General features: G+C 40.9%; 7 protein-coding genes across 9 annotated transcripts; 3 read left to right on the forward strand and 4 right to left on the reverse strand.

The window, feature by feature from the left end:
- Positions 1–283: 283 nt before the first annotated feature.
- On the reverse strand, positions 284–13,814 carry asl (argininosuccinate lyase). 2 transcript variants are annotated; one of them, XM_087807050.1, is made up of 15 exons: positions 13,767–13,814; positions 13,489–13,683; positions 10,529–10,612; positions 7,538–7,692; positions 7,400–7,477; positions 7,272–7,349; positions 7,161–7,213; positions 6,311–6,373; positions 6,110–6,224; positions 5,963–6,047; positions 2,381–2,440; positions 2,237–2,320; positions 729–809; positions 549–655; positions 284–491 (listed from the first exon to the last, which is right to left on the reverse strand). In XM_087807050.1, exons 1-15 carry the CDS (start codon positions 13,779–13,781, stop codon positions 347–349), a joined length of 1,398 nt encoding a protein of 465 aa, XP_087663176.1. In that variant the 5' UTR covers positions 13,782–13,814; the 3' UTR covers positions 284–346. The 2 variants fall into 2 exon arrangements, with proteins under 2 accessions (XP_087663176.1, XP_087663177.1); XM_087807051.1 differs by lacking the exon at positions 13,767–13,814 and adding an exon at positions 12,819–12,847 and having other exon boundaries at positions 13,489–13,601.
- A 1,191-nt stretch (positions 13,815–15,005) lies between these two features.
- On the forward strand, positions 15,006–17,281 carry LOC148065765 (uncharacterized). Its single transcript, XM_087807562.1, has 3 exons — positions 15,006–15,323; positions 15,518–16,222; positions 16,808–17,281. Exon 2 carries the CDS (start codon positions 15,540–15,542, stop codon positions 16,101–16,103), a length of 564 nt encoding a protein of 187 aa, XP_087663688.1. The 5' UTR covers positions 15,006–15,323; positions 15,518–15,539; the 3' UTR covers positions 16,104–16,222; positions 16,808–17,281.
- A 547-nt stretch (positions 17,282–17,828) lies between these two features.
- LOC148065766 (lissencephaly-1 homolog A-like) lies at positions 17,829–31,170 on the forward strand. The gene is made up of 11 exons (XM_087807234.1): positions 17,829–17,972; positions 21,619–21,864; positions 23,095–23,179; positions 23,242–23,316; positions 23,370–23,576; positions 24,672–24,840; positions 25,894–25,996; positions 26,246–26,474; positions 28,477–28,578; positions 28,641–28,797; positions 30,465–31,170. The coding sequence occupies exons 2-11, from the start codon at positions 21,833–21,835 to the stop codon at positions 30,536–30,538; spliced, it is 1,233 nt and encodes a 410-aa protein (XP_087663360.1). The 5' UTR covers positions 17,829–17,972; positions 21,619–21,832; the 3' UTR covers positions 30,539–31,170.
- A 5,710-nt stretch (positions 31,171–36,880) lies between these two features.
- mntb (MAX network transcriptional repressor b) lies at positions 36,881–57,575 on the forward strand. Of its 2 annotated transcripts, none has more exons than XM_087807929.1 (6): positions 36,881–37,274; positions 43,231–43,780; positions 43,842–43,883; positions 45,232–45,343; positions 50,760–50,952; positions 55,616–57,575. In XM_087807929.1, the coding sequence occupies exons 1-6, from the start codon at positions 37,202–37,204 to the stop codon at positions 56,314–56,316; spliced, it is 1,671 nt and encodes a 556-aa protein (XP_087664055.1). In that variant the 5' UTR covers positions 36,881–37,201; the 3' UTR covers positions 56,317–57,575. The 2 variants fall into 2 exon arrangements, with proteins under 2 accessions (XP_087664055.1, XP_087664053.1); XM_087807927.1 differs by having other exon boundaries at positions 36,882–37,274; positions 43,228–43,780.
- Positions 57,576–58,133: 558 nt separating this feature from the next.
- On the reverse strand, positions 58,134–70,091 carry LOC148065768 (septin-5-like). Its single transcript, XM_087808077.1, has 13 exons — positions 70,012–70,091; positions 69,509–69,531; positions 67,160–67,537; positions 63,931–64,027; positions 63,759–63,845; positions 62,117–62,240; positions 61,249–61,383; positions 61,069–61,186; positions 60,009–60,110; positions 59,855–59,951; positions 59,230–59,392; positions 59,019–59,172; positions 58,134–58,232 (listed from the first exon to the last, which is right to left on the reverse strand). Exons 1-13 carry the CDS (start codon positions 70,055–70,057, stop codon positions 58,134–58,136), a joined length of 1,623 nt encoding a protein of 540 aa, XP_087664203.1. The 5' UTR covers positions 70,058–70,091.
- A 4,051-nt stretch (positions 70,092–74,142) lies between these two features.
- On the reverse strand, positions 74,143–93,612 carry LOC148065769 (LIM domain kinase 1-like). Its single transcript, XM_087806982.1, has 15 exons — positions 93,441–93,612; positions 92,260–92,398; positions 88,459–88,568; positions 85,956–86,120; positions 85,789–85,894; positions 84,942–85,177; positions 82,079–82,268; positions 80,889–80,975; positions 80,637–80,768; positions 80,506–80,565; positions 80,380–80,445; positions 78,049–78,238; positions 77,926–77,981; positions 74,985–75,142; positions 74,143–74,918 (listed from the first exon to the last, which is right to left on the reverse strand). The coding sequence occupies exons 1-15, from the start codon at positions 93,482–93,484 to the stop codon at positions 74,423–74,425; spliced, it is 2,235 nt and encodes a 744-aa protein (XP_087663108.1). The 5' UTR covers positions 93,485–93,612; the 3' UTR covers positions 74,143–74,422.
- A 3,813-nt stretch (positions 93,613–97,425) lies between these two features.
- elnb (elastin b) lies at positions 97,426–113,219 on the reverse strand. Its single transcript, XM_087808079.1, has 45 exons — positions 113,215–113,219; positions 113,012–113,163; positions 109,269–109,318; positions 109,135–109,204; positions 108,953–109,090; positions 108,474–108,869; positions 108,288–108,308; positions 107,269–107,361; positions 107,107–107,175; positions 106,160–107,029; positions 106,044–106,091; positions 105,907–105,969; positions 105,796–105,840; positions 105,666–105,728; positions 105,553–105,594; positions 105,110–105,316; positions 104,996–105,028; positions 104,459–104,920; positions 104,171–104,293; positions 104,077–104,106; positions 103,861–103,974; positions 103,580–103,672; positions 103,140–103,175; positions 102,804–102,938; positions 102,702–102,746; positions 102,576–102,626; positions 102,454–102,507; positions 102,135–102,218; positions 101,909–101,953; positions 101,756–101,836; positions 101,112–101,684; positions 100,999–101,031; positions 100,885–100,938; positions 100,637–100,825; positions 100,516–100,548; positions 100,210–100,449; positions 100,054–100,089; positions 99,176–99,868; positions 98,942–99,103; positions 98,844–98,876; positions 98,732–98,785; positions 98,559–98,594; positions 98,260–98,283; positions 98,103–98,168; positions 97,426–98,031 (listed from the first exon to the last, which is right to left on the reverse strand). Exons 1-45 carry the CDS (start codon positions 113,217–113,219, stop codon positions 97,988–97,990), a joined length of 5,988 nt encoding a protein of 1,995 aa, XP_087664205.1. The 3' UTR covers positions 97,426–97,987.
- Positions 113,220–139,450: the final 26,231 nt, after the last annotated feature.

Here is a 139,450-nt window from a genome sequence, read left to right on the forward strand (position 1 = left end):
CAAACAGCTGCTTGAAACATCGTTAAATAGAAGTAGAAGAAGAAGCTGTCATGTGATTTCCGGTTAGTGTGTAGCTTCAGGGTTTGATTTGAGAAATACTATCTGTGAAGAATTTGCGTACTAGTTAGTATGCATACTAAACTGATGCATACTAACTTCTAGCATACTAAGATTAGTATGCGATTTGAGACACAGCACTGGTTAGTATTAGCATAGCATTGTAGCATCATGGTTGTATTGTGTCACTCGATAAACTCGGCTACAATGTTTTTAGTTGAATTGAAAATTTATTTAGATTCGTTGCAAAACTCAGTAAACCTGATCCAGTGACTCCATCGGCTCAACATCACGGCGAGTGTTTCTTCAGCCAGGTGCGCAGCTGATCCACCTGAGCCAGGACGCTGCTCTTGGCCGTTCCACCGGGGGCGCTGTACTGCTCCACGCTGCTCCCGTAGTCCCAGACGGACGCCACGTCGCTGCCGAACGCAGGACTGACCAGAAGAGAAGGATGAGAACCACAGTGACCCCTGACCCCTGAAGACCCTCACCTGACGGAGCTCAGGTCCTGCGGGGTCAGCTGACTCAGGGCGACGCCCCTGGACTCGGCCATGAAGACGGCTTTACCGGACAAACCGTGAGCCTCTCGGAACGGCAGCTGCAAGGATGACGACGTACGTGAGTCGCGCTCGTCTGTGATGTCACTTCCTGTCGGTGAAGGTTCAACTCACGCCTTTCCTCACGAGGTAGTAGGCCAGGTCCGTGGCCAGCATGTCTGGACTGAGAGCAGCTTCCATCACACTCGCGTGGATCTGAACCACACAAGTTTGAGTTATATCTACTTTTATACATGTATATATTTTGAATAGAAGCCACACTACTTCCCTCAACGAGTATTTAGTAGTTACTAAGAGATTAAAGTCATACATATTACATTTATTACGAAATAAAAGTAGTATATATATAACAATTATCGGAATAAAGTTGTATATATAAGTGCATACCAATAAATGTAGTATATACCACATTCATCTGATAATAAATGCCATGTATTCTAGTATGTAGAATGTAACAAATAATAATATATTCCACTTATATCTCGTTAAAAATATACAACTTTAATCTTGTAGTAAATGTTAATATAAAAGACTTCTTGAATCTTGTAATACATGTCATATAGACGACCAATAATATTGTAATACATTTGGTAAAAATGACAATAATCTCTTGAGATATACAGTATATATATAAGTAATGTATAAGTAAGTAATTAGTATTTATATAGCGCTTTTCCAGACCAGGGTCACAAAGCGCTCAAACAATCAAAACAATACTCAATAAAATATATACTTTAAAAGTCAAGATAATACTGAGAACAACACAGGAGTTACATATTTATATTTATATTTACATGGAGTGCATGAATGCTCCTCCCCAGATGCAGATGCAACACTAAAAGACTCAGGGGCTCATACATTCCTCATGCTTGAAAAACTATTTCCCAAAAGAGATCTCCAGAGGGATGAATAAAGTCTATCTAGCTAGCTAGCTTAGACTTAGAGCTGATTAGCATATCATTGTAGCGTCATTATTTCTTCAAGCTGGTTAGCATATCATTGTAGCGTCATCGTTTAAATTGGGTTATTATTAGCATATTATTGCAAGAATTCTTCCGATCTGGTTATCATTTTGCCTAGCGCTGTTGCTTCTATGATATTTTGATCTATAAACGACATGGATAATGAAATAAATGTAAATACATGCGCCTTAATCTAAAAAGGATGTAATATATGACCTAAACTTTGTAACAAATATAATATGCATTATGCATGTATTATATATACATTCATCTTGTGTTAAATGTAATATATACAAATTTAATCTTGTGTTTAATATAATATATACGACTTAATTTTTTAATAAATGTATTAAACCCCTTTAATCTCTAAGTAGATGTAACATATATGACTTTAACCTTGTAATAAATATGACTTTAATTCTGTAACGTATGCACTAAATATACTACTCTATTCTTGTAGTTAAAGTTGTAATATTTAATCTTTCTGTGGCACTTATACTTCCTGGTACTGAACAGATTGTTACGACGAAAGATCAGATTTTATTTTCCTAAAACCATTTTTTCCACAGAAAACAATCCTTTGCTTGTTAACAATGGCGCCACCGTGCGTTCAAACCAAGTAGCGCGAATATATAAACCGTTTATAAAAGAACATCAAACCTTGAGAGTGGAGATGACGCCGGTCGTCACCTGCAGAACATCGTGAACCGTGTCGTAGCAGTCGAACAAGGCCTCCTTGTCCTCCTGCAGCATCAGAACCACATCAGTGACATGTTTACTAATGTTTTACACCTTAATCCTGACCTGCAGGTCTTTGTTGTAGGTGCTGGGAAGACCTTTCAGGGTCATCATCAGACCGGTGCACTGGAACATATCAAGTACATGAAGTTACTGAGGGAGGGAGGGAAGGAATGGGAAAGAACGGGAAGTCATGGAAGTCATAGGAAGAAATGGGAAGTAATGAAAAGGAATGGGAAGGAATGGGAAGGAATGGGAAGTAATGGGAAGGAACGGGAAGTAATGGGAAGGAACGGGAAGGAAAGGAGAGGAACAGGAAGTCATGGAAGTCATAGGAAGAAATGGGAAGTAATGTAAAGGAACGGGAAGGAACGGGAAGGAACAGGAAGTAATTGTAAGGAATGGGAAGTAATGTAAAGGAACGGGAAGGAACAAGAAGGAATGGGAAGTAATGGGAAGGAACGGGAAGTAATTGTAAGGAATGGGAAGTAATGTAAAGGAACGGGAAGGAACAAGAAGGAATGGGAAGTAATGGGAAGGAACGGGAAGGAACCGGAAGGAACAAGAAGGAATGGGAAGTAATGGGAAGGAACGGGAAGGAACGGGAAGGAACAAGAAGGAATGGGAAGTAATGGGAAGGAACGGGAAGGAACGGGAAGGAACAAGAAGGAATGGGAAGTAATGGGAAGGAACAGGAAGTAATTGTAAGGAATGGGAAGTAATGTAAAGGAACGGTAAGGAACAGGAAGGAACAAGAAGGAATGGGAAGTAATGGGAAGGAACGGGAAGTAATTGGAAGGAACGGGAAGTAATTGGAAGGAATGGAAGGAACGGAGAGGAACAGGAAGTCATGGAAGTCATAGGAAGAAATGGGAAGTAATGACAAGGAACGGGAAGGAACGGGAAGTAATGGGAAGGAACGGGAAGTAATTAGAAGGAACGGGAAGTAATTGGAAGGAATGGGAAGTAATTGGAAGGAATGGGAAGTAATTGGAAGGAACAGCAAGTAATGGGAAGGAACAGGAAGTTATGGAAGTCAAAAGAAGAAATGGGAAGAAATGGAAGGAACGGGAAGTAATGGGAAGGAATAGGAAGGAGTGTGAAGGAACAGGAAGTCATGGAAGTCATAGGAAGAAATGGGAAGTAATGGGAAGGAATTGGAAGGAATGTAAGTAATGGGAAAAAATGGGAAGTAATGAAAAGAAATGGAGGTAATGGGAAGTAATGGGAAGGGAACTGGAGAAATGTGAGTTCTTCTTCTAGAGCGGCTCAGAATTCTGTCTGCAGAGTAATGGGAATGGGAAGTAATGTAAAGGAACGTGAAGGAACAAGAAGGAATGGGAAGTAATGGGAAGGAACGGGAAGGAACAAGAAGGAATGGGAAGTAATGGGAAGGAACGGGAAGGAACGGGAAGGAACAAGAAGGAATGGGAAGTAATGGGAAGGAACGGGAAGTAATTGTAAGGAATGGGAAGTAATGTAAAGGAACGGTAAGGAACAGGAAGGAACAAGAAGGAATGGGAAGTAATGGGAAGGAACGGGAAGTAATTGGAAGGAACGGGAAGTAATTGGAAGGAATGGAAGGAACGGAGAGGAACAGGAAGTCATGGAAGTCATAGGAAGAAATGGGAAGTAATGACAAGGAACGGGAAGGAACGGGAAGTAATGGGAAGGAACGGGAAGTAATTAGAAGGAACGGGAAGTAATTGGAAGGAATGGGAAGTAATTGGAAGGAATGGGAAGTAATTGGAAGGAACAGCAAGTAATGGGAAGGAACAGGAAGTTATGGAAGTCAAAAGAAGAAATGGGAAGAAATGGAAGGAACGGGAAGTAATGGGAAGGAATAGGAAGGAGTGTGAAGGAACAGGAAGTCATGGAAGTCATAGGAAGAAATGGGAAGTAATGGGAAGGAATTGGAAGGAATGTAAGTAATGGGAAAAAATGGGAAGTAATGAAAAGAAATGGAGGTAATGGGAAGTAATGGGAAGGGAACTGGAGAAATGTGAGTTCTTCTTCTAGAGCGGCTCAGAATTCTGTCTGCAGAGTAATGGGAATGGGAAGTAATGTAAAGGAACGTGAAGGAACAAGAAGGAATGGGAAGTAATGGGAAGGAACGGGAAGGAACAAGAAGGAATGGGAAGTAATGGGAAGGAACGGGAAGGAATGGGAAGTAATGGGAAGGAACGGGAAGTAATTGTAAGGAATGGGAAGTAATGTAAAGGAACGGTAAGGAACAGGAAGGAACAAGAAGGAATGGGAAGTAATGGGAAGGAACGGGAAGTAATTGGAAGGAACGGGAAGTAATTGGAAGGAATGGAAGGAACGGAGAGGAACAGGAAGTCATGGAAGTCATAGGAAGAAATGGGAAGTAATGAAAAGGAACGGGAAGGAACGGGAAGTAATGGGAAGGAACGGGAAGTAATTAGAAGGAACGGGAAGTAATTGGAAGGAATGGGAAGTAATTGGAAGGAATGGGAAGTAATTGGAAGGAACAGCAAGTAATGGGAAGGAACAGGAAGTTATGGAAGTCAAAAGAAGAAATGGGAAGAAATGGAAGGAACGGGAAGTAATGGGAAGGAATAGGAAGGAGTGTGAAGGAACAGGAAGTCATGGAAGTCATAGGAAGAAATGGGAAGTAATGGGAAGGAATTGGAAGGAATGTAAGTAATGGGAAAAAATGGGAAGTAATGAAAAGAAATGGAGGTAATGGGAAGTAATGGGAAGGGAACTGGAGAAATGTGAGTTCTTCTTCTAGAGCGGCTCAGAATTCTGTCTGCAGAGTAATGGGAATGGGAAGTAATGTAAAGGAACGTGAAGGAACAAGAAGGAATGGGAAGTAATGGGAAGGAACGGGAAGGAACAAGAAGGAATGGGAAGTAATGGGAAGGAACGGGAAGGAACGGGAAGGAACAAGAAGGAATGGGAAGTAATGGGAAGGAACGGGAAGTAATTGTAAGGAATGGGAAGTAATGTAAAGGAACGGTAAGGAACAGGAAGGAACAAGAAGGAATGGGAAGTAATGGGAAGGAACGGGAAGTAATTGGAAGGAACGGGAAGTAATTGGAAGGAATGGAAGGAACGGAGAGGAACAGGAAGTCATGGAAGTCATAGGAAGAAATGGGAAGTAATGAAAAGGAACGGGAAGGAACGGGAAGTAATGGGAAGGAACGGGAAGTAATTAGAAGGAACGGGAAGTAATTGGAAGGAATGGGAAGTAATTGGAAGGAATGGGAAGTAATTGGAAGGAACAGCAAGTAATGGGAAGGAACAGGAAGTTATGGAAGTCAAAAGAAGAAATGGGAAGAAATGGAAGGAACGGGAAGTAATGGGAAGGAATAGGAAGGAGTGTGAAGGAACAGGAAGTCATGGAAGTCATAGGAAGAAATGGGAAGTAATGGGAAGGAATTGGAAGGAATGTAAGTAATGGGAAAAAATGGGAAGTAATGAAAAGAAATGGAGGTAATGGGAAGTAATGGGAAGGGAACTGGAGAAATGTGAGTTCTTCTTCTAGAGCGGCTCAGAATTCTGTCTGCAGAGTTAAGTATCAACTGCAGGCGAGACACATCCTTCTTGTTCAGACACAAAATAAACAATAGTGTAAACAAGAAGACACAAACGCTCCAGATGGTGTAGAGAAAATAGTCTCACTCTGCCGAACACTCGACCAGCTTTACTCCGGATCAGCTCCAGACTGTCGGCGTTCTTCTTCTGCGGCATCAAACTGCTGCCTGTGCTGCAGACGTCACTCATGAGACTCATGATAACATCATCAATCACTGTATGTTCTTCACTGACCTGTAGGCGTCAGACAGAGACACGAAGGAGAATTCTTTGGTGCTGTAGAGCAACAGATCCTCCGCCATCTTGCTCAGGTGAGTCAGACACAGAGACGCCCAGAAAAGAAACTCCACTGAGAGGAAAAGGTTTTTTAAATATACATATAGTGTATATATATATATATATATATATATACACATCACCCAGCGAATCACTCACCGACACAGTCTCTCTGTCCGGTGGCGTCCATACTGTTGAGACTGACGTCCTCGAACCCCAGCTCTATATGTTTTCATTGATAGACTTTTAAATTCGATATTAAAATGTTGGTTAAACCCTCGTGTTGTCTTTGGGTCAAAGTGACCCGAAGACCCTGAAAACAAATATGTTTGAGGTATCCCTTGCGTTATCGCTGGGTCAAGTTTCCCCGAAGATCCCGGAAAAAAATTGTTTTTTGTCGTATCCGTTGTCTTGTCTCTGGGTCAAAGTGACCCGAGGACCCCGAAAAAAAAAGGTGTTTGTGGTATTCCTCGTGTTGTCTCTGGGTCAAGGTCAACGACCCCCCCTGGCTTCCGTAAATACATATGCAGTGGTGGAGGTCATTCATCTTTACCCAGAGACAACACAAGGGATACAACGAACACATTTGTTCTCGGGTCACCTTGACCCAGAGACAACACGAGCGATAATAGTGTCACCAGACCGAGTATTGAGTTACTCTTAGCCAATCATGTGACGTAGAAAGTATTTTTTGAATGTAACTATATGTCAAAAATAAAAAAATTGAATTTTATTTTGTTGACATTGAACCTTAAAATATAGAAATTATTATATTATAAATGTCAGTTCTTCAAAAACAACATTTTCATTAAAAAACAATACGTTTAAAAAACGTTGAATCCACAGTAAACCTTCTGACGACACTGAGATAACAACAGATTCTGCATCACTTTTATTGTTTACTTTATTTTTACGTTTATATTATGCACTAAAAAAAGCTATAGTTGTGAACAAAAACACATTTGTTTACCATCGAACAACTACACATAAATGAATAAACATTCGTTACCTTGACGCAGTAAATCTCTGTCGATGTCAAACGGAGTTCCAGCGATGGCTCCACTGAGAAGCTACTAGTTAGTAACCGAGTAATGGTTATAGTTAAGAGTGGTGAGCTCACCTGCCCAGAGGTAGAACGTTGACTCTTCTCTTGATCTCCTGAAGACGGTCCACGTCTCTGCTCACGGCGACACAATGACTGGACAGAGAACAGGTGAGTGACGACACCAGCTGAACGCACACCTGTACCTCATCATCCAGTGGCTCCATCTGATTGGCTGCGCTCGCTGCATGTGGGTGTAACCAGGAAACAGGACGTCCACCTCCCTGCACAGCAACACAAGCGTGAGAACAGGAAGCGCCGGCGTCGTTGTGGCGGCGCCTCACGCTGCGGCGCGATCCAACATGGTGGCGACCAGCTGCAGCGAGCGCTGCGTCAGGGTGGAGATGGCGTCTCGCAGCCACAGACGCATGTCCGTCACCACCTGGTCGTTCCTGCTGCGGCCGGTGTGGAGCTTCCCTGCTGCGGCGCCGATCAACTCCTGGAAGCAACGCATACTTGTTGTTACTGGAGAGAATACTGTTCAGTGTGTACTAGGGGTGTGTATTTTCAAGAATCTGGTGATACCATACATATCACAATACAACAATACGATATGTAGTGATAGTGTAGTAACAAGTATTTATGTGTAGTATTGTCCAGTACTTGACTCTGGTGTTGTGATAGTGTAGTGACAAGTATATATGTGTAGTATTGTCCAGTACTTGACTCTGGTGTTGTGATAGTGTAGTAACAAGTATATATGTGTAGTATTGTCCAGTACTTGACTCTGGTGTTGTGATAGTGTAGTAACAAGTATATATGTGTAGTATTGTCCAGTACTTGACTCTGGTGTTGTGATAGTGTAGTAACAAGTATATATGTGTAGTACTGTCGAGTACTTGACTCTGGTGTTGTGATAGTGTAGTAACAAGTATATATGTGTAGTATTGTCCAGTACTTGACTCTGGTGTTGTGATAGTGTAGTAACAAGTATATATGTGTAGTATTGTCCAGTACTTGACTCTGGTGTTGTGATAGTGTAGTAACAAGTATATATGTGTAGTACTGTCGAGTACTTGACTCTGGTGTTGTGATAGTGTAGTAACAAGTTTATATGCGTAGTATTGTCCAGTACTTGACTCTGGTGTCGTGATAGTGTAGTAACAAGTTTATATGTGTAGTATTGTCCAGTACTTGACTCTGGTGTTGTGATAGTGTAGTAATGAGGATATATGTGTAGTATTGTCCAGTACTTGACTCTGGTGTTGTGATAGTGTAGTAACAAGTATATACGTGTAGTATTGTCCAGTACTTGACTCTGGTGTTGTGATAGTGTAGTAACAAGTATATATGTGTTGTATTGTCCAGTACTTGACTCTGGTGTTGTGATAGTGTAATAACAAGGATATATGTGTAGTATTGTCCAGTACTTGACTCTGGTGTTGTGATAGTGTAATAACAAGGATATATGTGTTGTATTGTCCAGTACTTGACTCTGGTGTTGTGATAGTGTAATAACAAGGATATATGTGTAGTATTGTCCAGTACTTGACTCTGGTGTTGTGATAGTGTAGTAACAAGTATATATGTGTAGTACTGTCGAGTACTTGACTCTGGTGTTGTGATAGTGTAGTAACAAGTTTATATGCGTAGTATTGTCCAGTACTTGACTCTGGTGTCGTGATAGTGTAGTAACAAGTTTATATGTGTAGTATTGTCCAGTACTTGACTCTGGTGTTGTGATAGTGTAGTTACAAGTATATATGTGTAGTATTGTCCAGTACTTGACTCTGGTGTTGTGATAGTGTGGTGACAAGTATATATGTGTAGTATTGTCCAGTACTTGACTCTGGTGTTGTGATAGTGTAGTAACAAGTATATATGTGTAGTATTGTCCAGTACTTGACCCTGGTGTTGTGATAGTGTAGTAACAAGTATATATGTGTAGTATTGTCCAGTACTTGACCCTGGTGTTGTGATAGTGTAGTCACAAGTATATATGTCTAGTATTGTCCAGTACTTGACCCTGGTGTTGTGATGGTGTAGTAACAAGTATATATGTGTAGTATTGTCCAGTACTTGACCCTGGTGTTGTGATAGTGTAGTAACAAGTATATATGTCTAGTATTGTCCAGTACTTGACCCTGGTGTTGTGATGGTGTAGTAACAAGTATATATGTGTAGTATTGTCCAGTACTTGACCCTGGGGTTGTGATAGTGTAGTAACAAGTATATATGTGTAGTATTGTCCAGTACTTGACTCTGGTGTTGTGATAGTGTAGTAACAAGTATATATGTGTAGTATTGTCCAGTACTTGACCCTGGTGTTGTGATGGTGTAGTAACAAGTATATATGTGTAGTATTGTCCAGTACTTGACCCTGGTGATGTGATGGTGTAGTAACAAGTATATATGTGTAGTATTGTCCAGTACTTGACCCTGGTGTTGTGATAGTGTAGTAACAAGTATATATGTCTAGTATTGTCCAGTACTTCACTCTGGTGTTTTAATAGTGTAGTAACAAGGATTTATGTGTAGTATTGTCCAGTACCTAACTCTGGTGTTGTGATAGTGTAGTAACAAGGATATATGTGTAGTATTGTCCAGTACCTGACTCTGGTGTTGTGTTAGTGTAGTAACAAGTATATATGTGTAGTATTGTCCAGTACTTGACTCTGGTGTTGTGATAGTGTAGTAACAAGTATATATGTGTAGTATTGTCCAGTACTTGACCCTGGTGTTGTGATGGTGTAGTAACAAGTATATATGTGTAGTATTGTCCAGTACTTGACCCTGGTGTTGTGATGGTGTAGTAACAAGTATATATGTGTAGTATTGTCCAGTACTTGACCCTGGTGTTGTGATAGTGTAGTAACAAGTATATATGTCTAGTATTGTCCAGTACTTCACTCTGGTGTTTTGATAGTGTAGTAACAAGGATTTATGTGTAGTATTGTCCAGTACCTAACTCTGGTGTTGTGATAGTGTAGTAACAAGGATATATGTGTAGTATTGTCCAGTACCTGACTCTGGTGTTGCGTTAGTGTAGTATCGTAACTACTTTCATTTGTTTTCAAACCAAAATATATCCAAACATCAGCTTTAAAAGCTGCTGGACTCACTGTATCCTCTTGTCCTCAGTCACTGCCAGGAACTCGCAGGATTTGAATTGTAATAAATATAATAATTTTATTGGAACATAAACCATGAAAGAGTTAGTAAGTAATAAAGAAATAAAATCATGGACGTTAATCTACTTGTGTTCTAGTGAACTACCAGAGCATGAATCTACTTGACAGGACAGATGAGTGATGAGTGGTAAAGGTCAAGGTCACCGTCAGTCTGCGCTCGTTAGCTGTGTGGATGTCCTCGTCTCCAGCCTTGATGACAAACACTCCTTTGGACCACTCCTCAGACACCTGGGGAAGAAGATCCAGATCAGAGGGTGTTGTTTCATGAACCTGGCATTGTCTGAGCCATTAGTTACGAACTCCAGTGACCTCAACCATGAGGGGATGAACCGATCACATGACACCCATTAATGATCACATTAAATCCATAAATGATCACATGACACCCATAAATGATCACATTCAAATCCATAAATGATCACATGACACCCATAAATGATCACATTCAAATCCATAAATGATCACATGACACCCATAAATGATCACATGACACCCATAAATGTTCACATGACACCCATAAATGTTCACATGACACCTGCAAATGATCACCTGATTCCATAAACGATCACATGACACCCATAAATGATCACATTCAAATCCATAAATGATCACATGACACCCATAAATGATCACATGACACCCATAAATGTTCACATGACACCCATAAATGATCACATTCAAATCCATAAATGATCACATGACACCCATAAATGATCACATTAAATCCATAAATGATCACATGACACCCATAAATGATCACATTCAAATCCATAAATGATCACATGACACCCATAAATGATCACATGACAGAATCAGAATCAGAATCAGAAAACCTTTATTAGTCCCGCGAGGGGAAATTCGGTTTAACAGCAGCAAGCGAAATGAAACACCCAGAAATAAAAACGAGAAATAAAATCTAAATGGAATAAAAGATAAATCTGCGCTATATAATATTTACACAATCATATTTACATAAATAACAAGAGGTGCAGTTAAATAGTTATCTTGGTGTGTTTTTGTTGTGGAGTCTGATGGCAGCAGGGAGGAAAGACCTGCGGTACCTCTCCCTCACACACCGGGGATGGAGCATCCTATCACTGATGGAGCTCCTCAATGCCCTCAGTGTGTGCTGGAGAGGGTGAGACAAGTTCCTCCTCATGGAGCCCAGCTTGCTCCGCATCCTCCCTCCAGTCACTTCCTCCACAGGATCCAGGGGGCGCCCTAGGACGTAACTGGCCTTCTTAATAAGGCTGTCCAGTTTAGCCCTATCCTTTGCTGTCATGCTGCTCCCCCAGCAGACCACACCGTTGAAGATGGCAGAGGCCACTACTGAGTCATAGAATGACTTCAGGAGTGGCCCCCGGACACCAAACGACCTCAACCTCCGGAGCAGGTAGATTCTACTCCGCCCTTTTTTATAGAGAGCAGCAGTGTTATCCACCCAGTCCAAGCGGTTGTTGAGGTGAACACCCATAAATGTTCACATGACACCCATAAATGATCACATTCAAATCCATAAATGATCACATGACACCCATAAATGATCACATGACACCCATAAATGTTCACATGACACCCATAAATGATCACATGACACCCATAAATGTTCACATGACACCCATAAATGTTCACATGACACCCATAAATGATCACATTCAAATCCATAAATTATCACATGACACCCATAAATGTTCACATAACACCCATAAATGATCACATTCAAATCCATAAATGATCACATGACACCCATAAATGATCACATGACACCCATAAATGATCACATGACACCCATAAATGATCACATTCAAATCCATAAATGATCACATGACACCCATAAATGCTCACATGACACCCATAAATGATCACATGACACCTGCAAATGATCACCTGATTCCATAAATGATCACATGACACCCATAAATGTTCACATGACACCCATAAATGATCACATTCAAATCCATAAATGATCACATGACACCCATAAATGTTCACATGACACCCATAAATGTTCACATGACACCCATAAATGATCACATTCAAATCCATAAATGATCACATGACACCCATAAATGTTCACATGACACCCATAAATGTTCACATGACACCTGCAAATGATCACCTGATTCCATAAACGATCACATGACACCCATAAATGATCACATTCAAATCCATAAATGATCACATGACACCCATAAATGATCACATGACACCCATAAATGTTCACATGACACCCATAAATGATCACATTCAAATCCATAAATGATCACATGACACCCATACATGTTCACATGATACCCATAAATGATCACATGACACCCATAACTTATCACATTCAAATCCATAAATGATCACGACACCCATAAATGTTCACATGACACCCATAAATGTTCACATGACACCCATAAATGATCACATGACACCCATAAATGATCACCTGATTCGCCATAAACGATCACATGACACCTGTAAATGATCACATGACACCAAAAAACAACTACATTAACCTATGATGTGCAGATTACAAATTAATAAAACAAACAAAGAAACTTTTAAAGCATTTCTTCTTGTGTTCATTGACCAGCAGTCATGTGACTCTGGCCGAGAACAAAGAAGGAATTTCAACTCGCAGCACATTTCCTGCTGTCGTCCATTAACACAATAGCTGATCCAGACCTGGACCTTCATCAATAATTCAACCCTTTCACAGGAGACTTTTGGACTTTTATCTATACTTTATATCCCATGTTACATTAGTGTTTGTTTCATGACATTATTTGCTGTTGTCATTAATACCATCTTCGATTGTGAAGGTCAAATAAAAACAACATTTCTTTCAAATTCCAAATACACACTAACAACCACGTTACTCTGACACATCATTTTTAACACATTTAAAAAGTAACGTAAACGGGTTACAGCGCCACCTATGGAGGGGAACGTATTGCAAGCAAGTTTTGGGTAAAAATGATGTCAATGTGAAAAGTTAAAAAAGGAAAACAGAATCTAAGAGAAACCTCCATCATGTGTTATTGATTTATGATCAATTTATCTGTTTACATTTCGTCTTCAGTGTTGATGGACATGACAGTTTCTCGTGTCTTCACCTGACTCAGACCATCCAAGATCTTCTTCTTCTCATCTTCTGTCACCAGCTTCGCTTTCTCCAGAGCTATGACGTAGGCTTTGCTGCCTCTGACGTCAGCGTCCCACATTCTCTGGTCGTAGGAGATGGACGCGTTGAACTTCTCCATGACCGGATCCGTGTCCCCCACGAAGCGTCCTCCCCAAAGTTTCCCCGCCTACGAAGGGCACACATGTTTGGGGGGGAATGAGATAATTGTGGGGTTTTGTGTGGAAAAATATCAGCATAAAGATTCGTTACCTCAGTGTTTGCCATGTTGACAGCAGAGCCGCGTGTGTTCAACCGCCCCGGCGACTGGTTGCGTCATATCCGGTGTTTACCCACATGCTAGCTAGTTAGCTTGAGCTAGCTCTCAACATAGCCGTTCACAAGTGCATTAAATTATAAACATTGTTGCGTATAAAATACTGTATTTATTTTTCTATTTAACCAATTTAAATACAGCATATCATAAATATTTAAGAAAAGAGAGAAAATATTATTCCATTCGAAATTTACATATTTAATGGTTTGATTAATACACATATTTAAAAACAATAATACAAATAACAATCATAACAAAGAAATTTGATTGATATAATATAATATTATAAAGTACAAAATAAATTACATAAAACATTTTAAAACTTTGCAATACGACTAATATCTTGAATTTAATATAACATAACGTACAACATATTAAATGAAAATCAACAGGACATCGGTTCCAAAATATATATTAAAAGAAAGTATAAATGTTTAGGTTTAACATTTCAATATATCATATCCAGCCTATATTAAATTACTACAACTATTTTAGGGGAATATTAATAGTGATAAAAAAAAAAATTATGTTTCCCTAGAAGTAATTTAATTATTGGATAAATAATCTTTATTTTACTGATCAAATTGGACTTTAAAACAGGACTGGTATTCTCAAGATTAGGATCACTGGATTATGAGTGGATTTTTTTTTTTTTAAATCGATGTAGATTTATTATAAAACGAATAGAATAAAATAAGTGACTTGCACATTTAAGTTGGCATAAAAATATGTAATAATTATATTAAATAGTAAATGAAAACTAAATTATTACATTACTGAAGTCCATCAATGACCATATATTTAATTGTATTATGAATGATAAAGTAACATTAATGATTTGGATGTATTACAAATATAAGTAGTAGAGTTTAGAGTCAAAATATCTTTCATTAATTACTGTAAATTCAGTTGTTTTTTATTAATCATCACCAGAAAGGGATGAACGTCCTTGTTTGTCGTCTCTGTTATTATTTGATCATTAATCCGTGCGTGAAGCTTCCAGCGCTAACTTAACGTCACGGTCAGAATAAGAATACAGCCCTGCAGTGCTGCCATGGCAACCACCGACTGACATACCAGCTCATTTGCAAAAAAAAAGAAGTGAGGGAAGAAGAGAAGTGGGATGAGAGGAATCATGTGCCGCGTCAGCCCAGCCATTTGCAAAGGTGTCAGATCTGCTGGTGCTATTTTTACCCAGTCAGCATCTGTTTATAGTCAAGTTTGACAGCCACTTTATTGGCTGAACACAGGAAGTTACATCATTAATAGCTAAGAAAATTGCCATCTACTGGTATCGCAGTGAACTGTGAGCAGAGCCTCGCATCTCCTCCTGCGACGCACATGGACTGAACGGTGTTCCTGAGAGTCGTGAGTCGTGAGTCGTGAGTCGTGAGTCGTGAGTCGTGAGTCGTGAGTCGTGAGTCGTGAGTCGTGGCTTCAGCAGCATGAGCTGCACGGACGGCTGGAGGACGAGATGGATGAGCTCAGCACTGGTAGGGCCTCACACTCTCACCATCATGTTGTCACAAACGTGCCTGTTTTTGTCTTGACGTGTCAACATCACTGTCGTGTCGTCCAGATTTTACCTTTTTTCAATCTCCTATAGAAAACCACAGGGACCTAAAAATAGAATCTGTTGTGTAATCAAAACAATTTTATTGAACTATGATGTGTTTTCCTCACGCAGGCCTAGTCGTCCACATTGCATCATGGGTAACGTAGTGCAGTGCTGCCAGCTCCTGCTGTCGCTCCTCAAGTGCGTGGAGACCCCCGGCCTGGGCGAGACCGAGGGGTCCCCCCTGCTCTGCAGCGAGGGCAGCGAGTGCGACTCCGCCGACCTGACGGACTCCTGGGAGGACGACGTGGCCACCGTGTCCACCAGCGTCACCAACCTCACCCTGGACGCCGAGCACTTCCTGTTCCCGGACATCGTCTTCGGCAGCCACGACTCGGAGGAGGGGACCCTGGTGGACCCCATGGTCTGTCTGCTGGTGTCGGAGGAGGAGGTGGTGGGGAACGAGGGGTCGAAGGTCGACGCGCAGACTCAGGATTCGTCCGAGGTGAAGATCTTCACCATGTCCAGCAACCAGTTGGACTCCCATCCTGGACCGCACTCTGCTGAGGCGCAGAGGAACCTGGATGTGACGGCGTCGCCCACAACTTCAACGTCACACAATGATGATGTCACTCCCGATGTGGAGACCACGCTGGGAAACACACAATCTTCGAGCGAAACCAAGACGGATGTCAAACTCAATATTTCTTCAGTGTAGAAACCAAGACAGAGTTAAACTCTTCACAGACATCACAAAGATCTTCTAAACCTCATAGACTTATATAAAATGACTCTTTGTATGAAAAAACTTTGGTCACTCCTCCGAGGACGTTACAGGTGAGAAGGTCACACTTTCTCCTGTGTTACAGGACTGGATGATGTTCTAGTCCAGGGGTCGCCAACCTTGTTTGTACCGGTTAAATGTCAGGATGATATTCACGAGCTGATACTCAGATAGAACACAGTAAAAACACAATAGCATGACCTGCAAAAAACTACAATTAAGTGCATGAAAAAAAACATCTCACAATAACGCTGATTCAGCAAAAGCTCTGGTTACAACAAGATGTTTGTGTATTTGCATGTTTGATTTTATGTGTGTATCTCCAATGAGTTTTAGCATTATTTATATGAAACTAATCTCTGAAACAGAAATTTGATATCTAGAGTTTGGGTTTCACTTATTTTCACTAGTCAAGAGTCACACGTCAATGTTATTTCAGAGACAATCTGTTTTCTTTTTTTTAAATGAAAACATTTTAAGCAGCCCAAATAATATATATATATAGGCCCGGTAACAAATGAGTATTACCACAGAATTAGAGGATGTTAAACTGACTAGCAATTGTCTAATTCTCCCTGCATTCTAACAGCTCTACTTGTGTGTGTTTCCGGAAACTAATCAACTTTGTTTCTTCACAGAAAATCTCCCTCAGGGAAATCCTCCCGTCTCTGTGATGTCATCAATCATCTGGGCTGTCAGAGGAAACTGAGAAGTGATTTAAAAGACCCTCCAGGATTTATGTGGAACTTGTTCTTCTTTTCCTCTCATCCTGAAGACCCTCATAGTACTCATCATGTTGGGACGGTGAAATACTTTGTAAATGTCTTCTTTTTTTATTTTAAAGTGCCCCAATAAGCTACTGCAATTGCAATAAAATCTGCCGCAAGTGCAATTCTTGTAAAGTGAAAACAGTTGTTGAGTTTATCAATTAGAAAGTGCGTTCACTGCTCTCTTTAAATTGTCATCTATCATTTGATAATTTCACTCCTTTTATAGCCACAAGATGTCACCATTGTACCGGTTTCTGCAGATGACACAACCCACGTGACTCTATTAGCCGAAAGGATATAATAAATAAAGTTTTTTCACCCTTTGTGGAGACATTTATTTATTTAGATAGATGTTTTATTCGATAACAATGAACATGCGACCGATGGCTTTGACACGATTGGAACAATGGTAATAAATCAGTATAATTATATTGGTATAATTATATTATAAGTATATTATAAAGGGGGAAACACAGGATTGCAGCATCGATCAGAAACTATATTAACAGTGTTTTCCTGTGTTAAAGGGACATATGAGTAATTTGAAAGTGTGAAAAACGACATTATTATATAAAATAAATGAGTGTATCAAGTGAGAGAATAATATTAAAGGGGAAATGTAAATAAAGACGCCAGACACTTAAATTAAATGATTGTTTTGCACGTCTGCTGTACGGATCGTGAATAATAGTATTTAATGCATTAATTTCATTTCATATGCCACTTTAATGCCACCTCTTTTATTTTATTTTTTCTGTTCCCGATTGTGACGATAAACGTGTTCAGATTTTCATTCTTTTTATTTAAAAAATAATGTTGTTTTTTCCAGTCATGTTCGTGGACAGTGCGCGCCTCCGCAGACCGCGACGTGCGCGCCGCCGACAGCCAATCGCGACCGTTAGTCAGGCCGCTGTGATGGTTCCTGCCGGGAGAACACTCTGACCAGTCTGACTCTCTAAAAGCTCTCAAACCGGGCGTCTACACCGCGCACTCGGACCCCGCAGGGCATGAGGAGAACGTCTACCTTCTGACGGTGAGTCGCGCGTCCACACCGGCGTGTTAGTTCGCACCGAGACGACAAGCCAGGCGTGTTATTTTACGAAAAACGCCTGCAGTGTCTGCGCTTTCTCGCCCCGAACTCAAAATGGCGGAGAGGCCGATGCTAACCCTAGGTGGCTAATGCTAAGCTATGTTGGGGTAGCTGAAGCTAACCCAGGTGGCTAATGCTAAGCTATGTTGGGTAGCTGAAGCTAACCTAGGTGGCTAATGCTAAGCTATGTTGGGTAGCTGAAGCTAACCTAGGTGGCTAATGCTAAGCTAACTGAGGTAGCTGCCACAAACACACCGATTTGGACGTCGTTAACCGCCGCATTCTTATCAGAATGTCACTTATCTCTCATGTCACTATGCCATTATATTTATAGTATCTTATGAATGTTTAGTCCGGGCAGCTTCACGGACACTTGTTGTCAAAAGCCACTTAAGGTTAGCTTCGACTATTTATGGAAGTTGGAAAAGGATGTGCTTCATGGTGAGTTAGCTTGCTAAACTTATCATCGACTAAAATGTGTTTTATTATTCATGGACAATAACTCTAATGAACCCTGTACGTCAGCAAAGATAATGCATGGATTGTTTTGTGGAAAAAACAGTCAAATGCGTTACGAAACAGCATTTTTATGCTTAAAAAAAGGCAATATAATATACGTGAAGTGTTTGCTAGCTCGAGAAGGTTCGGATCGACGCCCTTGTGTGGGTTTGTTGTGATGGCTGGAGCTGACAGCTCTGGTTACCGTGCTAAGCTAACGCTGGAAGGGCGTTGCTGAGCCATGACTGCAACTTTGTCCTTGTGGACGCCGGAGCTCGGATACACGTCAACGGAGAACCATTTAAATTCCACCGTCAATTTCATAAGGTGCCTTTGAAACGTGGACATCATTCCCTGCAATGATCGTCTGTCGAGACGAACATTGAGGTAAATCTTTACCGAATGCAATGGTTTAAATCTCATTTCCAGGAAGTGTTTTGCATGTTAAATGCTGACCAAAATACATCACTTTTTATTGATGCTGAAACCGTGTTTTTCTAAAACCTTAGCATTAAAACCCCATTATTAATGCACATGAAGTACACGTTTAATATTCCTAATCTTATCTGTGTGTGAAATGAGTCATTAAGTGTTGCTCAAGGGCAGTATGGGAAACATGTGAAGTGTCCTGGCAATAAATCAAACCATGTTATGTGGAGAAAATAAATCAAAGTATGTTTTATGGGCAAATTGTTTAATTATCTTGACCTGCTGTTCATAACACATGGGCTGCTGGTGAAATATGCACACACGCTAGTTTTATAGGCATTACTTCTGAGTATCCAAATACTTGAGCATATTTACTTTGCCTTGATTCGTCTTTACAAATTGTCTCGCAAAGTACGACCGTATCGCATCAAATTCTCAACTTAACCTCTAAATAAATCTTTACTCTTAAATCTGTGCACTTTCTCTTTTTTTTTAATCACTTTTCTCTCTTGTGTCAACATATGAGATAACCGTTATTGCCATGTGTGCTCAGACAGCGAATTTTATTGCAGCACTATGACTGATCAGATAAATTCACATTGTGACACTCAAAGTTGTGTTTGTGCATAACGAAACAAGCTTATTGACTTATGTTCACTTGTCTTGATAATACATTTACCACAGGATATAAAGATTTATGAAATTCAAGCTATCTTTGTGGTGTATTATACTTAACTAAATACATTAAACCAAATATTTAAAACATTTATATTGTTTCAGTGTGTGTACATCCTAAAGCCGTATCTAGACAACAATCTCTTGTTGCTTTTGCTATATAAAGAAGGTTTTTTGTGTAGTTTTTTTGGAGTAAAATGGACAATGACTCAGCTTTGTCATCATGTTCCCACTAACATGATAACAGACCCTCATGAATCATCACCACATTGAACACAGGGTGAACAGAAGGAATGTTTAGAGAGAGAAATAGTGTATTTGCATGGACTGCAACTATACTTTAGTCTTCATTGTAACCAAACTTTGCAGTTTTAAGCATAAATGCGAGCATAATAAATACACATAACATGAACTACTATCCAATGTGAACACCGGTACTAGCTTAACACAATGTGACATCAGTTATTGCAGGAAGTCGAAAATGTTTTATCTATTTTCCAAAATATACTGTAAATGTATTTTTTTCTGTTGTTTTTCCCCCCTGAAGCATTATACAGCCATGCCACGTCATGACCTTAAACACCAGTCATGATTATATAAAGATTAACCTTTAACTTTTATTCTTGTTTAAAAGTGAAAATGAAAGCATATTTATAAAACATTTCTGCTAATGTGGATTAAATGACACCTAAATAATTAAATGTTCATATAGTAAAGGGCAGTAAGGACACATGCATACATTTCTGCAGATGTAAACATTAAATTATTTACAACTTTTAAATGGCTGAGGACCCCGAGACAACAACTTAACTTCTTTTATGCACTCCTGTATCTCCACAGTAAAGAACCCTATCAGGTGTAAAATCAACTGACTTGACATGGTTATGCAATCAGTTGTTAGTTTAATAAAATCATTATTACTAAACTATGATGTCACCCTAGTGAACTAGTTGTCCTGTCAGTTCTGAGAATTGGTTGATTTCTCTAAGGTTATAGATGGATAGGTTTATTTAGAAGGGTTTATATGTTTTTATATTGGCTTCCAACTGTTTTATTAGAAATATTAATAGTAGTCGGCACTAATAATGGCACAGGCAATGTTGTCGCCACACAAGGTCTGTTTCTCTTAAGGGTTTCTCTTAACATCCAGCTAATCCTGTTAGCCAGCGTGCAGTCTCTTTATGTCGCTCCGTCAGCTATATGAAGGACTTGTCGTCTCACACAGTCTGTAGGATGTCTAGTCTGGATGTTAAGCAGCTTAGCACAGTTGTGGCCCTCGGTGCCATCAATGTTGAGGATCAGAAAGTGAACACAATTACTCCCATGGTGTGTTTCTGCCTTCAGCAGCTTCAACAGTCAGCTAGTTTATTTATTACCGCCCACCAAAGTGCTTCGGTAGTACCAGGTTTATAGCATTCTTTGTCTTTTGGGGCCAAGTTTCTGTATCCATGTGCGATCAAAAGATATGTCTGTATAAAAACTGATTATTGCCAAAGGCGGTGAACATGACATTTATATTTCCCTTGTTAGCAGGTGTTGTTTTGCACTGGAAATTATGATTTTTATTTTATTTCTGCAAACAGCTTGTTGTGGAAATTTACCAAATCTGAAGTGCAAGTTCTTTTTCCTTTTGCTAGAACATAGAACATTTTCGTTTGAAACCCAACCCCATTATCAACCAATCATTTTCAAAATTTGCTTTTAAAATAACTTTTCTTAAGGACAATATTACAGACAGATTTGTCTGTAATATTGTTTGTGATTGAAGCAGGATTTAGTTTGATAGAAAGTAATTATATTAAGACAATATCATAATTTTAGAAACTCTAGTTGATGTTGAATTAAAGAATGGAGAAATAATATTACTATATTACAAAATATAAAAGCTCTCCATCACTGACATTTTTCCACATTATTATGTGTGTCAATTGCCTTCTTAAGAAACATAAACATCTTTCTTTGACTCACTGCTTCTTCTCCTCAACAGGTGATGGGTGAGTCTGAGTGCTGAGGCTCCTTTGACTCTAAAGTATCCTGGAGACATTTTTTCCAACCAACCCCTGATAACTGAATCTAGCTGCACCTTTGTCTGGGATCTTTACCTGCCTCATCTGTCGCGTCGCACAGGGAAGGACCAGTGCTCCCCCTCCCAAACAACACCTCCCTCTTGACTCCCCAAGTGGGAGGCTACAGCAGCCATCATGGTGCTGTCACAGAGACAAAGAGATGAACTGTAAGTGCTTGCATTTCAATAATTCTATTTATACGGCTCTTTTGATATAGTTATATATATGGTTTAGGCTGTGTGTTGTTATGAATCTACTGAAACCCTACATATAATGAGGAGGGGAACCAAATGGGATATATATTGTGATACTGTAGTGACTGAAAGGAGTTTCTTTTAAATGATTGAATTGTTGGAAAACAGCCTACTGTTGTTTTGAAACCGAAATTCGTACAAAGAACGCTGTCCACTGTATCCTCTTGTCCTTAGTCATTCGGGTCGCGTGGGACTTCTTTTTTCCTTGAACTGCAAAGAGACTTGATTATTTAGGAAGTTTAAGTGCAACACATGGATGTTAATTTATGATTTAAAAATGATCAATACACTTCAGTTAAAAATGATCAATAAAGTTAAATATTGATATTTTGTAAGTCCCTAATATTGTTAATGTTGCATAGGTTTAAACTGTTACTGTCATAGCTAATAAAAGGAAACGTGTTGTTTGGAAATCTTATCAGACGTCTGGATTTTAAGGAGAGAAAACGCATGCTGTTACTAAAGTGTGTTCTAGTGAAGGAAGAGAGATTTGAGCTTCACTCGGGCTCTCAGTGAATATTTCATTATGTACATGGTGTGAGTGGAGAAGTCAGGGGGGATGGGATGGACGTTGAACTCAGGATTGCTGGATTTGTCTGGAGCTGGATCAGAGCCTTGCATGAATACAGCAGCACACGTCAAATGATGGGTTGAGACCTGTTGTAGCTTATTTAGTGCTGCACTTATTAAAGTCTTGCTGTAAGGAAGCCTGAAGTAGCAAGACTAAATTTAGACCATTCGCTCATAAAATATGAATTTGTTAAATCATGAAGAAGCTTCACTGTTCACTTCTGTGCTGCCTGTGTTTGTTATATCCGTGTCCAAGATGTTGTGTGTTCAGGATTCTGTTGCTTTGCTGGTACAAGTTTGTTGTGGTTCCCATGGTAGCAACGGAACCACATTCTGGCTCTACTTATGGTTCTCCTCGCTGGTGACTCGTAATCGTTTCTGGCGTTGGATCAGATAGGCTTGCGTTAGAGCTGAGACTGAGATGTTTGAATGGTGGAGCAGAAATCTTTAAGCCAGGGTGTGGTTTCTCTCACGCGACTTAAGGAGGCACCAGACTCTCCTGTTAAGGTGGACTTGACAAATGACTAGGTCACGGTGTAAAGTATTTACTGCGTGTTTGTTTCATCCTCAAAGAAACAAAGCTATAGCCGACTATCTCCGTTCAAATGGATACGAGGAAGCGTATTCTACCTTCAAGAAGGAGGCAGAAATGGACGTGGTAAGAAGATCTCACGAGGGCTTGTTTTAGTTCATGATATAAACATTTGTTTTTTGTTCCAGAATGAAGATGGAGATAAAAAGTATGCCGGCCTTTTGGAAAAGAAATGGACCTCGGTCATTAGATTACAGAAGAAGGTGAGGAACATGGATTTGTTTGAGTTCTTTGATCGTGACACGGATCACCTCAGGTGATGGAGTTGGAGTCGAAACTGAACGAGGCGAAAGAAGAGATGACACACGGAGGACCCGTCGCACAGAAGCGAGACCCCAAGGAGTGGATCCCCCGTCCGCCTGTGAAGTACGCCCTGTGCGGACACCGAGCCCCCGTCACACGAGTCATATTCCATCCAGTCTTCTCCGTCATGGTCACCGCCTCTGAAGACGCCACCATCAAGGTCCGTCTCACACGCTTCATGGTGCAATATTGGTTGTTAGTGCGAGGATTAACTTAGTGATGTTGCTTTAAATACTTTTAAATGAACTCATTCTACAGCCCTTTGATTAATTTAACTTAAGACGGTTAATATAGACGTACTTTAAATGGCAAGATATGTTACTTTAAGTAAGAACTAATCTTCTATTTAACATATACTTTTCCATCTTTATATACATATTTGAAATTGGGTTAAAATGACCATTAATAGAATCTAAATTAAAGTATTTAATTAAAAAATGTTCTCCAATTACTATGAATACTCGTTATTAAAGTATCTAATTAAAAATGTTATTTGAATTACTATGAATATACTTTTAAAGCATTAGGCAGTAAAACTTGGATTCAGGTTGGAATTTAAGAGGCTAATGTTGAGAACGGTTGATGTCATCCATGATGTCATCACACAAATGAGTTTCTTGGAAACGATGAGCACAGACGGATAAATATCACACACTCCAGATACTGAAGGTCCTCGTGATGAAGCGTCTCTTCAAGCTGATGATCGTGGAACTGATTGAAACATTTAATAAAAACATTTAAGTCAAATATATGGTTTTGAATGAATGAAATGGTTTTATTTCAGCTGAGATTCGCTGTTTTTTTTGATTGATTGGATGAAATCGATGACGTCGAGCAACGATCGTCGACACAGTAAACGACTTATTGTAGTTTGTTGTTGCACCGTCATCTTCCCCCTGCAGCTCCGACCCTTCATATCGACGTGTCCTGCAGATCTGAGACACTATTAATTTTCCTCCTCTGTGTTTCTGCCTCGACTCCCTCCCCCTCTCCACTCCTCCTGGTCCTCCTCCTCCTCTCGCTGCTCCCTTTTTTCTGCTGTGTCATTGTTCATCTATGTGGAAGATGTGACAAAGACACTCTTAAGATCACTTTAACTAGAAGGTCAATCACTTGAATGAACGGGTCATTGATTCATCGTCTTAACACTCTTAAGACAAACGTGTGAATATATTACTGAAGGATTATGGTGTGACGGTGGATCACTTCCAAACATGACCCCGAGACCTCAACTGTGGTTTTTCACCGTCCTCAGGTGTGGGACTACGAGGCGGGGGACTACGAGCGGACCCTCAAGGGCCACACGGACTCGGTGCAGGACATCTCCTTCGACCAGACGGGGAAGCTGCTGGCCTCGTGTTCAGCCGACATGAGCATCAAACTCTGGGACTTCCAGGGGTTCGAGTGCATCCGGACCATGCATGGCAAGTATCTCAGACATGAGTCTTCTTCGCACCGTATGAACGATCCACGACGGTCACTTGAGGGCAAAATTAGATTTATGATTAGTGCTGCACGATATTGTTAACATTTTTTCCTTTCCTTTTACCTACAAAAGTGGAGCTCAGGTGTGAGTACAGTAGTGTAGATCTGAGGGTTTAGAGAAGGAAATGATGCGATATTTCCCTTTTGTTTATCTTCGCTTCTGTGCCGACATGATGGTAGAAAAATATCACTTATAACGCTCAGTCTCACGGGACTTGCATCGGTTTCCCGTGAAACTGAGCGACATCAGAGAGGAGCCGCCGGCGCGTCATGATATCACCAAATCAATCCTTGTACACGCTCACATAACATTTTATAAATGACGCTAACAACTTAGCTCGTTAGCATACGGTGAAGACGCACACATGACACTTTAGAAATGACGCTAACAACTTAGCTCGTTAGCATACGGTGAAGATGCACACATAACACTTTAGAAATGACGCTAACAACTTAGCTCGTTAGCATACGGTGAAGACGCACACATGACACTTTATAAATGACGCTAACAACTTAGCTCGTTAGCATACGGTGAAGGCGCACACATAACACTTTATAAATGTCGCTAACAACTTAGCTCGTTAGCATACGGTGAAGACGGACAGGTTTGTTTGGAAGTTCACGATCTTCTAAGAAAACAACTGAGACGAGATGAAAAGTTCTTACAATATGTTGCTTTAACAAAGGAGGTTGAAAGAGACGAGTGACTGGATCACTAGTGTTTGACTAGATCATAAGTTAGTATTAATTCCGTGTATATCCTGAGCTGCGTCGCCATAGCAACCGAGCCTAGCAAGCTGCGCCGCACAGTTCACAGACAGACGGAGACGTAAACGACAACGAGACATAGAAGTACAAATTGACAACTTTACAGAACGTGACACTGATGTTTTCTATATGCATATCGTACAAGCCATTATCGCGATATCGATACTTTTTCCCGATATATCGTGCGGCCCTATTTCTGATCAACTGTTGAATGTGTGATCCAGGCCACGACCACAACGTGTCCTCGGTGGCCATCATGCCCAACGGAGACCACATCGTGTCGGCGTCCAGAGACAAGACCATGAAGATGTGGGAGGTGGCGACCGGGTGAGTGACGACACGATTAGGATTGAGATGGTCACGCCCTGTTGAGGCTATTTTCTTTTATGACCAAGTTGTTGAATCAAGACCTTTGTGGCGTCACTGTCAGGTGTGTTTTAGATTTCCTTGTATTCAAATCCTCTGATAAAGATTTAGTTTGTAAATCTAGTTTGAAGGAAGGTTTGTGCTCAGGGTAGAATCACTGCATTAAGCATCTCTTAACCGAACATGAACTCACCTGGAGACCTCGTGCAGGTACTGCGTGAAGACGTTCACGGGCCACCGGGAGTGGGTGAGGATGGTGCGCCCCAACCAGGACGGCTCCCTGATCGCCAGCTGCTCCAACGACCAGACGGTCCGGGTCTGGGTCGTCGCCTCCAAAGAGTGCAAAGCCGAGCTGCGGGAGCACGAGCACGTGGTGGAGTGCATCGCCTGGGCCCCCGACACCGCGCACCCCACCATCCTGGAGGCCACGGGCTCCGAGGTACATCCTGGTCCGGCTCGACATCTTCGCCCTGTTTCGTTGATGTTTGTTTAGCACTCTGTGTTAGTCGAGAAGATCTAAGATCCTTATTCACTTTGTTACAAAAACATCTCATGTTTGTAAGTAAGTAATTTTTATTTATATACACTTTTCCAGACCAGGGTCACAAAGCGCTTAAACAATCAAAACAATATTCAATAAAGTATATACTTTAAAGATCAAGATAAAACTGATAACACAACAGGAGTTCCAGAAAATCAAGGAAAAGCCTGAAAATAAAAACGTCTTAAGATGTTTCTTAAAGGAGTCAGTAGATCATCAAACACAGATGTTTCTTGAAGGAGTCAGTAGATCATCAAACACAGATGTTTCTTGAAGGAGTCAGTAGATCATCAAACACAGATGTTTCTTGAAGGAGTCAGTAGATCATCAAACACAGATGTTTCTTGAAGGAGTCAGTAGATCATCAAACACAGATGTTTCTTGAAGGAGTCAGTAGATCATCAAACACAGATGTTTCTTGAAGGAGTCAGTAGATCATCAAACACAGACGTTTCTTGAAGGAGTCAGTAGATCATCAAACACAGATGTTTCTTGAAGGAGTCAGTAGATCATCAAACACAGATGTTTCTTGAAGGAGTCAGTAGATCATCAAACACAGATGTTTCTTGAAGGAGTCAGTAGATCATCAAACACAGAGATGTTTCTTGAAGGAGTCAGTAGATCATCAAACACAGATGTTTCTTGAAGGAGTCAGTAGATCATCAAACACAGATGTTTCTTGAAGGAGTCAGTAGATCATCAAACACAGATGTTTCTTGAAGGAGTCAGTAGATCATCAAACACAGATGTTTCTTGAAGGAGTCAGTAGATCATCAAACACAGACGTTTCTTGAAGGAGTCAGTAGATCATCAAACACAGATGTTTCTTGAAGGAGTCAGTAGATCATCAAACACAGATGTTTCTTGAAGGAGTCAGTAGATCATCAAACACAGATGTTTCTTGAAGGAGTCAGTAGATCATCAAACACAGATGTTTCTTGAAGGAGTCAGTAGATCATCAAACACAGATGTTTCTTGAAGGAGTCAGTAGATCATCAAACACAGAGATGTTTCTTGAAGGAGTCAGTAGATCATCAAACACAGATGTTTCTTGAAGGAGTCAGTAGATCATCAAACACAGATGTTTCTTGAAGGAGTCAGTAGATCATCAAACACAGATGTTTCTTGAAGGAGTCAGTAGATCATCAAACACACAGATGTTTCTTGAAGGAGTCAGTAGATCATCAAACACAGATGTTTCTTGAAGGAGTCAGTAGATCATCAAACACAGATGTTTCTTGAAGGAGTCAGTAGATCATCAAACACAGACGTTTCTTGAAGGAGTCAGTAGATCATCAAACACAGACGTTTCTTGAAGGAGTCAGTAGATCATCAAACACCGATGTTTCTTGAAGGAGTCAGTAGATCATCAAACACAGATGTTTCTTGAAGGAGTCAGTAGATCATCAAACACAGATGTTTCTTGAAGGAGTCAGTAGATCATCAAACACATATGTTTCTTGAAGGAGTCAGTAGATCATCAAACACATATGTTTCTTGAAGGAGTCAGTAGATCATCAAACACAGAGATGGTTCCAAAGCTTAGCAGCAACAGTCTGGAAGGATTTCTCTCCTCTGGTCCTGAACCATGTGCAAGGAACCATCAGTAGATTCTGATCCACAGACCTCAGCAAAACGCTGATCTCCCATGATGCCTTTCTACACACTGCTCTATTTAGTGACCGGAAGCTGTGATTGATCGGCTGGGCGGCAAAGCCTTAAGGGAGCTTGTTAAAAGCAAGTTCAAATAAATGTTAATTAAAAAAAAAAATCTAGATGGTCTTGATTTGTGTAGTTTTCAGAACCTCTGCAATAAACGAGGAACCACAGAATCATCAACTGTTGCCAGTCGTCGTTTTCTGTTTTTTTAAAAAAAAAAAAAAAACGTGTTTCTGTCCAGAACAAGAAGAGCGGGAAGCCCGGCCCGTTCCTCCTCTCCGGGTCCAGGGATAAGACCATCAAGATGTGGGACGTCAGCATCGGCATCTGCCTCATGACTCTGGTGAGCAGGAGGATTTATGAAGTGTTGTTAAAATGGTGTGTGACGGTGTTGTGGGGTCGCAGGTGGGACACGACAACTGGGTGCGCGGCGTGATGGTTCACCCCGGAGGGAAGTTCGTGGTGAGCTGCGCCGACGACAAGACGCTGAGGATCTGGGACTACAAGAACAAACGCTGCATGAAGACGCTGGCGGCGCACGAGCACTTCGTTACCTCTCTGGGTGAGGATTCTTTTCTTTGGGGCGACAAACGTGTTGCATTCTGGGCCTCAAGGAGGTTTGTGTGGACGATGTTGGTTCATGTGGCTGCAGTGATGTTGATGAGTCATTAGAGTATTGTTAGGAATCTGACGATACCATTTATTGCAATACTGTAGGAACATAGTATTTGTAGTCGTGGGTTTTTTCTTATTTTTATTTTATTCCTACCATACTATATCATATATTTTTGTATTTTCATCATTTTGGTGGCGTTGCCTTGAGATGTTTTATTGACTGTATATCATAGTTCTTTTTATATATTCAATTGAACATGTAAACTCACAATAACATGCATATATTCACAGCGTTTGTTCATTTTGGTGTGATCAGAACAATTTTTAGTTGATTGACTCGTATTGTGAGATGAATATATAGCCTTGTGAGATTAGTGTATCACTACAGTCCTAGTAGTATTGTTGAGTACTTGCCTCTGGTGTTGTGATAGTGTAGTAACGAGTATATATATTTAGTATTGTCGAGTACTTGACTCTGGTGTTGTGATAATGAGTAATGAGTATATATACGTATAGTATTGTCGAGTACTTGACTCTGGTGTTGTGATAGTGTAGTAATGAGTATATATGTATAGTATTGTCGAGTACTTGACTCTGGTGTTGTGATAGTGTAGTAATGAGTATATATGTATAGTATTGTCGAGTACTTGACTCTGGTGTTGTGATAGTGTAGTAATGAGTATATATGTATAGTATTGTCGAGTACTTGACTCTGGTGTTGTGATAGTGTAGTAATGAGTATATATGTATAGTATTGTCGAGTACTTGACTCTGGTGTTGTGATAGTGTAGTAATGAGTGTATATATGTATAGTATTGTGGAGTACTTGACTCTGGTGTTGTGATAGTGTAGTAATGTAGTAAATATGTATAGTATTGTTGAGTACTTGACTCTGGTGTTGTGATAGTGTAGTAAGAAGTATATATGTGTAGTATTGTACAGTACTTGACTCTGGTGTTGTGATAGTGTAGTAACAAGTATATATGTGTAGTATTGTCCAGAACTTGACTCTGGTGTTGTGATAGTGTAGTAACAAGTATATATGTGTAGTATTGTACAGTACTTGACTCTGGTGTTGTGATAGTGTAGTAACAAGTATATATGTGTAGTATTGTCCAGTACTTGACTCTGGTGTTGTGATAGTGTAGTAACAAGTATATATGTGTAGTATTGTCCAGTACTAGACTCTGGTGTTGTAGTATTTACAGACCACATGACTCTTGACGAAGTCGTAACTGCTTTCATTTGTTTTCAAACCAAAATATGTCCAAACATCAGCTTTAAAAGCTGCTGAACTCACTGTATCCTCTTGTCCTCAGTCATTGCCAGGATCTCGGGGATTTCATTATTTTTGACTGTGGAGTATGTAATGGCTGCTGCCATCTAGTGGTCAGAAGTGTAATTGCAACACAAAAATGCAGTGAATATTTGCAATTTAAAAATATATATATATTTTATACATATTTGAAATATAAACCATAAATAAACTTAAATATCGAGGTTCAACAGCACTGTATCGAGTTGAAGTGTATCGATATTTTCTTCAAGTTGAGGCTACAAATGACCTTCGACCCCTCACAGTAGGTTCCTAAAGGTCAATGTTGATTCCTGCAGATTTCCACAAGACGGCGCCGTACGTGGTGACGGGCAGCGTGGACCAGACGGTGAAGGTGTGGGAGTGTCGTTGAGTCTCGTCCACGATCAAACCTCTCGACCCCTGGACCCCGACCCCCCCCCCCCCGACCTCCGACCTTCTCCTGCAGCCCAGACCATAGTTGGTGCTTCACCCCCCCCCCCCCACCCCCCCTGAGATGACTATTGTCCTTTTATGTAAATTATTCTGGATGTAGGGTTCGCTTAATAAATGTCACGCAGCCTCCGACACGGAAGAAAACCTTGCATGGTGAAGAATACTGTAGAGGTCAGAGGTCGAGCATCTCTGAGTGTGTGAGCGGAGGAGAGAAGCTGCAGCGATCTCCAGGTTCTGTGTGTGTGTGTGTGTGACCTCAGCAGAGACCCTCACACACACCTTCATCTCGTGGACTCACAGGACCTTAAAGACCCCCCCCCCCCTCACAGAGAGTGTGTTTTAAAGCCTCATCTATGAAGTGTGTGTGTGTGTGTGTGTGTGTCGCCCGGAAGAGTCGCCCGGAGCTCGATATCTGCCTTGTTACCCCACTGAGGGCTTTTCATTCTGCTTTTTGTGGTTCCACGCTCACACACACTCATACACGCACATACACGCACAGTCAAAGTTGTGTATCAATATATCTGGATGTCATCGTTTGCAACATAATGAAATAAAATTCTGTAAATATAACGTCAGCGTTTTTTTTTTTATTCTCCGCGTTCACGTGTGAAGCTGTGAGTGTTTTAGTTTAACGTTTAAAATGTTTACAGTCTTTCAGTACATTCTTTTTTAATTAAATTATTTACTTACGTATATTAAAAGGTTGAATTCGGGATTTTAATAATATAACTTTAATTTATTTATTTAAATCATGGAAATCCAAACCTCCACCTACGATTCTAAATAAAATTATAATAATAATAGTTGAACTTTCAAAGTATAACAAATGGACAATACAAGAATAGTAGTTTATATATATATATATATATATATATATATATATATAGTGAAATTATTTACTGAATTTATATGAAAATAAAATGGATTATAATCATTTATTGATCTTTTTTTTTTATTTATTCAAATGTTATTTATTATTTGTATTGAAAATATTCTGTTGATACGATAAACGTTTTTTTTTAACACGGTTTCAATTGTTCAATAATTTTCTAAATTCAGTATTTTTTTTAATTTGTAGCCTTTTATATTCAATGATTCAATGAACTAAGTATTATTTAATTTAATTATTAAGAAAAGAAGAAATACTTAAACCGCAACATGTTAAAACATTTTTTTAGATCAAATATTTTACATTTTTAAAGTTAATTTAATATTCTGATGACACTGAATATTCTATACAAGACCACAACCTTTGTTTTTTAAGTATTTAATTATATTTGTTATAATACTTTAATTTATAAATTCAAATTTATATATATATATATATTTCTTAAATATTGCAGTTTGATATTATTCCAATATAAATTCTATCTTTTAAAATTCAATATAAACACGTTGGTATAATAGAGTCTCCATTTTTATCAAATACTTTAAATGAACACATTTTTACATAAATCTATTATATAAAAATAAACACGTGGAGAATTTCAATAAAATTCAAAGTTTCAACATTTAAAATAGTTCAATACTGTGATGACGTCACAGCAGAGCACTTCTAAAGTGGGTCACCAGGCGAACATGACGTCATAACTCATGAATGAACCGAAGCTTCAAGGCTTTGACCCGAGTCTGACTTAAGGTCAAAGTTCACCTAAGGTCACGCTTTTTAAGGGACTTTTTAATGAAGTTCATCTCAACAACCACGTCCATCTCTCTCTCTCATCCCTGGTAACCTGGCAACGGTTGCCACGGCAGCCAGTGTTCCCGCCACACCTCGTTCTGTCCCGCGGGATGTTCCGTGCAGGAGCTGAGGCGCGTGACCGCGGAGAAGAAGAAGAAAACACGGATTTAAAGTGTAAATAAAGGAATAATTGACACGTGTCTGACCTGTCACTCAGCGGAGACTGACAGGTTCATCTGAATATAAATAATTCATCAAATAACATTCAAAACGGAAGGCGTTCAGTCACGTGACTCGAAGGTGACCCCGAGGTCAAACCCAGATGTGTGTTTGCGTGTCATCTGTCACATGAACGCTTGACGTGACCCGACTATTAATCCACGTCGATCCCGAGAAGGAGCGTCAGGAACACGTGTGAGAGCGCGTGGCGCCCCCTAGTGTACAGACAGTGGAACTTCATGATACTTTTCTATCGTTTTTTATTTGTATTTAGTCTAAATATAACGTGAACATTTAAGAGAAATATGATTATATTGCGTTAGATAATGAATAGTTAGTGTTTTGAGTTGAAACTGTAAAAATAATTTTTTAAGAATTTCCTGTTTCACCTCATTTAACGTCTTAAAAAAAAATATATATATATATATATTTTTAAATATCTTTTTATTGGTTTTCTAGCGTAAAGAAAAACATTAAAAGTTAGTAAAATACAAAAAAAAACACCATCATAAGAAACATTTACCAAAACCTACAAATTCAAATAAAATAATAATAATAAATAATAAAAATAGTTGAACTTTCAAAGTTACACGCATTCAAAGTATAACAAATGAAAAGTAAAGTAGAAGTTATATATATATAGTGAAATTATTTACTTGATTAATAAACTAAAAAAATAATAATAATAATTTGTTGATAATAAAATATATTTTTTATTTGGATAGAAAATATTCCGTTGATAAGATAAACTTTTCTAAATAAACCTACAATTTCTAAGAAAGTCAAAGACTGTTATGACCTTAACATCCCATAATGCACTGCAGGAAAACTTGTTTCTACGCTAATGTAAATAAAGGAAACGTTTAAATTAAATACTAGTGAGTTGAGTTAGTGAAGGATTTAAAATATTTTTTCAACATTAATATTCTATAAATATACAACAAAATAAACTATGAACCGATTTTAACGACAGAAAAAAACATTAATTCGTCAAATTTAGAGAATCTTGTCCGTTAAAATATATTTATTAATTCATCAGATCATGAAGACTTGAAAAATAAAAATATTAATAATGAGCCAAAAGGAGGAATATTACTGTGTAAAATATATGTTTTTGATGAAAAATTCTTAATAATAATCGTGAAGTAAATATTTGTGCTTCTGTAAAGAAAACTGTTCCATCCATGTTGTCGTCGCCATGACAACCTGACAGAACCAGACTCTCTTCATTAAAGTTCTAGACGAGGAAGAAGAAGAAGAAGATGTTCCTCTGACTGAAGTCGAGTTTCCTCCAGTGATGCAGCAACTTCTAACTGGGTCATCAATCCTCGCCCCCCATCTCTACCCCCTATATCTGCCCCCCATCTCTGCCCCCATCATGTCTGCCCCCATCATCTCTGCTCCCTATATCTGCCCCCATCATCTCTGCCCCCCTCATCTCTACCCCCTCATCATCTCTGCTCCCTATATCTGCCCCCCATCTCTGCCCCCCTCATCTCTACCCCCTCATCATCTCTGCTCCCTATATCTGCCCCCCATCTCTGCCCCCATCATCTCTGCTCCCTATATCTGCCCCCCATCTCTGCCCCCATCATCTCTGCCCCCTCATCTCTACCCCCTCATCATCTCTGCTCCCTATATCTGCCCCCCATCTCTGCCCCCCATCATCTCTGCCCCCTCATCTCTACCCCCTCATCATCTCTGCTCCCTATATCTGCCCCCCATCTCTGCCCCCATCATCTCTGCTCCCTATATCTGCCCCCCATCTCTGCCCCCCATCTCTGCCCCCTCATCATCTCTGCTCCCTATATCTGCCCCCCATCTCTGCCCCCCATCATCTCTGCTCCCTATATCTGCCCCCCATCTCTGCCCCCCATCATCTCTGCTCCCTATATCTGCCCCCCATCTCTGCCCCTCATCATCTCTGCTCCCTATATCTGCCCCCCATCTCTGCCCCCCCATCATCTCTGCTCCCTATATCTGCCCCCTCATCTCTACCCCCTCATCATCTCTGCTCCCTATATCTGCCCCCCATCTCTGCCCCCCCATCATCTCTGCCCCCTCATCTCTGCCCCCTCATCATCTCTGCTCCCTATATCTGCCCCCCATCTCTGCCCCCCCATCATCTCTGCCCCCTCATCTCTGCCCCCTCATCATCTCTGCTCCCTATATCTGCCCCCCATCTCTGCCCCCCCATCATCTCTGCTCCCTATATCTGCCCCCCATCTCTGCCCCCATCATCTCTGCCCCTCATCATCTCTGCCCCCTATATCTGCCCCACCCATCTCTGCCCCCCATCATCTCTGCCCCCCATCATCTCTGCCCCCTCATCATCTCTGCCCCCCCATCTCTGCCCCCCATCATCTCTGCCCCCCCATCATCTCTGCCCCCCATCATCTCTGCCCCCTCATCATCTCTGCCCCCCCATCTCTGCCCCCCATCATCTCTGCCCCCCCATCATCTCTGCCCCCCCATCATCTCTGCCCCCCCATCATCTCTGCTCCCTATATCTGCCCCCCATCATCTCTGCCCCCATCATCTCTGCCCCCTCATCATCTCTGCCCCCCATCATCTCTGCCCCCCATCATCTCTGCCCCCCATCATCTCTGCCCCCCCATCATCTCTGCCCCCCATCATCTCTGCCCCCCCATCATCTCTGCCCCCCATCTCTGCCCCCTCATCATCTCTGCTCCCTATATCTGCCCCCCATCCTCCTCCTCCTTCTTGACCACGTGCTTCACACGTGCTTCCTTCAAGCTCCTCCACGTCACTGCTGCTCGTGGGTCACGTGGTTGAAGCTTCCTTTATGTACGAGCTCTGTAGAAGCTGTTGCCATGGCAACACAAAACACACAATACAAGAGAGAACTGGATGAACCAGAAAGAAAGATTCACACTGAAGCTGCAATTGTTGTAGTTTTGATTATAGAAATATAAATAGTAATACAAATATAAATAGTATTATAAATGGTAATACAATATAAATAGTATTATAAATAGTAATACAAATATAAATAGTATTATAAATAGTAATACAAATATAAATAGTATTATAAACGGTAATACAATATAAATAGTATTATAAATAGTAATACAAATATAAATAGTATTATAAATGGTAATACAATATAAATAGTATTATAAATGGTAATACAATATAAATAGTAATACAAATAGCAGGATAAATGTGACAAAAACACATTTTTACAAAATATAATCTATCAAAAATATAAAATACAATCTTTCAAAATATTAAAATGGAAAAATACAATCTTACATGATAGTTAAGAACAAAAATACAATCTTATAAAATAAAAAAAACTACAAATTTCAAATGATATCTTATTCAGTTAAATATACATATTCAAAAATAAAAATATATATATTCTTACAAAATACAAAAAATTAAAAATACATTTTTTTTATAATCACAAATAAAATCAAACAATACAAAAACACAATCTAACAAAAAATGTAAAATACAATCTTACACGATACTAAAGAACAAAAACACAATCTTACAAAATACAAAACTGTATTTTTCAAAATGTAAACACAATATTTCAAAATACACAAATACAACCTTACAATTTTTTCAAAAACAAAAATATATATTCTTACACAAATACAACAAAAATACAATTTTTCAAACTACAAGATTAAAAAAAAACATTCTTACATAATACACAAATACAAACTTACAAAATATAAAATACTGTCTTATAACATACCAAATATAAAATACTGTCTTATAACACACCAAAATCTCACACGTTACAAAAGTACTACACTAATCGTAGACCTCTTGACTCCCGCTGCTGCCCCCGCGACCTCTCGACAGTGACGTCACCTACACACGTGTACAAAATGACAACATCATGTCAAAATCTGTCAAAACTCCCTCAAGACACCGAATTCCAAACTGGTCCCGAATTTCCTTCTTTTTTTTTCTTCTTCAAATCCCTCCTTCCACAGCCTCAAGCCCCGCCCCCTCTCTCTTGAGTGACAGCTCTGGCCGGTCACGCTCTCGTCATGCAAATGTCTGGAGCTCGTGCGGGCGGGTGCCCATGTGGACCAGCACCATGCCTTGTTGTTCTGCGCGCTGATTGGCTGCCTGCTGTCAGCCTGAGCTGCGAGCGCTGCGGCGCCGGCGTCTTCCGTAAAACCCGGAAACCGGATCGCGGGAATTCGACTCTTCCCGACCCTTTATTACGGTTTTATAATCGAATTATATTCAGATAATGGCGTTTACAGGTGTTTTTAATGTCTCCGTGCGAACATGGCGCGGATAGATGCTAAAGAAGACCTGCGTGAGGGTGTCGATCCCAGACTGACGCCGGGAGGATTCGCTCCGTGTTTTCGCGAGTCGTAGTAACAGGGCGGGGCGGGATCCCGGGAGGGGGCGGAGCTACAGCAGAACACCACTCGCCTTGTTGTGTGTATTTCTTGTGTCGCGTCGCCATCTTGTTGCGAGACTCTTTTTTTTTTTACCTCCGCGAGGATCTTTGCTTCAGATCCTCCGGATCCAGACCCGCCGTCCGGACAGACGAGTCCGTCTACAGGGCGACAGAACCCCCGCGGGAGGACACCCCGGACTTTTTTTTTTTTTCTTTTTTTCCTTTTAATTTATTAACCCCTCGGTGCTCGTGCGCGTGTCCCGGGGCCACCGGGGTGTCTGGTCCTCAGAGGAGCCCCCTTGACCATGAGCATCGACACCCTCCTGGAGGCGGCCAGGTTCCTGGAATGGCAAGCCCAGCAGCAACAGATCTCACGTGGTGAGTGAGTGGGTCACGAACTGTGAGGAAGAACCCGCGCGTCGGAACCGAACCGCCCGGAGCTGTCACGTCCAGCACCGAACACGCACGCACGCACACACGCACGTCAACGCGGGTTTGTTTTCACGTCAAAAAAAAGTTGCTTTCAGTTTCTCTCTCCCTCCCGGATGTCACCCGGGAGACCCCCGCGGGTGAGAATAACTTTATTGATATCACCTCCGTGGACACGTGACGTGCGCGCGGTTTCGAGTGGTTTTACTCGTGCGTGTTATAAAACAGCGGGACCACAATGGTTCTGGCCCACTTTCTGTCGGGTCCGTCGAAGGCAGGGCGGTGTCGAGCAGTCTTTACATAACACCCTGTGATGATGACACACCCGGGGCGGGACCCGAGTCAGACCCGAGTCAGACCCGAGTCAGACCCGAGTCAGACCCGAGTCAGACCCGGCCCTGGGTGTTGGACGCGTTTGTGGCAGAAGAGGGTGATTCGTGTTCCCCACTGTGATGACGTGTCACACCCCCCCCCCCCACACACACACACACACACACACACACCCCAGCGTGCTCTGACCCGCCCACTGCTTCCACGTGCTACGCCCCCTTTCAGCAGTGTACACACACACACACACACACACACACACACACAGGTCAGAGAGGGGGGGGGGTCGGGGGTGTAAAGTGGGTTAACCTCGCCCCCCCCATCACGCCCACATCCCATGAGTTATGTAATTGACTCGCTCATGAGCAATGGTTCGAATCCCAGACTGGACGCTCCAGACATGAGTCGAGGCTCGAGGTCCAGACTTTTATCTTTTTAGAGTTTGACCTTTTTATCAAGCACTTCCTGTCAGAGGTGTGTGTACATCTACACAAACACACACACGGACGCACACGCCAGAGACACAACTCTTAATACACACACACACACGGACGCACATGCCAGAGACACAACTCTTAATACACACATACACACACGGACGCACATGCCAGAGACACAACTCTTAATACACACACACACACACAGACGCACACGCCAGAGACACAACTCTTAATACACACACACACACAGACGCACACGCCAGAGACACAACTCTTAATACACACATACACACGGACGCACACGCCAGAGACACAACTCTTAATACACAGACGCACACACCAGAGACACAACTCTTAATACATACACACACACGGACGCACACGCCAGAGACACAACTCTTAATACACACACACACACGGACGCACACGCCAGAGACACAACTCTTAATACACACACACACACGCCAGAGACACAACTCTTAATACACACACGGACGCACACGCCAGAGACACAACTCTTAATACACACACACGGACGCACACGCCAGAGACACAACTCTTAATATACACACACACACACGGACGCACACGCCAGAGACACAACTCTTAATACACACACACACACAGACGCACACGCCAGAGACACAACTCTTAATACACACACACGGACGCACACGCCAGAGACACAACTCTTAATACACACACACACACAGACGCACACGCCAGAGACACAACTCTTAATACACACAGACACACACAGACGCACACGCCAGAGACACAACTCTTAATACATACACACACACGGACGCACACGCCAGAGACACAACTCTTAATACACACACACACACGGACGCACACGCCAGAGACACAACTCTTAATACACTCACACACAGACGCACACGCCAGAGACACAACTCTTAATACACACACACACACAGACGCACACACCAGAGACACAACTCTTAATACACACACACACACGGACGCACACGCCAGAGACACAACTCTTAATACACACACACACACAGACGCACACGCCAGAGACACAACTCTTAATACACACACACACACGGACGCACACGCCAGAGACACAACTCTTAATACACACACACACAGACGCACAGGCCAGAGACACAACTCTTAATACACACACACACACGGACGCACACGCCAGAGACACAACTCTTAATACACACACACACACGGACGCACACGCCAGAGACACAACTCGTAATACACACACACACACAGACGCACACGCCAGAGACACAACTCTTAATACACACACACACATACACACACGCCAGAGACACAACTCTTAATACACACACACACACAGACGCACACGCCAGAGACACAACTCTTAATACACACACACGCCAGAGACACACACGCCAGAGACACAACTCTTAATACACACACACGCCAGAGACGCAACTCTTAATACACACACACACACACACAGACGCACACGCCAGAGACACAACTCTTAATACATACACACACAGACGCACACGCCAGAGACACAACTCTTAATACACACACACACACACACACACACACCCCCACACACACACACACACACACACACACACACACACACACACACACAGGTTTAAAAGAGTGGAACGTTCTTGTCGTCACACTTTCTTCAAACAATCGTTTTATTATTTTGACATTTAATCGACTCACACGGGTTTGTTTCTTCGGATTAAACCGGATTAAAAAATGGTGAGAATAGAAAATGAAAGTTGAAGAAAAAGAAGTCAAAACCCATCTTGGAATATATTTAATTTACAGCATATTGTTGTTTTCAAGTCACATTTTCATTGTTTTGAATCTTAGTTGTTACTATTGAAAACCATAGAAGTAAACCAAGCGAAAGCATCGTGATGCGTTCAAGGACATGTTCAGTTGTCTATGTTGGATGAAGATAATGTTTTTTTTTCTATTTTGTTCCCTAAACAAAAGTTGAAGTTGGACGACAACAACAAACTGTTCGTTATAGTTTTAGAAATACTTACAATACATGTAAAATATCTTTAAATATATATATAAGGGCTGCACAATATTGGAAATAAGTGCGATATTCAGTATTGATGTCTAGAATTGCGACATCGATATTAATCAATGTTTTTTCATTAACCTAAAAACGTAATGCGTCTTAAAAGAAGTAAAAATAAACACACAAATCAATGTAAATACTTTCAAACATAGAAAGGTCCAAATACTTACATAAAAAGTAGCCTTTTTTTCATTATTCTACTAATAATTTGACTGAAGAATTTTAAACTCATATTATTTTGTTACTATAAACGTCACAATAATGCGTGGGCGTCGCTCCACGGAACCCGTCGGTCGTCAACACTCGCAGTAAACACTCGTGACACACCGTCAGTAAATCCTCGTGTCGTCGCCTCAGACGAAAACACTGGTTTGTGGGAAACGTTGACGGTAAATGTCGATTGTTTTCGATGAATCTTATGCTAATGTATGGTTTGAAAATAGACCAAAAAATCCTGTCGTTAAACAAGTTCAAACGTAAACGACCCGGTTATACTTTAAGGTCTTCTTAGGTAACTGTGTTTCACTGATGGTGCTAAAGGGCCTTGTTATGACATTTTACTATGTTTAATCACCTCACATGATACTTACCACTGCGTGAAGGTGTGTCTGCACTTCTAAGGTCAAAGGTCTCTCTAAGACAGTCACATGGGTGGATAAATCTGATTGATTGATTGATTGATTGGTGATAGTTTCGTCTTCGAGACTTTAAAAAGAAAAGCGGCGACTCGCGGTCGGCGTGTTCTCTCTGCGCCGATGACATCATCACGACTGTCTGCTGGTGTCGGGCAGATTTGAGGAATCCCTGGGATCTTCTGTACCCACTGCAGCTGTTTCCATGGTAACCGCGGGCTTTCCACGTTTCCCCGCGAGTTCCTGCCCACGTTCTCAAATGAACCACTTTCGCCGAAGTCGGGACGAGTCGTGGGAGGACGATCTTCCTGTTCCTCTTTTTCCGGTTTTATTTGATCGAGTGGTTGGTGAAGTGCTGAAGGTCCAGCTGCAGGATCAGGTTCTGATGCCATGACGTCCACAGGTGCAAATGTCAGGCACTAACTTGCACAACGACCCAGTAATTATCGCCTCTTTCATCCGGAACATTGTCGGAATAACTGAGTCTCTGGTACACGGTGTTCAGATACTGGATCCAAGTATCTGTCGTGTTCATTTGGAACTTCCTGCTCGTTATCAATACTGTCTGTAAAACATCGGGTTCTCAAGGACGTCCTTCTTGTTGAACAATGACAAACGTTTGCGGGTCAAAAAGATAGTGAAAGTAATTGACCCCGAGACGCGACGATAACAAAAAGATTCTGAGGAACATTGTTCGTGAAGTGACTCTTGATGAAGTCGTAACTGATCAGCTTTAAAAGCTGCTGGACTCACTGTATCCTCTCGTCCTCAGTCGTAACTTCTTTCATTTGTTTTTCAAACCAAAATATGTCCAAACATCAGCTTTAAAAGCTGCTGGACTCACTGTATCCTCTTGTCCTCAGTCGTAACTTCTTTCATTTGTTTTTCAAACCAAAATATGTCCAAACATCAGCTTTAAAAGATGCTGGAGTCACTGTATCCTCTCGTCCTCAGTTGTAACTTCTTTCATTTATTTTTCAAACCAGAATATGTCTAAACATGAGCTTTAAAAGCTGCTGGACTCACTGTATCCTCTTGTCCTCAGTCGTAACTGCTTTCATTTGTTTTTCAATCCAAAATATGTCCAAACATCAGCTCTAAAAGCTGCTGGACTCACTGTATCCTCTTGTCCTCAGTGGTAACTTCTTTCATTTGTTTTTCAAACCAAAATATGTCCAAACATCACCTTTAAAAGCTGCTGGACTCACTGTATCCTCTTGTCCTCAGTCGTAACTTCTTTCATTTGTTTTTCAAACCAAAATATGTCCAAACATCAGCTTTAAAAGATGCTGGAGTCACTGTATCCTCTCGTCCTCAGTTGTAACTTTTTTCATTTATTTTTCAAACCAGAATATGTCCAAACATGAGCTTTAAAAGCTGCTGGACTCACTGTATCCTCTTGTCCTCAGTCGTAACTGCTTTCATTTGTTTTTCAATCCAAAATATGTCCAAACATCAGCTCTAAAAGCTGCTGGACTCACTGTATCCTCTTGTCCTCAGTGGTAACTTCTTTCATTTGTTTTTCCAAACAAAATATGTCCAAACATCAGCTTTAAAAGCTGCTGGACTCACTGTATCCTCTCGTCCTCAGTTGTAACTTCTTTCATTTGTTTTCAAACCAAAATATGTCCAAACATCAGCTTTAAAAGCTGCTGGACTCACTGTATCCTCTCGTCCTCAGTCGTAACTTCTTTCATTTGTTTTTCAAACCAAAATATGTCCAAACATCAGCTTTAAAAGCTGCTGGACTCACTGTATCCTCTCGTCCTCAGTTGTAACTTCTTTCATTTGTTTTTCAAACCAAAATATGTCCAAACATCAGCTTTAAAAGCTGCTGGACTCACTGTATCCTCTCGTCCTCAGTTGTAACTTCTTTCATTTGTTTTTCAAACCAAAATATGTCCAAACATCAGCTTTAAAAGATGCTGGAGTCACTGTATCCTCTCGTCCTCAGTTGTAACTTCTTTCATTTGTTTTTCAAACCAAAATATGTCCAAACATCAGCTTTAAAAGATGCTGGAGTCACTGTATCCTCTCGTCCTCAGTTGTAACTTCTTTCATTTGTTTTTCAAACCAAAATATGTCCAAACATCAGCTTTAAAAGATGCTGGAGTCACTGTATCCTCTCGTCCTCAGTTGTAACTTCTTTCATTTGTTTTTCAAACCAAAATATGTCCAAACATCAGCTCTAAAAGCTGCTGGACTCAATGTATCCTCTCGTCCTCAGTTGTAACTTCTTTAAAATAAATATGTCCAAACATCAGATAAAAATATCTATTTATTTTAGTTAATTCTTTATTCAAATACAAACCATACAAGAAGTATGATAAAAACAAAATAGAAAAAAGTATACGTATACAATGCAGTAAAATAGTGACTAGCAGTGACAACACTGTGCGATGTCATCGTGACTCATCGTGACTTCCTGTCGTCCACAGAAGAAGACGATCACAAGAGGAAGTTCATCAAGTCCGAGGCCAGACTAGCAGAGTTGGTGACGTTTTCCTCGCAAGCCATCAAGGTCAACCACGTCAACGATGACCCCGACACCAGGTCGCCGCACCCCCCCTCGGCCCCGCCCCCTCCCTCACTGCCGCCCCCTCAGGTCGCCATCGCCGTCATCCCCGTGGTCCCCGTGGTCGCGGCGCCGCCGTCGGTCCCGCTCACGGCGGCCATCGCCGGGGCGGCGACCGTGACCCCTGTGACCCTCAAGAGCGAGTCGGGCAAGAGCGCGCCCCAGCATCAGGCGCCGACCCCTCACCCCCTGCTGTGCGGCCCCGACATCAAGCTGGAGACGGGCTCGCCGGCGGCGGCACTGAAGCCCAACCAGGCCCAGATCGAGATCAAGTACTCGGCCTCCATCAACACCAACGGGTCGGGCGCTCAGCACCCGCTGGCGCCGCTTCAGACTCCGCCCACTTCTCAGCCGCGGCCCAACGGCGCCATGATGGACGACCTGAGGGGGATGGAGGGCAAGAGGAGACCAGGAGGGTGAGTCTCAACTAGTTAAACTGGTTGTGAACTAGTTAACTCACCACGTGTGTGTTCGTAGAGCCGGGACCAGAGAAGTGCACAACATCCTGGAGAAGAACAGGTCAGAGTTCAATCCATGATAAATATAGTTCGCAGTAACTTCGCAGTAACGTTTACAAAACCACGTGAAATTACTTTTATATATATATTTATTAATATTACATTTCTAGCACAGTTTTACCTTCTCAAATAACAATATTGTATGGAAGTAAATCCGAGATATTTTATTGAAATGTTAATTTGTTTGTTAACTTTTACATTTATTGTTACATAATGTTAGTCAATATTTGAAAAGGTTGAACTTACATATTATTATTTACATATAAAAGCCTGAATTAAAAAATACATAAATATATTTTTATAAATATAGTTTTATATTTCATTTATTAATTAAAAAAAACAAAAACAACTTAATTCATTATATTTAAATTAATGGCCTTTTTAATTCAATATAAAAATGTTGAATAATCATATTAGACAAAACCAATAGATTACTGAGCAACTTGATCAAACTTCCACCTCAAGTAAAGAAAAACATTCATTTAAGCAAAAATTAATAAATAAGTTTAATCATTAAAATGAACACAAAACGTTTTTTTTTCTATTTTACTCAATTATTAAGAAAAACTAATTTCACTTTTCAATACAGAAACTATTTAATTATTTTTGTAAGTATCTGATGGCACTGATATACTTCCATAGTCTTGTTGTTTCATAGTGTTTTTTTCTAATTAATAAACAAATGCACAATAATATCATCAAATACTTTAAAAGTGCACACCTGCGAATGTTAGCGTCTGTTAGCATATCAACTCAAAATATTTAAATGAAATGTTCAGAAAATATTAGAGATATTGTTATAATTTAAGTTTTCTAGCGATTTTACTTGATACAATTGTTCGCGTTCATATTATTGTTATTACATTATTGAGTGTATATTTATGTAATAACCATTATGTGTCTAGTAAACATGCTAAGCTAATATGTACTGTTTTGAGTATTGTTTTGATTGTTAAAGCGCTTTGTGACCCTGGTCTCGAAAAGCGCTATATAAATAAATATTACTTACTTACTTACTTACTTACATATACAGTTAGCAAGTTGCTAACTCTGCTATGGCGCAGAACTGTCGCGCTCTTTGATAACTAAACAAAAACACAATTAAAATAATGTATCTATCAAGTGAACATTTGTTTTATTAAAATAAATCTATTTTCTTTTTATTGTGCTGAGAAAATGTGTCGTTAAACAAGCTAGGAATACAGCTAAGCTAGCATCTCTGCGGTAGCATTTCATGCTAGCTGTCATTAGCCTTGAGCTACTAAAGTGACATTTTTATTTGTCAATAATACATTCATGGAAAGTGTTCATTATCGTGAAAGTAAATGATGTGACTCTCGATCCTCCAGACGAGCTCATCTCAAAGAATGTTTCGAGACCCTGAAGAAAAACGTTCCCAACGTGGACGAGAAGAAAACGTCCAACCTCAGCGTCCTCCGCAGCGCCCTGCGCTACATCCAGGTACGCTAGCTTAGCGCTCACATTAGCGCTCACATTCACGCTCACATTCACACACAATGCTGGCTTTGTTGTGCGGTGTGTGCGGGGGAGGGTTCCTGTGACCCCCTGAGGTGACGATGACTCAGCAATAAGTCTTGATCCATGTTTAATTTTAATAAGGTCTGTTTACACGACAACAACAGATGATATTTCCCCGCGGAGGTGTTGACATGTTGCTCGTGGAGGAAGGATTTGTTGAGGTTCAGTGGCTCCAGGCTGAAGTGAAACCAGGACACGAGATGGTCGAGACTGAACGTCTGACTGGAGACGAGTCTCAAGGACGTCATCAGTTTCAGTCTCAAAACTCACTTCCTCGAGAATGTTATCATAGAACAAGATTTAAGTATCATCAGAATATTCAATGATTTAACATTTCATTGAAACTTAAAGCTTTTGGTTTTTAAAGGATTGAATTTAAAAATGGACTATTTTTTCAATTATTTTTTATACATAGTTTTATTTTTTTTTAGTATTTTTTGATAGAGTAGTAACAAGTATATATGTGTAGTATTGTGGAGTACTTGACTCTGGTGTTTCGATAGTGTAGTAACAAGTACTGTATATATGTGTAGTATTGTCCAGTACTTGACTCTGGTGTTGTGATAGTGTAGTAACAAGTATATATGTGTAGTATTGTCCAGTACTTGACTCTGGTGATGTGATAGTGTAGTAACAAGTATATATGTGTAGTATTGTCCAGTACTTGACTCTGGTGTTGTGATAGTGTAGTAACAAGTATATATGTGTAGTATTGTCCAGTACTTGACTCTGGTGTTGTGATAGTGTAGTAACAAGTATATATGTGAAGTATTGTCCAGTACTTGACTCTGGTGATGTGATAGTGTAGTAACAAGTATATATGTGTAGTATTGTCCAGTACTTGACTCTGGTGTTGTGATAGTGTAGTAACAAGTATATATGTGTAGTATTGTCCAGTACTTGACTCTGGTGTTGTGATAGTGTAGTAACAAGTATATATGTGTAGTATTGTCCAGTACTTGACTCTGGTGTTGTGATAGTGTAGTAACAAGTACTGTATATATGTGTAGTATTGTCCAGTACTTGACTCTGGTGTTGTGATAGTGTAGTAACAAGTATTTATGTGTAGTATTGTGGAGTACTTGACTCTGGTGTTGTGATAGTGTAGTAACAAGTATATAGAATAGAATAGAATAGAATAGAAAAGCTTTATTCGTCCCCAGAGGGGAAACACACTTTCACAACAGCGCAGTTTAAAAAAATAAAGTGCAAGAGAAAGAAATAATAAAAGAGATAATACAAAATAAAATAAAAACGATCTTAAGAATATACAATTATTTACAAAAATTAGAAATTTAACACTATTAACAAAATAAAATAGAATAAAATAAAATAAAATGGAAATAAAATAGAAATAAAAACGGGAAAAAAATAAAATAAAAAACACACGAGAAGAAAAACACACTACGGATTAGCATCAGGATATTTAAAGTAGAGAGTTAAATATCCTGACACCAGTTGGGATGAAGGACCTTCTATAACGCTCCGTCCTACACTGGGGGGCCTGAGCCACTGAAGGAGCTGCTCCTCCACGGTCAGGTGCAGTGGGTGAAGAGTGTTGTCCCTGATGGAGGATAGTCTGGAGAGTGTCCTCCTCTCTCCCACCTCCTCCACCGAGTCCAGCGAGCGGCCCAGGACAGAGCCGGCCCTCGTGACCAGCCTGTTGAGTCTCTTCCTGTCCCGGTCCGTGCTGCTGCTCCCCAGCAGACCACAGCGTAGTGGATAGCAGAGGCTACCACGGAGTCATAAAAGGTCCTTAAAAGTGGTCTGCACACTCCGAAGGACCTCAGTCTCCCCAGGAGGTGGAGGCGACTTCGGCCCTTCTTGTACACGGCGTTGATGTGTGTGGACCAGTTCAGTTTATTGTTGAGGTGAACACCCAGGTATTTGAAGCTGTCCACCAGCTCAATGTCCGAGCCCTGGATGCTCACCGGTTGATGTGGTGGAGACTTTTTCCTGAAGTCAATCACCATCTCCCTTGTCTTACCGGTGTTGAAGCAAAGGTAGTTGCTCTCACACCAGTCAACAAAGTCCTTGATGACTGACCTGTACTCCAGCTCGCCCCCCCAGACACGCAGCCCACAATGGCCGAGTCGTCAGAAAACTTCTGGAGGTGACAGCTGCTGGAGTCATAGGTAAAGTCCGCCGTGTAGAGGGAAAAAAGGAAAGGTGACAGCACTGTCCCTTGAGGCACCCCGGTGCTGCAGATGGTCACCTCAGACCTGCAGTCCTGCAGCCTCACATACTGCGGCCTGTGTAGTATTGTCGTGTACTTGGTGTTGTGATAGTGTTGTAACAAGTATATATGTGTAGTATTGTCCAGTACTTGACTCTGGTGTTGTAAGTATATATGTGTAGTATTGTCCAGTACTTGACTCTGGTGTTGTAAGTATATATGTGTAGTATTGTCCAGTACTTGACTCTGGTGTTGTGATAGTGTAGTAACAAGTATATATGTGTAGTATTGTCGTGTACTTGGTGTTGTGATAGTGTAGTAACAAGTATATACTGTATGTGTAGTATTGTCCAGTACTTGACTCTGGTGTTGTGATAGTGTAGTAACAAGTATATACTGTATGTGTAGTATTGTCCAGTACTTGACTCTGGTGTTGTGATAGTGTAGTAACAAGTACTGTATATATGTGTAGTATTCCGGAGTACTTGACTCTGGTGTTGTGATAGTGTAGTAACAAGTATATATGTGTAGTATTGTCCAGTACTTGACTCTGGTGTTGTGATAGTGTAGTAACAAGTATATATGTGTAGTATTGTCGTGTACTTGGTGTTTTGATAGTGTAGTAACAAGTATATGTGTGTAGTATTGTCCAGTACTTGACTCTGGTGTTGTGATAGTGTAGTAACAAGTATACATGTGTAGTATTGTCGTGTACTTGGTGTTGTGATAGTGTTGTAACAAGTATATATGTGTAGTATTGTCCAGTACTTGACTCTGGTGTTGTAAGTATATATGTGTAGTATTGTCCAGTACTTGACTCTGGTGCTGTGATAGTGTAGTAACAAGTGTATATGTGTAGTATTGTCCAGTACTTGACTCTGGTGTTGTGATAGTGTAGTAACAAGTATATATGTGTAGTATTGTCGTTTACTTGGTGTTGTGATAGTGTTGTAACAAGTATATATGTGTAGTATTGTCCAGTACTTGACTCTGGTGTTGTGATAGTGTAGTAACAAGTATATATGTGTAGTATTGTCGAGTACTTGACTCTGGTGTTGTGATAGTGTAGTAACAAGTATTTATCATTTTATTTCAAAGACCACTTTATTGAAATATATAAACCATAAATAACTTTGATAAATTAAAACATCATAATAATGATCGACACGCAAATAATGTTGCGATATTGGCTCCTGGAGTCATGTGACCGTCGAGCACATGGCCTGAGCGATGATGTCATCTCTCCTCCTCCTCCTCGCTCGGTGTGTCGTCGTCATCGGAGCTGCAGAGAAAAAACCGCATCCCAGAATACGTTCACCTCCGCTTGTCTCTTCGCTGCGGGGTAACCATAGCGACGAGGACGTCTGAGGACAGTGTGTCTGTGACACGTGTCTTTAAGGGTCCTGTCAATCAATCGTAGCTTTGTAGCGACACGTAGCAGGAGACGTGAGTGAAGGTGTGGGGGAGCGTTGGGGGGTCGTTGGGGGTCGTCGCCCTCCTTCGATGTAATTACCCTCCAGTTACTGCCTCCAAGACTGTAGTAACACAATCCTGGCCAGTGGGTGTTGCCATGGAAACGTGGATGGGTGGCAGCGGTTGCCTTGGTGATGCGTTCACGGACCTGTTGCGTTACGAACACACGAACCGTCGTACGGTCTCTGTGCAAACACGCGCTAATGCTACACGCCATGCTAACGTTGTACAGTGGCGTTAGAAAGTATAAATACGTATCCCAATATTTTTATCTTGTCAATGTTCAACAGAACTTTTTTATCAATATAAATACAAATCTGTTTTTTACATTTTAACTACATTTTTATTTTTCACCGTAAATCTCTTATGGTTTGTAATTCAATCAATAAACTTCAATTAGTTTATTTTTTAACTTTCATTTTTAAGATCTTTGAGGATCTCATCCATTTGAACAACCCTGTCAGTAACGGTGACCTGTACAGCTCCAATAATGCTTTGCCGCCCAGCTGACCAACATGCTTTGATCAATTTTGTGTAGATCATTTTTAATAAAACAAACATTTGGGAGGGCTTTCAATTTCACAATATATATATATATATTTGATAATTAACATGTAAATATTCATATTAGTATTTGTTTATGTTTGTGTTGCAACTAAATGTCCGGCCTGTAGATGGCAGCAGTCATTGCGTCTTCTGCAGCTAAAGGAAGAACAAGAGAATGACTGAGGACGAGAGGATACAGTGAGTCCAGCAGCTTTTAAAGCCGATTTTTGGACATATTTTGGTTTGAAAACAAATGAAATCAGTTACAGCTTCGTCAAGAGTCATGTGGTCTGTAAATACTACAACACCAGAGTCAAGTACTTGACAATACTACACATATATACTTGTTACTACACTATATTAACACCAGAGTCAAGTACTTGACAATACTACACATATATACTTGTTACTACACTATATTAACACCAGAGTCAAGTACTTGACAATACTACACATATATACTTGTTACTACACTATCACAACACCAGAGTCAAGTACACCACAATACTACACATATATACTTGTTACTACACTATCACTATATATTAGTGTACTAGTATTAACAGTAGTAAATACTATAGTTCAGGTTCTTCTTGTTGTGCCTGTTGAAAAGTGATGATGTTCTAACTGAAGTCACTGATGGGAAGCGAGTCAACCGGGTCACTGTGAAAGTCTGGTACCACTGACCTTCTCGAGGATTATGATGGACGCAGGTGTGAAAGGACAGAGAGGTGAACAGGGTTTGGAGCAGAAAGGTCAGACGTGTGGAGAGTAAACACCTCCTGGATCCATGCGTTCTCATGTGATCGTTGATGTGTCGCTCCGTGTTCAGAACCCTCTGTTCTGCATCCATCCCTGGTTCTGACCCAGACTCTCCTGCTGCTGATAATCTCTGCTCAAGACCAGGATCTGGGTCAAAGAACTTCTCCCGATGATAAGTTCTTTCAGAAAGATCCTCTCGGCGAGTGGGCGGAGCCTCAGTCACAACTGAATACATGTTTAATACTAAAGTATTCATAACCCTTGAACTTTTCCACATTTTGTCACATTACACGCCACAAACATAAACATATCTTTTTAGGATTTAATGTGAAAGACAAAGTGTCACACAATTGTTGACTCATCAGTTGGTTTACGTTCCAGACTCTGAAGCGTAAGGAGAAGGAGTACGAGCACGAGATGGAGCGTCTGGCGCGAGAGAAGATCGCCACACAGCAGCGACTGGCCGAGCTGAAGAACGAGCTGAGCCAGAGCATGGACGCGATGGACATCGAGAGAGTCCTGAGACAGACCATCCAGCCCGAGGACGACCAGGCGTCCACGTCCACGGCCTCAGGTACGAGTAACAGCGGCGCACGATTGTTTGCGAGGACAAGTATTAGCGTCGCACGATTGTTCGTGAGGACGATTATCAGCGTCGCACGATTGTTTGCGAGGACGAGTATCAGCGTCGCACGATTGTTTGCGAGGACGAGAATAAGCGTCGCACAATTGTTCGTGAGGACGAGTATCAGCGTCGCACGATTGTTCGCGAGGACGAGTATCACCGTCGCACGATTGTTTGCGAGGACGAGTATCAGCGTCGCACGATTGTTTGCGAGGAGGAGTATCAGCGTCGCACGATTGTTCACGAGGACGAGTATCAGCGTCGCACGATTGTTTGCGAGGACGAATATCAGCGTCGCACGATTGTGCGCGAGGACGAGTATCAGCGTCGCACGATTGTTCGCGAGGACGAGTATCAGCGTCGCACGATTGTGCGCGAGGACGAGTATCAGCGTCACACGATTGTTTGCGAGGAGGAGTATCAGCGTCGCACGATTGTGCGCGAGGACGAGTATCAGCGTCGCACGATTGTTCGCGAGGACGAGTATCAGCGTCGCACGATAGTTTGCGAGGACGAGTATCAGCGTCGCACGATAGTTTGCGAGGACGAGTATCAGCGTCCCACGATAGTTTGCGAGGACGAGTATCAGCGTCGCACGATTGTGCGCGAGGACGAGTATCAGCGTCACACGATTGTTCGCGAGGACGAGTATCAGCGTCGCACGATAGTTTGCGAGGACGAGTATCAGCGTCGCACGATTGTTTGCGAGGACGAGTATCAGCGTCGCACGATAGTTTGCGAGGACGAGTATCAGAGTCGCACGATTGTTTGCGAGGACGAGTATCAGCGTCGCACGATTGTTTGCGAGGACGAGTATCAGCGTCGCACGATAGTTTGCGAGGACGAGTATCAGCGTCGCACGATTGTTTGCGAGGACGAGTATCAGCGTCGCACGATTGTTTGCGAGGACGAGTATCAGCGTCGCACGATTGTTTGCGAGGACGAGTATCAGCGTCGCACGATAGTTTGCGAGGACGAGTATCAGAGTCGCACGATTGTTTGCGAGGACGAGTATCAGCGTCGCACGATTGTTTGCGAGGACTAGTATCAGCGTCGCACGATTGTTCGCGAGGACGAGTATCAGCGTCGCACGATAGTTTGCGAGGACGAGTATCAGCGTCGCACGATTGTTTGCGAGGACGAGTATCAGCGTCGCACGATAGTTTGCGAGGACGAGTATCAGAGTCGCACGATTGTTTGCGAGGACGAGTATCAGCGTCGCACGATTGTTTGCGAGGACGAGTATCAGCGTCGCACGATTGTTTGCGAGGACGAGTATCAGCGTAGCACGATTGTTTGCGAGGACGAGTATCAGCGTCACACGATTGTTTGCGAGGACGAGTATCAGCGTCGCACGATTGTTTGCGAGGACTAGTATCAGCGTCGCACAATTGTTTGTGAGGACGAGTATCAGCGTCGCACGATTGTTTGTGAGGACGAGTATCAGCGTCGCACGATTGTTTGTGAGGACCAATAACAGCGTCACACGATTGTTTGCGAGGACTAGTATCAGCGTCGCACGATTGTTTGTGAGGACGAGTATCAGCGTCACACGATTGTTTGCGAGGACCAATAACAGCGTCACACGATTGTTTGCGAGGACTAGTATCAGCGTCGCACGATTGTTTGCGAGGACGAGTATCAGCGTCACACGATTGTTTGCGAGGACCAATAACAGCGTCACACGATTGTTTGCGAGGACTAGTATCAGCGTCGCACGATTGTTTGCGGGGACGAGTATCAGCGTCGCACGATTGTTTGTGAGGACGAGTATCAGCGTCACACGATTGTTTGCGAGGACCAATAACAGCGTCACACGATTGTTTGCGAGGACTAGTATCAGCGTCGCACGATTGTTTGTGAGGACGAGTATCAGCGTCACACGATTGTTTGCGAGGACCAATAACAGCGTCACACGATTGTTTGCGAGGACTAGTATCAGCGTCGCACAATTGTTTGTGAGGACGAGTATCAGCGTCGCACGATTGTTTGTGAGGACGAGTATCAGCGTCGCACGATTGTTTGTGAGGACCAATAACAGCGTCACACGATTGTTTGCGAGGACTAGTATCAGCGTCGCACGATTGTTTGTGAGGACGAGTATCAGCGTCACACGATTGTTTGCGAGGACCAATAACAGCGTCACACGATTGTTTGCGAGGACTAGTATCAGCGTCGCACGATTGTTTGTGAGGACGAGTATCAGCGTCACACGATTGTTTGCGAGGACCAATAACAGCGTCACACGATTGTTTGCGAGGACTAGTATCAGCGTCGCACGATTGTTTGCGGGGACGAGTATCAGCGTCGCACGATTGTTTGTGAGGACGAGTATCAGCGTCACACGATTGTTTGCGAGGACCAATAACAGCGTCACACGATTGTTTGCGAGGACTAGTATCAGCGTCGCACGATTGTTTGTGAGGACGAGTATCAGCGTCACACGATTGTTTGCGAGGACCAATAACAGCGTCACACGATTGTTTGCGAGGACTAGTATCAGCGTCGCACGATTGTTTGTGAGGACGAGTATTAGCGTCACACGATTGTTTGCGAGGACTAGTATCAGCGTCGCACGATTGTTTGTGAGGACTAGTATCAGCGTCGCACGATTGTTTGTGAGGACGAGTATCAGAGTCGCACGATTGTTTGCGAGGACGAGTATCAGCGTCGCACGATTGTTTGCGAGGACGAGTATCAGCGTCGCACGATAGTTTGCGAGGACGAGTATCAGCGTCGCACGATTGTTTGCGAGGACGAGTATCAGCGTCGCACGATTGTTTGCGAGGACGAGTATCAGCGTCGCACGATTGTTTGCGAGGACGAGTATCAGCGTCGCACGATAGTTTGCGAGGACGAGTATCAGAGTCGCACGATTGTTTGCGAGGACGAGTATCAGCGTCGCACGATTGTTTGCGAGGACTAGTATCAGCGTCGCACGATTGTTCGCGAGGACGAGTATCAGCGTCGCACGATAGTTTGCGAGGACGAGTATCAGCGTCGCACGATTGTTTGCGAGGACGAGTATCAGCGTCGCACGATAGTTTGCGAGGACGAGTATCAGAGTCGCACGATTGTTTGCGAGGACGAGTATCAGCGTCGCACGATTGTTTGCGAGGACGAGTATCAGCGTCGCACGATTGTTTGCGAGGACGAGTATCAGCGTAGCACGATTGTTTGCGAGGACGAGTATCAGCGTCACACGATTGTTTGCGAGGACGAGTATCAGCGTCGCACGATTGTTTGCGAGGACTAGTATCAGCGTCGCACAATTGTTTGTGAGGACGAGTATCAGCGTCGCACGATTGTTTGTGAGGACGAGTATCAGCGTCGCACGATTGTTTGTGAGGACCAATAACAGCGTCACACGATTGTTTGCGAGGACTAGTATCAGCGTCGCACGATTGTTTGTGAGGACGAGTATCAGCGTCACACGATTGTTTGCGAGGACCAATAACAGCGTCACACGATTGTTTGCGAGGACTAGTATCAGCGTCGCACGATTGTTTGCGAGGACGAGTATCAGCGTCACACGATTGTTTGCGAGGACCAATAACAGCGTCACACGATTGTTTGCGAGGACTAGTATCAGCGTCGCACGATTGTTTGCGGGGACGAGTATCAGCGTCGCACGATTGTTTGTGAGGACGAGTATCAGCGTCACACGATTGTTTGCGAGGACCAATAACAGCGTCACACGATTGTTTGCGAGGACTAGTATCAGCGTCGCACGATTGTTTGTGAGGACGAGTATCAGCGTCACACGATTGTTTGCGAGGACCAATAACAGCGTCACACGATTGTTTGCGAGGACTAGTATCAGCGTCGCACAATTGTTTGTGAGGACGAGTATCAGCGTCGCACGATTGTTTGTGAGGACGAGTATCAGCGTCGCACGATTGTTTGTGAGGACCAATAACAGCGTCACACGATTGTTTGCGAGGACTAGTATCAGCGTCGCACGATTGTTTGTGAGGACGAGTATCAGCGTCACACGATTGTTTGCGAGGACCAATAACAGCGTCACACGATTGTTTGCGAGGACTAGTATCAGCGTCGCACGATTGTTTGTGAGGACGAGTATCAGCGTCACACGATTGTTTGCGAGGACCAATAACAGCGTCACACGATTGTTTGCGAGGACTAGTATCAGCGTCGCACGATTGTTTGCGGGGACGAGTATCAGCGTCACACGATTGTTTGCGAGGACCAATAACAGCGTCACACGATTGTTTGCGAGGACTAGTATCAGCGTCGCACGATTGTTTGTGAGGACGAGTATCAGCGTCACACGATTGTTTGCGAGGACCAATAACAGCGTCACACGATTGTTTGCGAGGACTAGTATCAGCGTCGCACGATTGTTTGTGAGGACGAGTATTAGCGTCACACGATTGTTTGCGAGGACTAGTATCAGCGTCGCACGATTGTTTGTGAGGACTAGTATCAGCGTCGCACGATTGTTTGTGAGGACTAGTATCAGCGTCACACGATTGTTTGCGGGGACGAGTATCAGCGTCGCACGAGAAATGATGAGTTCAATGTATTATGGATAGATTCACTGACACAGGAAGTGATGTTTCAAACCATCTTTGATTGACATGTGTTCCAGAAGGCGAAGATAACTTCGATCAGGACGTCGACGACGGACTTCCTGTCGCCCCCCTGCCGCCCCCCAAACCGCCGGCGCCCCCCCTCCTGCAGGCCCAGCCGCTCCTCCCCCCTCACCTGTCCATACAACACACGTCTCTGTCGGGGGTGCTGGCCCCGCCCCCCTCGTCGGCCCCGCCCCCTCAGGCCATCGCCCCGGCGCCGCCCCCTTCCCAGCAGCCCCCCGCCCTGCAGGTGCAGCCCACCGTCATCGCCCACGCCGCCGTGTCCCACCCGTCCGTCATCCAGGCCGTCAGCCACGCCCTCCCCGCCGGCCTCAAACACCTGACGCACATCGCCCCCTCCCCCGGCCCCGCCCCCTCGGCGCCGCCCCCCCACCAGACGCTCACGGCGCAGCCCATCGGACACATCACCGTCCACCCGGTGACCCACCTGTACCCCCAGGGCGTGTCCGTGTCCCAGACCACCATGGTGAGCCACATCGCCCACAACTTCGCCCACCACGCCCTGCCGCACGTGCACGCCAACCCCCAGGGCGGCGCCAACGTCCAGGTGAGCGGCGCCGCCCTGGTGGCCCAGGCGGGAAAACCCACCGCCGTGCTCGCGCCGCACCCCCAGCTCCTCGGCCAGACCGCCGTGCTCAACCCGGTCACCATGGTGACGGTGCCCACCTTCCCCGTCGGCACCCTGAAGCTGGCCTGACGCGCCCCCTGACACTCCTAAGACGTGGGTGACCTTTGACCCCCCCCCCCCCCCCGCCGCAACTCAAGACGCTCTGTTTGAACTTTGAACCTTGAAGCACTAACACGACGAGCTCAGTTTACACGCGTCATCATCCGTCTCGTCGCGGGGTCGTTGCCGTGACGACGTTGCCGCCGGAAGAGTTTGGTGCTGCGCTCGCCGAGGGAGGCGGAGCTTAAAGACGATGTTCATGACGTCATAGATCACTCGTCACATTCCAGCTCATCCTACAAACTGTTCAAACACCACGTGGGTTGTTCCGAGTCTCGCGGTGCAACAGCGCCCTCTGCTGCTCCACACCTGCTTCCGCACCAAAGGTTTTCTTTTTTCTTTTTTTTTTTTTAGGATTTCCTGCGTCAACTCAGGAAAGAAAAAAAAAAACGATATCATGACGTAATTCACTCGCTCGAGCTTCGACACTGAAATGTATGACGTAAAAATATATGATTCTTTTCACCAAGAGTTTAAAAAAAAACGCTACCAAACACTTCACCGGGGCTCCACCAGGGGGCGCCGCTCTTCCTCTCAAATGATTTAACTGCATCATTGAATGATTTTTTTTTTATCGTTTGTTTTATTCATCAGAACATTCTTCCACGGACAGACCCCGCCCCCCCCCGCCGCCATGTTTGTCTGACATCCGTCATCCTGTCAATCATCTTCTCTAGCTAATCCTACCGTGTGTGTGTGTGTGTGTAGCATGGCCGTGTGTGTGTGTGTTTTCCGGCGTCTGCCCGAGTGCTCTTGAGCCTCAAGTCTCCCTCAACACTGTGACAACTTCGGCGAACGAGTGACAAAAAAACCCCCCATTTTTTCTTCTCCTTTTTTCAAAGAGACGCCATTTTGTTTTCAACTAATAACGTCTGATATGAACTCTTTTTGTAATATTCGCGCGTATGAAAACTTTGTACATTTGTTGATGGTATGCACGTTTTTTTTCGGAGTGTATGTATCTTTTTGAAAAACTTTCCAAAATGCTTGTTTCTGATTCTTTTTTAGCCGCATGTAGACTCGTGTGTAGTTGTGTGTTTGACGGGACCACGTACGATACTGTATGACTCGCGCTACGTTGATATTATATATTAATACCATGTTTTCCCTATGGAGAAAGTTTTAAGTTATATCTCGCCTGCACACTCTGGGCTGCCTTGACATCGACGCTCCTCTGTTGTTGATGATAACATATTAATGACCAAGAATTATTGCTGATGAAATAAAAGATTCTTAATAAATCTTATAACATTTACAACATAACGTCGTCATTCTTTAATGAAGGGATAGAAAGATGGAAAAAAAAGAAGAAATAACATGAATATAACGTGAACGTAATGGAAGTTCTCCTTGGATGTTCTCCTCGGATGTTCTCCTCAGATGTTCTCCTCAGATGTTCTCCTCAGAAGTTCTCCTCAGAAGTTCTCCTCAGATGTTCTCCTCAGAAGTTCTCCTCAGATGTTCTCCTCAGAAGTTCTCCTCAGAAGTTCTCCTCAGATGTTCTCCTCAGACGTTCTACTCAGAAGTTCTCCTCAGGAGTTCTCCTCCTCAGAAGTTCTCCTCAGACGTTCTCCTCCTCAGAAGTTCTCCTCAGACGTTCTCCTCACAAGTTCTCCTCAGGCGTTCTCCTCCTCAGAAGTTCTCCTCAGACGTTCTCCTCCTCAGAAGTTCTCCTCAGACGTTCTCCTCCTCAGAAGTTCTCCTCAGACGTTCTCCTCCTCAGAAGTTCTCCTCAGAAGTTCTCCTCAGACGTTCTCCTCCTCAGACGTTCTCCTCAGACGTTCTCCTCAGAATTTCTCCTCAGATGTTCTCCTCGGATGTTCTCCTCTCTGGCTGAGCTGCATCTGCTCCTGGATCTTCTCTAGAACCTCATGCATCTTCCTCAGCTGCACAGAAGACGCACAACATTGTTAAACACTTTTTTAACATGTCATTAAACCCTTTTTTTCTTTTCTTTTAACTTTTATTTTTTTTATTCAAATATTGACATTTCTATTTATTAAAAAAAATAAATTAGCCAATATTTTAGTTGTTTTGTTTATGACATTTTAAGACTCATCCGAGCCCATGATGTCATTTCAATAATGGATTTAATAATTAAAATAAAATCTGCTAAAAAGTATTTTTACTCCTGTGGAAAATAATAGTTTTTAATATTAACGTCATGAAGTTTAATCGAGACATATATTAGTTTCGCGTTATGAGCCTCCGACCACTAGATGGCAGTGATTGTTGAAACGATGAAAGTTTAATCGTTACCTTAAAATTAAAATAATATGATTATCATATAATAACACTGGTGTTACTACAGTAATGAGACTCGTATTTTAATACATATTTTACGTTTAATAATAATAATTGTTGTTTGACATATTTTTCTATTTTTTGTGTGTTGTTTTGAGGTAATTTTTTTTTTATTATTTTGTATTTTTAATGTATGTTGTGTATTATTCTAAAAGTATCCTGTATGTCTTAAAATAATGTGTTTTTATGATGAGTTTTTTTTAACTGCGAAATTGGGGAAAGTGAATTAAAAATAAATGAACAAAACCAACACAGATAAATATTAAACATTAAAAAATATAAACAAAAACAATAATAATATTAACAAAACAATAGTAAAGTTATAACAATTCAAATCAAATACATGCAGAATAATCAAGTATTTGTACCTCTTCATCCTTCTCGTAGATCAGTCGCTCCTTGTCCGTGTCCATGACGACGAGAGGAAGAGGAAGAGGAAGAGGAAGAGAAAGAGGAAGAGAAAGAGGAAGAGGAAGAGGAAGAGGAAGATCTTCACTTCCTTGTCTCTGTCGGTCCTGCAGACTACAGGAAGCAACAGGTTGAGATCAGGTCTTCAGCTCCAGCGATGAGAAGATCTACCTGCGCTTCCTCTCCTGCACCACCATGCGGGTCATGCTCTGGATACACTGGGCTCTGTAGTTCTCGTAGTGGTTCTCTCGGGTCACGTCCTTCAGGTCCTGCATGTGAGTCCGAACCAGCATGTCTCGCAGCAGCAGGAAGTCCGAGTGAGCAGGACTCTCCACTGAAACAAGACCAGGACTTATCACATGTTTCCATCCATCCATCCATCCATCCATCCATCCATCCATCCATCCATCCATCCATCCATCCATCCATCCATCCATCCATCCATCCATCCATCCATCCATCCATCCATCCATTCATTCATCCATCCATCCATCTGTTCATCCATCCATCCATCTGTTCATCCATCCATCCATCTGTTCATCCATCCATCTGTTCATCCATCCATCTGTTCATCCATCCATCTGTTCATCCATCCACCCACTCATCCATCCATCCATCCATCCATCCATCCATCCATCCATCCATCCATCCATCCATCCATCCATCCATCCATCCATCCATCCATCCATCATCCACCCACTCATCCATCCATCCATCCATCCATCCATCCATCCATTCATAACATGTGCATCTACCATAACATGTTCAAAACTCAAAACTACTTCATCAGTGATACCTTCAACAACTCCCCAAGGGTAGGCGCGACCTCTGAACCTGCGACCTTTACTCTCCACCTGCACATTACTCCCGATGACGGCGAAAGGAAGACTCTCCTGTACACGGAGTTTATTTAATAAATGGTTCATCGTTTCACGTTGAATTAATCGAACCTTGAGAATCTGGTCTTGACTCTTGAACTCGTCGTCCTCGTCTGAGTCACACTCTGGAAACTGGTAGATATTGATCCCGAACTTCTTGATTTCTTCTCTGATCTGAAAGGAAGATGATCAATATAATTGATTAATAAAACTGAATCAAATCCTGCAAATAGAGGGAAAATAATTATTATCATTTAAACACAGAGACCCTTTTAAACTGAAGTATATAATCTCATCATGTCTTAATAAAATATTTAAATCATCGTAAATAAAACGTAAATAATGAAAAATCATTTTTTTGTAGAATTCACTTCAGGGAAACTTGGGCATTTCGCCTCCGCATATATATTTGTATTCCATTTATTTATTCATTTATTTAATTAACAAAATAAACATGCTCAGACGGTAAAATATAAAATAGTTACGATTAACGACATTTTTTCCCGCATCAGAACGATTATTCTGGGAACGAACTAAATCTCAATTTATTTTTACTCGCGTCATTGAACGCACCTGACCCGTGACGCGCATGCGCATTTTAGATTATTCGAACGAACGCTGTTGTTTTTAAATAAACGTTGAAACTTCGAATATAAGAAAAAAAAACGCCTGATATAAGTTGCTGTTGTGCAGCAAAGATGATCCGTAGAAATACTCGACAAAAGGGTATTTTACACAATAAAGTTAATAGTAGCTGTTAAAATATTAATCTAACTATAAATAACTAAAACGCTAAATCATCGAGCGACATTTAAAATAATTGATAAAAAACAATAGTTTTTTGTTTAAAAAAGGGGGAGGAGTTAAAAAAATTAACTGTATTGGCTACGATTACATATAAGATATAAACAAATGTTTGTTATTCTACCTACTAGTTACACAACGCGTCATGGTATTTATAGTATTTATTCATTATTAATACAACTTTAAAAAGTCTTTTATGTCAAGTCAAAATATTTATTTGGTGTTTAAAAAAGAAGAAAATATCTCTATAGTCACAAGGAAATACTTTTACACTCTTGAAGGGATGAAATAATGTTAAATTATTATAGTCTGTGACGTAAAAACTCGCCTTCATCTTCTTCCTGTTGACCTCGGACGGCGTCAGACTGTCGGCTTTAGCCAACAACGGTACGATGTTGACCTTGTTGTGAAGCGTTTTCATGCACTCCACGTCCAGAGGTCGAAGGCTGCGGACGACGCACAACTTAAAATTAACATATAAAAACTACGTTCAGGGTCTTCGTCGCACCCGTGTCCGAAAGGCGAGATGAAGTAGAGGCAGCAGTGAACCCTGTTGTCCTGGATGTTCCTCCGGTTCAGTCCACTCTCGTCCCTGAAGTACTGCTCGAACTGCTGGTCCACGTAGTCCTCGATCTGCCTCCAGCTGGAGGTAAAGTATTGTTGGATTAAGATTATTATATACGTATACGCCATACTTAAATGAATGCTAAAAGATAATCAAAATATAAAGTATAAATTACTCGCTTTATCTAAGAGCGGAAACGTTTGACTACACATTCACAATCAACATTCCACTCTCAGACTGATTCACACTTGTTTTGAGACAAGCCTGGATCAGAATTAGAGATAAGACACCGGTTATTTAAAACATCTGTTGACCTGCAAATCACATCTTAAATCGTAGATCAAAGAACGAAGCAAAGAGGGGCTAAAAGACGGAAGAGAAAGTGACTCCCGCCCAAGAACAGTTGAATGATTAGATTACAAGAAAACAAATCAGGATGTCTCTCTACAGGGGATCGAGACACAGGGAACTTGAAAGGACCATTCGGCCGGAAAGAGACGACCTCCCGGATGGGAGATTTTCCTTAAATATAGCGATGTTTCTACAGATCGGGACCTTTTCTCCCGGGTCTATTGATCTGTACAGTCGCCGGGACAAAGTGTGACCGATTGATCGTAAAGCTTGTATTTTGTTTGACTTGAAGCGGCGAATAAACGACCCGTGACACACTCTGATTGTTCATCTTTCTTCACGAAGCGAAGTATAAGACCCGGGACGGAAGTGACGTCGTCGGAACAGACTCTGTGTTCTGATCGTTTTAGTATCAACAGTGTCTTCGTATCAGTTTCTAAAGAGGTTTTCTCGAACCTACCTCTCCGTGTTGTTGACGGCGTCTCCGAAGCCTGGCGTGTCGATGATGGTGAGTCTCAGTTTCACACCTTTTTCCTCGATACCTACCGTGTGTTTTAAGATGCCCAGAGTCTGATTGATCCGCTCTGTAAACATTGAAATACAGCACAGGTGTAACTTTTGTACTCACAACCAAAACACGTCTATAAAGTACGAGTCACCTTCATATTTCACAATTGTATTGGATTTTATGGTATTGATCTTGTTTTACTGTATTAATATTTATTTAATTTGCTCTAGTTATTGATTGCGGTGTAAGAAAATATCGATACACTTATCGATTTCAAATCACATAATATTTTTTATCATGGTTCTTATATAATTTCAATAAAGGGTATGTTTAATAAATTAATAGTTTAAACTTACAATTTCCTGTAAATGCTCACAGTTTTTGTTAATTTTTTTGATGAAATTAAACTTCTTGCCACAACTTCTGGCAGCAGTCATTGTGTCCTCTGCAGCTAAAGGAACAATGAAATCCTGTGAGATCCCATGACTGAGGACGAGAGGATACAGTGAGTCCAGCAGCTTTTAAAGCTGATGTTTGGAAATATTTTGGTTTGAAAACAAATTAAAGTAGTTACGACTTTTCAAGAGTCATGTGGTCTGTAAATACTACAACACCAGAGTCTAGTACTGGACAATACTACACATATATACTTGTTACTACACTATCACAACACCAGAGTCAAGTACTGGACAATACTTCACATATATACTTGTTACTACACTATCACAACACCAGAGTCAAGTACTGGACAATACTACACATATATACTTGTTACTACACTATCACAACACCAGAGTCAAGTACTGGACAATACTTCACATATATACTTGTTACTACACTATCACAACACCAGAGTCAAGTACTGGACAATACTACACATATATACTTGTTACTATACTATCACAACACCAGAGTCAAGTACTGGACAATACTACACATATATACTTGTTACTACACTATCACAACACCAGAGTCAAGTACTGGACAATACTACACATATATACTTGTTACTACACTATCACTACACCAAAGTCAAGTACTGGACAATACTACACATATATACTTGTTACTATACTATCACAACACCAGAGTCAAGTACTGGACAATACTACATATATATACTTGTTACTACACTATCACAACACCAGAGTCAAGTACTGGACAATACTACACATATATACTTGTTACTACACTATCACAACACCAGAGTCAAGTACTGGACAATACTACACATATATACTTGTTACTACACTATCACAACACCAGAGACAAGTACTGGACAATACTACACATATATACTTGTTACTACACTATCACAACACCAAAGTCAAGTACTGGACAATACTACACATATATACTTGTTACTACACTATCACAACACCTGAGTCAAGTACTGGACAATACTACACATATATACTTGTTACTACACTATCACTATATATCATATTGTTGACCCTGAATCTTTATACATATTATATCAACATATTCTTATCAATACACACCATCATAAAATAAGGTTTTTGTTTTACGATTCTGAAAACTAACGTTGTTCTGATTCTGAAAAATAAATATATCTATATATAAATAGACTCACCCTCTGCATTAGGAACCTTTCTGTCTCTATAGAGGTCAGTCAGGAACAAACTGTTGATGAGCGTAGATTTACCCAAACCAGACTCTCCTGTAGAGACGAAAAAAAACCCCAAAAAACAATCAAAATATAACCAAATACTAACTTATCTCTTAAATACTGCGTCCAGACTCACCTGCCACCATCAGTGTGAAAGTAAAACCCTTCTTCACTGTCTTTCTATGAACCTGGTTCGGCAACGTAGCGAATCCAACATATTCCTTGTCCTGGTCCTGAAGGAGAGAAAATCAGTCACAAAAATAAAGTGTCTGTAAATAAAGGAAAAATAATGATCTACTCAGACTATGAAGGACCATGAACATCTTAATTATAAATAAATACACATCGAAATACATAACTAAATGTTTAAATATATTATATATCTATAATTATTTTTATTTTTCTACTTTCTTACAGTTTTCTACGGTTACTCCACGTTTATTATTATATATACATGCCTGAAAGTGACGCAGAGTATCTGTTGACCAATGAGTCATGTGTGTTTTGGTCATGTGATGCAGGACTCAATAAAAGTGCTGTCAATAAAGTTTTGAGTCTTTGACAGCAACGACTCACAAGCTATTTTGAACGATTGTTAAACATACAATAATTTCAACAATTGTATTCATACATACTGTTGTGTTGTACTTACAGTGTTCGAAAAGATTGCAGAGTAACACTATGGAGCCAGAGTAATACTACAAGGAAATGCGGTGCAATACTATGGAACCTTGCGTACTAATACTATGGAGCCCCGCACAGTTATAATATTCAGCCTTGCGTAGTAATAATATGTAGTCCCGCGGAGTAATACTATGGAGCATCGCGGAATAATACTATGGAGCCAGAGTAATAGTACAAGGAAATGTGGTGCAATACTATGGAACCTTGCGTACTAATACTATGGAGCCCCGCACAGTTATAATATTCAGCCTTGCGTAGTAATAATATGTAGTCTCGCGGAGTAATACTATGGAGCATCGCGGAGTAATACTATGGAGCCAGAGTAATAGTACAAGGAAATGCGGTGCAATACTATGGAACCTTGCGTACTAATACTATGGAGCCCCGCACAGTTATAATATTCAGCCTTGCGTAGTAATAATATGTAGTCTCGCGGAGTAATACTATGGAGCATCGCGGAGTAATACTATGGAGCCAGAGTAATAGTACAAGGAAATGTGGTGCAATACTATGGAACCTTGCGTACTAATACTATGGAGCCCCGCACAGTTATAATATTCAGCCTTGCGTAGTAATAATATGTGGCCTCGCGGAGTTATACTATGGAGCATCGCGGAGTAATACTATGGAGCCAGAGTAATACTACAAGGAAATGCGGTGCAATACTATGGAACCTTGCGTACTAATACTATGGAGCCCCGCACAGTAATAATATTCAGCCTTGCGTAGTAATAATATGTAGTCTCGCGGAGTAATACTATGGAGCATCGCGGAGTAATACTATGGAGCCAGAGTAATACTACAAGGAAATGCGGTGCAATACTATGGAACCTTGCGTACTAATACTATGGTGCCCCGCACAGTTATAATATTCAGCCTTGCGTAGTAATAATATGTAGTCTCGCGGAGTAATACTATGGAGCATCGCGGAGTAATACTATGGAGCCAGAGTAATAGTACAAGGAAATGTGGTGCAATACTATGGAACCTTGCGTACTAATACTATGGAGCCCCACACAGTTATAATATTCAGCCTTGCGTAGTAATAATATGTAGTCTCGCGGAGTAATACTATGGAGCATCGCGGAGTAATACTATGGAGCCAGAGTAATAGTACAAGGAAATGTGGTGCAATACTATGGAACCTTGCGTACTAATACTATGGAGCCCCGCACAGTAATAATATTCAGCCTTGCGTAGTAATAATATGTAGCCTCGCGGAGTTATACTATGGAGCATCGCGGAGTAATACTATGGAGCCAGAGTAATACTACAAGGAAATGCGGTGCAATACTATGGAACCTTGCGTACTAATACTATGGAGCCCCGCACAGTAATAATATTCAGCCTTGCGTAGTAATAATATGTAGCCTCGCGGAGTTATACTATGGAGCATCGCGGAGTAATACTATGGAGCCAGAGTAATAGTACAAGGAAATGTGGTGCAATACTATGGAACCTTGCGTACTAATACTATGGAGCCCCGCACAGTTATAATATTCAGCCTTGCGTAGTAATAATATGTAGTCTCGCGGAGTTATACTATGGAGCATCGCGGAGTAATACTATGGAGCCAGACTAATACTACAAGGAAATGCGGTGCAATACTATGGAACCTTGCGTACTAATACTATGGAGCCCCGCACAGTTATAATATTCAGCCTTGCGTAGTAATAATATGTAGCCTCGCGGAGTTATACTATGGAGCATTGCGGAGTAATACTATGGAGCCAGAGTAATAGTACAAGGAAATGCGGTGCAATACTATGGAACCTTGCGTACTAATACTATGGAGCCCCGCACAGTTATAATATTCAGCCTTGTGTAGTAATAATATGTAGCCTCGCGGAGTTATACTATGGAGCATCGCGGAGTAATACTATGGAGCCAGAGTAATACTACAAGGAAATGCGGTGCAATACTATGGAACCTTGCGTACTAATACTATGGAGCCCCGCACAGTTATAATATTCAGCCTTGCGTAGTAATAATATGTAGCCTCGCGGAGCTATTCTATGGAGCATTGCGGAGTAATACTATGGAGCCTCGCAGAGTTATACTACGAGGACACGCGGCTTAATACTATGGAACCCGCATAGTAATACTATGGAGCCTTGTGTAGTAATAATATTGAGCCATCGCAGAGTGATACCACGGTGCCTTGCGTTTTAATAATATTGGGCCTCGCGGGGTAATACTATGGGGCCTCGCGGAGTAATACTACAAAGACTCACAGTTGAGTTTTGCGAAAATGAAAGGATTTTTAAGTCTGAAAATACAGAAAATAAAGTCATGTAATTCATCTGGTATGTTGGCTATGATTTAGTTCCTGAGATGAGTCTACAAGAATAAATATTTTCTACCTGATAACTACTGGAAGGGCTTTGCTGTAATGGGATTAGGAGGTGCTTGAATGGAGACATAATTGTCTAGTGGTTATATTGCTAGTGGTTATTCATTAGACAACTACTTGTAACCGGTTACACAACGGTTACAAGCCTCAAATGTGTAAAGTTTGACATCCCTAGACTCTACTTCAACTCTCAGTGAAGGCACAAGTCCGGTCCTTGCATGAGTCTCCAGGAAGATACCAGACTCTCAACTGGATCTGTAACACCTGTGGTCTTTGTTGTGTTGTGTTGTACACATGTGGAAATGTTGAGTAAAATAATATAACAAACCTCTGGGGAGTCATAAGGATCAAATCTTCCCCACGGGCTGCGTGGACGTGAGGCCGGACTGAGAGGAGAGTCCAGCGAGCCGCGAGAGACCAGCTGCCTCCTCAGGTTCAGGGGCTGGAACAGAGATTCCAGTCCCGGGCGGTTCTGTCGGTGGGCGACCGTGGGAGAGCCGGAGATGTTGCAGGGGGTCGGATGCAGCACTGGGGGGGTCCCGGGAAGACTGTGGAAGGCCCCGTTGGTGGTGGTCCCGGTTCTTCTGGACTGTAGGCTGAGGGCCCGTGTATGGTGGGGACCCCCCGGGGGCGAGTCCGGGGGCAGGTCCCTCATGGCGTAAGGAAGCTGGACGTCGTCCTGGTCCTCGATGGACAAACTTGACAACTGGGACGAGAAGGCAAAACTGTTACTTTGTTTGACTTATAATATGTTGCTTTTCTTTAATGAAAACATTTACACAACTTAAAAAACATAGTCAGTCTATCCCAGCTACTGAGGACGAGAGGATACAGTGAGTCCAGCAGTTTTTAAAGCTGATGTTTGGACATATTTTGGTTTGAAAACAAATGAAAGCAGTTACGACTTCGTCAAGAGTCAAATGGTCTGTAAATACTACAACACCAGAGTCAAGTACTGGACAATACTACACATATATACTTGTAACTACACTATCACAACACCAGAGTCAAGTACTGGACAATACTACACATATAAACTTGTTACTACACTATCACAACACCAGAGTCAAGAACTGGAAAATACTACACATATATACTTGTTACTACACTATCACAACACCAGAGTCAAGTACTGGACAATACTACACATATATACTTGTTACTACACTATCACAACACCAGAGTCAAGTACTGGACAATACTACACATATATACTTGTTACTACACTATCACAACACCAGAGTCAAGTACTGGACAATACTACACATATAAACTTGTTACTACACTATCACAACACCAGAGTCAAGTACTGAACAATACTACACATATATACTTGTTACTACACTATCACAACAACAGAGTCAAGTACTGGACAATACTTCACATATATACTTGTTACTACACTATCACAACACCAGAGTAAAGTACTGGACAATACTACACATATATACTTGTTACTACACTATCACAACACCAGGGTCAAGTACTGGACAATACTTCACATATATACTTGTTACTACACTATCACAACATCAGAGTAAAGTACTGGACAATACTACACATATATACTTGTTACTACACTATCACAACACCAGAGTCAAGTACTTGACAATACTTCACATATATACTTGTTACTACACTATCACAACATCAGAGTCAAGTACTGGACAATACTTCACATATATACTTGTTACTACACTATCACAACATCAGAGTAAAGTACTGGACAATACTACACATATATACTTGTTACTACACTATCACAACACCAGAGTCAAGTACTTGACAATACTTCACATATATACTTGTTACTACACTATCACAACATCAGAGTAAAGTACTGGACAATACTTCACATATATACTTGTTACTACACTATCACAACATCAGAGTAAAGTACTGGACAATACTACACATATATACTTGTTACTACACTATCACAACACCAGAGTCAAGTACTGGACAATACTACACAGTATATATATCTACAGTATCACTATATATCACTATATATTGTATAGTTGACCCTTAAATATGTTATGTTTTCTTTAACGCTACTGTATCAATAGTCCACAGCATTGTATTTATCTTATTTATTAATTTTTGCTTAATTTCCACTAATACTCTAGTCCTGATCAAAGTGAGTCGAGCCAGAAGGCTTAAAAACGAGCTAAGTGAGAAGAGCTACTCTCTGTGTGATGATGTGTTATTGATTTAAACTGATAAAAACAAGTTTCTGCCTCGAACCATGTTGGAAATGAAATAAATGTGACCAAAACCAAAGTATGACATAAGAAATAAAGCGTGTTTATATTGAGTTGTGGCTTCATTCGTGCCTCAGTCACGATAAACATGACTTCACTCGTCTTCACCGATTAACTCTGATCTCTTTATTCCATTACTGAGCAGCATCTGTCAGGAGGAGCGACGAGATCTCGTCCAGTTCTGGTCCTCCATGTGTTTGGATCACGTCGTCACGACGACTCAACCAGAACCACATTTTACCCTAAAGTCGCTGTTTTGATGCGGGAGCGAGTCTAGTTCTGGTCCTGGTACCTGTCGGCCCTGGTTACCCACAGAGCTTCACAGCTTTAATCCAGCTTATGATGCTCCTCGGGGGGTTGAGATTAACACACAACATACAAACACTAACAATAAAACTACTTACGGTTCCTACCTCTTTGTTGGGGAATGTGCCGGCTTTTTTTTATTCCCGATCAAAGATGGTGACACACAACAGAAACAATATTCAAACAAACACATGAAATTAAATTAATTAAATGTTTCTAGTACACAATTATTAAGCAAAAACTGTTGAATCTAATGCTTTAAATTACATTTAATTTGTTGTAAAACATGAAGTTGAAAAGCAGAGTTTAACACTCAACGTGTGTAGATCTTAGTCACATGAAACTATTTATTGAAACATAACTAGGAATATTAAGGGATAATGAACGGGATCATGATATAAATACTACCTTGAAAAGTATTGTACTCGTTTTAAACATTAAACAGAACAGAATAACAATATATCAACTCGAGTTCAACTCAGGTCAACTGATCATTTCACCCCGGCCTACTAAACAAACGCACACACACACACACACACACAGACAGACACACACACACACACACACACACGCACACAAAGTTGCTTCTATTCTGCGGTTCTGATGGTACCTTTCCTGGTGGACCGGAACCGGACGGGCGAGGACATGTGCTCCATGTTGTCGACTCTTCCGACTGAGCGCAGACGGATTACACAGAGTGACACGAGCGAGACCTGATGAGGTTTTAAGAAGTCGGGGGTCAGGAGGTCCGATTACTCTGGCAAATTAATCAAGTGTTAAAAGGGGCTCAAGAGGTTTTTGGTAAGACTTCTTGTGTAACAGAAGTTTAACCAACTGTCAGCAGTGAGTGAAGTCGACTGATGGATCAGAGCTTGTTTATGAATGCATGGCTCGTGCCAGAGAGTATTATTCATTATTATATTCAGTATTATATCCAGTATTATATTCAGTATTATATTCAGTATTATATTCAGTATTATATCCAGTATTATAAGTTAAAGATACATTCATTGGTGAATCCAAAGAAATCAAAAACATACGATATGTTACAGTATATTGTGAAACTGTAGTAACAAGAATATATGTGTAGTATTGTCCAGTACTTGACTCTGGTGTTGTGATAGTGTAGTAACAAGTATATATGTGTAGTATTGTCCAGTACTTGACTCTGGTGTTGTGATAGTGTAGTTACAAGTATATATGTGTAGTATTGTCGAGTACTTGACTCTGGTGTTGTGATAGTGTAGTAACAAGTATATATGTGTAGTATTGTCCAGTACTTGACTCTGGTGTTGTGATAGTGTAGTAACAAGTATATATGTGTAGTATTGTCCAGTACTTGACCCTGGTGTTGTGATAGTGTAGTAACAAGTATATATGTGTAGTATTGTCCAGTACTTGACTCTGGTGTTGTGATAGTGTAGTAACAAGTATATATGTGTAGTATTGTCCAGTACTTGACTCTGGTGTTGTGATAGTGTAGTAACAAGTATATATGTGTAGTATTGTCCAGTACTTGACTCTGGTGTTGTGATAGTGTAGTAACAAGTATATATGTGTAGTATTGTCCAGTACCTTACTCTGGTGTTGTGATAGTGTATTAACAAGTATATATGTGTAGTATTGTTCAGTACTTGACTCTGGTGTTGTGATAGTGTAGTTACAAGTATATATGTGTAGTATTGTCGAGTACTTGACTCTGGTGTTGTGATAGTGTAGTAACAAGAATATATGTGTAGTATTGTCCAGTACTTGACTCTGGTGTTGTGATAGTGTAGTAACAAGTATATATGTGTAGTATTGTCCAGTACTTGACTCAGGTGTTGTGATAGTGTAATAACAAGTATATATGTGTAGTATTGTCCAGTACTTGACTCTGGTGTTGTGATAGTGTAGTAACAAGTATATATGTGTAGTATTGTCCAGTACTTGACTCTGGTGTTGTGATAGTGTAGTAACAAATATATATGTGTAGTATTGTCCAGTACTTGACTCTGGTGTTATGATAGTGTAATAACAAGTATATATGTGTAGTATTATCCAGTACTTGACTCTGGTGTTGTGATAGTGTAATAACAAGTATATATGTGTAGTATTGTCCAGTACTTGACTCTGGTGTTGTGATAGTGTAGTAACAAGTATATACGTGTAGTATTGTTGAGTACTTGACTCTGGTGTTGTGATAGTGTAGTAACAAGTATATATGTGTAGTATTGTCCAGTACTTGACACTGGTGTTGTGATAGTGTAGTAACAAGTATATATGTGTAGTATTGTCCAGTACTTGACTCTGGTTTTGTGATAGTGTAGGAACAAGTATATATGTGTAGTATTGTTCAGTACTTGACTCTGGTGTTGTGATAGTGTAGTTACAAGTATATATGTGTAGTATTGTCGAGTACTTGACTCTGGTGTTGTGATAGTGTAGTAACAAGTATATATGTGTAGTATTGTCGAGTACTTGACTCTGGTGTTGTGATAGTGTAGTAACAAGTATATATGTGTAGTATTGTCCAGTACTTGACTCAGGTGTTGTGATAGTGTAATAACAAGTATATATGTGTAGTATTGTCCAGTACTTGACTCTGGTGTTGTGATAGTGTAGTAACAAGTATATATGTGTAGTATTGTCCAGTACTTGACTCTGGTGTTGTGATAGTGTAGTAACAAATATATATGTGTAGTATTGTCCAGTACTTGACTCTGGTGTTATGATAGTGTAATAACAAGTATATATGTGTAGTATTATCCAGTACTTGACTCTGGTGTTGTGATAGTGTAATAACAAGTATATATGTGTAGTATTGTCCAGTACTTGACTCTGGTGTTGTGATAGTGTAGTAACAAGTATATACGTGTAGTATTGTTGAGTACTTGACTCTGGTGTTGTGATAGTGTAGTAACAAGTATATATGTGTAGTATTGTCCAGTACTTGACACTGGTGTTGTGATAGTGTAGTAACAAGTATATATGTGTAGTATTGTCCAGTACTTGACTCTGGTTTTGTGATAGTGTAGTAACAAGTATATATGTGTAGTATTGTCCAGTACTTGACACTGGTGTTGTGATAGTGTACTAACAAGTATATATGTGTAGTATTGTCCAGTACTTGACACTGGTGTTGTGATAGTGTAGTAACAAGTACATATATGTAGTATTGTCCAGTACGTGACACTGGTGTTGTGATAGTGTAGTAACAAGTATGTATGTGTAGTATTGTCCAGTACTTGACTCTGGTGTTGTGATAGTGTAGTAACAAGTATATATGTGTAGTATTGTCCAGTACTTGACTCTGGTGATGTGATAGTGTAGTAACAAGTATATATGTGTAGTATTGTCCAGTACTTTACTCTGGTGATGTGATAGTGTAGTAACAAGTATATATGTGTAGTATTGTCCAGTACTTTACTCTGGTGATGTGATAGTGTAGTAACAAGTATATATGTGTAGTATTGTCCAGTACTTTACTCTGGTGTTGTGATAGTGTAGTAACAAGTATATATGTGTAGTATTGTCCAGTATTTTACTCTGGTCTTGTGATAGTGTAGTAACAAGTATATATGTGTAGTATTGTCCAGTACTTTACTCTGGTGATGTGATAGTGTAGTAACAAGTATATATGTGTAGTATTGTCCAGTACTTTACTCTGGTCTTGTGATAGGGTAGTAACAAGTATATATGTGTAGTATTGTCCAGTACTTTACTCTGGTGTTGTGATAGTGTAGTAACAAGTATATATGTGTAGTATTGTCCAGTACTTGACTCTGGTGATGTGCTAGTGTAGTAACAAGTATATATGTGTAGTATTGTCCAGTACTTTACTCTGGTGTTGTGATAGTGTAGTAACAAGTATATATGTGTAGTATTGTCCAGTACTTTACTCTGGTCTTGTGATAGTGTAGTAACAAGTATATATGTGTAGTATTGTCCAGTACTTTACTCTGGTGATGTGATAGTGTAGTAATAAGTATATATATGTAGTATTGTCCAGTACTTTACTCTGGTCTTGTGATAGGGTAGTAACAAGTATATATGTGTAGTATTGTCCAGTACTTGACTCTGGTGTTGTGATAGTGTAGTAACAAGTATATATGTGTAGTATTGTGGAGTATGTGACTCTGGTGTTGTGATAGTGTGGTAACAAGTATATATATGTAGTATTGTCCAGTACTTGACTCTGGTGTTGTGATAGTGTAGTAACAAGGATATATGTGTAGTATTGTGGAGTATGTGACTCTGGTGTTGTGATAGTGTAGTAACAAGTATATATATGTAGTATTGTCCAGTACTTGACTCTGGTGTTGTGATAGTGTAGTAACAAGTATATATGTGTAGTATTGTGGAGTATGTGACTCTGGTGTTGTGATAGTGTAGTAACAAGTATATATATGTAGTATTGTCCAGTACTTGACTCTGGTGTTGTGATAGTGTAGTAACAAGTATATATATGTAGTATTGTGGAGTATGTGACTCTGGTGTTGTGATAGTGTAGTAACAAGTATATATGTGTAGTATTGTGGAGTATGTGACTCTGGTGTTGTGATAGTGTAGTAACAAGTATATATATGTAGTATTGTGGAGTATGTGACTCTGGTGTTGTGATAGTGTAGTAACAAGTATATATATGTAGTATTTTCCAGTACTTGACTCTGGTGTTGTGATAGTATTGTATTGATGTATTCTGTGTAGTCATTTGAAAAAAAAACTACTTCCATTTTTTATAAATAAAGCTTTATTTAAACATGCGGTCGGACATTTTTAAACCACATCGATAAAGTGCCGTTTTCACAGTTTCTCGACGACGCTGCCGACAAAGTTCCTCCTAAAGTTTACCATCAATTTACTCAAACTTTTAGTGCGGAAGAATTTTCTGACGACGGCTCGAGTTTAATCTTTTTCACGTCTAAGTTCAAGCTCTGACGATGGATCAGTTACTTCAGATAAACCAGGTGTAAACTGTAGACGACAGAGAATGATATGTTGGTTCATCACAGCTGGTTTGTAAACAAATGATTCAAGAGTCACAGGAAAGAACTGTCGTCCTCGGATCCGCTCCATAACACTTTGCATTTCCTCCTGGCTCTGTTGGAACCAGGAAGTAGTTTGTGGTCTCTGATCGAGTCCTGGTCTCTGATCGAGTCCTGGTCTCTGATCGAGTCCTGGTCTCTGATCGAGTCCTGGTCTCTGATCGAGTCCTGGTCTCTGATCGAGTCCTGGTCTCTGATCGAGTCCTGGTCTCTGATCGGGTCCTGGTCTCTGATCGGGTCCTGGTCTCTGATCGAGTCCTGGTCTCTGATCGGGTCCTGGTCTCTGATCGGGTTCTCTTCACCAGCGCCGTCGATGAGGAGGTAACACTGATCCGACGCTTCTCCGTCGTCCGCCGCCGAGGACTTGTCGTGGTCGTGGTTCCTCCAGAAGGTCCTGCAGACCTGGTCCAGCTCGGAGAGCAGCGGCAGGCCGATGTCCAAGTGCATCAGGAGGTTCTCCAGCCACTCGTCCAGCTTCGTGAAGGAAGGTCTGAGGAAGAGTCGAGGACATCGTTAGGAATCACGAAGGTGTCGATGGTTAAGAATCTTTAGCTACCGTCGGTCGGCGTCCATGTCGCTGCAGAGAACGGCGAGCGGCAGGAAGGCCGGAGGACATCGGGCCGGGAGGTACTGCTCCAGGAAGCCGGCGACGTTCAGGCCGAAGTCGTTGGTCCGAGGGAGGAAGTCTGGGTCGGCGCTCACTCTGCCGATGATCTGATGGAGAACAAATATAATTTTATAGAGTAATAGAGTGTTTAATGAGTTCATCTGATTAATCACATTTTAATGTCGTATGTTCTCGAGGTCCCCAAAGAATTACATTTGCAGGAAAAATTGTAGAGCATGAAAATGAATAAACTAACAATCATCATTTCAAAAAGCAACAAATCACGATGTTTTTATTGACTGTTGAACGTTCAACGATTACATCTTTAAACCAGTGAAAATGATTGAAAAACAAACTCAGAGGGATCAATAAAGCTTATCCATCCGTCCATCTATCTAACTATCTATCTATATGATTTGAAGAAATACTTCATAGTTTACCAATATTTTGACAGGTCTTTGAGTGCTGTGTGTACCACATAAACCGGTTAAACGAGTTAGTAAAACCCAAAGTAATACAACAGTTTATAAAGCTTTTAAGACGCACTGTTGATGTTGGAGAAAATGTAAGGATTTTTAGTGAAATTAAGCAACGTCATTTGTTATTTTGTCTATAATCTATTACCTGTTAAATCGAACTTGAAAATTCACAAAAAACGGTGCCCTTGGACAAATGTAGATCTCCTGAGTCTGAAGAGACTTTGTGGAAAGACTCAAAGTCTCTGGAAGTCCACTAAACTTGAGGTGCACAGACTTCACCTCAGGGATCTGATGACTACAATGAGATGGTGGAAACTGCTAGATCTGATTACATCAGAAAACTGGTAGCAGCAAATAAGAAAAACCCCAAAGTGTTGTTTGTCACGATTAATTCTCTCGTGTCTCCTGCTCCTCAAATCACGCCTGTCTTCTGTGAAGCTGAAAGCAATGCATTGTTGAGATTTTTCATTGACAAAATTAAATTGATCAAATAGAAAATCTCTCCCTCTTTGTGTGGAACCCCTACTGTCTCTGAGCCCATCTCCTCCTCTTGGTCTTCCTTCACTGCTGTATCTCTTGGTGATATTTCAGCACTAGTGAACAAGATGAAACCCTCCTCTTGGTCAGATGACATCCTTCCTTGTAGGCTTTTTATCAAAGTATTTGATGTAATTGGCCCCTGGGTTACCAATATGGTGAACCTCTCCCTTTCCACAGGGGTTTTTCCCAATGCATTTAAACATGCCATTGTGGAGCCTTTGCACAAAAAGCCAGGCTTAGACCCGACTGACTGACGAGTAATTTCAGGCCTATTTCTAAGCTCCCTTTCTTGTCCAAGATCTTGGAGAAGGTGGTGTCTGAGCAGCTGTCTTTGTTCCTGGATCAGAGCGACATCCATGAGAAGTTTCAGTCTGGCTTCCGTAAACATCACTCTACGGAGACAGCTGTACTGAAAGTGTCCAGTGACATCATGATGTCGGCTGACTCTGGTAAATTCACTGTTCTGGTTCTCTTGGATCTGTCCTCAGCCTTTGACACAGTTGATCACCAGATCCTGCTGAGAAGACTGAGGGATGAAGTGGGACTGTCTTGGTCTGTGTTACAGTGGTTCTCATCTTACCTTTCTGGGCGCAGTTTTAGTGTATCTGCCAATCAAATGAGGTCTGAATCGGCAGATCTGTTGTGTGGAGTCCCTCAAGGTTCTATTCTGGGTCCTTTATTGTTTTTGCTGTACTTGATTCCCCTCGGTAAAATCATTCAGAGATTTCCTGATGTTTCTTATCACATTTTTGCTGATGACATCCAGCTCTACTGCTCTTTTGATCCAACTGAGCCCCAAGGGCTGAACAGCTTAGTCAATTGTTTGCTAGAAATCAAACAATGAGTGAAAACACTTTGCAGCTAAATGTGGACAAAACTGAAACTCTGGTGATTGCTCCTGATGATAAGGTTCCAGGGTTGAGTCAGTACTTGGGTGACTTAGGTCAGTCCGTCAAACTGAGCCTGAGAAACCTGGGTGTTGTATTTGATAAAGACATGTCTCTTGTTCGACACTGAAGAAAACTGACCAGAAACTGTTTCCTTCAACTGAGAAAAATCTCTAAACTTAGGAAAATGTTGTCGGAACATGATCTGGATCTTGTAATCCATGCGTTTCTGTCTTTCTGTTTTCATGTCTTACCAAGAAGGATGTGTCTCGCCTGCAGTTGATTCAGAACTCTGCAGCCAGAATTCTGAGCAGCTCTAGTAGAAGAACTCACATTTCTCCGATCCTTAAAACTCTTCACTGGCTTCCAGTTTCTTTCAGGATCATTTTAAAATTCTGGTTCTTACTTTCAGATCTATTCATGGTCAGACCTTCCATCAGTGATCCTTATCCAGACTTACACCCCAGCTCGGGCTCTGAGGTCTGTGGATCAGAATCTACTGATGGTTCCTGAACTTCAGGACCAGAGGAGAGAAATCCTTCATCTTAAGACGTTTTTATTTGTTCAGGCTCTTCCTTGATTTTCTGGAACTCCTGTTGTGTTATCAGTTTTATCTTGATCTTTAAAGTATATACTTTATTGAATATTGTTTTGATTGTTTAAGCGCTTTGTGACCCTGGTCTGGAAAAGCGCTATATAAATATGAATTACTTACTAACTTACTTACTTACCTATTTGAATCGTGTGTACAAGAATAAATCGATTTTGTCTGATAACTACTAAATGGGCTTCGCTGTAATGGGATTAGGAAGTGTTTGATGGAGAAAGAACCCTCTAGTGGTTATATAGCGCAACTGCTTGTCACGGCTGGTCACACGTATTAAAACATCATAAACACCCCTAATATATATTCAGGATATATATATATATATATATATATATATATATATATATATATATATATTTATAAAAATAGAGTGTTACCTCGCACATCATGATACCAAAGGAGAAGATGTCCACTCGTTCATCATAGGTTTTGCCTGGAGGTGAAAAAAAAAAAGAATCATGTAAAAAAAACCTACTGTTCAGGAAACATCGAGTTCCTACCGTGGATCATCTCCGGCGCCATCCAGTACGGGTTCCCGACCACCGTGTAGCGCTTCCTGCGGTCCAGCTTCCGTAGCTCGGGCGGAGTTCCCTTGGCAGGACGTTCCAAAGAAGAACCTTTTTTATTGTGGTTCCGCTCCTCCATCACCAGGCGAGCCAGTCCGAAGTCTGCCACGACCACCGACCCGTTCTAGAGGATCCGTGAAAACATTTTTACTGGACAATAATAATACGAAAACTTGAATGTACACTAAAAACTTCAGTTTTTAAGTTCATAAAAACATACTTTTACATAATTATTTAAAATTAAAGTTATTCCTAAATATAACTAAATTGAGAAGTCAACCATACAAGCGTACTAAAATCATCTGTTTGCAAATATAGATACACTTACATTTTTTTCATATGACTGAGGACAAGAGGATACTGTGACTCCAGCATCTTTTAAAGCCGGTGTTTGGTCATATATTTCATTCAAAATTAATGAAAGCAGTTACGACTTATGTGGTCCTTAGATTCAGAGTCAAGTACTCGACAATACTACAAATATATGCTTGTTACTACACTATCACAACACCAGAGTCAAGTACTGGACAATGCTACACATATATCCTTGTTACTACACTATCACAACACCAGAGTCAAGTACTGGACAATACTACACATATATACTTGTTACTACACTATCACAACACCAGAGTCAAGTACTGGACAATACTACACATATATCCTTGTTACTACACTATCACAACACCAGAGTCAAGTACTGGACAATACTACACATATATCCTTGTTACTACACTATCACAACACCAGAGTCAAGTACTGGACAATACTACACATATATCCTTGTTACTACACTATCACAACCCCAGAGTCAAGTACTGGACAATACTACACATATATACTTGTTACTAAACTATCACAACATCAGAGTCAAGTACTGGACAATACTACACATATATCCTTGTTACTACACTATCACAACCCCAGAGTCAAGTACTGGACAATACTACACATATATCCTTGTTACTACACTATCACAACACCAGAGTCAAGTACTGGACAATACTACACATATATACTTGTTACTACACTGGTACAACACCAGAGTCAAGTACTCGACAATACTACACATATATACTTGTTACTACACTATCTCAACACCAGAGTCAAGTACTGGACAATACTACACATATATACTTGTTACTACACTATCACAACACCAGAGTCAAGTACTGGACAATACTACACATATATCCTTGTTACTACACTATCACAACACCAGAGTCAAGTACTGGACAATACTACACATATATACTTGTTACTACACTATCACAACACCAGAGTCAAGTACTGGACAATACTACACATATATCCTTGTTACTACACTATCACAACACCAGAGTCAAGTACTGGACAATACTACACATATATACTTGTTACTACACTGGTACAACACCAGAGTCAAGTACTCGACAATACTACACATATATACTTGTTACTACACTATCACAACACCAGAGTCAAGTACTGGACAATACTACACATATATACTTGTTACTACACTATCACAACACCAGAGTCAAGTACTGGACAATACTACACATATATACTTGTTACTACACTATCACAACACCAGAGTCAAGTACTGGACAATACTACACATATATCCTTGTTACTACACTATCACAACACCAGAGTCAAGTACTGGACAATACTACACATATATACTTGTTACTACACTGGTACAACACCAGAGTCAAGTACTCGACAATACTACACATATATACTTGTTACTACACTTTCACAACACCAGAGTCAAGTACTGGACAATACTACACATATATACTTGTTACTACACTATCACAACACCAGAGTCAAGTACTGGACAATACTACACATATATACTTGTTACTACACTATCACAACACCAGAGTCAAGTACTGGACAATACTACACATATATACTTGTTACTACACTATTACAACACCAGAGTCAAGTACTGGACAATACTACACATATATACTTGTTACTACACTATCACAACACCAGAGTCAAGTACTGGACAATACTACACATATATACTTGTTACTACACTATCACAACACCAGAGTCAAGTACTGGACAATACTACACATATATACTTGTTACTACACTATCACAACACCAGAGTCAAGTACTGGACAATACTACACATATATACTTGTTGCTACAGTATTTAAATATATGGTATCGTTGTCACTGTACCGTATCAACAGATTCTTTACGATACACACTTCGTACTCAAGACACAAAAGTATACACAACGTGATTTTGTAGTTTTTTCACCTTCTTCACCAGGCAGTTGTAAGAGTTCAGATCTCGGTGGATGACGTTCATGGAGTGAAGATACGCCTGAGAAGAGAAGGAAGTACGAGTGACTTCCTGTTTGAGACTCTTGAGCCATGAACCCACCATCCCCGCGGCCACGTCTCTGGAGTAGCTGACCCTGACGCTCCAGGAGAAGTCGTCCTCCTGAGAACAAAGGTTCCATGAATGTGTTCGGGTCAGAACTCGGGTCAGAACTCGGACGAAGGAAGATTCACCATCTTGTCGATGGTTTCCTTGAGAGTTCCTCCTTCGATGTACTCGGAGACGAAGTGGACTCGCTTGTCTTTGTAGAACAGACCGATGAACCTCAGGACGTTGGGATGATCCAAGCAGCGCATCACCTTCACCTGCACAGGTGAACGTTTTTGTAACAGATGGATCTATATTTATTATGTTATATTAGTGTATTATATTGTTTTCTGAAAACAAATGTTTTCCTACACCTTTAATATTTACTAACTTCTCACCTCCTTCAGAAACGTCTTCTGCGTCTCTTCGTCAAACGCGATCAACTCCTTCATGACCATCACTTCTCCCGTCTCCTTGTGGGTCACCTTGACGGGTTAAAGGTCAAACTTTTCAGTTAAAAATCCAGGTTATAAAAACAAAGACCCTTTGAACATAATTACAGTAAACACCAGTTTGTCTTGTCCTCGTTCCTTGTTTATTGCGGGGGTTATTCTATAAAAAAAGTATATATATATATATATATATATATATATATATAACATTAAATTTTTTACGTTTATCATTTAATATCATTTCATTTTAATTTTACCATATATTTGAACTTGTAAATTGCATGTTCCTCTCAACAACCCTCGCAGTAACGATGATCTTAAATGCTGCCATAATGCCTTGCCGCCCAGCCATTCTATTTTTAAGTTTATAAAAAACATACTTTTACATAATTATTTAGACTTAAAATAATTCCTAAATATGACTAAATTTAGGAGTCTACCATACTAACGTACTCAATTCATCTGGTTGTAAATCTAGAAACACTTAAAATATTGCAATATTTTTTTCATTTGCCATGACTGAGGACAAGGGGATACAGTGACTCCCGCAGCTTTTAAAGCCAGTGTTGGGACAAACTGTATATTGCTTTCAAAACTAATGAAAGCAAATACGAGTTAGTGGTCTTTAGATTCAGAGTCAAGTACAATACTACAAATATATCCTACATCACAACTGTCGAGTACATTTTGACATGGAAACATTGATGTGGAATTTAAATACAGTATAGTAGCGACCAATCAGCCGTCACTGAATAGAGCAGCGTGTCTAAAGTAACACTGTTTTGTTGGCACCATAAGTAAGTAAGTAAGTAATTCTTATTTATATAGAGCTTTTCCAGACCAGGGTCTCAAAGCGCTTAAACAATCAAAACAACATTCAATAAAATATATACTTTAAAGGTCAAGATAAAACTGTGGTGATTACAGTGTCCCACTAAGTTGTGTTGTCACATTAAAGTGAATCTAATGTTTAAATAAATAACATGTTAGTATCAGAGTGAACAAGAACAAGTGGTTTTGATGTTCCTGACTGTAGCTTTATGCTATACATTTAAATACTTAGTACTGTGTGGAAAAACAAAAATACATAAAAGTGAACAAGAACTACTGTATTCTCAAATACACAACGGTATTACCTTCACGGCCTGTCCAAAGCATCCTCTTCCCAGCACCTCCCCGTGGATGAGGTCAGAAGGTCTGAAGATGCGATGGCTTCGATCTCCAGTGTCGACTCGCAGAGACTCAGAGCGAAACATCTCCCGTCTCTGAGAGAAGATCGAGGGAGATCCAGGAGACATGGAGGACTTGTCTATACTAGCACTGCGCCTGTCAGAGGAGAGGACCATGATGAAGATGAGGATGATGATGATGATGATGATGATGATGATGATGATGAAGATGAAGATGAAGATGAAGATGAAGATGAAGATGAAGATGAAGATGAAGATGAAGATGAAGATGATGATGATGATGAAGATGAAGATGAAGATGGAGATGAAGATGAAGATGAAGATGAAGATGAAGATGATGATAAGGATGAAGATGAAGATGAAGATGAAGATGAAGATGAAGATGATGATAAGGATGAAGATGAAGATGAAGATGAAGATGAAGATGAAGATGAAGATGAAGATGAAGATGAAGTTGAAGATGAAGATGAAGATGAAGATGAAGATGAAGATGAAGATAAAGATGAAGATGAAGATGATGATGAAGATGATGATGAAGATGAAGATGATTATGATGATGATGAAGATGATGATGAAGATGAAGATGAAGATGAAGATGAAGATGATGATGATGATGAAGATGATGATGATAATGATAAAGATGATAAAGATGATGAAGATGAAGATGAAGATGAAGATGAAGATGAAGATGAAGATGAAGATGATGATGATGAAGATGAAGATGAAGATGAAGAAGATTATGATGATGAAGATGAAGATAAAGATGAAGATGATAAAGATGATGATGATGAAGATGAAGATGAAGATGAAGATGAAGATGATGATGATGATGAAGATGAAGATGAAGATGAAGATGAAGTTGAAGATGAAGATGAAGATGAAGATGAAGATGAAGATGATGAAGATGATGATGAAGATGAAGATGAAGATGAAGATGAAGATGAAGAAGATTATGATGATGAAGATGATGATGAAGATGAAGATGATGATGAAGATGAAGATGAAGATGAAGATGATGAAGATGAAGATGAAGATGAAGATGAAGATGAAGATGATGAAGAGGAAGATAATGATGAAGATGATGATGATGATGAAGATTATGAAGATGAAGATGAAGATGATGATGATGATGATGATGATGATGATGATGATGATGATGATGAAGATGAAGATGAAGATGATGGAGAGGAAGATGAAGATAATGATGAAGATGATGATGATGATGAAGATTATGAAGATAAAGATGATGATGATGAAGATTATGAAGATGAAGATGAAGATGATGAAGATGAAGATGAAGATGAAGATGAAGATGAAGATGAAGATGAAGATGATGATGATGATGAAGATGATGAAGATGAAGATGAAGATGAAGATGAAGAAGATGAAGATGAAGATGAAGATGATGATGATGATGATGATGATGATGAAGATGATGATGAAGATGAAGATGAAGATGAAGATGAAGATGAAGAACATGATGATGAAGATGATGATGAAGATGAAGAAGATGATGATGAAGATGAAGATGAAGATGAAGAAGATGATGATGAAGATGATGATGAAGATGAAGAAGATGATGATGAAGATGAAGATGAAGATGAAGATGAAGAAGATGATGATGAAGATGAAGATGAAGATGAAGATGATGATGAAGATGATGAAGAAGAAGATGAAGATGAAGATGAAGAAGATGATGATGAAGATGAAGATGAAGATGAAGATGAAGATGAAGATGAAGATGATGATGATGATGAAGATGATGAAGATGAAGATGAAGATGAAGATGAAGATGAAGAAGATGATGATGAAGATGAAGATGAAGATGAAGATGAAGATGAAGATGATGATGATGATGAAGATGATGAAGATGAAGATGAAGATGAAGATGAAGAAGATGATGATGAAGATGAAGATGAAGATGAAGATGAAGATGAAGATGAAGAAGATGATGATGAAGATGAAGATGAAGATGAAGATGAAGAAGATGATGATGAAGATGAAGATGAAGATGAAGATGAAGATGAAGATGATGATGATGATGAAGATGAAGATGAAGATGAAGATGAAGATGAAGATGAAGATGAAGAAGATGATGATGAAGATGAAGATGAAGATGAAGATGAAGATGATGAAGATGATGAAGATGAAGATGAAGATGAAGAAGATGATGATGAAGATGAAGATGAAGATGAAGATGAAGATGAAGATGAAGAAGATGATGATGAAGATGAAGATGAAGATGAAGATGAAGATGAAGATGAAGATGAAGAAGATGATGATGAAGATGAAGATGAAGATGAAGATGAAGATGAAGATGAAGATGAAGATGATGAAGATGATGATGAAGATGAAGATGAAGATGAAGAAGATGATGATGAAGATGAAGATGAAGATGAAGAAGATGATGATGAAGATGAAGATGAAGATGAAGATGAAGATGAAGATGAAGATGAAGAAGATGATGATGAAGATGAAGATGAAGATGAAGATGAAGATGAAGATGAAGATGAAGAAGATGATGATGAAGATGAAGATGAAGATGAAGATGAAGATGAAGATGAAGATGAAGATGAAGATGAAGAAGATGATGATGAAGATGAAGATGAAGATGAAGATGAAGATGAAGATGAAGATGAAGATGAAGATGATGATGAAGATGATGAAGATGAAGATGAAGATGAAGATGAAGATGAAGAAGATGAAGATGAAGATGATGATGAAGATGATGAAGATGAAGATGAAGATGAAGATGAAGATGAAGAAGATGAAGATGAAGATAAGGTAATAGTCCACGAGTCAACATTACATGATGTGTCTGGATCTCATCCCCTTCACTCCATGCTGCTGAGAGAGTCTCGTGGTCTCGTCCTCTCCTGACCCTGAACCAGGTTCCTCCTCCAGACTCGGCAGTTTAGGAGGAGCTCGGACCTTGTTGCTCACACTGACCTCAGCCTGGACGTCTGGAGGAGGATTCTTGGAGCGACGGTTACGTTCGATGGTCAGCTGCAGAGATTTGTCTGCGTCCTTCATCACAGCGTTCATCTAAGAGATAAGAGTGTGTCAGCAGTGACTCATGTGAGTATATCTGGATATTTTATTTAATTAATATTTACTAATGAAACATATTCTTTAAACAACTCAATTCAATTATTTGTATATTGAAAGGTTTTTTTGTAATAATTTAATTTTAAAAACATGTTTCAAAATTGTAATTACAATAATTCATTTTTTATTAAATTCAATATTAAAAAAAAATCTTAGACTTTAGATTAAACATTAAAAAATTGGTTTAATAAATAATAATAAAATTGATCGTTATCGTCTACCACGTCATGTGACCGTCTGAGAGTTGGATCAGCATCTCTGTGCTCTGTTAGTAATGTCTGGTGACTCTATTATACCAACATTTATATTCTGCATTTAAAAGACTAAAAATTGAGAAATATTTAATTCTGGACAATCATTTTTGAATAATTAGACTTATAAAATCAAACTATGTGTATGTGTACAAATATTTAAACCTCTCGATATATACATTATTTTAATCAATTAATTAAAAAAAGCTTATAAAGCTAATAAAACAACAACATTTCAATAAATAAACACAAGTCTCAACATTTTAAAACATCTTAACGATTCAGGACGTTTGAAACCTTCTCTTGGGAGATGTTGTTCACCGGGATTCCATTGACCTCCAGGATGTGGTCGCCCACGTGGATGGAGGGTTGTTGGTTTGAGCCAGGGTCATCAGCGTCCAGTCTTTAACGAGTGAAGACATTAAAATCAGACTCTCGTGTGGAAGAGAAACTTTCAAACTCACTCTGCGACGGTGATGACGGGCCTGTTGTCGGCGTTGACCTCTGAACTCACGCCCAGCCCACGTCGAGAGCCGCTCGTTCTCAGAGGAAGTGAAACGAGCGCCACCATGTGGGGGGCGTCGGTACTCGGAGCGGTCGATGCGTCGTCAGGACAGAAACAGCTCCCACTGCAGGACGAACGTAAAAATGCATTTAATCAGGTTTTTTTTTAACGTGTTTATGGAAGTGACATCAGAATATTAGATGATTGGATTCAACACTTTATTTTTAGCCTTTTTAAATCAAAATAATCATATAATAATTAATACATAAATACATGTCGTTCAGATCATTAAATGTATTTAAAGAAGAGAATAATTTAAATAATTAATACATAAATACATATAGTTAAAGATGAGAATAATTAAAATAATTAATACATAAATACATGTCGTTCAAATCATTAAATATAATTAAAGAAGAGAATAATTAATATAATAAATACATGTCATTCAGTTCATTAAATGTAATTAAAGAAGAGAATCATTTAAATAATTAATACATAAATACATGTCGTTCAAATCATTAAATATAATTAAAGAAGAGAATAATTAATATAATAAATACATAAATACATGTCATTCAGTTCATTAAATGTAATTAAAGAAGAAAATAATTAAAATAATTAATACATAAATACATGTCGTTCAAATCATTAAATATAATTAAAGAAGAGAATAATTAAAATAATTAATACATAAATACATGTCATTCAGTTCATTAAATGTAATTAAAGAAGAGAATAATTAAAATAATTAATACATAAATACATGTCATTCAGTTCATTAAATGTAATTAAAGAAGAGAATAATTAAAATAATGATTACATAAATACATGTCGTTCACATAATTAAATGTAATTAAAGAAGAGAATAATTAAAATAATTAATACATAAATACATGTCGTTCACATAATTAAATGTAATTAAAGAATAGAATAATTATAATAATTAATACATAAATACATGTCGTTCACATAATTAAATGTAATTAAAGAAGAGAATAATTAAAATAATTAATACATAAATACATGTCGTTCACATAATTAAATGTAATTAAAGAATAGAATAATTATAATAATTAATACATAAATACATGTCGTTCACATAATTAAATGTAATTAAAGAAGAGAATAATTAAAATAATTAATACATAAATACATGTCGTTCACATAATTCAAATGTAATTAAAGAAGAGAATAATTAAAATAATTAATACATAATACATATAATTAAAGAAGAGAATAATTAAAATAATTAATACATAAATACATGTCGTTCACATCATTAAATGTAATTAAATAAGAGAATAATTAAAATAATTAATACATAAATACATGTCGTTCACATCATTAAATGTAATTAAATAAGAGAATAATTAAAATAATTAATACATAAATACATGTCGTTCACATCATTAAATATAATTAAAGAAGAGAATAATTGAAATAATTAATACATAAATAAATATAGTTAAAGAAGAGAATAATTAAAATAATTAATACATAAATACATGTCGTTCAAATCATTAAATATAATTAAAGAAGAGAATAATTAAAATAGTAAATACATAAATACATGTCATTCAGTTCATTAAATGTAATTAAAGAAGAGAATAATTAAAATAATTAATACATAAATACATGTCGTTCACATAATTAAATGTAATTAAAGAAGAGAATAATTAAAATAATTAATACATAAATACATATAATTAAAGAAGAGAGAAGAGAATAATTAAAATAATTAATACATAAATACATGTCGTTCACATCATTAAATATAGTTAAAGAAGAGATTAATTAAAATAATTAATACATAAATACATGTCGTTCACATCATTAAATATAGTTAAAGAAGAGAATAATTAAAATAATTAATACATAAATACATATAATTAAAGAAGAGAATAATTAAAATAATTAATACATAAATACATATAATTAAAGAAGAGAATAATTAAAATAATTAATACATAAATACATATAATTAAAGAAGAGAATAATTAAAATAATTAATACATAAATACATGTCGTTCACATCATTAAATATAATAAAAAGCTAAAGGAAGAAATCGAACCTCCAGCCAATCATGCGACAAGCAGACGATCATGTGACCACGTAGAGTCACACGATCCAGTAGCTCTGTGCTCTGTTGGTCTAGTCTGGTGACGCTATTGTACCAACATTTTTACATTGAATTTCATTATTATCATTTGAAAATTATTATTATTTGTATATCAAACTCTATGTCTGAAAACAAATGGTTAATTCTGAATATATTGAAAATGTTTTATTTGATAATTGAAAAAAGGGAACCTTTCAAATGCAGTTATTCAATAAAAGGAAGTTCAGCCTTTCATGTAAAAGTCGTTGAGTTAAGGTTTGTAGAAATAAAAGTAAAATGTTACTCAATATTCTGACGACATCGTCACACTTCCATATTCCCGCCGTCGTACTTCCTCACCAGTACAAGCGAGTTCGTTCCAGCAGCACGTATGTGTCGCCGACACCGATGAACATGTTGCACGTCTGACAAGAGAAACACTCGGGATGATACTTCTGCTCTCCTGCGACCTGGTGGGAAAACAAACATGGTGGGCTGAGAAAAACATCCTCAACGTCCTCAGCCCGAAAAAATCTTTTATCAGCAACACTAACAGAGGATGTTTGACACAAAGACTTCACAGAAGGTGCAGGAAGTCTTTGAAAAGCTAAAAGCTCTCGGATTTTGGCAACTGTGTAGCAGGTTTAGTTTTTAGACACATTGATATATTGGAGGAGAAGATCCACGTCTTTTTAAGGTGGTGGTACTTAAACTTAAACTTAAACCAACTTAAACTTAAACTGTCCTTTTCATTTCTTTGTCAATGTTCTTTCGTCTTCATCGTCTCGTCGTTACCTTCATCAGTTCCTTCAAGATTCATTTTGAAAAAGGAATTAGATACAATACACTGGAGCAGTTCCTCTTCTCCTGCATGTTCTGTTCCTCATCTAGTCCACCACAAGATGCTCCTCTTGTCTTGAACATTGTTTACATGTAGACCACGAGAATTCTGAGCCGCTCTAGTAGAAGAACTCACATTTCTCCTTCAAACTCTTCACTGGCAGTTTCTTTCAGGATCATTTTAAAATTCTGGTTCTTACTTTCAGATCTATTCATGGTCAGACCTTCCATCAGTGATCTGATCCAGACTTACACCCCAGCTCGGGCTCTGAGGTCTGTGGATCAGAATCTACTGATGGTTCCTGGACTTCAGGACCAGAGGAGAGAAATCCTTCCAGACTGTTGCTCCTAAGCTTTGGAACCATCTCTGTGTTTGATGATCTACTGACTCCTTCAAGAAACATCTGTGTTTGATGATCTACTGACTCCTTCAAGAAACATCTGCGTTTGATGATCTACTGACTCCTTCAAGAAACATCTGCGTTTGATGATCTACTGACTCCTTCAAGAAACATCTGTGTTTGATGATCTACTGACTCCTTCAAGAAACATCTGTGTTTGATGATCTACTGACTCCTTCAAGAAACATGTGTGTTTGATGATCTACTGACTCCTTCAAGAAACATCTGCGTTTGATGATCTACTGACTCCTTCAAGAAACATCTGCGTTTGATGATCTACTGACTCCTTCAAGAAACATCTGTGTTTGATGATCTACTGACTCCTTCAAGAAACATCTGTGTTTGATCATCTACTGACTCCTTCAAGAACCATCTGCGTTTGATGATCTACTGACTCCTTCAAGAAACATCTGTGTTTGATGATCTACTGACTCCTTCAAGAAACATCTGTGTTTGATGATCTACTGACTCCTTCACGAAACATCTGTGTTTGATGATCTACTGACTTCTTCAAGAAACATCTGTGTTTGATGATCTACTGACTCCTTCAAGAAACATCTGTGTTTGATGATCTACTGACTCCTTCAAGAAACATCTGTGTTTGATGATCTACTGACTCCTTCAAGAAACATCTGTGTTTGATGATCTACTGACTCCTTCAAGAAACATCTGTGTTTGATGATCTACTGACTCCTTCAAGAAACATGTGTGTTTGATGATCTACTGACTCCTTCAAGAAACATCTGTGTTTGATGATCTACTGACTCCTTCAAGAAACATCTGTGTTTGATGATCTACTGACTCCTTCAAGAAACATGTGTGTTTGATGATCTACTGACTCCTTCAAGAAACATGTGTGTTTGATGATCTACTGACTCCTTCAAGAAACATCTGTGTTTGATGATCTACTGACTCCTTCAAGAAACATCTGTGTTTGATGATCTACTGACTCCTTCAAGAAACATCTGTGTTTGATGATCTACTGACTCCTTTAAGAAACATCTGTGTTTGATGATCTACTGACTCCTTCAAGAAACATCTGTGTTTGATGATCTACTGACTCCTTCAAGAAACATCCGTGTTTGATGATCTACTGACTCCTTCAAGAAACATCTGTGTTTGATGATCTACTGACTCCTTCAAGAAACATCTGTGTTTGATGATCTACTGACTCCTTCAAGAAACATCTGTGTTTGATGATCTACTGACTCCTTCAAGAAACATCTGTGTTTGATGATCTACTGACTCCTTCAAGAAACATCTGTGTTTGATGATCTAATGACTCCTTCAAGAAACATCTGTGTTTGATGATCTACTGACTCCTTCAAGAAACATCTGTGTTTGATGATCTACTGACTCCTTCAAGAAACATCTGTGTTTGATGATCTACTGACTCCTTCAAGAAACATCTGTGTTTGATGATCTACTGACTCCTTCAAGAAACATCTGTGTTTGATGATCTACTGACTCCTTCAAGAAACATGTGTGTTTGATGATCTACTGACTCCTTCAAGAAACATGTGTGTTTGATGATCTACTGACTCCTTCAAGAAACATGTGTGTTTGATGATCTAATGACTCCTTCAAGAAACATCTGTGTTTGATGATCTACTGACTCCTTCAAGAAACATCTGTGTTTGATGATCTACTGACTCCTTCAAGAAACATCTGTGTTTGATGATCTACTGACTCCTTCAAGAAACATGTGTGTTTGATGATCTACTGACTCCTTCAAGAAACATGTGTGTTTGATGATCTACTGACTCCTTCAAGAAACATCTGTGTTTGATGATCTACTGACTCCTTCAAGAAACATCTGTGTTTGATGATCTACTGACTCCTTCAAGAAACATCTGTGTTTGATGATCTACTGACTCCTTCAAGAAACATCTCAAGACACTTTTATTTGAGCTTTTCCTTGATTCTCTGAGACTCTTGTGTTGTTCTCAGTTTTATCTTGACCTTTAAAGTATATACTTTATTGAATATTGTTTTGATTGTTTAAGAGCTTTGTGACCCTGGTCTGGAAAAGCGCTATAGAAATATTACTTACTTACTTAATGGTTTATAAACCATTCAGTTAAAAAATAATGTATATTGAGAAATTGAGAAAGAAAAAAGTCAGAAATAATTTAACAAAGTCATATTTTTCATAAAATACTAAAATAGATGCAGAAAAAAATGGTTGAAAGTAATTTACTACGTGCGTGAATTTGTCGTAAGAGATTGTTCTGCGTAGACAGTTTTTTTTTTTGTATTCATTTCTGTCGTGTTCAGATAAAGGTTGAGATTTCTACAGAAAGTAGTTCCTATTTATTTTATGTAGTATATTTTTACCCGATGAAGATGAAGATGAAGATGAAGATGAAGATGAAGATGAAGATGAAGAAGATGAAGATGAAGAAGATGAAGATGAAGAAGATGAAGAAGATGAAGATGAAGATGAAGATGAAGATGAAGAAGATGAAGATGAAGATGAAGATGAAGATGAAGATGATGAAGATGAAGATGAAGATGAAGAAGATGAAGATGAAGATGAAGATGAAGATGAAGATGAAGAAGATGAAGATGAAGATGAAGATGAAGATGATGAAGATGAAGATGAAGATGAAGAAGATGAAGATGAAGATGAAGATGAAGATGAAGATGAAGATGAAGATGAAGATGAAGAAGATGAAGATGAAGATGAAGATGAAGATGAAGATGAAGAAGATGAAGATGAAGATGAAGATGAAGATGAAGATGAAGATGAAGATGAAGATGAAGAAGATGAAGATGAAGATAAGTATATTTTTACCCAGGGGAGTACATTTTCGTCTGAGTAACAGTACTTTCACTTGTGTAGAATATTCTGGGACTTCCAAGGAACGATGGAATCCTAATACAAGTGTTTGGTTTAGTTATCAAACCTTCTCCTCACCATGACGAGTCCGGTGGAGATGGTCTCGCTGCAGCTGTGACATCGATCCCCGAAGCGCGTCCAGTAGTGTTTCTTGCAGAAGAGCAGCTCGTCTCGCTGGTAGAACCAGTTGGAGAGGAGGCTGCTGCAGTCGCTGCACCTGCGACGGAGGAAGACGTGGAGAAACGAGGAGGTCAGCCAGGAAGAGTCTTCCATGAGAGGAAGTAGATTGAACTCCTATCATCCTGATCCATCCTCATACACGTCTTTAAACGTCTTCTATGGAAGCGTGACGTCAGGATGAAGCAGAATGGTAGAACCCGGAGCAGAAACTTCTTATCTCTCCGACAGCTGCGGGAGGAAACTTCCTGAACGCTCCTGAACTTCCTCACTGTTACAATAGGGAGTGAAAAGGTTCGATGATGTAAGTCATGAAAGTTATTTCACTCCCACGACAGCTTCACGTCAGAAGGTTCTGTCTCTCCTTGAATCTCAGTGTCCTCGTGGTTCTGGTCCGTTCAAGCCCGAGACTGTGTCACGACCTCTGTGTGTAGTTAGCTGTAGTTTTGTCGTGATGCAAACAATGTGTGATGATGTGTTTTCCTGTCGGACTTCCTCAAACTAACGCCTGGTTAACCCACTGTAGTAAACATTGACCGAGTTTTTTTCTATTGTGTCTCTATTTACCAGCATTCTATGGCATCAAGTTTAGTAAATGGACTTGATTGTTACATTTAATCAAATGATTTAAAATAGGAAGAAACTTGTTCCTCAATAATTCAGTTACAAGTCAATACAAGATTTTAACTGTAAAAACCTTCTGCTAATTCATGATAAAACTACTATAACATTCGGCTTATTCTGTCTGTGGCAGGATTTCAGTGAAATAAATGAAAAACTGAATCTATTTCTAATGTAAAACATTATATTTGCGGCGTTAATGTTAAAGAAGACAAATAACTATTGACATTTTTACTATTTACAGATTGTTTTCTTCTCTCTAAATCCACTTGTTGACAATTCTTTAAAAAAAAAAAACAGTGAAACATTAACAACAATGGACGAGTCAATAAACAGTACATTATCTGATCGTTACTACAGGAGTTTGTTATCCATGAACCTCTTTGTTCTGACACAAGGAAGTAGCATCTCTTCACCTCGATCGTGGATCCCATCCCTCCATCCCTGACAGCAGGTCTTACCTTCCCTTCATCCCTCGACGAAAGCGCTGATCTCTCCTGGACATTCTGTCACTTTGAAGATCACGAACTTTGAACTGTGAGGGTTCACGAGCGCTGCATGTTCCTCTCGCCGTCTCTCACTTCCTGTAAACTCTGGTTCCTCGTGCGACGACTGTGAGAAAAACTCTGACACCAGCTGGACTCTCTGGTTCTTCGGCTGCCAAGAAAACCCAAGTTTAGACCCTCACGCCCCTCCCTCCCGGTCCGGTTACGTCTACTGTAACCGACCCGGACGGATACAGTTACACGGGGTCGACCCGCGAGTCTCAAGACATGTGTTTTCTCAGGGTTTTATTTTGTTGTTTAAACTTTTTGAATTTCTAATTGTTTTGAACTTGTCATCCCACTCATGACCCCACTTGTCACGGTTTCTCAAAGGCTTGTCTTCTGTCCTGGAAATTCTTTCTCAGTTAGAGCATTAATAATAAATGTTAAACATTGTATCTAAAAAAAGAAAACGTGTCACACGTCAATTAATTGAATGTGTCTTGTTACATAATAGTTAATGTTTTATTAATGATGTACTAGCTAAAGTACCCAGAGTCGCCCAGGGATTTTTGTAAGATATAAAAAAACGGGAAATAATATTTTAAAATTGCAAATGCCGTGTTATTTAGTAAGTTAGTAATTAATTAGTATTTATAGAGCACTTTTCCAGACCAGGGTCACAAAGCGCTTCAACAATCAAAACAATACTCAATAATATATATACTTTAAAAGATCAAGATAACACCGAAACAAACACAAGAGTCTCAGAGAATCAAGGAAAAGCTCAAATAAAAGTGTATTGAGATGTTTCTTGAAGGAGTCAGTAGATCATCAAACACACAGATGTTTCTTGAAGGAGTCAGTAGATCATCAAACACAGATGTTTCTTGAAGGAGTCAGTAGATCATCAAACACAGATGTTTCTTGAAGGAGTCAGTAGATCATCAAACACAGATGTTTCTTGAAGGAGTCAGTAGATCATCAAACACAGATGTTTCTTGAAGGAGTCAGTAGATCATCAAACACAGATGTTTCTTGAAGGAGTCAGTAGATCATCAAACACACAGATGTTTCTTGAAGGAGTCAGTAGATCATCAAACACAGATGTTTCTTGAAGGAGTCAGTAGATCATCAAACACAGATGTTTCTTGAAGGAGTCAGTAGATCATCAAACACAGATGTTTCTTGAAGGAGTCAGTAGATCATCAAACACAGATGTTTCTTGAAGGAGTCAGTAGATCATCAAACACAGATGTTTCTTGAAGGAGTCAGTAGATCATCAAACACAGATGTTTCTTGAAGGAGTCAGTAGATCATCAAACACACATGTTTCTTGAAGGAGTCAGTAGATCATCAAACACAGATGTTTCTTGAAGGAGTCAGTAGATCATCAAACACAGATGTTTCTTGAAGGAGTCAGTAGATCATCAAACACAGATGTTTCTTGAAGGAGTCAGTAGATCATCAAACACAGATGTTTCTTGAAGGAGTCAGTAGATCATCAAACACAGATGTTTCTTGAAGGAGTCAGTAGATCATCAAACACAGATGTTTCTTGAAGGAGTCAGTAGATCATCAAACACAGATGTTTCTTGAAGGAGTCAGTAGATCATCAAACAAAGATGTTTCTTGAAGGAGTCAGTAGATCATCAAACACAGATTTTTCTTGAAGGAGTCAGTAGATCATCAAACACAGATGTTTCTTAAAGGAGTCAGTAGATCATCAAACACAGATGGTTCTTGAAGGAGTCAGTAGATCATCAAACACAGATGTTTCTTGAAGGAGTCAGTAGATCATCAAACACAGATGGTTCTTGAAGGAGTCAGTAGATCATCAAACACAGATGTTTCTTGAAGGAGTCAGTAGATCATCAAACACACAGATGTTTCTTGAAGGAGTCAGTAGATCATCAAACACAGATGTTTCTTGAAGGAGTCAGTAGATCATCAAACACAGATGTTTCTTGAAGGAGTCAGTAGATCATCAAACACAGATGTTTCTTGAAGGAGTCAGTAGATCATCAAACACACAGATGTTTCTTGAAGGAGTCAGTCGATCATCAAACACAGATGTTTCTTGAAGGAGTCAGTAGATCATCAAACACAGATGTTTCTTGAAGGAGTCAGTAGATCATCAAACACAGATGTTTCTTGAAGGAGTCAGTAGATCATCAAACACAGATGTTTCTTGAAGGAGTCAGTAGATCATCAAACACAGATGTTTCTTGAAGGAGTCAGTAGATCATCAAACACAGATGTTTCTTGAAGGAGTCAGTAGATCATCAAACACAGATGGTTCTTGAAGGAGTCAGTAGATCATCAAACACAGATGTTTCTTGAAGGAGTCAGTAGATCATCAAACAAAGATGTTTCCTGAAGGAGTCAGTAGATCATCAAACACAGATTTTTCTTGAAGGAGTCAGTAGATCATCAAACACAGATGTTTCTTGAAGGAGTCAGTAGATCATCAAACACAGATGTTTCTTAAAGGAGTCAGTAGATCATCAAACACAGATGGTTCTTGAAGGAGTCAGTAGATCATCAAACACAGATGTTTCTTGAAGGAGTCAGTAGATCATCAAACACAGATGGTTCTTGAAGGAGTCAGTAGATCATCAAACACAGATGTTTCTTGAAGGAGTCAGTAGATCATCAAACACAGATGGTTCTTGAAGGAGTCAGTAGATCATCAAACACAGATGTTTCTTGAAGGAGTCAGTAGATCATCAAACACACAGATGTTTCTTGAAGGAGTCAGTAGATCATCAAACACAGATGTTTCTTGAAGGAGTCAGTAGATCATCAAACACAGATGTTTCTTGAAGGAGTCAGTAGATCATCAAACACAGATGTTTCTTGAAGGAGTCAGTAGATCATCAAACACAGATGTTTCTTGAAGGAGTCAGTAGATCATCAAACACAGAGATGTTTCTTGAAGGAGTCAGTAGATCATCAAACACAGATGTTTCTTGAAGGAGTCAGTAGATCATCAAACACACAGATGGTTCCGAAGCTTAGGAGCAACAGTGTGGAAGGATTTCTCTCCTCTGGTCCGGAAGTTCAGGAACCATCAGGAGATTCTGATCCACAGACCTCAGAGCCCGAGCTGGGGTGTAAGTCTGGATCAGATCACTGATGGAAGGTCTGACCATGAATAGATCTGAAAGTAAGAACCAGAATTTTAAAATGATCCTGAAAGAAACTGGAAGCCAGTGAAGAGTTTGAAGGAGAAATGTGAGTTCTTCTACTAGAGCTGCTCAGAATTCTGGCTGCAGAGTTTCGTATGAACTGCAGGCGAGACACATCCTTCTGGTTTGTGTCTCCTCATCAACGATGGCAATAAAAATTCTGATTCAGATGTTCTTCATATTTATTAAATTTTCATTCAACTGATGATTTTTTTTTTAACTTAAATGTATCTTTATTTATTAAACAACGTGTGTTTTCTAGTTCACCTGTGGAGATATCGAGGAGGCTTCCCGGCCCTCACAGAGGTCATGAGTAAACACATTTATATAATTTATTTAGGTTGAAGTATTGTATTGAACATACTTTAGGGTCAATCCCGACAGATTCTGAAGAATGACGCAGAGCGAAAAGAAGGACAAGAACGTTAATTGACTTGCGACTTTAAAAAGGCTGTAACTTAATTAATATTTGAGCTACAGAGCTCTGTTTACATTGAAGTGTCCTTGGAATGAGATGTAGAAAATGACACTACCATAGCACTAATGATAAGAGAGTTGTTATCAGTTCATTTGGAGTCCAAGAAGATCTCTGGAGGACTCGTGAGGGAACCCAACAGACCCAAGTGACCTTCATATAGTCTGTGTTTTATTATCCTTTTCTCTAATAGTAGATGTTTTAAACCCAGCTCTTTACCTTTGACGCCCGACCACAAGAAAGTCTTTCTCTGACATCACTCTGGCTTGAGGAACATTTCTTTTATTGGTAAGCATTTGTCCGAAAGTGTACAAAAGTGCATTTCTTCATGGGCTGCTCAACAAACGCACAATCATCAAGCGTTACATGACATTCAGTTACAACAACATTGTGTATTTCTGGTTGTGAATAATTACACTCGAGAACAAACACAGGAGTTAAAAAATGACACAAAATAACATCTGAATACTTCATGAATACACTTGTATCATTAAAGTGGGTCTAAATAAAACAAAAAGCTGCTTTTGCTCTTGAATCAGCATAATTTAAAAGAATAATAAGAGTGAACAGTGTTAACAAGAGTCTTAAAAAACAGCCTGAACATGATGTCAATGGAATGTTATTAAAATATATCACCGTCAGTAAAAGATGGTGAAGCTGCCCATGAGTAGAGGAACTGGAAATGTTCTCCTAGGTAGCAGTGAAGTCGTTCATCAGGAGAGAAAATATTTGATTTATCTTTAACATTTAACATATTAAGGTGACGCGTCGAGAGCAGGAATGACATCCATAATAATACGGGTTCCGCCGTAGCACCACTGTTGTTGTCATGAGGTCACTTCCTGTGTGTCGGTCGCTCACTTCCTCCTCCGACCGCAGTACTTACTCTGACAGGCCGCGCCTAAAACCAGAACCAACACAAAAGATCGTCGAACACATGAAGTTGTGACCTTTGAACTGTGTCGGACGTACCTCGGTAGCCTCCGGCTCCCAGCAGCGCCTGCATGGCTGCATACTTGGCTGCTTTCTGCGCTTTAGCTGTGGAACAAAAGTTTGTTTTTTCCACATTTATTCTCCTAAAACCATCATTGTGTGTGTCATGAGGATTCTAACCACTGGCTTAACTTACATTTCTGTCCAGCTCCTGCATAGGCTGTTGAAAATAACACAAGATACAATTATTGTTATTATTTTAGTTTAAAGTCTCAAAGTCCAGCGAAATGCTACTCGTTAAACATATACAAATGAAGACTAATAATAGTATTTTGATGACAAATAAGTTGTGACTCAACTTTCATTCTAATGTACTTGTTTTCTCTCCATTAAGGGAGTTAAATGGCTTTAGAATACATTAAAACTAAACCAATAATATATAATATTTAATAGTTTGTTCATACTACAACTACTACTACTGTTTCTTTTTATTACCTGGATAGTTTCCTCCGTAACCAGTGTTACCGCCACCTGCAGGAAAATTGCTCACATTACAACTAACATAAAAATAGTGGATCCGACAAATTTCAGCCTAGTTTCTCAAAAAAGCTCCATAAACCATAAATCTGACGAAAGTAAAGCTGCATCTTTCGTTTGGTTCTGCTCACCTGGACGTCCTCCCTGACCTCCTGCTACTCCCTGAGCTGCTCCCGCAGGACCTCCTGAAACGTTTGTGATATTACTTTATGTGAATCGATGTCTTAAGTTGATGTCGTGTACCTGCTCCTGCTCCAACGACTCCGCCTGCACCTCCTGCACGAACAAAACAATCATGAGGTGGTTTGGATTGAAATGTTAAAAACAAAAACAGAAATTACCTGGTCCAAAACCACCACCACCTAGTGATGATCCACCAGGTCCAAAACCACCAGTTCCACCAGTTCTGTATCCCCCCGAACCTGTCCCTGTCCCGACACCTCCTGTTCCATATCCACCTGGTCCAACCCCTCCCGGTCCATAACCAGGACCCACTCCATAACCTGGAAGAATCAAAATAAAGTCACTCATGTGAATTCCATGTTTTGTCCTTTTTCCCCCCAACACGGAAGCACCTGGTTTTCTTTTCCCGTATGGTTTACCAGCTGCCCCTGTGCCGGCACCACCTGGTCCAAACCCTCCTGTGGCTGTGCCGGTTCCGCCTGGCCTGATACCTCCTGCCCCAGCACCACCTGGTCCAAAGCCTCCAGTTCCTGTTCCAGCACCACCTGGTCCAAAGCCTCCTGTTCCAGCACCACCTGGTCCAAAGCCTCCAGTTCTTGTTCCAGCACCACCTGGTCCGAAGCCTCCAGTTCCTGTTCCAGCACCACCTGGTCCGAAGCCTCCAGTTCCTGTTCCAGCACCACCTGGTCCATAGCCTCCAGTTCTTGTTCCAGCACCACCTGGTCCGAAGCCTCCAGTTCCAGCACCACCTGGTCCAAAGCCTCCAGTTCCTGTTCCAGCACCACCTGGTCCAAAGCCTCCAGTTCTTGTTCCAGCACCACCTGGTCCAAAGCCTCCAGTCCCTGTTCCAGCACCACCTGGTCCAAAGCCTCCAGTCCCTGTTCCAGCACCACCTGGTCCAAAGCCTCCTGTTGCTGTTCCAGCACCACCAGGTCCAAATCCTCCAGTCCCTGTTCCAGCACCACCTGGTCCAAAGCCTCCAGTCCCTGTTCCAGCACCACCTGGTCCAAAGCCTCCAGTTCCTGTTCCAGCACCAACTGGTCTGTAGATTCCAGTGCCAGCCCCAGTTCCTCCAGGTCCAACACCTGAATAAGGGTGCCAAACTAAATGTTGGTACCGATAGAACTTCTTCATCGATTTTGACCAAATTATAGTATAAGTAGACAACCAAGAAACGTGTTTTTTTGGATCTCTATATATAAATGTTTTTATGCTCAGGTTTTATAATGGTGATGTTTTTAGATCAACAAAATAAGAGGTGTTGTCTGACCTGGTCCAAGGCCGGTTCCGCCAAATGACCCGTAACCTAAGAAAGATCAAGTGTTATTCATGATTGATTAGAATTGAATACCCCTGATCTTTATCTTCCGTAATCTTGCACACAAAACTCTTTTATTGGTTCTGAAAACAATACTCAAGAACATACCAGATTTAGGCGGTTTTCTTTTTCCTTGCCCTGCTGCACCAGCTCCATAGGTGCCCGGTCCTGTTCCCACACCACCTGGTCCTGCTCCTGTACCACTGGGGCCATATCCACCTGTACCGGTCTGTCCATAAACTCTAGTACCTCCTGGTCCATAGCCACCAGCTCCATAACTTCCTGGACCAGTGCCGACACCCCCCGGACCAGTTCCAAAACCACCAGGACCCGCACCAGCACCATAATCTGGAAAGGATTCCAGTTTTGTCAGTTCTCTGACTTTATGCTTTGGTGATTTATTTTCTGACGCACTTTTCGATGGTTTGCTTTGTCCAAATCTTGACCCTGTAAAGCAGAAGTATTAGATTTTAGTCATAGTAAATATGCCACATTTTTAATTGATCTAATTATGTGTTCCTAAAATGCAACATACCCCCAGTCCCTGTACCAGCTCCATATGGAGCCAGACCACCAGCAGCTCCACCAGTACCATATCCTCCAGGCCCTGCTCCAAAGACACCAGGACCGGCCCCATAACCACCGGGACCGTAGCTACCATATCCTGGCCTGTAACCACCTGGTCCAACACCACCTTGACCCCCGGCACCGAGAGTCCCATATCCTGTAGAAAACATCAAAAAACGTCACATAATATGAACATTTAAGGAGAAGTTCAACAACCTTTTCCGGGTTTCACTCCCAGACCGACTCCAGCCCCTGTTGGATATCGTATTCCTGAAGACAAAAAAGATGATTCAGGTTTGATCCAGGAGAAGAAGACTGTGCTTTTTATACCGGATCCAGGGAGAACACCTCCTGCGCCGTAACCTGCGGATAATGAAAACCATGAAATTTCTTTCTCCTTTTATCTTCTTATTATTAAAATTGAAAGTATTAACTACACTCACTCTTTCCAGGTTTAGTGGCAGTTCCAGCTCCCCCAGGGAACAAACCAGCTCCTCCTGGACCAGCTCCTCCGGGACCAACTCCTCCAGGACCAACTCCTCCGGGACCAACTCCTCCAGGACCAACTCCTCCAGGTCCAACTCCTCCAGGACCAACTCTTCCAGGTCCAACTCCGCTAGGGCTTACACCAACTCCTCCAGGTCCAACTCCTCCGGGACCAACTCCTCCAGGACCAACTCCTCCGGGACCAACTCCTCCTGGACCAACTCCTCCAGAACCAACTCCTCCGGGACCAACTCCTCCAGGACCAACTCCTCCAGGTCCAACTCCTCCGGGACCAACTCCTCCAGGACTAACTCCTCCAGGTCCAACTCCTCCAGGACCAACTCCTCCAGGACTAACTCCTCCGGGACCAACTCCTCCAGGACTAACTCCTCCAGGTCCAACTCCTCCAGGACCAACTCCTCCAGGACTAACTCCTCCGGGACCAACTCCTCCAGGGCCTACACCAACTCCTCCAGGACCAACTCCAACCCCAGCACCTGCTCCTGGTAGAACCCCATCAGGTCCGTATTCTTTGTGTTGAAACATGACAACAACATTAAGCTTCTTATATACTTTCTTTTGAAATATTTAAAACCAGCACCTTTTGGGGGTTTAAGGGTTCCTCTCACTGCGCCGTCAGGCCCACCCTCGCCTTCTCCTGGCGTGTCTCCTCTGGGCACTCCTTTTGTTGATCACATCAGGTTTTACAGATTATCAGCGTTTATAAAACACGAATAAACAATATTTCACACACCTGGAGGTTTCAATGGTTTCGCTCCAGGAAGCGACGGATCAGCACCTGAAGTCACATGTAACAAAAGGTCATGGACTTGACTCCCACATGTTGGTTTTAAACACAAACACTTGGAAATACATGGAAAACTGACCTACTACAGCATTGATACCTGTCATCAATAAACGTTAGATTATACTTTAGCAGGATCATCAATATCTGAAGTGTCAAAGTCATAAATATCAACCTGGCTTTGCTCCAATAATAGGGATCCCAGTTCCATCAAGACCATCTCCTCCTGAACCCACAGGTCTTCCTCCCACCCCTGGACCTGGTGTTTAAAAGCAACAAACATTCAATACTTTCTTTTGATTTTAACGTACAAGGTCACTCTGAGATAAGGTTCATGTCGTGTTAGATATCAACACGTGTTTGTGGTTCCATCCTCACAAGTGTTTGGTCCTCATGGTCGGTTATGGATCCACAGATCTGTGCATGAACTGTCTTCATCTACTCATAGTTTCAAGGTCAATTATACTTTAAAGCGCCGGAGGATTTTAACACACCTTCTCCGAGAGAACCGCCAGAACCCTCTATCACGATGACATCACCATCCTCACCTGGAACACAATCAGAGTTACTTTTTTTCAAATGTTTAATTCAAGTGCGGTCCAGTTTTAACACACACCTCCATCGCCATCTTGTCCGTCTTTTCCGTCGGAAGCTCCGCCTCTGCCACCTGGATGCATCATGGACAGTTTGAAATCTGTCAGTCAAGAGTAGCCATGACCGAGTGTTGACCCTAAACTTGTACCTGTCGTTGATGGTTCAAGACTTCCTGCGACCGTCGCACGTCCACCTGCGGATGAAGGCGATTACTTTTCTCTTCTCTCCGTGACGGATGAACAAAACCTACCGCTGGGTCCGGCGGATGTTCCGGTGCCATTCACCGGAACCCCAGGTCCGGTTCCTGCTCCTCCAACACCGGTACCAGTCGTCGCAGGCCCAGTTCCTGTCGTCCCAACGCCAGCCCCAGGTAGCACGCCACCTGCTGGTCATAGTTTAAAACATATTAAAATTCTAGGTTGAATTTTGTGACAGACTCTGATGGAAATAACCAATGAATATCAGATTTAAATTTAAATTTAAAATTTAAACAATGGTATATTCACTGATAACCACTTGGGGTCGCCAAGTTGTACAGTTTAATTCGGGCGAACACCACAAATAATGGAAACCAGATAAAACTCACCAGTGCCAGGTCCCGTTCCCCCTGGTCCGTAACCACCTGTAATACAAAAGAAAAGTACTTAAACTCATATCGGAACTGCCTTGCAAAGTCACAGAATATATTGAATTGATATACAAGAAAGTCAGCAAAAGGTAACATAAACAGACATAAGAATACAAAAAGAGAATTATTAACATCCACAAAACAGTTTTACTATTAATACAGAAACAACAACAAAGACAATAATGCCCATTATCCATATAACCCTGGTTCTATGAATAAGGCAGAACCGCGGGGTAACCCATTGCGAGCCTGTAGAGGGCAGAGAATGCATGAAGTAGAACTATGAAACTAATATTTTGTTGTTGTCAGAAAAACCATCAAAGATAATTATAACATTTCGACTTTTCGGTCTTTTCTTTTTGTTGTAGAAAACTGGGTACATAAGTTTAAAACCTCACCTGGTCCATATCCTGTCCCAGTGCCAGAGCCACCACCTGGTCCATAGCCACCCCCGGGCACAACTCCTGGACCATACCCTCCAGGTCCGTATCCTTTTTTTTTCCCAGTTGAGAAAACGACAAGAAAGTACAGATAGAAAACATGCATTGTTTCTCAATTGTCTTAACAATATATTGATACTTTTCTCACGTCATAAATGAAGCCATCAAACCCTCATGCACATAAATATTTTATCTCAATAATGAAAGTAGTTCCGTTATATGTTTTGAGAATGATTCACCTCCAGTTCCACCTGGTCCAAAGCCACCAGGTCCAGTTCCTGTTCCAACCCTTGAGCCAGGTGCAACTCCCAACCCTCCTGTTCCCTGAGTACCAACACCACCTCCTGGGAGACCTGTAGAGATCAGTTTTGTATCCATCATACATTTACATTTACATACACAGTTTCGTTAAAGGGTCTAAAAAAGATCAGGATGTAGAAGAAATGTGTCTTCACCATATTTGCGAGCTTTGGCACCAGCATAACCTGAAGTCAGACAGAGTCAGTTACACATGTGTTCATACGTTTACATGATTTGTAGTTTTACAACCTCCAGGTCCATAACCAGCACCGCCGGGCCCAACTCCTCCACCAGGGACGTAGCCAGTTCCTGCACCACCAGGACCAACTCCTCCACCAGGGACGTAGCCAGTTCCTGCACCACCAGGACCAACTCCTCCGGGACCATATCCAGTTCCTGTACCACCAGTACCGACTCCTCCAGGGCCGTATCCAGTTCCTGCACCACCAGGACCGACTCCTCCTGGGCCGTATCCAGTTCCTGCACCACCAGGACCGACTCCTCCTGGGCCGTATCCAGTTCCTGCACCACCAGTACCGACTCCTCCAGGGCCGTATCCAGTTCCTGCACCACCAGGACCAACTCCTCCAGGACCGTATCCAGTCCCTGCACCACCTGGACGAACTCCTCCAGGACCGTATCCAGTCCCTGCACCACCTGGACCGTAGCCAGTCCCTGCACCACCTGGGCGAACTCCTCCAGGACCGTAGCCAGTCCCTGCGCCACCTGGACCATAGCCAGTTCCTGCACCTGGTCCAACTCCTCCACCAGGACCGTAGCCAGTCCCTGCACCACCAGGAACAATGCCTCCAGGACCGTAGCCAGTTCCTGCACTACCAGGACCGTAGCCAGTTCCTGCACCGGGCCCTACCCCTCCACCTGGTCCGTAGCCAGTTCCTGCACCGGGCCCCGCCCCTCCACCGGGTCCGTAGCCAGTTCCTGCAGCACCTGGACGAACTCCTCCTGGTCCAAATCCTGCCCCTCCTCCACTTAGCATGCCTGTGTGAAAGAAAGTGTAATTGTTACACAGTTAGCTGTTACTGGCTGATAGTAGGTTTTAATCATGATCTTTACCATATTTCCGGGCTTTTGCGTTGGCATCGTAACCTGAAATTAAACATTTTTCAGACTAAATAATTCTTCAGCACCTTAATATAGTGTTGAACTATTTTCTTGCTCCATAAAAACCTCCAAATCCTGTTCCTGTGCCTCCCAATCCAGCTCCTCCTTGTCCTTGGCCGGTCCTCCCTGGCACATACCCAGCTCCTCCGGGTCCTGTGCCGACACCAAAGCCAGTTCCTGCGGCCCCTCCAGGCCCTCCTCCGAACCCAGGTGTCAGTCGTCCATCCCCGGCGCCCAGAGCCCCTCCCTGACCAGGTATCAACCCACGAGCTCCTATTCATTAAACGAGAGTTATAAAGGAATGAATCATTTTATTGATGTTGGTCTATTTGTTTTTCAGCAGATTAAATATAATTTTACGACATTTTGGTGGTGCAGTGACTGGATTTTGAAAGGTTTTGAACGTTTCCTCATTGAGTAAGTATAGCTCCTAACTACTTTGTGGAGAGCTATATAAACAAAATAAATCCCTATAAAACAAAGCATCTATAAATATGAATCGTATTTACCGTATTTTGCAGAGTTTGCAAGTTTCTTTGACTTTGCAGCTGCTGAAAGACATAAAAATAATTTCTCATTTCTCGTCTTTTCTTACTTTCTTTACATGACATCACTGCGTTACCTGTCTTCGGTGAGATGAGCGGGTAACCACGAAACACGCCAGGCAGCTGTTGTGCTCGACCAGCTAGTTTGTAAATTACACAGCATTAGAAAAACGGATCTGTGTTCCATAATAAAGCTTCATCAATTACTTCCTGCTCCTTGTCCAGCACCCTCCTGGCCAAGAGCTCCAGCTCCTAGTACAGCAATCAGGTTTAGACATTAGTTGTCAGCACAATGTAAGTTTCGAAACATTGTCTCACCCGTCTGTGGTCCAAGTCCAGCTCCTGTTGCAACTCCAGGCAGAACACCTCTTCCTCCGAAGCCTAGAGTCAGTCGAATAAAGAAGTTATGGATTTTTTGGAGAAATTCTCTCTTTAAGGGATTGTATTGGTCATACCTTGACCTGGCACATATCCCCCTTGATAAAGTCCTGGCACTCCAACTCCTGAGTAACATAACGAGAGATCATTTGTGGAGGGTTGGTTCGTTTGTCTACTGGAGTCTATATTTTACCTGGGACTTGTTTGGATGCTTTTTTACCACTCTTTCCCCCTGGTCCTCTGCCGGCACCACCTGTCTGGGGTATAAATTGGCTTCCACCACCTGGCCCAGCTCCTGCACCTCCTGGTCCATACCCTGTTCCCCCAGGCCCAGCTCCTGCACCTCCTGGTCCATACCCTGTTCCCCCAGGCCCAACCCCTGCTCCACCAGGTCCATACCCTGTTCCACCAGTCCCAACCCCTGCTCCACCAGGTCCATACCCTGTTCCACCAGGCCCAACCCCTGCTCCACCAGGTCCATACCCTGTTCCACCAGTCCCAACCCCTGCTCCACCAGGTCCATATCCTGTTCCCCCCGGCCCAACCCCTGCCCCACCAGGTCCATACCCTGTACCACCAGGCCCAACCCCTGCTCCACCAGGCCCATACCCTGTTCCACCAGGCCCAACCCCTGCTCCACCAGGTCCATACCCTGTTCCACCAGGTCCGTACCCTGTTCCACCAGCCCCAACCCCCGCTCCACCAGGCCCAACCCCTGCTCCACCAGGCCCAACCCCTGCTCCACCAGGTCCATACCCTGTTCCACCAGGTCCATACCCTGCTCCACCAGGTCCATACCCTGTTCCACCAGGCCCAACCCCTGCTCCACCAGGTCCATACCCTGTTCCACCAGGCCCAACCCCTGCTCCACCAGGTCCATACCCTGTTCCACCAGGCCCAACCCCTGCTCCACCAGGCCCAACCCCTGCTCCACCAGGTCCATACCTGGTTCCTCCAGGCCCAACCCCTGCGCCACCAGGTCCATACCCTGTCCCACCAGTCCCAACCCCTGCTCCACCAGGTCCAAATCCTCTGCCACCGGTTTGTCCAGTGAATGTTCCCCCTAGTGTGATAAAATACATAGAAAAAAATAAGAAAACATCCTAGTTACTCGCTAACATATGAACTGATGAGTTGTACCTGTTTTAGGAGGTTTGGGAACACCTGAGCCGGGATACTGGCCTGTTCCGTAACTACCGCCATAACCTCCTGTGTGAGTAGAGAAATCTTTTATTATGAGCTGTAATCTGAACCATAGAGTTATCTCAAAGTCAGTTTATAGTTGCTCGTGACATCACAGACCTCCAGGTGTGTAGCCTTGACCCCTGCCAGTCCCAAGACCTCCAGCTCCAGTAGCTCCACCCCCTAATCCCCCTGCCCCGAGGGTTCCGTATCCTAATTGGTGGATAAAATAAAAAACAATGTTATAATTTCAAATAAATACTGTCATAATCTCACAGAATGATGACTTATAGAGATCATTGCCGTCAAATGCTGTTTCATCTGTCCAGGGATTTCATTTATCCTTTATGACAACAGAGCAGTCTCACTGGTGTAATCCCTTTTTTCTGTCTATATCAGGCGGGCCATTCCTCAGGCGTTAGTCTTTATCTGGGCGGTTTGACCCCACAGAGGCAACCCTGACGTAATGAGGAAATGAATCGCGGAGAACAAAAAGCATCTTGTATCTCTTAGTCGACAGACAAAATAAATAATATTTACAGTCCTGGGCTGGACTGATGTAACAATGTACTGTATTTTCTTTAGCATGACAGGAGACAAGATTTGTTTCTTAGCCTCTTCCACAAGTTTAACCCTAGATCAATGATTGAATCAATGAACGTTAAAATCCTCTTGCAACTCTATATTATCTTTGACGCTATATTTTATCTCCAGTTTTTGGTGATTGAATGAAAAAATGGCCAACTCCACCTTGGCCAAAACCTATTCCTGCTCCCTGTCCTGGTCCAAACTGTCCTCCTCCTCGTCCATAGCCTCTTCCTGTTGAAAAACGTGGTCAAAAGGACGACCAAACCTTTCCTCTAACATCCTTTGACTTTGACCCATTTTCAAAATGGTCAGTTTTCCGAAGACAAAGTCATGTATGGTCTGGACCCAAAGGGTTTTTAACCAGGAGAGCTGCTTAGTTATCCATCAGTGATTGGGACTAGAGCCACGGCTATACAGTAGTTGAGTCGTTTCATGAGGAAAATGTTTAGGAATACTGTAAACATTTGCTAATGAAAATGATACATGCTTTTGGTGAGTGCGATCCAAGATTATGAAAAACATTTTTAAAAAGTTAACCTTTTTTTTCGTACCTGTTTTAGAAGGCTTTCCACCTGGAGGAAAGATGGAAAGTAAACATTAGAATAATGAAACTGACAAGATGGTTTAGAACTGTTTCTGAGTTATATTTCTAAACAAGTTACAATAGTTTCATTTTTGTTTCATTGTGTACAATGTTTAATAGTTAGAATCCTATTCTAGTGAGACGTTTTCTTTACCTGGTCCAACTCCTTGTCCAGCTCCTCCAGGGCCTACTCCCCCTGGTCCAAACCCTCCTTGGCCAGTGCCGCCAGGGCCTACTCCGCCTGGTCCAAACCCTCCTTGGCCAGTGCCTCCAGGGCCTACTCCCCCTGGTCCAAACCCTCCTTGGCCAGCTCCTCCAGGGCCTACTCCGCCTGGTCCAAATCCTCCTTGGCCAGCCCCTCCAGGGCCTACTCCCCCTGGTCCAAACCCTCCTTGTCCAGCTCCTCCAGGGCCTACTCCACCCGGTCCAAACCCTCCTTGGCCAGCCCCTCCAGGGCCTACTCCCCCTGGTCCAAACCCTCCTTGTCCAGCCCCTCCAGGGCCTACTCCCCCTGGTCTAACTCCTCCTTGTCCTTGGCTACCGATGGTTCCTTAAGAAAAGAAAACCCAAAATAAATGAATATATGTTGGAAAATAATCAAATTATTACAAGAATTGCATGTTCAGAAAGTACCTCCACCAGTTCCTCCTGGTCCCGTCCCAGTTCCTCCTGGTCCATACCCAGTTCCTGCTGGTCCAAATCCAGTCCCAGTTCCTCCTGGTCCATACCCAGTGCCAGTTCCTCCTGGTCCATACCCAGTCCCAGTTCCTCCTGGTCCATACCCAGTGCCAGTTCCTCCTGGTCTGAATCCAGACCCAGTTCCTCCTGGTCCGACACCAGCGCCAACCCCTGCTCCAGCTGCTCCACCGGCAGGTACATAAACACCTGTTTCACAGAAATGCACAAATTACCATTCAACGGTTAATCATGGGTAGATGTTCTTCAAAACGCTGAGTCCCTGCCCACTGTGGTTAGACTGTTCCAGGAACTTCTCCAAACCTGAACAGCAATGATGTGATAACACTTCCTCCAAGCTCTTGAGGACAGAGCGGGGTCAGTCTTTCATATCCCAGTATTATATAACTGGACCCCCTTGAATACCTTAAAAATATTTGTTAACGTTGGTCCTGGGTAAGTATTTGGATTGACCATCTCATCCAGCAACTTGTGGGGCCCCCATGTTGTGTTTACTCTTGACCTCATCACACATAAATTGAGCACAATAGTCTCTTTTTATATTTGCCACGGACCTGCAGGGAATCACTTGTTGCAAGTAGAATCAGATGTCTTGGAAATGCAGGAAAGGGGTTCCTTGTGTTCGCGCCGTGGTGTGTTTGTTTTTATCGACTCTATCTGATAGCAAACATCCAATCACCAGAAAGGCATGTTTTCCCCCCGGTCGTAATTCTCACACTTTCTCACATGTTCTTTTTCACAGACCATGCTAGCCAGGAATAGAAACACATGAAGCTCTATAAAAGGAAATGCTGGTACGACGTGAGACCGGAGACGTCTGCGGGGATTCTTAAACAAACGTGAGTGATCTTGTCGCGCCGCCATGTACAACACATTACCACAACAGCATTGATAATGAGAGTCATCTGTCTTCTTACGGCCCGCAGGCCTGTTCCTCGTTGGTCCTGAGATCAAACATGACATCACAGCTGGAATAAAAGCCAGGTTTTATTACCGTTGACGAGCATTGATTTGCCTGCTCAGCATTTTCTATCAAATATACTCGATTAACGAGTCTTTACTAATACTGCAACTTCTACTGCCTTTAGCTTTACGTTTACTACCATTACTTCTTTTTGGAATTGTCGTTATCACTACTGCGACTTCTACTACCACTGCTTTACATCTACTAGTACTCTACCTCTATTGTTACTACAACTTCTACTACTACTAATTTTATTACAACTACTTCTAGATATACTATACAATTACTATAACTGTTACTAGAAATAAAGCTATTACAACCTCTAATACCTCTTATTTTATCACATCTACTAGTACTAAATTCAGCTACTACATCTTATACTACCACTACTTTTATTACTCTTACTAGTGCTACACAACAACCTCAAATATTACTACAACTTCTACCACCACATTTTTTATTATTCATACTGAACTATACAACTACTCCAATTGTTATTACAACTACTTTTATCACAAGTATTTCTAAAAAATACTATACATCCTCAATTGTAACTACAACTTTAGTTACTTCAAGTTCGACTTACACTAATTTTATCACATCTACTAGTACTATCAAAATACCTCAGTTGCTACTTAAACTTCAGCTACTACATCTTGTACTGCTAGAACTATGATTTCTACAACTTTAGGTACTGCAACTTCAAAAACAGGTACTTCTGCTTCTTTTACCTGTACTACTTCTGCTACCACAACTTCCTCTGACACTGCTATATATATGTATATATATACAATCAGTATTCCTTGTTTTGGGTCATTTATTGTTGTTTTTTTAACGAACATGATATGTTTTCGAGATGATACGACTTCCTTCAAATCATAGTCATGACATGTTTCGAGATGTTTGTTTAGAGTCTGTCGTGTGTGTTTTTTAAACAAACTTATTAAAGGTTTAAGCAGTTATTTCGTCCTCTTTCACACACAAGATGACGAGTTTTGATAAAACGTGGAGCAGCTCAGTAAGTCGTCCAGATCCTAATCAAGACAAACATCTGGAAGATTTAACAGCACGAGCTTGTTTTACATCTTCATAGAAACTGCAGCTCGACAAAAGTGTGAGACACTTTTAACCTGCGTGACTCTCTGGTGCTTCAGCTCACAAACCACCTTCACCTCCTCCTTCACCTCCACCTCCTCCTTCACCTTCACCTTCACCTTCACCTTCACCTTCACCTTCACCTTCACCTTCACCTTCACCTTCACCTTCACCTTCACCTTCACCTTCACCTCCACCTCCTCCTTCACCTTCACCTTCACCTCCTCCTTCACCTCCACCTCCTCCTTCACCTCCACCTCCTCCTTCACCTTCACCTTCACCTTCACCTTCACCTTCACCTTCACCTTCACCTTCACCTCCACCTCCTCCTTCACCTTCACCTTCACCTCCTCCTTCACCTCCACCTCCTCCTTCACCTCCTCCTTCACCTCCACCTCCTCCTTCACCTTCACCTTCACCTTCACCTTCACCTTCACCTTCACCTTCACCTTCACCTTCACCTTCACCTTCACCTCCTCCTTCACCTCCTCCTTCACCTTCACCTTCACCTTCACCTCCTCCTTCACCTTCACCTTCACCTTCACCTTCACCTTCACCTTCACCTTCACCTTCACCTTCACCTTCACCTTCACCTCCTCCTTCACCTCCTCCTTCACCTTCACCTTCACCTTCACCTCCTCCTTCACCTTCACCTTCACCTCCTCCTTCACCTCCTCCTTCACCTTCACCTTCACCTTCACCTTCACCTTCACCTTCACCTCCTCCTTCACCTTCACCTTCACCTCCTCCTTCACCTCCTCCTTCACCTTCACCTTCACCTTCACCTTCACCTTCACCTGGTCCATCATTCATGTAGCAGAAAATGAAAAATTTTCATTTAAATAGTACATAGTAGTTTGGATGATTAATGGTATTTGGTTGTAGGTAATTTATATTCTCTGTTAACTTTTTCTTTAACAATGCATTTATTTAGTCATTTATCACGTAAATTGTTTTATTCATTTTGATGTAATGTGTTTTTAATTAAGAAACATTGTTTTGTTAATTGTGTGGTTTGGTGCAGGTCAAGACGTAAAACTGAATTTTAATTGTACAGAACTGTCCCTACAATGTTGTTGATGATAAAGAGATTTAATTCTATGATGTACGACTTCTTTAAAGTCCAGGTTCTGATCAGAGTCCAACTCAGCTTGACTTCACTATGGAAAATAATGTCGTAAAACTAATGTATGATTTCTGACGGACCATGTGAGAGCAAATAATTGTTTTTAAAGGCTAAAAAAAAATGTATTAATCGACATATTTTTACCTTGAAAACTTGTAAAAAAAAAGGCCAAAAATCAACGTCTCTAAAAATGAGAAATTATGTTGGAAAAACGAATGGCGGACATGTGAACGCAATTAGATATGCCTAAATGTGTAAAAAAAAACAATTTTTAAGGCTCAAAAAAGGTAGAAATCAACATTTTTTTACCACGAAAGTTGTTAAAAAAAAGGGCAAAAATCAACGTCTCTGAAAAAACGGGAAATAATGTCATAAAACTAAAGTATGATATCCGACGAACCATGAGAACCCAAATAAAAGTTGCCTAAATGTGTAAAAAAAAAATGTTAAGGTAAAAAAAAAGGTAGAAATCGACATATTTTTACCACGAAAGTTAAAAAAAGGGCAAAAATTAACGTCTCTGAAAACAGGAAATAATGTCGTAAAACTAAAGTATAATTTCCGACGAACCATGAGAACGCAAATAATTGTTGCCCAATACCTGAGTTTATGTTGAGCAGCTTCTCTCAACTCATTTAAAAATGTTGTAATAAAACGAATAAATAACAAACAAAAAGATCAATCATAAATTAAAGATAATACTTTTCTTAAATTGATTAATGTTCGTCCGAAATGAAAGCCCTTCTGTGAAGATCATGTTCTTTAAGTCTATCTGAAAACATCTCGACAGGTGCCCAGTGATGAGACTCACCTCCCTGCAGCGAAGGCTTCCACAGACCCAGAAGAAGGGCCGCGAGAAGGTACGAGCCCAGAGTCCCCCTCGCCATCTTGCTCCCAAATGTCTCCCTGGTCTCCAGGACTCCAGGTTTTATCCCCTGCACGCCTGTCGGGGCCAGACCGGGCCTGTCGAGAGAAGGAGGGTCGAGGGGAGAAAAAAAGGATTTGAGAGTGGACCCCATGTAATTGGCTCAGAGACTTAGATGAGGAGGGGGGTCTGCTGTGGAGTCTAGACCTCCCCAGACCCCCCTCCACCTCCTTCTCCCCTCCAGGAATTACATCTATTAGTGGAAAAAAGAAAAAAGAAAATGTTGAAGCTCGTTCAAGAGTCTGATTTGAAAACAAGTTGTCGCTACGTTCTCCAAACACAACACAAACACTGTCGCTTCGCAGACGTCCGTCAGGAGGTCCGTGAGGAGGTCCTTCAGGAGGTCCGTCAGGAGGTCGACGCACAAACGTATTTGTGTGTTCGTGGCGTGACTTCATACCTGCTGGACGTGAGAACATATTGTGTCTCGACACACAAGCGCCTTCATTGATGACGTGTGTGCGGCGAGGATCGAGTGTGTCGCTGGAAATAGAACGACTTTTATCCTCAAAACCTGTTGAACTCTGAAGCTTTTTATAATTACCTCTGCCAAGGAGACTGTGTTTGTGTGTCAGTAGGCAGAATATCTCAAAAACACACTTGGGTTTTCAATGATATTTGATGGAAATGTGGATAAAGGTTTTCTTGATTACCATCTGGATCCACAAACTATTTGAAGTTTAGTCACGTTCTTCAAAGGGAGATCCAGAACTCTGCTGCCACCTGCTGCTCCATCGAGGTCATATCACCAACATATTCAATACGTTTGTATGTCCAGAGACGCCCAATGTGTTTTTAGGATTTGAATGCGTTAAAGATTCAGCATCGACACTTGCATTACTTTGTGGTGTTTTTAGATTAGATTATATTATATAGACTTTATTAATCCCTCTTGTGGTCTTCTTCAGGAAATAAGGTTTCCAGTTCACAGCAGACAATAGAAGGTACAGAAGTTTCATAAACGCAAGAACAAGAACAAAGTCTAAATAAACAGATCAAAGTGCAAATAAAAAGAAAAAATGCACAAACTAAAAGAAGAAAGTACAAATAAAAAGAGCAAAGTGCAAATAAAAAGAAAAAAAGCACAAACTAAAAGAAGAAAGTGCAAATAAAAAGAGCAAAGTGCGAAGAGATAATAACGTGCAAATAAAAAGAACAAAGTGCAAATAAAAATAGCTAAGCGCAAAGCGATAATAAAGTTCAAATAAAAATAAAAAAGTAAAAATAAAAAGAGAAAAGTGTGAAGAGATAATAACGTGCGAATATAAGAACAAAGTGCAAATAAAAAGAGCTAAGCACAAAGCGATAATAAAGTTCAAATAAAAATAAAAAGGGAAAAGTGTGAAGAGATAATAACGTGGGAATAAAAAGAACAAAGGACGAATAAAAAGAACGATGTACAAATAAAAAATAAAAAGAGCAAAGTGCAAAGACATAATAAAGAGCTAAAAAAAGCAAAGGAAAATAAAAAAGGGCAAAGTGCAAAGAGATAATAAAGTGCTAATAAAAAGAACAAAGTACAAATAATAGAGCAGAGTAAAAATAAAAAGAGCAAAGTGCGAAGAGATAATAACGTGCGAATAAAAAGAACAAAGAGCAAATAAAAATAGCTAAGCGCAAAGCGATAATAAAGTTCAAATAAAAATAAAAAAGTAAAAATAAAAAGAGAAAAGTGTGAGGAGATAATAACGTGGGAATAAAAAGAACAAAGGACGAATAAAAAGAACAATGTACAAATTAAAAATAAAAAGAGCAAAGTGCAAAGACATAATAAAGAGCTAAAAAAAGCAAAGGAAAATAAAAAAGGGCAAAGTGCAAAGAGATAATAAAGTGCTAATAAAAAGAACAAAGTACAAATAATAGAGCAGAGTAAAAATAAAAAGAGCAAAGCGCAAAGGGATAATAAAATGCTAATGAAATAGAGCAAAGTACAAATAAAAAGAGCAAAGTTCAAAGATTTTAAAATGTTGTTTATTTTCGCATTCTCTGATTAAACAATACAAAGGAAACCATGAAAATCTGCTCATAGTCATCAATTGGCTCACAAACTAAATACAATAAATCAAGGAAAAAGACTTTTACTAAAATCTTGTATAAAAACAGGAAGTTGTTTCAATATTTTTAAATTATATTTCACTTGTTTTTTGTCTTATTTATTAGAAAACAGTTTCATTTATTTCTGTAAAAACTTGAATGCAAACGAACAGAGGGACAGGTCAGGGGGTCATATCCATGGACGATGATGTCTGAAGATGATATAGTGATTTGTGGTAAGAGGTGGAAAGGAATGAGAGAAGAGAGACGAAGACGAGAGGGAGGAGGACGACTGAAGGGAGGAGAGGAAGAGAAAAAAGGAGGACGATCATCTTCTGATGTAACACCTCATGGAACAGAAGAAAATGAATAAAACTAGTTTTCTACAGAATGGAAGAAAGAAACAAATCATTCAGGTTCTGTTTGCTTTAGCTTCGGGTTTCGATCCTGAAACCTTGTGTAGAGTTTGGTTTTTAAAGATGAGACGGTAAAACAAACCTGTGGAACTACTAACTAACTACTAATGATGTACTTCATGGATACAATGTTTATACGTGAATATTTACTTGATACTCACGATACGATTTAATATTTCAATACACTTTTACTAAACTATTTTAGTGAAAACTGAATTTTTTTCATATTCAAAAATATGTCCAAACCTCAGCTTTAAAAACTGCTGTAGTCCACTGTATCCTCTTGTCCTCAGTCACTTGGGTGATTTTAGCAGGGTTTCTTTCCCCCTTTACCTGCAGAGGACGTACTGACCGCTGCCATCTAGAGGCCGAAGGTTGAATTGAAACATGTAGTTGTGGAACTACACAAACTATTGAATCTAAAAAGAATATACTTCAAAGATACGATGTTTATAGATAAATATTTATATATATCTCACGATAAGATAATATGTATCCTCTCGTCCCCAGTCATTTCGCAGGATTTCATTCTTCCTTTAGCTGCGGAGGACGTAATGGCCGCTGCCATCTAGAGGCCGAAGGTTGAATTGAAACATGTAGTTGTGGAACTACACAAACTATTGAATCTAAAAAGAATATACTTCAAAGATACGATGTTTATAGATGAATATTTATATATATCTCACGATAAGATAATATGTATCCTCTCGTCCCCAGTCATTTCGCAGGATTTCTTTCTTCCTTTAGCTGCGAAGGACGTAATGGCCGCTGCCATCTAGAGGCCGGAGGTTATATTGAAACACCAAAATGAACAAAAACTCTCTTTTTTTCATTTAATCAATGTTTTATAAAAAACTCTTATTGATCATAAATTAACCAAAAAGATCTTTGATTAAAAAATAACATCATTTGAAAAAACTAAAAAAAACAATAATTTAATTAAACATCGATGATTGATTATCAATATAATATGGTTAATAAAATGTCAATATATTTATATATACTGTATATATATATACTGTATATATATATTTTTAACCACTGGCTGCTCTAGACCATATAGAGCTCATCAGTGAGCGACTCAGACTAGAGCATCAGTCATTCTTCTGCAGACTGAGGAGAAAACATTCTCTGATTCTTTCAAAAAGTCTTAGAGAGAAACGATCTTCATCTTGAGTCATGTTATTCGTCATATCTGAGGTTTTTCTCCATCTTTGGAGCGTCTGGTGTCGTCTCTGGACGAGTCTCGGGAACAAACCTGGACACAGAGTCTGAAAGTGAACACTGTGTGTGTTGCAGTTGTGTTGCTCACAACTAGAGCTCAAGTGTTTGTGTTGCTCAGATCTTGTGTGTGCAGCTCAGAACAAAAAGAAGTGCGAACCTGAAAAAGCCATAATTGGGCTGAAAAGGTTCTGTTTGCTCCACTTTTAGCTGCAGCTTCTAAGCACATAACTATGCAGTGAAACAACCAGAGAGTAAAATCTTTATGTTTCAAACACCTGTTGGTCCAAGAAGACATTTTCCCAGAGCTCAGAGCTCATCACGTCTCCATTGGCGCTGCACGGTATATCGGAAAAATATCAACGTCGTGATATTTGCACGTGCGATATGCATCGAAAACACGTGCAAAAATGTATCATTTTTTATTGTATTAATCAAACATTTTTAAATGTGAACAGTGTCACGTTCTGTAAAGTTGTCAGTTTGTACTTCTATGTCTTGTTGTTGTTTACGTCTCCGTCCGTCTGTGAACTGTGCGGCGCAGCTTGTTGCACTCGGTTGCTATGGCGACGCATCTTGTCTCAGTATATCCAGTGAAGTAATACTAACTTGTGATCTAGTCAAACACTAGTGATCCAGTGAAGTAATACTAACTTGTGGTCTAGTCAAACACTAGTGATCCAGTGAAGTAATACTAACTTATGATCTAGTCAAACACTAGTGATCCAGTGAAGTAATACTTACTTATGATCTAGTCAAACACTAGTGATCCAGTGAAGTAATACTTACTTATGATCTAGTCAAACACTAGTGATCCAGTGAAGTAATACTAACTTATGATCTAGTCAAACACTAGTGATCCAGTGAAGTAATACTAACTTATGATCTAGTCAAACACTAGTGATCCAGTGAAGTAAAACTTACTTATGATCTAGTCAAACACTAGTGATCCAGTGAAGTAATACTAACTTATGATCTAGTCAAACACTAGTGATCCAGTGAAGTAATACTAACTTCTGATGTAGTCAAACACTAGTGATCCAGTGAAGTAATACTAACTTGTGATCTAGTCAAACACTAGTGATCCAGTGAAGTAATACTAACTTGTGATCTAGTCAAACACTAGTGATCCAGTGAAGTAAAACTAACTTCTGATCTAGTCAAACACTAGTGATCTAGTGAAGTAATACTAACTTATGATCTAGTCAAACACTAGTGATCCAGTGAAGTAATACTAACTTATGATCTAGTCAAACACTAGTGATCCAGTGAAGTAATACTAATTTATGATCTAGTCAAACACTAGTGATCTAGTGAAGTAATACTAACTTATGATCTAGTAAAACACTAGTGATCCAGTGAAGTAATACTAACTTATGATCTAGTCAAACACTAGTGATCCAGTGAAGTAATACTTACTTATGATCTAGTCAAACACTAGTGATCCAGTGAAGTAATACTTACTTATGATCTAGTCAAACACTAGTGATCCAGTGAAGTAATACTAACTTATGATCTAGTCAAACACTAGTGATCCAGTGAAGTAATACTAACTTCTGATCTAGTCAAACACTAGTGATCCAGTGAAGTAATACTAACTTATGATCTAGTCAAACACTAGTGATCCAGTGAAGTAATACTTACTTATGATCTAGTCAAACACTAGTGATCCAGTGAAGTAATACTAACTTATGATCTAGTCAAACACTAGTGATCCAGTGAAGTAATACTAACTTATGATCTAGTCAAACACTAGTGATCCAGTGAAGTAATACTAACTTGTGATCTAGTCAAACACTAGTGATCCAGTGAAGTAATACTAACTTATGATCTAGTCAAACACTAGTGATCCAGTGAAGTAATACTAACTTATGATCTAGTCAAACACTAGTGATCCAGTGAAGTAATACTAACTTATGATCTAGTCAAACACTAGTGATCCAGTGAAGTAATACTAACTTATGATCTAGTCAAACACTAGTGATCCAGTGAAGTAATACTAACTTATGATCTAGTCAAACACTAGTGATCCAGTGAAGTAATACTAACTTATGATCTAGTCAAACACTAGTGATCCAGTGAAGTAATACTAACTTATGATCTAGTCAAACACTAGTGATCCAGTGAAGTAATACTAACTTGTGATCTAGTCAAACACTAGTGATCCAGTCACTCGTCTCTTTCAACCTCCTTTGTTAAAGCAACATATCGTAAGAACTTTTCATCTCGTCTCAGTTGTTTTCTTAGAAGATCGTGAACTTCCGAACAAACCTGTCCGTCTTTCCTTCTCTAAACCCCTGGACCCTGGAATATAAATATCCCATTTATATCGATATCGAAATTCAAGACATCAATATCGAATATCGCACTTATTTCCAAAATCGTGCAGCACTACTCTCTCATTTTTCTCCACTTTATTGAAGAAATGTGGAAATATAAAGACTGGAATTACATGTTTCTTGGGTTTTGTTGCTGTTCAATGGTTCGGCAGCCATTTTGTATCTTGATTTATTATGGTTTTCACTTGTTAAAGCAGAAATATACCATTTATTCAGCTCAGATCGGAAAACAATTTTAGGGATGACTTTATTTTTTCGTTTCGAATGTTGCTGTAGTCGACTGTATCCCCTTGTCCTCAGTCATCGCTAGGATCTCACGGGATTGTATTCCTAGAGTAGCCGTGGAGGACGTAATGACTCCTGCCATCTAGTGGAGCAGAAGTTAAATTGCAGCACAAAAATAAAATAACAATTTTAATATTTTCTTGTAAATTGTTAGAAAAGGAAAAATTAAAAAAATGTTCTTAATTGAATTGTTGCTTGAATATTGATTGATTGTGTGTTTTCATGATTTGTGTTATGGTGCTTCAGGTGACCATGGTTGTATTTGATTTGATTTGATTGACAGTTGGGTTTTAAAAATATTGGTTTGTCAAAAATTCCAATTAAAAACTGAATAAACTAAAGGGAAAATCCATAAACATTTGTAAAGTCGGAAACGACCAATGAGTTTTGGATTTTGAAGTGATTAATAAATAGATAAATAGATAAAATGTTAAATATTAAGAATATTAAGAATATAAAAATCAATTTTACCGTATTAACTAAGTAACTAGAAGAAAACTCTGTTCCTTCAGATGTTTTTCTCTCATTTGTCGCCTATAAACACTGAAATGTTTGGAATTACCTAAAAAAGTCAATAGAAAAGAGACAAAAATAGCTTCATTTTGACACGTCCAGCTCTAATGTTTGAAAGTAGGAAGTTGATGTCGTCGGCGGATGATGGATCGAGAGGCCGAGTGTTGAACAAAGTTTGTTTTACAAACAGGAAAAGTTTTCAGTTCCAAGAAAAAGTCTTTAAATGCTCAGAATTCTGCCACATTTGCAACAACCTGTGGGTTTGAATGTTAGCGACGGTCGAGGCGAATAATATTTGTTATTATTGAGTTTCTGTCTTTAACCAGCAATGTATTAATAAATACTGATATTAATTAATGAAGACTAAAAAGTAATGTAACAAGGTTTGACCCTTGTGGAACTACACAAACTATTGAATCTGAAAAGAATAAACTTCTAAATACGATATTTATAAATTAATATTTGTATATATCTCAAGATAAAATTTGATATTTCCATACTCTTGCGAAATTTACGAAACTATTTTAGCGAAATTTTTAGTGACGTCCTGTGATTGTTCAAATCTCATTCATTCATTCATTTTCTACCTCTTTATCCCTTACGGAGGTCACAGGGTGAATGGAGTCTATCCCAGTATCATAGGGCGAGAGGCAGGGGACACCCTGGACAGGATGCCAGTCACCATTCACACACACACACTCATACCTACGGACAATTATCCCAATTATTATCAATCAACCTTTGTATGTTTCTGGTCTGTGGGAGGAAACCGGAGTGCCCGGAGTAAACCCAGGCATGACGGGGAGAACATACAAACTCCACACAGAAAGGTCACAAGTTATCTCAGCCTGGAAGTGAACCAGCAACCTTCTTGCTGTGTTCAAATCTCTTTTGGTTAAATTAATAGAACTAAAAACTGAAAATATGAAAACAAACTTGCTGCTGGAATCCATTGTATCCTCTCGTCCCCAGTCATTTTGTAGGATTTCTTTCTTCTGTAAAGCTTCGGAGGACGTGATAACTACTGCCATCTAGAGGCAGAAGGTTTAATTGAAACACCAAAATGAAGGAAAATGAACGCAGTGAATATTTTCATCTTTGTTAATTTAATTAATGTTTAATAAAAAAAAAAAGTTTATTGTTGAATAAACCAAAAAAGATCTATGATAAAAATAACATGATTTGAAAGCAAAAAAATATAAATTAATTAATTAAACATCGATACAGATATGTTGTATATCAACATAGTGAATAAAATGTCAATATAATGATGTATCAAGTCTTTTTAAAACCACTAACTTCTTCTATGTTACTTGGAACCAACAATTAGCCGAGTGAGTGCAGAGTTTACAGCTAACGTCTACTCTGCGTTTAGCTAACGTCTACTCTGCGTTTAGCTAACGTCTACTCTGCGTTTGGCTAACGTTTACTCTGCGTTTGGCTAACGTTTACTCTGCGTTTAGCTAACGTTTACTCTGCGTTTAGCTAACGTTTACTCTGCGTTTAGCTAACGTCTACTCTGCGTTTGGCTAACGTTTACTCTGCGTTTAGCTAACGTTTACTCTGCGTTTGGCTAACGTTTACTCTGCGTTTAGCTAACGTTTACTCTGCGTTTAGCTAACGTTTACTCTGCGTTTAGCTAACGTTTACTCTGCGTTTAGCTAACGTCTACTCTGCGTTTGGCTAACGTCTGTTGCCTGTATTTGGTGTCATTAGACTTTTTCTTTCCAAACGTGTAACATGCAGCAAATAACAGAGGTGTGACCCAGACTCACAAGTTTCCTCACTTCGATCGCGTGTTGTCGTCGCGCGTCAAAGACACAACCAGAGTGTGCGTTTGTGTTGATTTCTCCGAGGCGGCGAAAGCGTAATTATAACAACGTTAATGTTGTGTTTGTTTGAAACTGTTGACACGAGTCGATGAAACTCTGCCATCGTTAATATTTTGTGTTCACGGATTTTTTGACAAATGTTTTCAGTTGTGAGTCACAAGTTTGTGTTGCTGCTGCAGAATAAAGCAACACTTTGAACTGACGTTGTCGTCACTGAGGCTGAGGGAGTCGAACTGTGACAGAAATAAATAAATACTTTATGGCTAAAGTTGACAGTTTTCTGAGTTATCTTCTGGATAAGATGTGTCTCTCTGTGGTGCAGAAGGAGCTTCTGCTCTTCTTCTAATGTGTGTGTGTGATAGTTTTGCAGCTCTACTGCCACCTGCTGTTATTGAGCTCATTGCCACATCAATATTTCTTATTTTATACGAATTTTTTTTTTAACTTAAATTGAACACCCTTGTTGTTACACATACACAACGTTGTATCTTTTGTCTATTTTTATTTTGCATTTTTGTGTGTTTCCATGTCCAAGTACACAAGGTTGGACATACACACACAAACATGTTAAAGTATTCAAACATTTCCGAGGAAACATAAATTCAAATGCTAAAAAAGTATAAAACATTTAATCACAATGTTGGCCACATTGAGCTGCTTGGCAGAGGTCTGCCTTTTCTAGATTCAAATCATGTCTATTATTAGATTGTCTACTATTTCTTTTATAGTTTTTCAACTGAAATATGTTTTTTTTTGTTTATGAGCCAGAAAAACACAAGTACACAAGGATGCACATACGCATACAAACATAATAAAGTATTCAAACATTTAAGAAAAAAAAACACAATTTCAAATGCTAAAAAGGTACAAAACAATTTAGATAAAATAAACATGGGCTCATACACTAAAATAAAATCACAATCTTGGCCACATTGAGCTGCTTGGCAGAAGTCTGCGTGCCTTTCTTGATTCAAAACGTCTGTTATTAGATGGTCGACTATTCCTTTTATAGTTATTTAACCAAAGTATGTTTTTTTTATTGCTAGATTACGTTGTGAAGGTCATGAGTTATGGAGGGTTAAGTTAAGTCTGTCGCGAGCACAGCCTTTTCCCATGATTCATTGCAGCTCCGTGAAGGAGAAGCGTCGACTCCCCGGAGGGTTAAAGCAACACAACTGTGTAGCAGCAGATGCAAGTGATTCGACGAGAGGAGGAAGATGTCGGTTCCTGACTAGTGTGAGTCAAGTTCAACTTAGTGAATAATGAGCTGGACACGGAGGGTGGTTCTGTTATCTTCTCTGTCTGATGTTCAATCGTCTGATGATGTCGAGAGAAGATGACATCATGATGTCGAGAGAAGATGACATCATGACGTCGAGAGAAGATGACATTGTGACGTCGAGAGAAGATGACATCATGACGTCGAGAGAAGATGACATCGTGACGTCGAGAGAAGATGACATCATGAGGTCGAGAGAAGATGACATCATGACGTCGAGAGAAGATGACATTGTGACGTCGAGAGAAGATGACATCATGACGTCGAGAGAAGATGACATCGTGATGTCGAGAGAAGATGACATCATGAGGTCGAGAGAAGATGACATCATGACGTCGAGAGAAGATGACATTGTGACGTCGAGAAAAGATGTCATTGTGACGTCGAGAGAAGATGACATCATGACGTCGAGAGAAGATGACATTGTGACGTCGAGAGAAGATGACATTGTGACGTCGAGAGAAGATGACATCATGACGTCGAGAGAAGATGACATCATGACGTCGAGAGAAGATGACATCGTGACGTCGAGAGAAGATGACATCATGAGGTCGAGAGAAGATGACATCATGACGTCGAGAGAAGATGACATTGTGACGTCGAGAGAAGATGACATCATGACGTCGAGAGAAGATGACATCGTGACGTCGAGAGAAGATGACATCATGAGGTCGAGAGAAGATGACATCATGACGTCGAGAGAAGATGACATTGTGACGTCGAGAAAAGATGACATCATGACGTCGAGAGAAGATGACATTGTGACGTCGAGAGAAGATGACATTGTGACGTCGAGAGAAGATGACATCATGACGTCGAGAGAAGATGACATCATGACGTCGAGAGAAGATGACATTGTGACGTCGAGAGAAGACGACATCATGACGTCGAGAGAAGATGACATCGTGACGTCGAGAGAAGATGACATCATGAGGTCGAGAGAAGATGACATCATGACGTCGAGAGAAGATGACATCGTGACGTCGAGAGAAGATGACATCATGAGGTCGAGAGAAGATGACATCATGACGTCGAGAGAAGATGACATTGTGACGTCGAGAAAAGATGACATTGTGATGTCGAGAGAAGATGACATCATGACGTCGAGAGAAGATGACATTGTGACGTCATGGCCGGTTCGGGTGTGGGGGTCCGGCGGGTGGGGCCTGTGGGTGCCTTGGGCCTGGTGGTGGTCACCGCTGGTGCCGCGATGGCCCCGTGCGCAGGCGGGTGGCCTGCTCCCGGGGGGTTTTTGATGGTGCGTGGGGGCGGGTGCTGGCGGGGGTGGCTGGGGTGGTGGATGGGGGGTTGCGCTGGGGGCGGTGCTGGGGCTGGGGGGTTGCTGGTCCTGCCGACGGGGTCGGCGGGTGAGCCGTCGGGGGTGGGGCTGGGGCTGGCCGGGTGTTCTGGATGAGCTTCCGGCCCCGATGGCTTCGCCTGGTCTGTGGTGGGGGGCCTGTCTTGGGGTGGGTGTCTGCTGCAGCGGTGGCTGTGGTCCTCTACCCGCCCTGTGTGGCATGTGCCGTGGTCGGGGGGTTTGTCGCCCTTGGTCCTGGGGGTTCGTGGCCGGGCTGGTCGGTCTTTCGGGGGCTTCCCGGGTGGGGGGGGGCCGCATTGGGGGGACGGCGGAGGCATTGGGCGGACCCATGTTACCGTAGTGACCATGTACCGCCCATGCAAGTGCTGCTGTCCCCCTGGGTGGTGCATGGTGGGTGGGGGCGGTGGCTGGGGCTCAGTACGTGTGATGGGCGGGGCCTCGGCACCTTAGAGACCGTGGACTGCCCATCGAATACTGCTGGCCCCCCAAACTTCCCTCATGGGGAGGTGGGCTGCGGCTGTTGGGGACGGTCTACAGTTCAAAGACTGGGGGCCGTTCCCGGACGGCTGCGGCCCCATTGCCCCCGCCCTGCCCGCACAAACGTGGCCCCCCTGTGACCCGGGGGACCTGGGCCGGTGCCTGGCCATTGCTCCCCCGGGCTCATGCGGTGGCACTCAACCCGGCTACTGGCCGTGTCCGCAGGGTATTGGGGGGGGGTTCCACCGCCGCTGCTGTGGTGGGTCCCCATCTCCTTGACTCGGTCCCCTGCTATGGACTTGTTGGCGGCCTGACGGTCTGGGGGTCCTCCGTCGCCCGGCCTGGCCCCGGGGCTCTATCCCCTGACTGGTTCTTCTGGCTGCCCCTCTGCCCCGGTGCCTGCGCCTGGTGCCTCCCCCTCTCTGCTTCCTCGGTCGTCCTCGCCTGTGCTCGCCCTCTCGCGCCCCCGGTGGTGGTCCGCCTTCTCGCTGGTGTTTGGGGTCGGCTCTGGTGGTTATCTCGCCTGCCGGGTCCTGGTCTCCCGCGGGTTCCTGCCGCGGCTTTGGCCCCTGTGTCTGGATCTGCTGTGCTAGGTATGTGCCCTCTGGCCTGGCTATTTCAACCCCCCCCCCCCTCTCGCCTCTATATATCTTCACCCGTCACCGGAGTCTGTATACCTGTGTATTGTATACATTTGTCCCAAACCCACACCTTTTTATTTCTCTCCCGGAGCCCCAGGGATCCACCTCCAGAGCTGCTGCTGATGCAGGGATCCACCTCCAGAGCTGTTGCTGATCCAGGGATCCACCTCCAGAGCTGCTGCTGATGCAGGGATCCACCTCCAGAGCTGTTGCTGATCCAGGGATCCACCTCCAGAGCTGCTGCTGATCCAGGATCTTCACCACGTCATCAGATCCCGAGTTCTCTCCAGCACCCCCATGGACCCTCCTACACTCTCCTCTTTTCTCTCACTATATCCTCCCTCACTCCTCTCCTTATCCATCTGTCTACCCCCCCATCCTTCCTCCCAGCCGGTCAAAGCGGCAGGCCGTCAACAATGAGTCTGGTTCCGCTCGAGGTTTCTGCTTCTAAAAGGAAGTTTTTCCTCTCCATTGCTCACTGTACAGTGTTTTGTTTCTTGCTCTTTGTTGAATTGCTGGGATCTATTTTTCCTTAATCAACTGTAGTCTTATTTCAACTGTATAGTGTCTTGAGATAACTTTGTTATGATAAGACACTTTAAATAAAATTGAATTGAATTGAATGACTTCGAGAGAAGACGACATCATGACTTCGAGAGAAGACGACATCATGACATTGAGAGAAGATGACATCATGACATTGAGAGAAGACGACATCATGACTTCGAGAGAAGATGACATCATGACGTTGAGAGAAGACGACATCATGACGTTGAGAGAAGACGACATCATGACTTCGAGAGAAGATGACATCATGACATTGAGAGAAGATGACATCAACACCTCTTACCTACGAGCTCTGATGCCAGAGTCGCTCCATCATATCTGAGCTCACGCAGCTCCTTGTTCGGTCGATCATCGCTCATCTCACGACAGGCTCGTCTCTGTCGTCAGAAACGCCAGATGGAGGCAATTTCAAGCGAGCCGTGATGACATCACAAATCCTGGAGTTTCTTGATGGAGGAGACGATTGTTGTACCTCGAACTGACATCATCCACGTTTAAAACCTCTTCTTGTCAAATGTCTGTCTTGATCCATGTTCTCACCTCCAACCTGTCCATGGGGGTCTTCTGCCCCCCTATCGCCCCCTTACAAATTGACACATAAGATGAAACTCAACAAATATGTTATACGTATGGTTTAAATAGGGTATTTTTGTGGCCCCCCTTTCTCTTGACCGGATGGAGTTTTTGCCATTAAATTTAAGTTTTTCGATTTTCAGGGGTCTCCTTTCCCTCTCGTGACCCCCCTGCAATTAACAAATGGTGCTGAAATTCAAGAAATATGTTGTACACTTTCATAGAAATTAGATTCCATGGGGGTCTTTTGCTCCCCTTGTGCCCCCTTGCGCCCCCTTGTGCCCCCTTGCGCCCCCTATTTCAAGAAATTTTCCATGATTAAAATTGTCCCTATTTTCTTGCCCCCTAGCAGCTCCCCTACAAATTAACAAAAATGAGCTGAATTTTTGGAAAGCTCACTTGCTAGGTATGTAATATTTATAGTTTAAACTTCATTCAAAATCGACACATATTTAAATTATCATAGGGGTCTTCTGCACCTCCTGCGCCCCCCGTCATAATCCCCCTTGACCTGATCAAGTTACCCTCTGCCCTAAAATGCCCCCATTTCCCGCCCACTTCCAATTAACAAAATAATTCTGCAAATCTTCCTTACTTAGTGTTTATTTTACTTTTACTTATTTGAATTTTCATGGGGGTCTTCTGCCCCCCTTGCGCCCCCTTTCCCTTGACCCGATCAAATCTAAAGTCTATGTGATTATTTTCAAGACATTTTGTCAGCAGGTCGTGAGTTTAAAAAAATATATAAATTAAGGAATTGACGTTATGTGTACTTAGTAACAATGTTAATAGCAAATTCATAAAAAATACTTTTTTAAAGTAATGGTTTTGTAATTTTGTACTATTTTCTTTGACCATTGAATGCTTTAAAGTAATATTTATATTTGTACTCATAGTCCTGGTCCTTGATACTTATGACAGATATTATACTGACACATTATTAACATTGTTATTTAAACTTAATGAGCTACTTTTTCGTGTTTGTGTTTGAAATGTTTATTTTGTCCAGACCAAGTATTTCACAGTGTGTTGTTGTCGGTCTGTAGACGTGCTGTCACGGTTGTGTGTGTGTGGTTGTGTGTCCTGCAGGTGTGTGAGTCAGTGAGTTCACCACACATGATGTTTCACAGACGTGGATCAGAACCGGGTCAGAACAGAACCACGAGTGAGACGCTTGGTTTGGCAGCAAAACTGTTTGAACTCCTGCTTTGTTGCAGCGTCGACTACTGTGAGAACCTCAGAGCGACACTTTCACGTCGAAACACGGTTCAGTTTCAGTTTAGACCCTGAGACTGTGTGTGTCGTTTTAGTGATTATTGAAACACATTTACAAACTATTGTAACATATTTACAAACTATCATTTTTTTTATAAACTATTGAAACACATTTACAAACTATTGTAACATATTTACAAACTATCATTTTTTTTTATAAACTATTGAAACACATTTACAAACTATTGTAACATATTTACAAACTATCATTTTTTTATAAACTATTGAAACACATTTACAAACTATTGTAACATATTTACAAACTATCATTTTTTTTTATAAACTATTGAAACACATTTACAAACTATTGTAACATATTTACAAACTATCATTTTTTTTATAAACTATTGAAACACATTTACAAACTATTGTAACATATTTACAAACTATCATTTTTTTTTATAAACTATTGAAACACATTTACAAACTATTGTAACATATTTACAAACTATCATTTTTTTTATAAACTATTGAAACACATTTACAAACTATTGTAACATATTTACAAACTATCATTTTTTTTATAAACTATTGAAACACATTTACAAACTATTGTAACATATTTACAAACTGTTTTTAAAAAAAAATAAACTATTGAAACACATTTACAAAATACTGAAACACATTTACAAACTAATAAAACACATTTACAAACTATTGTAACATATTTACATAATATTACATTTTTCTATAAACTATGGAAACACATTTACAAACTATTACAACACATTTAAAAACTATTGAAACACATCTACGAACTATTGAAACACATTTACAAACTATTGAAACACATCTACAAATTACTGAAACACAATTACAAACTATGGAAACACATTTACAAACTATTACAACACATTTAAAAACTATTGAAACACATCTACGAACTATTGAAACACATTTACAAACTATTGAAACACATTTACAAACTATTCAAACACATCTACAAATTACTGAAACACAATTACAAACTATGGAAACACATTTACAAACTATTACAACACATTTAAAAACTATTGTAACATATTTACAAAATATTACATTTTTCTATAAACTATTGAAATACATTTACAAATTACTGAAACAGAATTACAAACTATGGAAACACATTTAAAAACTATTGAAACACATTTACAAACTATGGAAACACATTTACAAACTATGGAAACACATTTACAAACTATTACAACACATTTAAAAACTATTGAAACACATCTACAAACTATTGAAACACATTTACAAACTATTGAAACACATTTACAAACTATTGAAACACATCTACGAACTATTGAAACACATCTACAAATTACTGAAACACAATTACAAACTATGGAAACACATTTACAAACTATTGAAACACATCTACGAACTATTGAAACACATTTACAAACTATTGTAACATATTTACAAAATATTACATTTTTCTATAAACTATTGAAATACATTTACAAATTACTGAAACAGAATTACAAACTATGGAAACACATTTAAAAACTATTTAAACACATTTACAAACTATAGAAACATTTACAAACTATGGAAACACATTTACAAACTATTACAACACATTTAAAAACTATTGAAACACATCTACGAACTATTGTAACATATTTACAAAATATTCCATTTTTCTATAAACTATTGAAATACATTTACAAATTACTGAAACATAATTACAAACTATGGAAACACATTTAAAAACTATTGAAACACATTTACAAACTATAGAAACATTTACAAACTATTGAAACACATTTACAAACTATTGAAACATATTTATAAACTATAGAAACACATCTACAAACTATGGAAACACATTAAAAAACTATAGAAACATTTACAAACTATGGAAACACATTTAAAAACTATTGAAACACATTTACAAACTATTGAAACACATTTACAAGCTATAGAAACATTTACAAACTATGGAAACACATTTACAAACTATTGAAACACATTTACAAACTATAGAAACATTAACAAACTATTGAAACACATTTACAAACTATTGAAACGTATTTATAAACTATTGAAACATATTTACAAACTATAGAAACATTTACAAACTATTGAAACACATTTACAAACTATAGAAACATTTACAAACTATTGAAACACGTTTACAAACTATTGAAACACGTTTAAAAACTATTGAAACACATTTACAAACTATTGAAACGTATTTATAAACGATTGAAACACATCTACAAACTATTGAAACGCATTTACAAACTATTGAAAGACATTTACAAACTATAGAAACATTTACAAACTATTGAAACACATTTACAAACTATAGAAACATTTACAAACTATTGAAACACATTTACAAACTATTGAAACACATTTACAAACTATAGAAACATTAACAAACTATTGAAACACATTTACAAACTATTGAAACGTATTTATAAACTATTGAAACATATTTACAAACTATAGAAACATTTACAAACTATTGAAACACATTTACAAACTATAGAAACATTTACAAACTATTGAAACACGTTTACAAACTATTGAAACACGTTTACAAACTATTGAAACACATTTACAAACTATTAAAAACACATTTACAAACTATAGAAACATTTACAAACTATTAAAAACACATTTACAAACCAGGGCCGGGTCTAGGCAGGGGCAAGAGGGGGCCTGGCCCCCTCAAATAAATGTTGTGCCCCCTCAAGATTTGTGGCTGCCCCCTCATACATGCCTGTCTAGACCCGGCCCTGTTACAAACTATTAAAACACATTTACAAACTATTGATTCTTTTGAACAAAGTTTTTTAATTTAGTTAAGTTAATTTTATTTCTGAACCACAGATGTTTGCACAGGTGGAAATGAAAGTGACTTTAATGCGATAATAAAAGTGATGATCAGCATAATTACGTCATTTGTTTCTGGGACGACGTGTTTTCTGTGAAACTTCAGGCTCTAATCAGAACTTTCTTTATATTTTGATGCTTTCAGTTCTCAGCTGTTGTTAGTTGTATCCTCTTAAAGTGTGTGTGTAGGGGTGTGTGTGTGTAGGGGTGTGTGTGTAGATTTTTGTGTTGGTGAATGTGTGTATGTGTAGCTTTGTGTTGGTGTGTTTGTGTAGTGGTGTGTGTGTAGGTATTTTGTGTGTGTGTGTGTAGGAATTTGTGTTTGTGTATATGTGTTTATGTTTAGCTGTGTGTAGGTGTATACTGTATGTGTGTGCTGTGTAGGTGTGTGTTGGTGTCTATGTGTGTGTTTGTAGGTAATTGTTTGTGCGTGTGTGCGGGTGGGTGGGTGTGTGTTGTGTAGGTGTGTGTTGAGTTTTGTGTTGGTGTATATGTATATACTGTATGTGTAGCGGTGTGTGTACGTGTGTGGAAGGGGGGTACGGATGTGTGTGTGGGTGGGTGGGTGTGTGTTGTATAGTTCTGTGTAGAGTTTTGTGTTGGTGTTTGTGTAGCAGTGTGTGTGTGTGTGTAGGTATTTGTGTGTGTGTGTTTGGAGGGAGGGGTGTAGGTGTGTGTAGGTGTGTGTGTGTGTGTAGGTGTGTGTGTGGGGGGGTAGGTGTGTGTGTGGGGGGGTAGGTGTGTGTATGTGTGTGTGTGTAGGTGTGTGTGTGTGTGGGGGGGGTAGGTGTGTGTGTGTGTGTATGTGTGTGTGTGTAGGTGTGTGTAGGTGTGTGTGTGTGTGTGTGCGGGGGGTAGGTGTGTGTAGGCGTGTGTGTTTTGCCGGCACATTCCTGAGCGATGACTCTCTGATGTTTGAAATTCATCCACGAGTGAAAAGAGCAGAAACACAAAGACGACGAAGCCAAAGTGTCACTCAAACGTCTGGCGTCCTGGACGCTGCATGTGGTTCCTGATGATGCTGCTGCTGCTGCTGCTGCTGCTGCTGCTGCTGCTGCTGCTGCTGCTGCTGCTGCTGCTGCTGCTGCTGCTGCTGCTGCTGCTGCTGCTGCTGCTGCTGCTGCTGCTGCTGCTGCTGCTGCTGCTGCTGCTGCTGCTGCTGCTGCTGCTGCTGCTGCTGCTGCTGCTGCTGCTGCTGCTGCTGCTGCTGCTGCTGCTGCTGCTGCTGCTGCTGCTGCTGCTGCTGCTGCTGCTGCTGCTGCTGCTGCTGCTGCTGCTGCTGCTGCTGCTGCTGCTGCTGCCCTTACATAGAGTCCGGCAGACGTTACACAAACACAGACGGGTTGGCAACCCCGAGTGACAAACCTCGAGAGTCCACACATGAAGTTACAACGGTCTGGTCCGGGAGCACATTCATCACCAGCAGTGACAGCACTTGGCTCTCAAGTCTGTGACGACACACGACAATTATCTGAACAATGTTTTCATTGAAGACGTTCACCCTAAGGATACTTTACACTTAGATTAGATTATCTTTATTAACTTTATTTACATTTTGTTTGGTTTCATTGTGAGTTTCTTGCTGCAGAAATAATCTTGTGATTATGTTTCACCGGTCAAACGTGAAGGTTTGTCACCGCGCGTCGTAAATTCAATTCAATTCAATTCAATTCAATTCAATTTTATTTAAAGTGTCTTATCATAACAAAGTTATCTCAAGACACTATACAGTTGAAATAAGACTACAGTTGATTAAGGAAAAATAGATCCCAGCAATTCAACAAAGAGCAAGAAACAAAACACTGTACAGTGAGCAATGGCGAGGAAAAACTTCCTTTTAGAAGCAGAAACCTCGAGCGGAACCCGACTCATTGTTGACGGCCTGCCGCTTTGACCGGCTGGGAGGAAGGATGGGGGGGTAGACAGATGGATAAGGAGAGGAGTGAGGGAGGATATAGTGAGAGAAAAGAGGAGAGTGTAGGAGGGTCCATGGAGGTGCTGGAGAGAACTCGGGATCTGATGACGTGGTGAAGATCCTGGATCAGCAGCAGCTCTGGAGGTGGATCCCTGGATCAGCAACAGCTCTGGAGGTGGATCCCTGGATCAGCAGCAGCTCTGGAGGTGGATCCCTGGGGCTCCGGGAGAGAAATAAAAAGGTGTGGGTTTGAGACAAATGTAGACAATACACAGGTATACAGACTCCGGTGACGAGAGAGGGCGAGCACAGGCGAGGACGACCGAGGAAGCAGAGAGGGGGAGGCACCAGGCGCAGGCACCGGGGCAGAGGGGCAGCCAGAAGAACCAGTCAGGGGATAGGGCCCCGGGGCCAGGCCGGGCGACGGAGGACCCCCAGACCGTCAGGCCGCCAACAAGTCCATAGCAGGGGACCAAGTCAAGGAGACGGGGACCCACCACAGCAGCGGCGGCGGAACCCCCCCCAATACCCTGCGGACACGGCCAGCAGCCGGGTTGAGTGCCACCGCATGAGCCCGGGGGAGCAATGGCCAGGCACCGGCCCAGGTCCCCCGGGTCACAGGGGGGCCACGGTTGTGCGGGCAGGGCGGGGGCAATGGGGCCGCAGCCGTCCGGGAACGGCCCCCAGTCTTTGAACTGTAGACCGTCCCCAACAGCCGCAGCCCACCTCCCCATGAGGGAAGTTTGGGGGGCCAGCAGTATTCCATGGGCAGTCCACGGTCTCTAAGGTGCCGGGGCCCCGCCCATCACACGTACTGACCCCCAGCCACCGCCCCCACCCACCATGCACCACCCAGGGGGACAGCAGCACTTGCATGGGCGGTACATGGTCACTACGGTAACATGGGTCCGCCCAATGCCTCCGCCGTCCCCCCAATGCGGCCCCCCCCCACCCGGGAAGCCCCCGAAAGACCGACCAGCCCGGCCACGAACCCCCAGGACCAAGGGCGACAAACCCCCCGACCACGGCACATGCCACACAGGGCGGGTAGAGGACCACAGCCACCGCTGCAGCAGACACCCACCCCAAGACAGGCCCCCCACCACAGACCAGGCGAAGCCATCGGGGCCGGACGGTCATCCAGAACACCCGGCCAGCCCCAGCCCCACCCCCGACGGCTCACGGGTCGGCGGGACCAGCAACCCACCAGCCCCAGCACCGCCCCCAGCGCAACCCCCCATCCACCACCCCAGACACCCCCGCCAGCACCCGCCCCCACGCACCATCAAAAACCCCCCGGGAGCAGGGCCATCGCGGCACCAGCGGTGACCACCACCAGGCCCAAGGCACCCACAGGCCCCACCCGCCGGACCCCCACACCCGAACCGGCCAAGCCAGAACGGCCCCGGCGAGAAAAGAAGGATATACAGAGCTCGGTGTCTAAAACTAAAACTAAAACTCCTCCAGCATTCTCAGCCTATAGCAGCTAAAGATAAACAGTTTTGTTAGTTATGACAGCTAGAGATAAACAGTCAAGTTAATTATAGGCTTTATCGAAAAGTAAGGTTTTAAGATTATTTTTAAACATAGAGAGGGTGTCTGCCCTCCGGACTGAAGCCGGTAGTTTGTTCCACAGTAGAGGGGCTTGAAAACTAAAGGCCCTGGCTCCGAATCTACATTTAGAGATTTGTGGTATAACTAGTAGATCAGAGTTTAAGGATCGTAAGGTCCTTGAGGGTTGGTAAGTTTGGATTAAATCTTTAATGTATGTTGGTGCTAGACCATGTAAGGCTTTACAGGTTAGGAGAAGGATTTTAAATTGTATTCTAAATTCTACAGGAAGCCAATGTAGGGAAGACAGTACAGGGGAAATGTGTTCGCGCCTCTTAGTCTTAGTCAGGACACGAGCTGCAGATGAATGAGCTGAAGAGTTCTGAGAGACTCTTTAGAACAGCCTGACAGAAGAGAGTTACAATAGTCCAGCCTGGAGGTAACAAAAGCATGGATGAGCTTCTCAGCAGCATCTAAAGGAAGGAAATGCCTAATTTTTGAAATGTTACGAAGGTGGAAGTAAGCAGTCCGTGAGATTTGTTTTATGTGTGAGTTAAATGATAAGTCCTCGTCAAAGCATACACCCAGATTCTTGACAGTGGTGCTAGTAGCAGGAGCAAGTCCATTTTGTAAAGCTAGATCATTAGTTAATAATTGTCTGAGATGTTGCGGACCAACTAGTAAAACCTCAGTCTTTCCTGAGTTCAGTAGGAGGAAGTTTTTGGTCATCCATGACTTGATATCTGTGATACAGGACTGTAATTGTGTTAGCTGAATTCTTTCATCTGGCTTCATGGACAGGTAAAGTTGGGTGTCATCAGCATAACAGTGAAAATGTAAATCCCAGAAGTCTCCAACTCCGAGGGACACGTTGTATAAACAAAGCGGGGCGTGATTACAGCTGATTGGCCGAGGAGTGAAGCCATTATTACGTCATAATAGACTCTCGTAACCTCTCGTTCGCCCGCACTTCGGAGCAACTTTATAAAGTAATGAGTGTAAAACATGGTCGTCCACCTCCGAGGGACAGGTTGTATAAACAAAGCGGGGCGTGATCACAACTGGCTGGAGGAGGCGTAAAGCCATTATTACGTCATAATAGACTCTCGTAACCTCTCGTTCGCCGCATTTCGGAGCAACTTTATAAAGTAATGAGTGTAAAACATGGTCGTCCATCTCCGAGGGACAGGTTGTATAAACAAAGCGGGGCGTGATCACAGCTGGCTGGAGGAGGCGTAAAGCCATTATTACGTCATAATAGACTCTCGTAACCTCTCGTTCGCCCGCATTTCGGAGCAACTTTATAAAGTAATGAGTGTAAAACATGGTCGTCCACCTCCGAGGGACAGGTTGTATAAACAAAGCGGGGCGTGATCACAACTGGCTGGAGGAGGCGTAAAGCCATTATTACGTCATAATAGACTCTCGTAACCTCTCGTTCGCCCGCATTTCGGAGCAACTTTATAAAGTAATGAGTGTAAAACATGGTCGTCCACCTCCGAGGGACAGGTTGTATAAACAAAGCGGGGCGTGATCACAACTGGCTGGAGGAGGCGTAAAGCCATTATTACGTCATAATAGACTCTCGTAACCTCTCGTTCGCCCGCATTTCGGAGCAACTTTATAAAGTAATGAGTGTAAAACATGGTCGTCCACCTCCGAGGGACAGGTTGTATAAACAAAGCGGGGCGTGATCACAACTGGCTGGAGGAGGCGTAAAGCCATTATTACGTCATAATAGACTCTCATAACCTCTCGTTCGCCCAGATTTCGGAGCAACTTTATAAAGTAATGAGTGTAAAACCTGGTCGTGACAAAGACTTCCATGAACTTCCCTCGATGTCGGACGACGAGTCTCATCAGTGGAGGATTGAATCTCGATCTTATCAGCAGAGGCTCCAGCAACACCATGATCTCACGGCATCCTGGGAAATGTCCACAGAATTCTATCTCTCTTTAATTTAATGCTGTTTGTTTTGACGGAGATAAAGACGTGTCAGGAATTCTCGGACCCTCTTGAAAACTTGTGAACTAATGGTGTGAGAAATGATTCATGCAATATTTTTAATCCACATTCAAAAGACGCTGTTTTTATTTAAAAGGAAACTGAATTATATTCAAATCATTTTTTTTTATCATATTTATTCTATTGTTAATATGTCATTAAAATAAAATTTACAATTAAAAAAACAAGTTTATTTTTTAGTACAATTAAAATGCAATATATTCACAGTGTCTGCTAAAGCAACAATGAAATCCAGGCGATGACTGAGGACGAGAGGATACAGTGAGTCCAGCAGATTTTAAAGCTGAAGTTTGGACATATTTTGGATTAAAAAACAAATGAAATCAGTTACGACTTCATAAAGAGTCATGTGGTCTGTAAATACTACAACACCAGAGTCAAGTACTGGACAATACTACACATATATACTTGTTACTACACTATCACAACACCAGAGTCAAGTACTGGACATAACTACACATATATACTTGTTACTACACTATCACAACACCAGAGTCAAGTACTGGACATAACTACACATATATACTTGTTACTACACTATCACAACACCAGAGTCAAGTACTGGACATAACTACACATATATCCTTGTTACTACACTATCACAACACCAGAGTCAAGTACTGGACATTACTACACATATATACTTGTTACTACACTATCACAACACCAGAGTCAAGTACTGGACATAACTACACATATATACTTGTTACTACACTATCACAACACCAGAGTCAAGTACTGGACAATACTACACATATATCCTTGTCACTACACTATCACAACACCAGAGGCAAGTACTGGACAATACTACACATATATCCTCGTTACTACACTATCACAACACCAGAGTCAAGTACTGGACATAACTACACATATATACTTGTTACTACACTATCACAACACCAGAATCAAGTACTGGACAATACTACACATATATCCTTGTTACTACACTATCACAACACCAGAGGCAAGTACTGGACAATACTACACATATATCCTCGTTACTACACTATCACAACACCAGAGTCAAGTACTGGACATAACTACACATATATACTTGTTACTACACTATCACAACACCAGAGTCAAGTACTGGACAATACTACACATATATCCTTGTTACTACACTATCACAACACCAGAGGCAAGTACTGGACAATACTACACATATATCCTTGTTACTACACTATCAGAAAAACCAGAGGCAAGTACTGGACAATACTACACATATATTCTTGTTACTACACTATCACAACACCAGAGTCAAGTACTGGACAATACTACACATATGTACTTGTTAATACACAATCACAACACCAGAGTCAAGTACTGGATAATACTACACATATATACTTGTTACTACACTATCACAACACCAGAGTCAAGAACTGGACAATACTACACATATATACTTGTTACTACACTATCACAACACCAGAGTCAAGTACTGGACATAACTACACATATATACTTGTTACTACACTATCACAACACCAGAGTCAAGTACTGGACAATACTACACATATATCCTTGTTACTACACTATCACAACACCAGAGGCAAGTACTGGACAATACTACACATATATCCTCGTTACTACACTATCACAACACCAGAGTCAAGTACTGGACATAACTACACATATATACTTGTTACTACACTATCACAACACCAGAGTCAAGTACTGGACAATACTACACATATATCCTTGTTACTACACTATCAGAAAAACCAGAGGCAAGTACTGGACAATACTACACATATATTCTTGTTACTACACTATCACAACACCAGAGTCAAGTACTGGACAATACTACACATATATACTTGTTACTACACTATCACAACACCAGAGTCAAGTACTGGACAATACTACACATATATACTTGTTACTACACTATCACAACACCAGAGTCAAGTACTGGACAATACTACACATATATACTTGTTACTACACTATCACAACATCAGAGTCAAGTACTGGACAATACTACACATATATACTTGTTACTACACTATCACAACACCAGAGTCAAGTACTGGACAATACTACACATATGTACTTGTTACTACACTATCACAACACCATATATCATATCGTTGACCCTGTATCTTGATACTTGTTGTATCAACAGATGTAAACGTGTGTGGATCAGTAAATACTTCCTCTTCAGTATTTTCATTGATATAGTTTCACCTGCTCCTCTGATCCACGGACGAGGAAGTTGCAGGATGACCTTGAGGGTGACTCCGGTCAAGGTCAAGCGAGCTCACTTACAAAGGAAACACCTGAGCTGACCCGATGCAAACACTGGAGGGTAAACGTGAAACACATTAGAGGATCAAAGACCTCAGGACCGGTCCACGCTCGTCAGAACCTCTCGGGCGACGCCGCCTCGCACACGCGTGTCGCCCCGACAGGTACTGACGAGCGTGTCAGGCGTGTGACCCGTTGTCAAGCCGGCGCAGCTCGATCCGTCTGATGCCTCCCGAACCCGCGGGATCTTGTTACGACGCTTCTGGTCCGAGGTCAGCGCCGGATGAAGTCACCGCCGACAGGAATGTCGTGAAGCCCCCGCGGTCTTGGAAGTTCTAATTCGCCGCACATTAAGGAAAGTGATCCCACATTGTTACCTATGACCCGCTCCAGCGGTTCACGGGTGTTTGGGGCGAGAACATGTGGCAGCGACTGTGAAGTGTGACACGCCGTCCACGAGCCGAGGGATCCTGATCCGAGGGTTTGACTGGAGGTGGCGTGAGTCGAGGAGGTTCTACGAGACCAAAGATTGAGTAACTCGGATGTTTTAAGGTTACGTTGTTCGCTGTGAAGCAGAACTTGTTCTTGAGGTGATCTTGAACTTGGTTACAAAACTTATGGTCGCTGCTCACAACAGAACCACTTTACAGCGGAGACGGCAGTTACATTCATTTCCAGTACGAAGTGTCAATTAAAAAAGGAATAAAAAATGTTCAAATGTTCAAACATTTTTGTGATAAGAAAGAAACTTGTTTGATTTGACACAAGCTTTTCATGACAAGATCCCATTAATAAAATGAAAAGACCACAATGCGGACAATTTTTTGTTGTCTTGACGGTATAGTCTTGTTCTTATTGGTATCTGGTCTTGGTCTCGACAACCTATAGTCTTGGTCTCATCATGGTCTTGACGGTATAGTCTTGTTCTTATTGGTATCTGGTCTTGGTCTCGACAACCCATAGTCTTGGTCTCATCAT

This window comes from Callionymus lyra, chromosome 14 (assembly GCF_982586985.1).
Source record: "Callionymus lyra chromosome 14, fCalLyr1.hap1.1, whole genome shotgun sequence".
In the NCBI taxonomy this organism is placed as follows: domain Eukaryota; kingdom Metazoa; phylum Chordata; class Actinopteri; order Syngnathiformes; family Callionymidae; genus Callionymus; species Callionymus lyra.

Coding starts and splice junctions, on each gene's coding strand:
- asl (XM_087807050.1), bottom strand. Junction 7,693..10,528: donor CTAACGAGCGCAGACTGACG/GTGACCTTGACC, acceptor CGTTGCTTCCAG/GAGTTGATCGGCGCCGCAGC. Junction 7,214..7,271: donor AACGTTCTACCTCTGGGCAG/GTGAGCTCACCA, acceptor GTAGCTTCTCAG/TGGAGCCATCGCTGGAACTC.
- LOC148065765 (XM_087807562.1), top strand. CDS start 15,540: ATGGGTAACGTAGTGCAGTGCTGCCAGCTCCTGCTGTCGCTCCTCAAG.
- LOC148065766 (XM_087807234.1), top strand. CDS start 21,833: ATGGTGCTGTCACAGAGACAAAGAGATGAACT. Junction 23,317..23,369: donor TCATTAGATTACAGAAGAAG/GTGAGGAACATG, acceptor GGATCACCTCAG/GTGATGGAGTTGGAGTCGAA. Junction 23,577..24,671: donor CTGAAGACGCCACCATCAAG/GTCCGTCTCACA, acceptor CACCGTCCTCAG/GTGTGGGACTACGAGGCGGG.
- mntb (XM_087807927.1), top strand. CDS start 37,202: ATGAGCATCGACACCCTCCTGGAGGCGGCCAGGTTCCTGGAATGGCAA. Junction 37,275..43,227: donor GCAGCAACAGATCTCACGTG/GTGAGTGAGTGG, acceptor TGTCGTCCACAG/AAGAAGACGATCACAAGAGG. Junction 43,781..43,841: donor GGCAAGAGGAGACCAGGAGG/GTGAGTCTCAAC, acceptor GTGTGTTCGTAG/AGCCGGGACCAGAGAAGTGC.
- LOC148065768 (XM_087808077.1), bottom strand. CDS start 70,057: ATGGAGCACATGTCCTCGCCCGTCCGGTTCCGGTCCACCAGGAAAG. Junction 59,173..59,229: donor GTGCAGGAGAGGAAGCGCAG/GTAGATCTTCTC, acceptor TGCTTCCTGTAG/TCTGCAGGACCGACAGAGAC. Junction 58,233..59,018: donor TCTACGAGAAGGATGAAGAG/GTACAAATACTT, acceptor TCTTCTGTGCAG/CTGAGGAAGATGCATGAGGT.
- LOC148065769 (XM_087806982.1), bottom strand. CDS start 93,484: ATGTCCAGGAGAGATCAGCGCTTTCGTCGAGGGATGAAGGGAAG. Junction 85,895..85,955: donor CCCGTCATCACCGTCGCAGA/GTGAGTTTGAAA, acceptor CACTCGTTAAAG/ACTGGACGCTGATGACCCTG. Junction 85,178..85,788: donor ACAACATCTCCCAAGAGAAG/GTTTCAAACGTC, acceptor CTTATCTCTTAG/ATGAACGCTGTGATGAAGGA.
- elnb (XM_087808079.1), bottom strand. Junction 100,549..100,636: donor AGCTGGTACAGGGACTGGGG/GTATGTTGCATT, acceptor TCTGCTTTACAG/GGTCAAGATTTGGACAAAGC. Junction 98,032..98,102: donor GGGAGCCGGAGGCTACCGAG/GTACGTCCGACA, acceptor TTCTGGTTTTAG/GCGCGGCCTGTCAGAGTAAG.